Raw genomic sequence first — 132,607 nt, 5'->3', positions numbered from 1 at the left:
AATTTGAACTAATCTCATCACAAATTAGATATATTGTACGTAGATGAACGCACGACCAACAAGCACAGGTCGCCAATTGATTGGCTTGACTCATGCTCATTATGACTTATTTTTATTGGTTCATTAAAAAAAAAAAAAAAAAAAAAAAAAAAACTCCAATTTTATGAAATTCTTCAATCATATTACTCCAATCCACATTTGACTTGGTTTATAATATTCACAATAATATGTTATCCACTTAATAGAATTCGTTCCTTCATATTCTCCACTTCTTCGATCGATTTTGTCAAAATGCTTAAAAATTCATTAGTAATTCAATTGTGGATTGAACACTATAATGTTTTAATCTTCTTTTGACTTCTTTTCCTTTTACTTCCTTCCCCTAATTCTTATTATTTTTGAATTCCTAACCCATCTAATTGATCGTTATACTTTACACAATTTTAAAGGCATCGTTAGTAATCGAGAAGGGAGGAACGAAGGGGCGGAATTTCCAATTATACCATAAGTACGTACAATGAATTCGCTTTTATAAACATCGTGCAAACATATATCAGCATCACAAATTATTGACCGAATTGTTCCTGCTGAATTCTGCTTCCGTTAATGTCCGAGGGCTGGTAATGGTTTGCCGTCCAATTGCTCACCTACACAGCCAATACAGATTAGCTAGCCCGGGGGTTATCCGGGAATAACCACTCCGATGCTAAATTCAGAACCTTTGTGAGAAGAAAGTGAAAGAAGAGAGAGAAAGTGTTTTAGAGAGAGAGAGAGATTCTACCTTTGAAATGGGGATTTGCTTGGGTATTTATAGAAACACAACCAAGAAGGTGCCACCTATACAGATAGGTGGCACACCGACCTTGTAAATAGAAGGTGCCTACGCGGCACCAAGTAACTCTCCACGTGCCAGAGGGACATGCCACGTTCCTAGAAGCAGCTCTCCACGTGGCAGAGACTGATGCCGGTAAGGACATGAATTATTCAATGATTAACGAGGGCTTTAAACTGCATGGTACTCTTTTACCGGCATATTATAGATGCTACCGGTATATCCCGTACAACTAGCCCCCCAAGTGAGGATGTTAGTAAAACTGACGTGCTCACTTGCGATGGAACACGATGCTGGTACACAATATACCATACAAGAATGACGAGAAAACGAAAAAATCGACGATTTGCCCCCCAAGTGAGCAAATTGAAGATAATACTTTGCTCAATTTAAGAGACGAAAAAATCTACAATTTGCCCCCTAAGTGAGCAAATTGCCGATAGGACTTTGCTCAGTTTAAGACGAAAGAATCTACGATTTGCCCCCCAAGTGAGCAAATTGACGATAATACTTTGCTCAATTTAAGAGACGAAAAAATCTACAATTTGCCCCCTTAGTGAGCAAATTGCGAATAGGACTTTGCTCAGTTTAAGACAAAAATCTACGATTTGCCCCCCAAGTGAGCAAATTGACGATAATACTTTGCTCAATTTAAGACGAAAGAATCTACGATTTGCCCCCCAAGTGAGCAGATTGCCGATAGGACTTTGCTCAATTTAAACTAAATCCAAAAATAGTAGTGAATACGGTTTCACTTTATTTGAAATTTTTTCCCCAGGATTTGGCGGGAAAATGTAATAAAATAACGGGGCACGTGTCAATCATCAAAGTAGGGTGTTTTTGAAAAGGCGTTTTATTACAGCCGTTGGATTGCATGCAGTAAATGTCACATCAACCGCTTCATTTGGACAGTATAAATAGCGAATTTCGTACTTTTGACCCTTCATTTCCTTTGCGAAAAAATTTCGAAAAATTTCCACTTCATTTCGCTCGTAGTACGCACCTATTTCTGCGATTCAGGAGTCGATTTGTCAAAGGTTTGCTTGGTTGTGTTGTGACCGGTGTTTGTAAACGGAGGACACTTAATTCCTGAGTTACGCTTTCAAGAGTTGAGTTCAAAAGAGGTAAAAAACCCTAACTTTCTTTTAGATTTCTCACTGGTTTGTGGTTAAGTAGATTTTGCGTTTATTTCATTATTTGTGAATTTCTGGTTCTGGAATCCATGCAAATACGGGTAAAGCCAATGAGGCTGAAATCTGTACACCCTTAACTTCTGTAGAAGAAAGAGAAGCTTATTACCGTCATAAGTTTCTGGCTGACGCCGAGAAGGCTTTGCGTCCTACCAACCCCGATATTCCGGAGGACATAGAGATTGCCGATGTTGAGCCTATTAGCGTTCGTTATCATTTGAGGTCAAATTTGGATTTATTTAATCAATACGGCACTAATATTGACAGGATGCCGAGAACAAAACATACCAGTTACCAACGTGAGGTTGGTGAGAGCAGTAGACCCTATGTTGATGAAGAAGTTGATGACCCTGGGCATGAAGCTTCGGATATCCGAGAAGAAGATATCCGGTCAGTTGAGGATAGCCAAGAACGGCAAGAAAGTGGGGGTGAAAGCATCGGTAATGAAGACGATGCAGAGGGATCAAAAAAGCTTGGGGAGGGAGAAGATGATGAGGAAGAAGACGACGAGACTGACGAGGAAATTGCTGCAGACTTCAATCTTGCTGTTCAGATCGCAGAAGAAGAACGTCTCGACGAGGAATACGACTCAGATCAAGATGATCCGAAGTATCTAGAACCTCAAGAAATTTCCAGCAGCTATGAAATAACTGAGTCAGTTGTGGATCCGGTATGGTTGCAGACAGCCACCAAGAAAGACTATTGCCAACATGGCAAACTCTTCTACCGTCTTCCTGACGGCTACGAACTGAGACTACCAAGCGAAGGTCAAACGGATTTGGACTGCCCTGCCGGCCACATTGTTGTGTATGCAAAACACTTAGAATTTGGTTTACGGTTTCCACTCCATCATTATATCGAAAAAATATTCAGGGCTTGGAATGTTTCAATTGCACAGTTAACGCCTCCAACCATCCAAAATATAGTGTCTCTTGTCTAGGTTATGATATTTATGGACTTTCCCCTTACCTTGAACTTATTTCGGAGATTGCACTGGATAAAGAGAGATAGCCAGTCACCCGCATGGTGGTCCCTTTTTACCGCTCCCGATAAATGCACAGTGTGGCCAAAATTGACCAGTTGCAAGAACTAGAAGAAAGAATTTTATTTTATGAGTGTTCCTGATGATTTTACCGTCCGTAGGACATTTCATCACCCATACAGCATGTTCGAGACCATACGGTCGAGAGCGTTAGGAAAAATGGAGAAAAAAGCTTTTAAGTGGTTTAATTGTACATATGTTAGTGCTGGTAAGAAGAATAAAGTTGTTTCGGGGGTGTGGTTGCCCTATTGTAATTATATACTGGGCAACGCCCCTCTTTCTCATGTCGGTCTCTGCCATACCGACGCTTTTGGTATGGAAACATTTATAAATTATATACATTTACTTATATTTATCCTTACTGTACTTTGGAATTAATTTTTAAGTGTTTTGCCTGCTTATTCTCTTACCTGCCTGCGTGTATTTTACTTACACTTGTTTTAACGCCCATGTCGGTTTGTTGACGTTTATTATCGGTTTTTCTTCTGCCAGGTATTGACAAACTTGATTTCAGCCGACTAGGGTTGCATCCCGACAGGAGAGTGAAGCAACAGTGCCCGGATCGGCCAAAGAAGTCATACGACACCCTTCCCAATTTCGCCACCAGAGCCTCGAAAAAAAAAGAAGAAGACAACAGGATATGGCTCCTACCGAATGCACCACCAAACCCCGCACCCTAGCTGTGAAAAGGGGTGGCGGAAATGCGTCTAAGAGGACGTCTGAGCCCTCCGACCGAGAGCCACAGAAGAAGCAGAAAAAACACGACAATTATACGGCCTCTCTCCATCAGGAGGCACAAGAAAATTGGCCGGAAGGAGTCGTCAATCTTGAGGACGAGACCGATCCCCATCCTGCGAAAAAGTTGACGGTCACCTTAAGAGATCCAAAAGGTCTTGGGGTCAGCAGCGAGGTGAGAACCGGTCAGATGGCCAGCATTGAAAGAACTCCAAGCAAGGAGACAACAGTCATCTCGGGGCGCACTGGCGGCCCCGGCAAGAATGCTTTCGTCCCGACTCTCGTCGGTGACTTTATCAAGATTCCTCGTGTCAGAATCCCAGAAGAAGTCGCTGACGAGTTGGCTGTGCCCTTTGGTGCTTCCGGTGACCCATGGCACCCCAAGATCAACGTTAATCGCGGGGAGTCTGTTCTCTATGACGACCCTGCGACTGGCGGAAGCATGGGGTGGAGGGTTCTCAAGGACTTGGCGACGCCAGCCGACAGGCCTGCCAATCGCGCTGCTGCTCCCTGCGGTCAGCTGATGAACAATATGCTCCGGGTAAGATAGCATTCTTACCTGTAACATTATTTTTTGTAGATACGTATCATTTCTATGTTATATACCTGTGTTATTTATATTGTTATTCATGTTTATTATTATTATTATTTTTTACTAACGGCAATTTCTGTTTATCGTCAACTAGACCGTCAACTCTGCTGTCGAAGTGGTACACATGTACCAGCATTATCAGCGCGCCGCCGACAATGCCGAGACCAAGCTGAAGAAGGCTGACGACGCTTGTAAGCTCGTCATCAAGGAGCGCGATAAAGGTTAAATCTGACATGAGGACCTTGCAAAAGCTAGTGTTTGAGCTAAACAAGAAGCTGACGGACCAGGAGCAATTACAAAAGAAGGTAGCCAGCCTTGAGCAGAGTCTGAAGGACGAGAGGGAGGATAAGGCGAAGCTCGCCAGCAAAGTTGAGGAAATGGAGCGTGATAAGCCGGGAATCAGGGGTCGAGCCGTTAATCGGTTCCTGCAGACCGACCTTTATGCCAACTTGCTGGTTGACCGGTACACTGCCGGTTGGATCTCCGCGCATCGCTGTGTGTGCAAAGCTGAGGGGTGGGACTCGACAAAATGGCAGGCCGTCGAGAAGGCCTTTAATGAAGAAATGAACCACTCTCCTACCAGCTATGAGAGTGAATATTTTGACGAGCTCCCACCGCATGCTGTGATAACAAACTTAGACCCACGTGAATTGCCAGAAGTGGAGTTTGATGAAAGCCTTATTAGTAGCCCTGTTACCACTCATGGTGGTAAAGATGGGTCTGTCGGTCCCTCCAATAAGGAAATTGTGAAAGATCCCGTTAAAGCGGCTGAAACAACAACGGAGGCCGACAAGAATTAACCAAGAGGGTCGTCATCATTGGGTTTTTATGTTGTCTGTATCCGTTTCTGCGCTTCAAACAATTATATTTGTCTGTATCATGCAACATTTTTTTTTTAATCGTTGAATACATTATCTGTGTATGTTTGTACTTAAAACAATTGTCTCTGAGTAGTTGGTTTATTTGTTTCCTTACCATAATTCTTACTTACCTTTTAACTAACACTTGATGATTGTATATCTTGAATCGTTTTTTAGTTATTCTCTCGGTTTTTAACACAAATTTACGTTTTTCGGTATTTTATTTGTAAATTTACATTTGGAAAACCAAATAATGCCTGCACTCAACTCTGTTATCGGTATTTTCAAGTTACACCTTACCAATAATACTCCCCTAGTTTTTCGGCAAAATTTATTCGTAAATAAATTTTGGGAAAACTCTGTGATGCTTGTATTGAATATCGGATGTGAAACATACCGAGATAAAGTATCCAACCTTTGTCAGGCTGAGCAAAGGCAGTGGATCAGACCGCACTTTCAACTCCCCTTGAGGTCCATTATTATTTTAGTTCATTATTTTTCCCTCACTTGAACGACCGAGTCAGCTAGCTAGGCTGTGATCAGATCGTATCGAAAGTAGGTAGAGTTATTGTATTCCATAGGTATTAAAATAGGTTACAATGCTAGTAAATTCCATAAACATACGTATGACAACATGTCATCAAAATTTATACTACACAAAATAGAACACATTTAAACTTCACATGAAATACTTCTTTAACACACTAGCGTTCCAAACATTCTTCAGGGGTACTCCTTCAAGGGTCATTAGCCGATAAGACCCTTGGCGAAGTGTTTCATATATTTGGTAAGGCCCCTCCCAGGTTGCAGTAAATTTACCCTCTGCGTTCCCTTTGCCGGTTGCGGCCGTTCTACGCAGAACTAAATCACCATCTTCCATGGGCCGATAATTGACGCGCCGGTTATAAGCGTGGCTCATCCGGTTTTTGTATGCCGCAGATTTTATGGCGGCCGTCAGCCTCACCTCTGGTAGAAAATCCAATTGCTGTCGAAGCAAAAAATCATTTTGACTTTCGCAGAAGTGCTGTACCCGGAAAGTAGGTAATCCCACTTCCGCCGGAACCACTGCCTCTGAGCTAAAAAGCAAGGTTGAAAGGTGATTCCCCCGTAGTTTCTCTCGTTGTCGTACGGTTCGCCCACAAAATCTCAGGTATCAGATCCGCCCACAAGCCTTTGGCGTCTTCTACTTTTTTCTTAACCGCCCCTGGTATCTGCTTGTTAGCGGCCTCAGCCTGGCCGTTTGACTTCGGGTGACATACCGCCGCATACGCAAACTTCACTTTGTATATGCTTAGAAAGTTCTTTACCGGGCTACAGTCAAATTGTGATCCGTGATCAAACACCATTGCTGTCGGCAATCCGAATCGTGTAAAGATGCTCTTCCAGATGAACTTTTTTACCTCAATCGCTGTAATCTTTGCTACCGGTTCCGCTTATATCCATTTGGTGAAGTAGTCTATCCCCACAATCAAAAACTTACGGCCACCTGTTGCCGATGTAAACGACCCGATAATGTACATTCCCCACTGAGCAAATGGAATTGGGTTAAGAATAGGTGTTAAATCATTTGGAGGTTGATTAATCACCGGCCCATACTTCTGGCACTTATCACATTTTTTAACGTACTCCATGGTATCTGCATTCATTGTCGGCCAATAGTAGCCCCGCTTCATTGCTTCCAAGGACATTGACCGACCCCCCGCATGATTACCGCAATCACCCTCGTGTATTTCTTCTATCAGCCTTGCCGACTCATAAGCTGTTATACACCTTCGCAACGGTAGCGAAAACCCCCGTTTATACAACAAGCCTCGGAACATGATAAACCAGACGCTATCTTTCTAGACCTTTCTTGCCTCCGTCTTATCGGCAGGAAGGACATTATGTACCTTTTAAGCCAAGATATCGTCATACCATTCTCGTCCCGCAGTTGTACAATATACATCCTTAGGAGGTTGTTCATCAATACTCCTTTCTTTCAAAACCTCTACCATAACCGTCCTCTCTAAGTCGTTGAAGCTTGAACTTGCAAGTTTAGCCAGTGCGTCTGCCTGCGTGTTCATTGCTCGAGGAACCAACTTGATTTCGAAATATTCCAGACCAGATGTAACACTCTCGAGTTTTGCCAAATATGTCGTCATGCTTGGCTCTCGAGTTTCGTAAGTGCCATTGAACTGATTTGCTACTAGTTGCGAGTCAGTTGTCATCTCAATACGCTTTGCTTCCGCAGATATGCATAGTTGTATCCCTGCCAACGCTGCTTCATATTCTGCCTCATTATTCAAGGCTTTGAACTTGAACTTGACAGCATACTCGAACACATCTCCCTGGGGAGAGATCATAATTACTCCAGCCCTTGAGCCGGTTGAAGCAGACGAGCCGTCAACCGATACCTTCCATGTGCCGGTACCATCCTCCTCTTTATAATAAGACGTTTCTACAATGAAGTCAGACAAGGCCTGGGCTTTGATTGATACCCTTGGCTTATACGTAATAACATATTCAGACAATTCAATCGCCCATTTAAGCAGGCGGCCAGACGTTTCCATCTTCTGCAAAGACTTCTCTAACGGCTGATTCGTTAAGATATCAATTGCATGTGCATCAAAGTAAGGACGCAACTTTCGTGCGGCCACAACTACTGCGTACGCGATCTTCTATACTAACGGGTACCGTCTCTCGGCAGCATTTAAAACGTGGCTCACAAAGTAAATTGGCAGTTGGGTTTTTTGTCGTTCTACTAGGAGCACCGCTGCTACCGTCTTTGCTGACGCGGAGATATAAAGCTATAATGTTTCTCCTTGTTCCGGCCTTGCGACGGTGGGTAAGGACCTCAAGTGATTTTTCACAGCCTGGAACGCCTTGGATTGGTCCTTCCCCCATTCAAACAGCTTGTTCTGACGCAAGATCACGAAGAACGGTAAGGCTTTGTCAGCTGACTTGCTGATGAATCTCGTTAACGCGGCCATTCGACCAGTGAGCTTTTGTACATCTTTTATGCACTTTGGTTCTGGTAAAATAAGAATTGCCTCAATCTTATCGGGGTTAGCGTCTATCCCCCTCTCGTTCACCATGAACCCGAGAAACTTTCCTGACCGAACGCCGAACACACACTTCTCCGGGTTTAACTTCATCCGGTAGCGTCGAAGAGTTTCAAAAGTTTCTCTCAGATCAGCGACGTGATCTGTAGCCAAACGGCTTTTCACAATTGAATCATCCGCATACACTTCTACATTCCTTCCTTTCTGGTTTGCAAATACCTTGTCGACCAGCTTCTGATACGTAGCCCCTGCATTTCTCAATCCAAACGGCATAGCCCTGTAACAGAAAACTCCGGAATCGGTACTGAATGCCGCCTTGGTTCGATCTGGCTCATATAAGCTGACCTGATGATACCCGGAGAAAGCGTCCATGAAGCTTAATAGCGCGTGACCGGAAGTTGAATCTACCAATCTATCTATCCTCGACAAGGGATAGCAATCTTTCGGGCAGGCTCTGTTCAAGTCCGTAAAGTCCACGCACATTCTCCATTTCCCTGACGGCTTCTTTACCATAACCACATTTGCTAACCATTCGGGGTATGTGCAGGGTTCGATAAACCCTGCCGCTAGCAATTTATTTACCTCCGACTGAATAGCCTCCATTTTCTCTGTTGAGAAGTTCCTTTTCTTCTGTCTAACATGTCTTGCTCTCCTGTCGACATTTAACTTATGTACTATGACGTCGGGATGTATCCCGGGCATCTCGTCTACCGAGAAAGCGAATACGTCAGCACTTTCTCGTAACAATTCCACCAAATGGCAGCGCGTGTCGACATCCATATCGGATCCAACACGCACTACCCTACCAGGCACCCCAGGCTGCAATTCGATCTCTACAGTTTCGCCTCCTGGGGAAGGACGTGGCGCAGTTACCGGCCGAGTATCAAAATTTTCCATGGCCAAATCATGTGTGGAGGGAATTTGTTCTCGCTTGGATGGTGTCTGCTCACAAGTTGGCTGTCGGCCTGGCTGCTTCAGTGCTGACACATAACACTCTCTTGCCATAGTTTGACTACCCCGTACGCGCTCTGTCGTTCCCGCGTTGGATACATATACCATTGTTAAGTGGTACGTCGATACCACAGCTTGCATGTCATGAATTAAAGGCCTACCGACAATGGCGTTGTAAGCGGATGGCACATCAATCACCAAAAACTCCGCCATGACATCTCTTACTGCCAGACCCTCTCCCATTCGAACCTGAAGAACTATACTACCTTCAGGTCTTACCGTTGATCCGTTGAAACCTATCACGGGATAAGACACTGGCGTTAAGTATTTTCGGCCAATTCTCATGGCATCAAAAGCCCTAGCAAAAAGGATATTGGCGGAACTCCCGCCATCAACGAGTGCCCGCTTGATATCTGCTCCATTTACCGTCAATATCAGCACCAACGGATCATCATGAGGGAAAATTATTCCCTTAGCATCCTCCGCCGAAAAAGATATCGAAAGCATGGGAGAAGGCCGAGGTCATTCCTCTACGCTCAATGCGTTCACTAGGTGCCGGTATTCCGATAAACTCTTCTTCACCCCGCTTACGGAACCCCCATATACTGGTCCTCCCGTAATAACATCGATTGTTATTTTGCATCCTGTCGGATCACCTCCCTGTCTGGATGTTTCCGCATGATTCTGTCTGTAAGCATCATCTTGCGTTGAAGAATCTCCCTGCTTTCGGTACTCGGTTTGCCTAGGCTGTGCATTTTGCTGCCGGCTGGGACCTACTTGAGTACGATACTGGGACAATCGCCCCTTCCTTATGAGATCTTCAATGTTCTCTTTTAATTGAACACATTCTTCGGTGTAATGACCAACATCTCTATGAAACATGCAATATTTCTTCACGTCCCGGCCCTTCGTTATCATCGGTGCCGGCCGACTCCAATCTTCTCTATTCTGGTTTATTGAATAAATTGTCGCTCTCGGGGTGTTTAACTGCGTATAACTGCTATAGCGGCCCAATCCCCTTGTCGGTCTTCCAGATCTCTGTTGGCCTTGCGGCAGTACCCTGCTTATCCCACCCATCTGGGCATTTGGGCTATTATCACTTTGCCTTTTGGAGGGTTCTGCTGACGATATCTGATGGCTCGTTTTCAGCAGTTCCTCACTTTTTATGTATTCGTGAGCCTTGGCAAATGCTACCCTAAGTTTGGGAAAGACTTTCGCGACATATACTTTTTGAAGTCGTTGTCACCCAGCCCATTCATCAACGCCATCACGGCAATTTCTTGCTGCAATTTTGGTATGGTGTTAGCCTCGTTATTGAAGCGTCTAATGAAATCTCTGAGCGATTCCTCTTTTCGTTGCTGAATAGCCATGAGCTCGCCAGATGTCCTTTATCTCGCACTATTACTTATGTACTGACCTGTGAACAACTCCACCAGGGTCTCAAAGCAGTCAATTAATCCCGGCTCTAAATTGGAGAAACAATTCGAAGCTGCGCCGGTAAGAGTCGTAGGGAAAACTTTACACCACACAGCATCGGTGTCGGTATATAGCAACATGTGACTCTCAAAAGCAGCTACATACCACTTAGGGTCCCCCTTACCGTCATACGTACAGGACGGCATCTTTATTTTCTCCATTTGTTGGTCAAGTACCTCTTGTGTGAACGGAGATATTCTGGGCCTGATGATCGCCCTGGCTGCCCGCCTTTCCAAGCCACTGGAAACCTCATGCCGATAAGAACCCGAATCTCCCACCTGGGCGCCTTGCGTGATTTGGCGCTCAGCCGGTATAGTCTCTCGGCCCCGGCTTCTTGACGGTTGTTGCTGTCCCGCCTGATTGAACTTACTCTCCAGGTTCACTATCAGCGGCTTTGTCGGTACATCACCCCGTATTTCCCCTGCCGTTAACTCGGCTTCCTTTCTTTTCTTTGACATAGCCCGCATGACCTTAGCCGTTATCTCTAGCTCCTCCGAGGTAAACCCTTCCAAGGGATCTGGGGTTACTGCTCTATTATGGTCAGGCGTTATGGGCATGTTCGTTGTGTTACCGTGAATGAGATGAGTTTTGTTTGGGGGTAAAAATACCCCCTATATATGTGGACCAATGCTCTATAAATACTGATTATTACATCAGTTTTAGGGGATCCAATTCTCTCTCCAAGGGCAATGCCCCCCACATTTACTCTCCCTTCTCTCTACTTTCTCTCTCTAAAATACATTATTTCGGTCACTGACTTGATCGTTGGAGGCGGACCTCCGGCCCCCCCGGGGTCCGTTGTTTTGCAGGTGATCGGGCCGTACTAGTGTTGCATTGCAGATCTGTCTCCCGAGGGACGTACACACCCTCCATTCGGGTACGTACAAAAAACCCCAAAACAAGTTTCATCCTCGACCACGATTTCTGGTAGGCTGTTTACGGTTTTATTCGTGTTAGCATTAAAGACACTGTTATCATATTGCCGGTTATCAACTTCTGGTACTAGTACTGTAGTTTCCTTACTTCCTTCCATGACTGTGAGAGGTCCTGTTGGACGATAGAAGTTATTAATATCCCCTCCTTCTAGCGCCAATTGTTCCTACTGAATTCTGCTTCCGTTAATGTCCGAGGGCTGGTAATGGTTTACCGTCCAATTGCTCACCTACACAGCCAATACAGATTAGCTAGCCCGGGGGTTATCCGGGAATAACCACTCCGATGCTAAAGTCAGAACCTTTGTGAGAAGAAAGTGAAAGAAGAGAGAGAAAGTGTTTTAGAGAGAGAGAGAGATTCTACCTTTGAAATGGGGATTTGCTTGGGTATTTATAGAAACACAACCAAGCAGGTGCCACCTATACAGATAGGTGGCACACCGACCTTGTAAATAGAAGGTGCCTACGCGGCACCAAGTAACTCTCCACGTGCCAGAGGGACATGCCACGTTCCGAGAAGTAGCTCTCCACGTGGCAGAGACTGATGCCGGTAAGGACATTAATTATTCAATGATTAACGAGGGCTTTAAACTGCATGGACGCATGGTACTCTTTTACCGGCATATTATAGATGCTACCGGTATATCCCGTACACTAACTATAATCTATATTATACAAGTACATGTTTTTCCCTTTAATAGTGATTATTATTGTAGTTCTAAGTTCCTACATACACCACTTTCTTTCCCTTTTCCCTTCACTACCATTCTCCTCACTTGATCATTAGCTCCCTCCTAGTGATAATTGCATAAAAACGGTGCTTTAATTTGTAGCTCTCACGAAGGTGCAATGGTGCATGCATGTGTTACATTTAATCATGCATAAATCATTAAATTTTATGGTATGTTACAATACTTTAAAGGCGGCAGACAATGACATCTAATTCTTTATATAGTGCATGCACAAAATCTTCTTTCACTAAAATTTGGAAGAACAAAATCTTTTCATCTTTTCTCTTTAATTAGGGCTTTTTTTTTAGGAAAAAAAAATGTATTTTTATATTTATAGAACCTTGATTTAGTCTTTGTTTCCAATATACAACTGCCGACAAATCCTTTATTTTGTTTACATGAATCATGATACTTTTATAAATGTATAGGGCCCTAAAATATTTAAATGAGTTGCACATTTCTTATTACAAAAGTTAAAGTAGTTAAAGCGACATTTACACATGAAATTAAAATTTCCATGTGATTTTTACTCAATTTCTTTACAATTTTTTATTTTAATTAGTAGGCCATATAGTCCTTACTTTTATAGTTTTATAGGGTCTGTTCACTACTTTACTCTCTTGTAAATTTGTCTTATGCCTTTGGGCTCTAAGTAGCCCTTGGACCAAATGTAACCCAAAAGGGAAGGAAAAATAACGGAGCAAATATAGAAGGCAAAAACTAAAACAAAAAGGAATATTCCAATATCCTATTAGAAAGGGTGAATGAATCTCCCCACAATATTGTAGAGCTGATCAAAACAAGCCCGGCCACTGGCCCGACCCGATTTTGGGCGGGTTTTGGGCAGCATTTTTCGGCCCCGCCTGATTTTTTTTTTGGGCAGACTTAAGAATGCATTTTAAAGCTATTTTAGTTCTTTTTTTGGCCCGGCCTGAAAATGGCCCGAAAGCCCGTCCATTTTAGGCGGGTTTGGGCATGAAAATTTTGGCCCGAACTGGCCCGACCCAAACCTGACCCAGCCCGCCCATTGATTAGGTCTACAATATTGGTACACCTATTGACCTATATGGCAATAACTATTTTTAGCCCATATAATATAGGTGTAGGGGATATTTTTTACTTCCTCCGTTAAATGTTAACTGCAACGAAGGAATATTTTATATCTCATAAATAATACCCCTTTGTTGCAATTACGGATGAAGTATATCTATATGACTATATCTATGTATGATTTTTAAATTTACAGACCAAGTTCGTGTTTACTTTTATGCCGACATAGTTTGCTTGTCAATTGCATAAAAATTATGTGAAATAGGATGATCAATTTAGGTTAATTTGTGTCTGTAGATATATTGTGTTAAATTGAGGTTTTCTTCGGTAGCATTAGGTCAAATTTATGTCGTATTATCATATTGTGTCAATAAGTTTTCGTTAACATTGCATCACCTAAGGAGGGGTATGTTTTGTCAATTTATTCAATATTCTGCTCATATGTATGGACAATTTTAAGTATTAATAAATTCAAGTGATAATTAATAGAACCAGGCAAAACCTTACCCTTTGGAAATGAAGTTACACTTTTATGCCTTGGTGCATTTAACATCTATATCTATACTACGGAATAATGTATTAAAAGGCGTTTCTAAGAACATTCACGTGTCACGTAAAACCCCCTCACTATGTTTCGTCACCCGTTCAACTATTCATTACGCCACATGGCTCTCCCTTCCCGTTGTTTTTTATTGCATGTCATGCACTTATAATAATATAAAAATGATCTCCACAAGATTTGAACATGCCTCTAATTCTAGAACTAAGTGTTTTACCGCTAAGCTATGTGATCTTTTATGTAATCTTTTGAATACAAAATATTAATATGCAAAAAATTATAATATGAACAATAAGTTTATTACAAGAAAATTATACTTACTCTAATACACGATGTAGACAGCCAGACAGAAGAAGCACCGTTTAGTTTAACAATAAATCATGTTTTTAAGGAGTAATTTTTTCTCAATAAGAGAGTGTTCTATTCCCCTAATTTTCAATTGTTTGAAATTAAATGAACTTATTTTAGTTGTAATTTGAATTTTGATAACCCTTATCAGAACATATTTTTCTTGAACTGAACTTATTTTTCTTGAATTGGACTTATCAAAACTTAACAGAACTTATTACCTCTTAAATAAGTGAAAATAAGGTGAACAGAATAGACCTAAATCTCCTAAATCTTGTATGAGTATATTTTTTAGAAACCTCAAATAATTTATCTTGGTTAGACACAATTGGTCTTGTATGGACCCGGTCTACAATAAATTATTGTAGACCCAAAATTTGACACTTTCAAATAATATAATTACATTCTGGATGATATAATCACTTTTTTAGATGATATAATTATCTTTTTGTGAGTCATATTTTGATCTCATATTAAACCATTTAATGAGATTATATAATTATCTTTAGGATGATAAAATTTAAAAATCATCTTTTGAATGATGTAATTTACTATTTAATACTTTTTATAATGATAAATTCACTTTTTGAGTGATACATTTACATAATAGTTTCAAGATGACATAATCACTTTTGTATAATATAATCACATTTCGTATGATATAATCACATTCGTATGGTACACTAGAAGGTTGGGTCTACAATAAGTTATTGTAGACCGGGTCTATTCTAGTCTTAATAGGTTAGACATGGTCCACACAAATAGATTTTTCAAACTAGATTTCTATACAAATTACAAAAATATCAGATGTTTCCAGGAATTCCACCTATCTTCTAGTTTATATTTTGCCAATATTCCTCTATAAACATAGAGATTTTCCGAGTTAATTATGACGAGGTGCATCATAATCTCCAATTTAATACCACTAACTGCCGACAAATCATTGGCATTCTTTGTTTTCCATGAAGTTTACTAGAAATGAGTTACACATACAATGCCAATTTTCTTATGAATTTATGATCACCATAATACATAAAAAATATCATACTGTATAATATTATATCATTATATGTAATGTAACGTTATTTCAATTTTATTTACCAGCAATATATTGGTAGGTCGTATTGTATGTTTGTAAATCTTAAAAGGGGCCCATTATTATTTGTCTCACATTTGGGCTGCTTAATACAACTCAGCTCTTGGCACAAATCATGTGACCCAAAAGGGGAGAAAAATATATGAAGGGAAAAAGGGATTCTCCATTTCCCCTATTAAAGAGGGAAAGGGACTCCCACTATAATTTTGGCAACCTTCTCTTATGTTGTAAAGTTAATCTTTTTATCAACACATAATAATATAAATTTAATTTAAAATCAAGCTTATTGAAATTATGTCCTTTTGACTCTTTGATTGTGCTCGAACACTTTCACTCAAGCAAGTGTTGATTATTTTTATTACTTATTTTTTTTAAAAAAAAATAAAGAAAGAAAAGAAAAGAAAAACTTAAGGAGAAATACCTTGATTGAACCTCAACCCTTACGATTTTTTAGGTCTGATATTTGCAGGTCAAACACTTTGAGAATGAGGGGAGAGGGGTAAGGGATCCCCACCCTCAAAGTTTGTAGAGTGGGGATTAAAGTTCCAACCTTAAGGTTTAAAGGTACAATCTTTTCCATTAGACCAAGCTTACCTTAGGGCTTGTTCTCTCTAGATTAATTTCAGTTTGATTTAGTTTAGTTCAGTACATTTTCTAGTTTCCTTCTCTCATAAAATATTTAGTTCAGTTTCAATCAGTTCAGTTTAGTTCAGTTTAGCTCAGTTTAGTAAATCAGAACATACCCTTAGTAGAGTGTTAGATTTTATATTTGAATGAGTTTTGTACTATGTATTCGGTTCTGTTAGGATATATGATGATACACATGTATTGGCATATTATGTTTTCCAAACTTAGGTATATGAAGAAGATATTACATGTTGGATCAATCGATGTCAACCTCTTTAGTAAATTTTTTTTTCTTTTTTCTTTTTTGAAGTTTAGAATATTTCTAACTTAATAAACATGTCAAGTTAAAAAGATATGATCTTTTGAAGTTCATCAATTAGAAAAACTTCGTTGATATTTTTATGGGACTTTGAAGTTAGAAAACCGAAGATTCAAAACACTTTGTCTATGTTGCTATCAAATTCCTACCTTACTTCCATTAATTATGGAGAAGTCAAGTGTTTTAAGAACATTGGAATAGCAATACCCATAAATACAAATATTAGACTAAACTGGATTGTTGAATAAGAAAAGCAATTTCTCTTTTACATACTCTATTGCCTAATATACGTCTCTTATTACATTGGTGCTCCTTACCAAAATACTAGTCTAAAAATTTGAATTTGTACAAAATAATTAAGACAGATTATACACTTCAAGTTTTGAGCAACATCCACTCATTAATCTTAATAAAATATATTAATGCTATGACAAATAAAACATGCATAAAATTCTACAAAAATAAATAAAATACAGCATTTGTTGGTGCCTAACGATGACAAAAAATTCAACAATGTATACCAACCTTATGTATAATAGAAATAGTCCAAACCTTCTAACGGGAGAATTGGAAAAAGGGCAAAAAATCTTGAAGAAATTAAGCAAGAAAACAATAGAAAAGACATAAGAAGAAGAAGAATGAAAAGGACAAAGAATAAATAGTACTTAGAAATTACTTTGGCATAAAATTTTAAAGTTAGAAAAAAGTGGTAAAAAAAATCAGTGATTAATGAGTGAAAAAGTAACGGACAAAATGAATATATGTAAGGGGCCCTAACGGACTTATCGATGGAGACGTACGTGGCCGTAGTAGCAATTAGGCAGGATAGTCTTTGATAAAATCATAGGTAAAATGTAAAGAAGAATTGATGCAATGATTCAAAATCTAGTGATTTTCTCTCACATTTGACCCCACTGTACCATGTATGACCTTCTTCAAGGGTTCAAATAGGGCTAGAATGATAATTATTCAATACGATGTAAATAAGCGGGTCTTGGTCGAGAATTCTAGACTCATGTTAATTTATTGTGTTGATATGGTAAAGCTAATTAACTAATAGGGTTATAATTGTGTACTGTTGTTATTTACACAATTGCTCAATTAGTGTGAAAAATTAATACACGTACACATAATTCGATAAAAGATTTTTATGTTATGTATATACTCTATAAAATAAAGTGACTAAGAGAAATGAAGGGCCTAATTCAGTTGTTAAAAAAAATAAACAGATATAGACATTATATTATACGAATTATCTCTTTACTTGACTTCTACCAAAAGATAAATTGTATTTAGGATCTGTTTTAATAGACTGAAATCAGCTGAACTGAACTAAACTGAAATGAATATTCTATAAGAGAAGGAATTAGGAGTTAAACTGAACTGAAAATAAACGTATGATAACAGACCCTTACTTGATTTTATTGGTAAAACCATTTTTATTACGAAGTACAAGTTAAACAAATTAATCCTTTGTTGTATGTTGTCTTTTTCCAACTTATTGTATTGTCCCTAATCAAATTTTAAGCCTATTATTGCTAACAATTTTTTTTAAAGCTAATTCCAAAGAATACGTCATAGTATGATATTTTTACAAAAATTGTGACTCACTTCTATTAATATGCTCAAGACAAAGGAAAAAAAGTTGTTGAGACTTATTAATTACACTTACACCTCTTTACTTAGTTTATTGCTGGAATTGATGATACGTCAATAAACTAATTGCCGTCGTGAAACAACTTTGCAACACACAAAATTACTCATATGTGAAAAGACCATTTTGCCCCTTACTTTCGCTCCACAACCTACGTTGCTAAGACTTCAGAGGTGGCAAACGAGTCCATTGACACTTTCTGTATGAACAATTAGCATCAGTTAATACCTTAGGTTTCAAATCACTTTCTAATATTTTCAATGCATTTACTCCGTCTAATACAAATTTAATCAACTAAATCACATTCCTTTTCGAGTTAAATCAATTTAAATTAGCTCACTCATTATTTCGGACAAGTTTAAACTAAACAATTTCAAATAGAGGCGTCAAATATTGACCTAACTCGATTAGATTTTATGTAATATGAAAGGAACCTGCAATTAATCTAAAATTAGACATACGTATTATATAATAAACACAATGATTTAACATGACTAAACTCAACATAAAACCGACCCAAAGACAGTTTGATACAACTAATCTCAAATATGAAAACAATACGAGTAATTCAGATCGAGTCGGAATTATCCAATCTATACCCTCGTCCTCACCCACAACTCCACAAGCCAATGTGAGAGTTTCTTTAAGGGTTGTACTTGACAAATTGACATAAGTAGCGCGTTTTATTATTATTATTTTTTAACCCCAACCCCTTTTTATATAATACAGAATACACCTTATTATATATGTCCACCTAATTTGGCTTGCCATTATCATTATTCATATATTCATATTTTACATCTCACTCTCCCTCTCCTTATCACACTCTAACGGCTTCCCCTGCTTTATATACTACGGCTACTTCACCCCCTTCTTTAAAAATCCACATTATTTTCTCTCTCTTTAATTCTCCCTTCTTTCAGACATTTTATCAAACACCTTCCGTGCAACTCAGCTAATCAACCTTGCTGACCTCCATTAACCTTACATCAATGGCGGAACGCCATGGAAGAGAAGCAGAGACTTCCCAGAACGACACTGCAACTACAGCTACTGCTACTGCTACTCCTTCAACTTCATCTTCTCAATCCCTTTCTGGGTTAACTCAATCCTCACCCCAAATCAACAACAAACGAAAGAGAGAAAACAGCAAAGACCCAGTTTACAGAGGAGTGAGAAAACGAGCTTGGGGCAAATGGGTATCCGAAATTCGAGAACCCAGAAAAAAATCACGAATATGGCTTGGTACATTCAACACACCAGAAATGGCGGCGCGTGCTCACGACGTTGCCGCGCTTTGCATCAAAGGTAACTCCGCAATTCTCAACTTCCCTGAACTCGCTAACTCACTCCCTCGACCTGCGTCGAATTCGCCGCGTGATGTTCAAGCTGCTGCCGCTTTAGCCGCTGCGACGGCGATGGAGTCGCACTCGCCGTCGCCTGCGGTGTCTTCGTCTTCTTCGGAGGTTAATGGGCCTATTGGGCCTAACGGGCCTGAAGAGGAACTGAGTCAGATTGTCGAGTTACCGAGTTTGGAAGATGTGGGTGATGACTCGGCCGAGTCGAAGGCTGAGTTAGTGTTGGTTGACTCGGTTGAAGAGTGGGCTTACTCGCCTGGTTGGACGGTCGAGATGGGTTTTTGTGGGTACTTGTTTGAATCAACGGCTGACATTTCATTGGCTGATTATTATGGGGTAGGATATACAAATGTTGATTATTACTAAAAATTTATTAAAAAATATATAAATTACTTTTGTAAACATTTTATTTTATGTTTGGGAGAGTGGAAAATTTCTTCCTGTTAATATTAAAATTTTTAGATTTTTTTTTATTTTTTTAGTTTGTATAAATATACTACGGAGTAGTAGGATGGATAAATGTGTGATGATGAAATTTTTTTTGTGTGAAATTTCAATGAGTCTAGATGAAATTAGAGATTTTTTTCTGCTCTTATTATGTCATGAAAGTTTTTTTTACCTAAATTTAGGTTTAAAATTATCAAAACTTGTGTGCTTATAAAAGTTGAGTTTGGCAAAACTTGTTTGCTTATACCATTCACATGTTTTATATAATCTAATACTCTACTTAGAGCATGTAAGTTTGTCAATGCAATCGGTCAGTATATTAATCATAATTATTATAAAAAAAATTAATATATGAAACATGATTAGAGATATTGACAACTTTTAAAGATGGAGGGAGTATATAATTACGTCTTTGTAAATTGTAATTGTCCGCATTATATCATTTTAATCGAAACTTAAACCCACATTTTCCCCCAAAAATAGTGCATATAGGAGAGGAAATCGTTTTGAAATTGTAAGCTGTCACAAATAGACAAGCATAGCTAATAGGACAAACAACCATACCTCACTAAGAGACTATTGACTATGTAATGTTGATATAAATATAATAATTAAGTAGGGTTTCAAAATTTGCATGACGCAATATGTTATTACAAACTTATCGAATTTGGCTTAAAGTTCCATAATTCGATAAATTAATTGAGTTAAATGACACGTTTAATTTAAACTTGAACTAAAATAATGATCAAACTTGACACGAAAATGGCCAAAATAAAAGGCAATCTCGTCAAACTAGCAACGAGTATGGCGGAAAACAACATGTCTATTATTTGCATGACACGAAATCATATTACAAAATTATTGAATTTGGCTTAGAAGTTCCATAACTCGATAAATTAATTGAATTATATGACACGTTTAATTTAAACTTGAGCTAAAATAATGATCAACTTGACACGCTTCACTCATTCATCAAAATGACCAAAATAAAAGGCAATCATGTCAAACTAACAACGAGTATGACAAAAAAAAACATGCCTATTATTTCATACTTGAATAATAATCCTTTCTAATTTAATTTCAACCTTAAGTATTTTATATCCGGTAATGATATGATCATAAGCTAATTATTGCTATTTTGGATTCATAAACACCCTGAGGAAGAAGCTAGTGGTCAAGTTTGTTACTACAACCTTGACATTATCCAACTTAACTTAATCCACTTTCAATTCCAAAAAAATAATACGAAGTAAAAAATAAATAAAAAATTAAGCCTATTGCTAAAAACAATTTCTTACTAAGGTTGTTAGATCGGCACATTCATCAAACCATGCCATACTCCATAGTTTGATTTGCATCATGAGATAACATAATATATACTTAGCTAGCAAGTGAATTAACAACTAACAACCATGTGCGTCCCTCACAATTTTTTTTTCGCTTTCAACTAATATACATTGAAAAATAAAAGTCAAAGGTAATACTTTGTTAGAATGTTTTATTTTACCCTATTATTATGTATGAAAAATTATTCAAAAATAAATTAACTCAATCTGACTTTTCCAAAGATGCATATTATGGAGTATATAATATCGATTATATTTCTATAGTAACAATAACATTTCTTTAACCCCTAGTTTATCCTAAAACGGTCGTCCAATTTCACTAATACTAGTAATAATAATACTAAAATTGTAGCCGTTAGTTAGTGATGTTAACACTCAAACATGAGATATTGTGAAATGTAAATAGAAAAAAATGATTTGAGGCAAAAAAGAAGAAAGTTAGGGGGAGTTAGCTTTTGGGAGACAGCAAAGCATTTAAGAGGATGTGACAAGGACTTTTACTCGGTTTAGTAATAGTGTTATCTAATTGTCTTTATTTGGGTGGTAATTTTATCTTTTTACAGCTTCAATTTACTTATCCATTTTGGAATTTAATGCTGCCATGCCAAAACTACTTTATATTTAGGGAGAGTTTTCTGGTATAGCAGATGAACATGCCAGATTGCCAGACAGAGAGGGAGGTTAACAGTACTGCCAGTAGTATTTGACCAAACAGTATATAGATACTAGATATTCTACTGAAATTATTCTCCCCTTAAAAACAAAAACAAAAAAGAATTTTCATTGGGTGCCATTGAGGTTTATCAAAATTAACTAGGTAGCCTTTGTCAATTTTGAAGTTCACTGGTCATACTTGCTGATTGTGGTAGAGCTTGAATTTTTACTCCCTCCGGTTTTTTTAATTTTTTTTTAAGTATCCGGGATTTTGGTACCATTCACTAAACATATATTTTGATTAATGTTTGTGAAAAATATATTCTCTTTGTTCCAAAGAACTCGTAACGGTATGATTTTTTGCACTATTCACATGTTTCACTTTTATCATCATTTTTAGCTATTATAAGAAAGTCAATGTAATCATATAAGATGTTGAGCTTATGTTAATGTATAGTTTCTTAATATAATCTTCTTTATAAATTACGGAGTACTTCCTCCGTTGTTTTATACTTGCAATAGTTTGGCTTTTACACTATTCATGAGTGTTTCACTTTGACTAGTTTTGACGATTTTTGTAAAAAAAACAATAGTCATGTGGAATCTTGTTAGGTTCGTCTCGATCTATACAATTATAATATCTTAAGTTTATAATTTTTACATATTGGTAATTAAAGATATTAACGATTGAAAAGATACATCGCCAAGTGTGAAAAGAGAAGTGTTGCAACTATTAAAAAAAAAAAAGAGGAAGTACATAAATACGAAGTATGTAATAAAAGATGAGTGTTAGCACAGGAAGTAGAGAGGGGGAGGTAAGAGAATCCCTTTACTCCCAATCATTTTGTACTTGGTGGGACTCGAACTTGAGACCTCAAAGTCACAAGGTGAGTTCCTCACCAACTCCACTAAGCAAATCTTAGAGCCTATTCTCTTACAATTATTTTCAGTTCAGTTCAGTTCAGCTCATAATTTCCTTCTCTCATAATATACTCAGTTTAGTTCAGTTCAGTTCAACTCTAATAAGTTCAGTTCAGTCAGCTCTAATAAGTTTAGTTTAATCAATGAGAACAAACCCTAGTAACAAGATCCCTAGTAACAAGATTCTACTTGATCATGTGCTTCTAATATTTATCATATATTCTTCTTAAAAAATTTCTTACATTTAATGAAACATTTTAAATCTGACAAAGAAAAAGAAATAAAAGGAGAAAGTAATTACATTATTTTTTTAAAAAAATTATTTATTTATTTGGCATGAGCTTAAGCAGAACAAACAAACCTACAATAAAATAATTACATTATATTTTGAATGTTAGTTAATATTGTGTAATATGTTTAAAGTCAATTAAAGGATAAAGTAATTGCATTTTGTTTATGAATGTGGAGTATACATAATGATAATCATCAATACATAACATGAGTAATATTTACTCATACTATGCACAAATCTTAGGGCCTGATCAATTCACCTTATCTTCACTTATTTCAAGTCTAATGAATTCTGTTAAGGATTCTTATTTTCATTTATTTCAGGTTTAATAATTTTAAAAAGTTAAAATAAAATAAGTTTTGGAAAAATAAATTCTAATAAGGTTTACCAAAGTTCAAATTACAACTTAAATATATTTTTATAAGTTCAGATAAGTTAAATTCAAATAAGTGAAAATTAGGTGAATTGAACACACCCTTAAATCCTAAATATACCCAAGTTTAAAGTACAATTAAAGTAATTTTTAATAAGTTCATATAAATAAAAATCTTGGTGAATAAAAGTATAAAACACACCGTATATATTGAATTTGTAAAAAAAAAAAAATATGGAGAAATTATAGGGTACGTAGAAGGTTCATATATATACGGATTATTAATTATCTTCTTTAAATGCATGCCAGCTTTATAATTATATGCTTCAAGTCGTGTAACAATATAATAATGACATATGTAAGATATATGACGTTCTATAAGTCATAATCACAAGAACGGTAGATGAGGGTATATAGGATTTGTAATAATGCTCTTTGAGATTTATGTGGTTCTCTTAAACATAAATATCTATTAAGGGTCCAACTAATTGTCCTATCAACATGGTTGTTGTCCAGAGCTGATACACATACAACTATTGTATGTTGTCCCTACATACAACACCATTAGAAATTTGACACATCAACAGAAAATGGGAGAAAATTAGGAGTCAAAAATAAATTGAATTTAATGAAACTTGTGCCTATTATTTTAGCCAATAGAAACATGCCAAATTAAAGATGTATGTAGGGACCAAATACAACAATTGTATGTGTAGCCTTTACCTCTTGTCTAGTGTAGACTCTCGATCACTGTTGTTAGAGCCAATTAATGGTTTGGGTTGACAAATTTATGTTATTAAATGGCGTTGTAATAATAAATTTCCTATGTAAAAGAATTATATACGGTGATAACTAGGTTTGGATATGTAATCATCTTGACAAAGGTAAGATACTATACAGTTAAACGTACATTGCTAAATCATCTATTCCGTATATACATTACTAAATGTGACGTGAGTAAGAAATAAACATAAGTCATGCAAGAGAGCATCAAATCAGCATATATCCAATTATGAAGTTATCGAAATAGACTTTTTACCAATGTATAATCTTTCATTAACTATAAGAAAGTACAAATTAAAGTCATAGATTACTCCTAGCCTCCTAGGTACTTGCACTGTAAAGAAACAATACTTGTGCTTAGGGCTTGTTCTCATCGACTGAACTGAATTGAGCTGAACTGAAATGAACTGAATTGAGCTGAACTGAAATGAACTGAATTGAGCTGAACTGAAATGAACTGCAATGAATATTTTATAAGAGAAGGAAATTAGGAGCTGAGCTGAACGAAGCTGAGTTGAACTGAACTGAACTGAACTGAGCTGAACTGAACTGAATTTCAACGTAAGAGAACAGACCCTTATATGTAAAACACACACCTAACCTAAATTATTAAAACATAATCTTATATATATAATCCAAATTAAGGTTTTGATTAAGGCGACAATGACTTTAAACTTTTAAGAGAGGGCAACAAAATTTTCCCTAGTAACATTGTTTTCTGCATGGATGTATATATATGTAGTGATTAAGGATATATTGTCCCTAGCATGGCATAATCAATTTAGTTTGGTGGTGTGTTGTGTTATGTTCATAGATCATGTTGAAAATGACTAGAAGCTCATGTGTTAAATTCTCTACCCAATCTTGATTGAACAGGTGTAATTTTTGAAACATAGTCACTATGTATATGACGTGGCTTGTTTAGCACCATACTCTATGCTTTAGACTCCCTCCGTCCCATAATACTTGACACAATTACCATTTTCGTCAGTTCAAAAATACCTGACATGTTACCAAATATGGAATGAAAACCACTAATTTTTTTTTTTTGGAGCCACAAACCTCAAAACCCAATCAAGGACTAGTTCGTTTCAGCTTAATTTCAGTTCATATAGCTCCAATCAGTTCAATATAGTTTAGTTCTTAATTTCCTTCTTTCGTAAACAATTTAGTTCAGTTCAGTTCAGCTCAGTTCAGTAAATCAAAACAACCCCTAAATCCTACGTTTTCTCTCCTCACTACCTCCACCTCCCCCATCTTTTGTTTTCTTACAATATAAAAATACAGAAGAAATCCTTTATACAAGTATAATCAATTATTTTAAAGGGACACACTTGTAATTTTCTTAAATTACGTGTCTACCCAAACGTCCCAAGTATAATGGGGCGGAGGGAGTATACGCCTTGTCTCAAATTATTTGTCACGTTTCTTTTGAAAATTTATTCCAATTAATCGCAGCGAACGTAACATTATCATTTTAAATATTTTTTTTTTCTCTCTACTTTTTTTTTTCTAAAGGTGGATTCCACACTTTTTTTTCCTCTTATTTTTTTCATATAATTTTTAAAAAGCCGCTAAAATAATTTGTATGATTAAAATTCAACGAAAAGAGTACTCGGTAGCTTCTTTACACGGAGGGGTCATAAGGAAGAAAAATGTGATTTCTAATGTACTTTTGTAGTTTCTTGTCAAAGAAAATAAATAAATACTCGTAAAAAGTTTCTTAAATGGGTTAAGGCGGCCCCCACCTTAAATAATTACAATTGTTAGCCAAAAATGACATGTAAGATGAAAATGACCATTTGTTTTGTAATATCCAACTCACTCTTTTTGTATGAAATAGTCTTGTACGGACATGAATCAACCGGAAGCACACACACTTCATTACACAAGAACAGCTAAATTTTTATATGTAGTATTCAAATACTTCATAAAAATTTGTCTTGGTGTTTCAAATTTTGTCATTTATAAATTTAAGAATGAGATGGTTGGGCTTGTTTTCATTTTCATGCCCTTTTAGGCATTTTGTTTACTTTGGATTTTAGAGTTTACTTTTCCTTCCACTAGTTCACTAGGAGACATGCATGTGTTAACCCCATCTAGCTACAAGTCTGTTTGTAACTAGGGTTAGTTTATTTTATATAAAAACGTGTGAATTAGAAAATTAATTTCATATACACCGTATATATTGTTTCATCGATCCATCGGGTTGATTGTATGGACACGGAGATAAAAGTTTAGTTTTGCTAACATTTTAGACACGTCACTTTAAAAATGATAAATACTACAATGATACATGAATAACATGATCCATATGTTCAATTGTAGAAATTAAGGGTAAGATATGTCACTTAATTTTCACTAATATAATTATCACACATGACCAGATTTAGAGGGGGACTTTCCACCGGGGCCGTTAAGGGCCCGACCCCCGATAAATTGTTGAAATAAATTAGCTAATGAACTTTAAACAACCTTATCTTACTTATAAAATGTTAGAACATAGTGATTATTTTTAGTGAGAGATAAAAAAATTCAAATCCCAACCTCTCTAATAGTTTCGACCAAGATTCGCCACTGACCAGATTGAATATCTAAGCTAAGTCAAATTATGACACTCGAAATAGTATCAACATCATACGAAATAACGAAATATCCAAGCTTCTGTTATGTTTAGTGGAAGACTTGTACCCTGTTTTGGAATGACGTACGCCCTATATATTTACTTCGTAGAGTATTTGAGATTTTGAGTTATATATTACTGATTATGAAGTATTATTTATAAGGCGAAAACCGTTCTCAAAATTACATAGTTCCTTAAGCGGTTAAACCTTAATAACCATTTCAACACTATAACGTTAACACTCACAATTCTTCAACTCAAGAGCTCAACTCTAATTTTACATAACATTTCCAATAGTAAGTTACAATACCTTGTAGCTTACCTTGGCACATTAGATATTTAAGTAAATATATTTTATAGCTATAAAGTGCTCCAATAGTAAGTAGTGTAACTTGGAAAAAAATTAAATAGTAAATAAAGTAGGAGAATAGGTGAAATTTAAGTGGGTAATGTTATATATCTTTGAAAAACCAAACAATGTATGTAGCTTGTTTGAGCAGAGTTGCTTAATAAAGCTACAAAAAAAATTTCACTCAAATGATAAGCTACATGCTTGTAATTTTAATTGTAGTTTTACTTTCTTGATTTTTTTTATTGGTGTAATTAAAGACAATTGTAAAAGTAGTGATGTATGTATCTTCAAATAAATAGATGAAATTCAATTCAAAATCTTGAGTATTATTAGCCCCAAAAGCTTTAGCCAACTATGCGCGCTAGTTGATACCTATACTTTCTGGATTTTCTAATTTGCTAACATACTTCCTCTGTTTCATTTCACCTAGCTACAATACTTTAATGACATATGCACTATTTAGTATTTACATACTTGATTTGCTTTGATAATTTATAGACTTATAGTTAACACAAAAGTATAGTCGTCATATTGTGAGACGTTAGATTTATTTGCCTCAATCTATTTTCTATGATATTAAATTTTTATAACTTTTAATTATTATTTTTATTACTGAAATAATGTATTGACATGCATGAATTTTTTTATTTATTTTTTTTTAAAAAAGTTTAAAGGAACCAAGAAAGACATACATAACCTTCAATTGACGTTAACGCTCCTAAGATTATGCCTTTCCATTTAAACTCTTGTTTCAAATAAATTCGAAGTTCCTGAGTGAATAACGTTCCAGTATGAAATCTAGCTATTTAATATAACACTCATTTACTTAATCAAATTAATGAGAACCATCATCCATCAATCATAACTTTCATCAAACTTCTAGTTCCATGCTAGGAATATCCATGACATTTTCATTATTCCTTACGTTGCTTATGATCTCATCATGACATCTCAACACATTAATTTAATTAGACAACTATCATATATTTGTTCCGCATCATCAAAACCTTTTATATCGATCAACATAAATCATGTACGACGAGCAAAATCAATAAACAAAATTATAACTCCACGCGACAATCATTAGAACAAACAAAACATGTAATGTGCCATAGAAAGTTAGAAATACATGTTTGTTTTGGCTTCGAATGTATAGTAAAGACATTGATTAGAATTTAAAACAGTTTACGACCACTTTATTTAGTACGGCATGATTCCTAAATAGTATAATTCCAATACAATAATGCCATTTAGAAGTCACCTCCATATTTGTACATAATTGAATACATGATGATTAGCTAATTTAACTACATAAGATCAACTTATACGAGGCATATTATAATTGGGCAGTTAATAATAGAAGATTTAGGATATTGTTAATTGTTATGTTATCAAATCATGCTTTAATTATTACCGCTAAATATGATGATGATTAATTTGCATATTAAACTATTACTTAAACTTCTTGTCTAATTGTTACTTGAGGTCAATCAAAGAAAAGAATTAGTGTTATGATGAAAGATTGTTAGTAAAATACTACTACTAATGGCCAATGAATGTTTAGCAAAAGCCAAAAAGATGCTTGGTCAAGATAACAACTACGGCTGCTTCAAAAAAAAAAAAAAATAACTATGGCTTCTCATACCAAATAACTTATTCAATCTTCGTTTGGATCAATTGATAATGGAGTTGTTCTACTGTGATCATATAGTCCTTGGATTCGAGATTTAAAAATATACGACATTTATTTGGAGAACTTTCCCTTTAATTTGATTTAACTCCGCAATAAAGTTAGGCTCGTCTCAAGGCGGCTGGCCCAACCGGCCTGATGAGTTCTGTCACAGTGTCATAGGTTTTATCTTATATGGCTTGGGAGCGGATCCAAGGAGATGTATCATTGTATCTTGCCCCTTGTCCCTTGTCTACCTTTGGGGACAAAAAGAATAGTAACTCATTTATTGCTTATTCCTATTTCCTAATTTGAAAATACATGTACTTTGTAATGTTTATCGGATTTTAAGATTAGGACATTAGGTTTATCTTATGTATCAAGCTAGTTTTACATGTTTCATTTTCAAATTTCAAAAGTTTGTATTTCATATGATGTGTGTTAATTTTGAAAATTGATCACAAAAATGGAGAATCCTATTATTTGTTTACAAAATTTGAAATTGTCGGCGACAACAAAATAAACAAGATAGATTGATTTGTAATCATTATCATTACACTCAAAATTGGGATTAGTTAGCTACTCACACAACATCTTCCTAAATCAGAGCTTTCATTCCGGCCACTATCCATTTCAAAGCATCTCAACAATATACGAAACACCAACAAGAGACACCACCTCGATCAAAATTTCCTGTCATAATGCCACTCGGATAATGTTTACCTCATTCCTGATTTTCATGAATTCTCGTTCAGATTTATGCTGATCTGCAACATGGATGGTCAAGTATCCGTAATGGTTGAAGGTTGTTTTGCTGCTGGAACACAGAGCTTAATACCCAAAACCTGTAACAGAAATATGGTTTAGAAAGAAATTAATATATGTGTTAAGATAAGTGTAAATAATGTATGAAAGTAGCTAGCATTACAGGGGAAAAAAAAAAAAACGACAGACATACCAGAGTTGTCCATTGGGTTTTCCATAGGAGCGAGTTCTGGCTCTGGGATCTCAGTAACAACGGCATCAGATGTTAGGAACGTCTTTGCTACAGATGCAGCATGTTCCAAGCAACACCTTACCACCTGCAAATTGCAACTCATTAACGCAGAGAAAGAAACCCTCTTCATCTCAGTTACCCTTCACTATTTGATCTTGGAAATGAGCAATTGATAGTCATGTACAGTAGATGCATTATCCTAAGCTTAAGGATATAATACGAAGTAAACAAAATATAAAAATCAAACCTTAGTGGGATCTATGATTCCAACAGCCATCAGATCCTCGTATTGTCCGGTAGAAGCATTGTATCCAAATCTCAGGTTGTCATTAGAGAGCACCTGAGAATATAAAATGCATCGATCAATAATACGTAGTAGAAGAATTTGCAAATTCACATTGTAATTATGATGTATACAATAGCTTAAAATGCCTTATCTTGACCTTTTCTATTACTACTGCTCCATTAACTCCTGCATTCTTGGCAATCAGATCTAGTGGATAACTAAGTGCTCTTTTGACAATATCTGCTCCAAGCTGAAAATATGTATAAATTCTAAAATATCAGTTCATCTAGTAGGGGAGAGAGAAATTGACATCATTATGATCAATAAGGGCGGATTTGACAAAGAGAACCTTTTGCTCGTCATTTTCAAGTCTCTCTTTGATGGCATCTACTTTAGCCGCTAGGCGCAGCAAGGTGCACCCTCCACCTACAACTATACCTTCCTCTACTGCTGCCTGAACAATTACAAGTTTGAGTCAGTTTTATCCCTTGGTAAACTATAGGAGAGTGAGTCATAAAATCACAGAGGATACCTTTGTTGCACAAAGAGCATCCTCCACCCTCAACTTCCTTTCTTTAAGCTCTGTCTCAGTTCGTGCTCCAACCTGTTGGATAGTCAATAAAGAAGGAAAACATATGAAAACTATTTAGGGAAGAAAATTTGGTAGCATGTCTTAAATTCATGAAGAGTCACCTGGATGACAGCAACACCACTGGAAAGTTTTGCAATTCTTTCGTTTAGTTTGTCTTTCTCATAAGCAGTCTCTTCATCCTGAAAACCAATGTTATCTACATCAGGCTCAATATTCTACAATTTAACAGCCAAACAAGTGAAGATATTAGAGGATTAACACATGTACCTCAACTTGCTTCTTAATTTGGGAAATTCTCCTAGCAACGGCTTCTTGCGTGGTTCCATCCCCAACAATGGTAGCTGTCTCTTTGGTGAGCACAATTTTCGCTGCATGTCCCAACACCTCTTTGCCAGCTTGGTCTAGTGACAAACCAACCTCATCTCTGATCACAGTTGCTGTTGATAATTCAGTTAGCACCCAGAAAGTTGAGGGACTTGATGTCAATGATAACATTCTGATATTCAGACTACTAACCTCCTGTAAGGATAGCAATATCATCAAGATATTGGTGTCTACGATCTCCAAAACCTGGTGCTCTCATTGCAGCAATCTTAAGTGATCCTCTGAGTTTGTTTACAACTAGTGTAGCAAGAGGTTCTTGCTCTATATCTTCCGCCATAACCAAAATTGCATAGTTGTTTTTAATTGCATCTTCCAGGACATTAACAAGCTCTCTTGCATTTGTAATCTTCTTGTCAACCAAGAGCAACTACATAGCCAACAAGACATTAATCATCCTATGTGGTACAAAATGTTAGACACAAATTTGTACTCAAATTCAGGATGTATACCTTGCAGTTTTCGTACTGAACAATCATTTTCTCAGTATCAGTAACAAAGTATGGTGAGAAATAGCCACGGTCAAATTGCATTCCTTCAACGACATATAAGCTGTCCGAAGCACTTGTTCCTTCTTCGAGAGTTACTATACCCTTGCGCCCTACTTTGCTCAGAGCATCGGCAACCATATTGCCTATTTGATAGTTATTTCCTGCACTAACAGCAGCAACATCTGCAAGTTCATTGTCTTCAACCTGCAAGTCATATGCAAAAATAAAATAAAAACCATGTTTAGCTGTGAAGCATAATTGACAACTATTACAGCAGCAAGAAACAGCTTACCTCTTTGGACATCAACTTCAGCTCAGATATCAAACCTTTTGCAGTATTCTCAATCCCCTTGGCTATTTGTATAGGATTTGCCCCAGCCAATACAATCTGGAAATATATAATCACGTATTGGTCAAGCATGTTGTTCAAAGCCAAATAACATTATACTTTCAGAGGTGTACATCAATTATGTGTAATTTCCTCACACCTTTACACCTTCGGCAATCAAACCTTGTGCTAGTACTACAGATGTAGTGGTCCCATCACCAGCTAAATCATTAGTTTTAGACGCCGCTTCTCTAACAAGCCTTGCACCAATGTTTTCGACAGGATCTTCAAGCTCAATCTGCATACAAAACAGCTTATTGATGTCAACAAAAATAGAGTACATAAACTTCAAAAGAACATCATCTTCAAGTCTCCAACATGAACATATTCCTCTATTAACATTAAGGAGTTCTAAACAGCAAAGCTGAGTACTTCCTTTCACATTTGAAAAAGTAAAAATTAGCAATCATCAGTAAAGGAGCCTGTTTTTTCATATACGAAGTAGTTCATACCTCTTTGGCCACAGTAACACCGTCATTAACAATTTTAGGAGAGCCATACTTACTCTCCAAAACTACATTCCTTCCTTTGGGACCGAGAGTAACACCAACAACATCTGCAAGCTTATTCACACCCGCCTAAAGTTTCAAATCAGAGCAGCAATGTTAGACACTAAACCCAATACACAACTGCCATCATACTACCAGTAATTCGGAAAACACTACAAATACTAACCTGTAGTTTCCTAATAGCGGCCCCATTCTTATTGAAATGCAATTCTTTTACTGCCGCGTTTATCTTTAAGGAATGTCTTTTACTAGGTACTGCATAACTTCGACTACCTCTAGGAAAACTCGATGATATGCAATCCAACGAAGATAGTTTATGTGACGGGTTAATACTTTTCTTGTCAATTTGGCTTCCAACAGATGTCAAAGACCCGATAGCAGACATGGTAACAAAACTTGATGCCATTTTATGCAGAGTCCTGATTAAAGAAATGCAACATTTCAGATCATCATCACATACATAAAACCAATTGGCAGCAGTAATTCGCCAATTTGTAAAACAAATTCCAAAACCAGTGATCAAGAAAAAATAGTCATGGGGTCAATTAAAATCAGGTGTAATCATAATATCAACTAGCCTAGTTGGTTAAAGTCTAGAGGGCAGTATTGGTACCATGGAACGGGTAAGGGTAACCAACCATTGGCCATAAATACCGAGGCCTAAGATTGAATCCCGTTTACATCACTGTCCTTTGTTGCAGCTTTTGTACTAAAACAAAGGATAATTAAGATATTTGAAGCAAATTCAAGTACAATTCAGTGGATATACTGTATGTCTAGATATTAACTGACAATGGGTTTCATTAATTTTAATCCAAAAACCAACCAAAATCCAACAACATGTTCTAATTAAGCAACAAATAACCAAATTATCTGGGAAATTAAGCATAAAAAAAACCCACTTAGTTAAGCAATGAAGAAGATACAAGAATATGCATTGTTAGAAATTTATTGCAATGGTAAGTATTAACAGCATGATAAAGAAGTAAATTTGGATGAAATAGTTGAGAATTGAAGAAGATGGAAAGAACTTACCCAATGAAAATGGAGAGGAAGCAGGATGTTGTGACTGAAAACTGGGTTTGTGGAGAATGATAAAAGGTAGTTATGGTTCATGGATAACGTTTAACACATCGAGTGTGGAACGTTCTAGTAGATGTTGGTGTTTCTTGCTTTGTGAGTTGCGACTTGGGTTCTAGGGTATGGACTATGGTTCAATTGTGTCCATGCCCGAACATTCGGTTCACATAGTTGGTCTGGATTGACTGGATACATACCCACGCTATACGAGCATCATACGATACAGGATATTTTGGTTATTTTCAGTAAAATTTTAACTTTAAATGATACTCGTATATTTTGTGTACCATTTTAAAAATAGTACTATTAAGTATTAATCATTCACAAATTCTGTATAAAGGCAGGTGTATGTTAATTTATTGTAAAACGAGTTAAAGTTATCTTATAAATACTTGAAGTTAACCTTTATATTGCAAAAATTATTATTTTATATTAATAAATTTTATCTTCCAAAAAACTTATAATGTACTAGGGCAGTGCTACGCACGCGTTGCGCACAAGGCAATTTGGTGTTGCTAGTGTGTGAGACCGGAAGTGTAAATTTTTTTGGCTAATTTGTAGTTTTTATTTAGGTAATTATGAACAAATGTATATTAATTAGTGAATTTACATGTTGATAAATTGAATTGTATTAAAAATGTTTTTTTTTTACCCCATTGCAAACTATTGCGTCAAACTTTATAACTATTGGTTCTAAATTCTCATTAGTCTATAAAGGATAATATAGTCAAGTGAGGTCTTATTGGATTTGCCTCATTGTATATTTTATTAATATTAAGTTTTTATAATTTTTACGCATATAGATTTGGAGTTATATACATCATAAGACATGTATATGACGTATTAGAGATCGTGAAAAGTCAAATGAGAAAAAAAAATAGGGACAGAGGGTGTAAAATACATTGCTTTCATGTAGATGTCTTGTATGTCCTAGTGTTGTGAAATTTTGCGGTGTCCCGGAGTAAAATGTAGTGCAAGTAAAATGTATTGCTTTCAATTTCATATAGATGTCCGGTAAAATTCTGATGTTATTATTTGGGTTGCATGCGATAATTCTGCTGTATTCCATGAAAAATGTCAGTATTGCCCCTAACTCTTTAGATGAAAGAACATTCAAACCCCTCAACAATGATCAGTTCGCACTGTTACAAACATGAATTTGCTCCTAAATATTGTTTACAATAAATAGTCAAGTAAGCCAACTTAGCTAATAACCTTTTTCCTCAAATAAAAATAAAAATAAAAAAATAAAAAAAACACATCCACACACATCCTATGAGCTCCATTTGCTGCCGGTGCCGAGTTTTTTGCCTTTAGCACATCCAAAGTCTCAACATACTTTCTTTGTATCATAAGAGTTTTCCTGCATCTTTCTTTGTAAATTCAGATCACCGTCGATGATAATTCCATCGAATTTGATCAATTCATTCATTAATAATTTCACGACATTTACAACATCCTTCTCTCCTACTCTTCCCCCTTTCAAGATAAATGATTCAAGAGTTGACACCTGCCAATTACAATAACAAATTAAATCACAATTCACCAATTACCTCGATTTAGAGGTCATACAGATTTCTAGCTAAAATACAGCTAAAACACTTTAATTGAACCAGATTTCTAGCTAAAATACAGTTAAAATTGAAATCATAATAATAGAAAGGTTCTTCTAGAATCAAAACCCACAAATTTCAGAATTTAAGTGTAAAACCCTAACCGTGTATATGTTAATTTTCAAGGTTTCAATTTCTCACTGCCGCCACTGATCTACCTTCCCCCGCAAAACTGAAAAAGGGATTAAAAAAAAAGATTATAAAATAACTAAACTTAATGATAAATCGACTTTCCAACTTTCCAACTTAGGTTAATCTACCTAATTAGTGGAATCTCACTCATTCTTACATTTTTGACAATCAACATGACACTTCCGAAGGTAAAGTTCTTTGTTATAATGGGCATGCACAACACACCAAACAAGAAAAGTGTGACGAATTGATGAGCTCACAAAATTGAAGCTTATATTAAATGATCAGCAACTTACATTGATCATTGATCCACTCAGTAAATTCATCACATTAGGATAAAGTATACAGCCAAATCATCAATTATTTCTAAATCAACCACATTATCCAAAATTCCCTAATATAAACCAATCTTAAAAAGAGAAATTAATGAATCAAGCACAAATTAAGTAAAGTACAGATATCCTTTCAAAAAAAAAAAAAAAAAAAAGTGTAGAGTACAGATATAGATAAGAATATTGACCAATTAGAGAAACCCAGCCTACTACATTGTTTACTTCCTGAACTTAAGTAATTTTTTGTTAAATTGGAATTATTTTTACTAAAATTAGTTTATGTTTATGAACTTAGTTTTACTGAAAAATAAAATTATTATTATCATTGAAGTTAAGCTATTTAACTTGGACAACAAAAGTATAAACGTCACTCTACAAACAATCAAAAGAAAATAAATATTAGCAATGGAATAAATGTCTGTTAAAGGACATATTAAGAATTCCAGTAAAAGAAATCCACTAACCCAACTTTTTTCCTTGGTTGAATTGTTATTGGTCTATGAATATCATAACTGTAGCATCTGTAAGTGTCAAAACGGCGAAACATGACTGAAAAAATTATTAAATTGAACAATCCTTACCTTGATTAGCATCAATGATAGAATAGAAGTTGATAACTTCAATATTTGCGGGCAATCACAATCAGAGACTAACTTGCCTGAAAAAATACACAAAAATATTTTTTTTTTTTAAAATAAAGAGAAATGCAACATTAAAACATAAAAATACACAGGATAATTGAAGTTCCCACATTTGAGACCGTGTTAAATTTAATGGTAAAATTAACAGTTGTTGCACAAATTTTGCGAGAACTTTTAATCAAAATCCTAATATAAGCAACTTATAAATTCAATTTTTTGTCCAAAAAACCCAGAAAATCTATTTGCATTAATGGGGTCGAATTAATTAAAACCAGATGAAGAACAAGTAAATCGATGATCAAAAACTCAAATTGGAATATTCTGATTAATAATTGGGGAAAATAAATTCAACCCATCAAAGGATTGATGATCAATTACAGAAATTACTTACCAAGTTAGAAAATTGATCGTGAATAAAAGCTAGATCGATGACCAATTAATACATACGGAGATGAACCTTATAGCCTCTGAGATTCTAGAACTTGCCTTTCCCAAAAATCTGCCCAACAAAAACGAATTAGGGGTTTAGGGCTTATGCTTTGATAATTAAGCTTATATACTGATATTTGTTTCAAAATCATCTAAAAGCACAATACAAAATCCTCAATTCTGGACTTTTAGTAATTTAGTACATCAATTCTATAAAAATTAAATTAACAAATGTAGCACATATTGGCAAAATTAACATCTAACAGGACTAACACTCAATCAATCGAACCCCCAATAAAAATTAGCAATTGACATGTAAAAAACAAAATTCTTTGACCGATGATTTCACATTCACCTTCGTTCTAGATCTGTTTTCTATCTCCTCGTTCAGCGGCTATTTATCCTTCCGTTCCTCGGTCTCTCGTAGTTTGATAGTGCTGAGTGGTGACCGTGGATGGCAGGTTCATTGTTGATGGTTGTAGAGAAAGTGAAAAGGGAAGAAGAGAGATAAAAGGGGCGTATGGAGGAGGAGAAAGTAGGGGAAGTGAATTGCAGATTCCATTGTTGGCTAAGTTGATGCAATCGTATGCAGATTCTTCAGATGTGGCTCTCCTCTTGAATTTTTGAATCACACCATTGAGGTAATTGGAAATGATGTTAAGTTACTTTATTAGAATTCAGAAGGTGAAGATTCATTTGTTGGCAATGCAAGTCTTATTTGTCAACACCATCGATCAGGGAAGAGAAGAAAATTGAAAAAAACAAAGTGGCTAATTTCTAGGTAAAAAACAAGGTTGCATGAATCATCAAAAGAAAGAGATAGAAGGGCAGAAGGTTAGAAGAAGAACATGTGATTTTCTTGAAATTTTTTTTTTTTTTTTTAAAATGCACACACATGTCCCCCACACATGTGGGCACTATTCATAAGGGGAACAAGTGAAACATTTTAAGGGTTGTAGATTAGGGAAGGAGTTTTAGGGAGGGGGGAATTGAAGGTGGTTTTGGGGAAGGGGAGAGGCGGCAACTACACTTGGGGATCGGGGTGGCGCCACCAACACGGGCTTTAAGGGCAGAATGCGCCAATCTGGGGGGGGGGTGACGCTGTGACGTGGTGGGGACGGGCTGGGGCAGGTGGTGGCTGTGCCGGGCTTTGGTGGTTGGGTTTTTTATTTTAAATTTTGAATAATTAAGCAAATAATCATTTTTTTAAAAAAAAATATAATTTAAAAAGAAAACCAATAAGAAGGCTCCACGTAGTCAATTGTCGTTAATTATTAAGGGCATTTGGACATTTTTATTATATTCAACAGTTGGAAGATTATTAAAAGTTTCATGGATATATGGTGAATAAGCGAATTACTCAGGAGTATTTGGTGAAAAAATCTTTTTTTTTTTTTATTATTTTTTTCAAATGAGGTCAGAGCCAAGAAGAGAAACAAACAGAAAAACAACAAACATAACCAAAACAATAAAAAAGCACAACAAAAATAAAACTAATTAGGAGGTACTAGCTTAATTAGGTGACTAGGCATGGGAAAGTCACTCCCTTAACATCCTCCTCTAAAATACTACTAAGATCTAGTGGAATAAAACTAAGAATGTCAAGATCAGTGTCATGATAGACTCCGCGGTTGGTCAACCAATTCATCGCGCGATTTTCTTCTTGTATTATATGAGCTACTTTGACCTCCCAACACTCGTCATTGAGCATCTAAAGACATTGATTTATTTTATGCACTCTTTCACTAGTGTGAGGGTATCCTTTTAACATGATTTACACACAAACAAGATTACTTAGTTAAACCTCTAATTGCTTAATTTGCATATTTTTTTGCAGCTTTAGTCCACGAGTTAAGGCTAGGATTTCAGCTCTGAAAGATGTGCAATGTCCAAAATTAGTTGAGAATCCAGAGATGAAATTCTCTTCATGGTCACGGATATCGGATGAGTGCACCTCCACCTACTAGTCTCGGACTCCCTTTTGTCGCGCCATCACAATTAAGTACATACCATCCATAAGAGGGGGGGGGGGGTTGCCACGAAATGTAACGGTGCTATTCAGTGATAATGGTAGCTGCTTGATCCTAATCACGTTGGTTTAAACTTCAAAAGCCTCATCAACTCTAATGCGTAAGAACGCTCACAAATCCATTGATACTCATCAATGCGATTGAACACATAACAATTTCGCCATTGCCAAACCCAACAAGTAACAATACCAAAAAGATTATGCTATCTTTTATCCTCCGGATTACAAGTTTCTTTGAGATTGTGAGTCAACCAATCCTTCAACGAAATCTGGATTTATTTATTTATTTATTATTTTTTTTTTTTTTTTTCTGAAATAGAGATGGAGTCAAAATCTTTGCAGCAGGGCGATCCCTTAAAATATGCAATGTGATGTCTTCATCATGCTCACAAATAAAGCATTGGGGGTCACTGTGAGTCGACATTTAAATCTATTTAGATTGCCTACGATTACTCTAATACGTTGTTGTACAGGAGCTTTCCAAATTAAATCCCAACATTTTTCATCCAACACCTGTGTTTCATGCCTCATAATAGTGATTGCAGATTTAATGGTGAACTCGCCTTTGTTGCCCTCCTACCAATAAACTACATCTCCTATACTCGGGTTTGCACGAACTACATGGTGTTGAATTAACTTGAACATATCTTGATAAATCTTATTATATGGATATAAATTTTCTTCATAATGATAATATAATTAATGACTTAGGGCCTGTTCTTATTGGCTGAACTCAGCTGAATTGAGCTGAACTGAACTGAACTGAGCTGAGTAGAACTGAACTGAGCTGATCTGAGCTGAGCTGAGCTGAGCTGAGCTGAACTGAACTGAACTGAACTGAATATTTTATAAGAGAAGGAAATTTGGAGCTGAACTGAACTGAACTGAACTGAGCTGAACTGAACTGAATTTCAACGTAAGAGAACAGACCCTTATTACCCCCGTTTCAAAGTATGAGTAGAAAATGTCTAATCGTTGCAAGTAAATTGAAACGAAGCTAGTATATTCTTTACTTATAGTTATATATTGTAATACTTATCGGATATGAATAATTGAATATATAAACTTATACAAAAAAATAATAATTTAATTAAACGTAGCGTAAAAATTAGAAACAAATCATCAAATACAGTGTGCATTTTATGGCGTGAAGTTTTCATTTTTAAGTCAATGACTTTCTCATAATGATTTTAAACAAATCTTTCATTTGGTGAAATTCTTGTTATAATGCTTTTTATCATAGTCTTGAAAATACGAAAATTCCAAATCTGATTATAATAAAATTAATTCTGATCACCCATATTACATCTAATTGCCAATATTTAAGCGGGTATGATAATTATAGTCATTATTACAACTGCACCAATTAGATGAGAACATGGAGATGTATTACATATGGAGTTATAAAATGTTCCATTGTGTATGATTTTTTTTAGTTTGACTATATACATGAATTTGAAATTATACATATTAGAAACCCTCATTTCCTATCAAGATAAATTAAAAAGTGATGTTTTTGAAATATTTTTTCTCTTAAAAGGAGAAATGATCGATTTGGTAGATTTGAAGACCTATACCGCGTCATGTTTATCCAACTAACTAATTAAGTGTATATAAGAATTAATATATAATCCGTAATAGAAAAACTTTAAAAAAAAAATATACCTTGATTTTAAATAGAACAATTATTTTTAATATTGTAATGTCATAACATATATTTACTAGTATAGTTGACTAGATATTAAATATTGAATTTAAATTTCAATTTCATTAAGTAATTCGGTGCATATTTCAATAAAGTAAAAAATTCAAAACGTTCAATTTTTTTTATAAACACTTGTTACTTAAAAATAAAAATTTACACTTTGATCAATAGATAAGTCAAAACACTCGATTGGTCGCTAAGTAAAGCACTACTACAAAATTGGGTAAGTGTGGGAATTAAGACACTAAATAGAGTGAGGATGCTTTTGAAAGTTTGATTGATTATGTGAAAACTTACAATGCTTGGATGTGTAAGATAATCACAAGTCGGGGATGTTTCTATTTATAAGTTTCCTTACTAATACCTAGAATTTCCAACATTCTTCTTAAAATATTCTAAAATCATTACCATTACTCCATGAGCATTACTCAAGCCTCCTAGAAGATTCTTCATAAAATCAAATTACTAGACTATAATGAGCTTTTGAATTTTTTTCATAAGATTCTAAAGTGCTCAAGAGAATTCTAAAGTCTTCTAATTTCACCACAAATTTATAATTCTCCGCCTTCAATCAGCTTGGACCTTTGTCTTCATTGGCCCAAAATATGGGGAACCCCAAAATTTCCGCCCATTTGGACCTGAGCCAACCCGTTATAATACAAGGTATATTTTTTTAAACCAACCTGTTACAATATTTGTATCAAATAAGTTTTTTTTTTTTTTTTTTTTTTAAATTTTCTTTTTCTTTTTGACACAAGTATGCTTAAACAACAATTAAGAGTATTCAACAAATAACCACGTTGAGCTAAACAAGTTCTTACAAATACACAAAAATGAAATAACTCGCCTGCTGAAACTGTAATACTCCGTAGTTTTATAATACTTATATATATATAAATTATTTTTTATTTATTTTTATGATTCACTTTTTTCCTGTATTTTTTTTATGATTCACTTTTTTCCTGTATTTTTTTTATGATTCACTTCATTTTCAATGAAATTAATTATTTAAATAATATGTAAGTGTGTATAAATTAATTGGGTCATGAATTGAGGCAACAAAAGCATTTTGAATTGAGTCAATCTTATCTAAATGATTAAACCAATTTATTGGGAAGTTAAGGAAACTTAAAGGCCCAATAAGTTGGTCTCAAAGGAAAAGTAAAGGGAAAATAAGATTTAGTAATGACAATTTTGTAATTATGAGTTTTTTTTTTAAAAAAGGAAAGTATAAATACGGTAAAACCTCAAGATTTTTCCACTCAAGATTCATAATTGTCAGATTTCACAAAAATCTCAAAATCTCTCTTTATTTTCTCCCTCCTTTTTCCTCTTATTTTTCTTCTTCTTTTTCTCTCTTCTCCCACCGCGCGACCACCGACAGCCACCGGTGCCACCACCGACCACTGGTGGCCAGCAGCAGTAGCCAGCGACCACCAGCCAGCCACCGTGCTCCTCACTCCTCCTTCCTCTTTTCGGTTTTGGTAGGTTTTTGAGATTTTTAATTGCCACTTCTCTTCCTAATTTAATTCTATTGTTTTATTTGATTTTAAAAAAAGGATTTTAATTATATTTGGCATTGATTTTGGGGTTATGATGTTGTTAAATTGCTAATATAAATTTCAGATTGTTATTTGATCAAGAACCCTAAGTTATGAACCCTAGAAATTAGGGATTTTATGTAAGGAAAAATTGCCACCATTAATCCCAACTTTGCCTCGTTCGCCAATAATAATCCCTACTTTCGATTATTCACTATCAATCCCAACTTTATACCCTATTAATTTCTATTTCACTCAACCGGTCATCTAACCTGATGTAGCAGGTAACCTAGACACGTGTCAGCGTATGATTGGCTTAATTTATTTTTTTTTTAAAAAAAAAAAACAAAAAAAACCCCACAAACCACCCATGCCCAGCAGCTGCCACCACACCCCTACCCCTACCCCGCCGGAAAACACCACACCCCCACCCTCACCCCGCCGGAAAATCAGCCCCATCCCCGAAAACCTTTCCCCCGCTGCCGGAAACTGACGCCCAACCCTCCCCCTCCCTCAAAACCTACCTCTTCCCTTCCCCCACCCCCGAAAACCCCTCCCCCGCTGTCGGAAATTGCCGCCCAGCCCTCCCCCTTCCCTCGAAACTCACCCCTTCCCTTCCTCTACCCTCAAAAACCCTTCCCCCCACCCCCGAAAACCCCTCTCCCCTCTCGAAAACCGCCGCCCAGCCATCCCCCTTCCCTCGAAACCCACCCCTTCCCTTCCCCCACCCCCGAAAACCCCTCCCCCACTGCCGAAAAACACGCCCAGTCCCCCTCTTCCTTCGAAACCCACCCCTTTCCCTTCCCCCACCTCCGATTTTGCCCCCTTCCCCGACAATCATCCACGAAGACCTACTATGTGTGGTTTCGAGGGTTGGGGATGGGTGGTGGAGGATGGTCAACAGTTTTTGATGGAAGTCGTAGGTTGACCGACCGTTTTCCGGCGGAATTGAGGGTTGGGCCGGGGTTAGGGTTCCGGCGGGATTGAGGGTGATGGTGGACGTGGCTGTTTTTTTTTTTTTTTTTTTTTTTTTTGTATTTTTTTAAAATTTTTTGAAACAATCAGGTTGCGACACGTGTGCAACTACTCACAAGACAGCAAAATTTACCTGTTCAATAACTTTTATTCTCTATAAGTAAAAATTTTAAAGTTTACATATTATGATAGTACTTATTGAGACGAATTCAAAAAAATCTTACGCGAATATATACATTTTTCATTGCATTTTTCATTTTACAAAAGACGGTCAAGGTTGATGAATAATGTAAAAGTCAAAGCTGGTCAAGTAAAAAAGAACGGAGGAAGTATTAAATAAGTATACTGAAATTTTATTTAAGTCATGAAAACTAAGCCTTTTTGAAAGGATTTGAAGTACCCACTTAAAGAAAAGGTTTTATGGCTTTTATGTCATTAAATTGGGTTGATTAGTGTAGACACCCATTTGTGTCTCCCCAAAACCAAACCCAGTGATGAGTACCTTTCACGTTGAATCATAATCGAATGAAGTGAAAGTGTGGAAAGTCTAGTGTTGCGGATAGTTTTAATTTCTTTTCTTCTCTCTGTTTTTGAAAACTTATTTTAAGAAAACAGCCAATCCATTTTGGTTGGTCCATGATATGGGTCCAATAGTAGTGTAGTTGGATGAGGCTTGACAAGAGTTTTCCAACGATATATTATAAGCCCAATTCCGATGAATATTGAGGAAGTTATGGCCAATTTACTAAACTGGGCCCGGTTTGAGCCTTATATACAGCCCAATGATCTAGAGGAGGGCCTAATATGATTTATCATTCCTAATGCAATTAGGAATGGTTTTAGTTTTCTAGAATCTTCTAGAATTTTCTTTTCATTCCTAATTCAATTAGCATTGATAAATTGACTTTTGACTTTTCAGAGTTTTAATTAAAATCAAATAGCATTTTCGAGGAAATTATATGATTTTATCCTCCAGTACGGCAAACTTATCTGATTTTCGAAAATGCGTTAAAAACAGGCTTGGCGCCTGACCCCAAGCTTTGGCGCCTGGAACCAGGCCTGGCGCCTGGCGCCAGTGTTGGTGCTTAGCGCCAGTTAGCCAGGGTTTGCGCCAACTCTGTTTTTTGTGTGTCAGACTCTGTTTTGTTTATTTTATCTTTTGGCTAATTTTCTCTATAAATATCGTATTAAAAACTCCGTTTTCATTCACCAATTCTCAGCGATAATCATCTACAATCAGTTTTAATTAGCATTCTTTGATTCATTCATCTCGTTCTTTCTTTCTTTAAACTTTGTTTTCACATACAAAAATTCCGCATTCGCAAGATCTAGAAACACCTAGCCATATTCGAAGTTGCCTTCGCCCTAGACGTGAAAGGTTTAATTTCTGAGGAAAGAGGTACGAGGCATCAAAGTAAGTGCTTTAATGGTTTTAATTGATGTTATGATGTAGAAATCATGTTTACATTGTTATTATGATATTCCTAGTATCATGTCTAGGGTAACTTTAATATTTAAATATGATTGTTACGATGCTTCCTATGTTCTTCCTAATATTTATTCATGTTAGTATCATGTTAGGGCTAAAGATTTGATTTTTATTGCTTATTGACATGCTAGGGTTTGTTATTAATCTTGTTAGTATCATGCCTAGGATCTTGATATTTTTATTATGCTTTAATATTAACATGAACATGATTATGGTTATAATTGTTATGATTTATGATGATTATGAATATTATTATTATTTTGATGATGATTATTTTATTTATTATGATTATTATAATTATTATTGATATTTATTATTATGTTGCTTGATATTTATTTGTATTGTTTGATCACTTTTATTGCATGTTTAAAGGGAATTTGTACTTGTAATCACGCTTAATAAGATATTTAATAATCTTGTTAGGGTTATTGTGATTACAATTTCAAGTGATCGCCAATAATAATTTATTTGTGCATTATATTCAACCAACATAGATAAACAGGTTTAGGTTAATCCTATTGATTGCGTGTTAATCAGAAAGCGCACATGAATACGATCAGAGTAAAGTAGAGGCCTATTATTAGGACATGTTCAATTTCTTTTAGGTTGGATTTGTACCTTCATCCCCGAACCCTTATTTGGTTCTAGACCTTATGGAGTTGACGATCTCTTGGATCGTTAAGGGGTGTAACCTTCATCCTATGAACGGTTTACAAGTTCCTAAAAAACTTGTTGGCGACTCTTTTGCTCTATCTTCTTCCCTTTTGGACGCCACCGTACTTTAGTGTATGATCACAGTGAGGTTCAAGCTAGTGGGGTTAACGCTTGAAATTATTCCCTACAATTAGTAAGGTTTAAAGAGTATTATAGTTGCTGGAAATGTGTAAGAATAGTGGATTAATTATAGTTATGTATTTTTATTTGTAGGAAGCTTCGAGCTAGGTGATTTTTAGAGAGTATGGCCGATTTAGGCAATATTAAAGGTACGTATGCACGTAGTATATATTAATTATGCGTAATACCATGTTAGGAAATTATATTGGTATCAAGTATGAGATTAGTATCATGTTAAGTTGTTATTATATTGTGATACTTGGAATGGTTGAATGATTATCTATGTCTTATATGTAAGCGTGTGAAAATGGAAATTATTACTATGAGCTTGATACAAGTTGAAAAAGATTGAATCATGTTATATTATTTATTACTTCCTCCGTTTTTATTTAGTTGACGCGTTTGATTTAGACATATATATTAAGGAGAGGAGAGAGAGTGTGAGAGAATGAAAAAGCAAGTGGGGTAGCTTGTAAACGGAAGGTAAAAAAGTTACCCCAAAAGGAAACGTGTCAACTAAAAAAAAAAACTTCCTAAAAAGAAATACGTGTCAACTAAAAAAAAAACGAAGGTAGTATTTATTACCAAGAAGACATGAAATTGGTTCATGGTTTTTATTCTCACCCATTTATTATTAAAGTTGAGTCAAGAAATTTAGTTTATTTATTTACTCGACACATAAGTTGATGTTGAGTCAAGAAGTTAATTTATTATTCACTCACATAGTTGGGATTGAGTTAAGGAAATTATTAGTGCATTTTATGCACCAAGGTAGTAATTGTGCAATTTTGTGAACAAAACTAGGCAAGGAACCTTGGAAAATTTTGTATCAATGATTTGTTTTAAAATTGAAAAATTTGCAAATTGCAGTCATTTAAAGTTTATATTTTGCCAATTGCAGCAATTTAAATTTTTTTTTTCCAAATTGCATCCCAAAAGTTCGTATAAATTGTAAATTGCAGTCCGATTCAATTTTTTTCATTGGTTTACATGTTGAAAAATCTTCGATTAAGGTTTTAGGGGTCATTTTATCCCTTAAGGACCTAAATTGAGCTCGGAATTAGCAAAAAAATAATTAAGTGTCTCATATTTACAGTTTTCCACAAATCGATAAATTATTGTTACGCAAAACAAGATACTTGTTTGAGCTCGGAATTAGCAAAAAAATAATTAAGTGTCTCATATTTACAGTTTTCCACAAATCGATAAATTATTGTTACGCAAAACAAGATACTTGCGTTATTGTTTTGTTGATTCCGAGCTCAATTCGGACCCTTAAGATCTAAAATGGCCCCTAAAACCTAAATCGAAGATTTTTCAACTTGTAAACCGATGAAAAAGTTGAATCGGGATGCAATTTACAATTTATATGAACGTTTGGGCTGCAATTTGCAATTTTTTTTTTAAAAATGGCTGCAATTTGCAAAATACGAACTTTAAATGATTGCAATTTGCAAATTTTCCTTTAAAATTTGACATATAGATTAAAAATAAATCTTAAAATCCATTAAACAACCCGGGCATCGTACGGACACAAAACTAGTATAAAAATATGACAATACTTTGTTTGGATAGTGGATGAGAATAGATGAGAATAAATAACAAAAATACAAAACTACCCTTACTAATCTTTCTTCTCCATTTTTTTCGTTAATGGAAAAATTATCATTTTCTATTTATTCTCATTCCCACTCATTTATTACTTACCCTCTTTAGATAATAAATGGGTGGGAATTCACCCTATTTATTCTCAATCCCATTTAACAAACAAGAGATTTTTTTTAAAATTTGGGATTAAAAATCCCATTCCCAGTTTTCCACCCTCAATTCCCATTTACCAAGGAAAACTTTTGTATACACCGGTTTTCAGTAATTTACTGTACATCGGGTACACTTTTGTCAGATTTAGTGTCACTTTTGTCAAATTTATCAATGAAGCATAAATAACTCTTATTTATATGTTAGGGTAACTTTTGTGCGTTTTAGTGTAACTTTTGCACGTTTTATTGTCACTTTATAACGACGGATGATCAATAATTTACTGAATATCCGTTTTATTTAAAAGTTTGTCATTTACCAAACACCACCTTAGGGTTATCTTTTTAAATTGGTCTATTTTTTTTTTTTTTTTTTTTTTTGATAAAATAACATCCTCCACTAAAATTGGGGGATGAAGGGGATTGACAAATTTTCCAGAAAGGGAGTAAACTTGTACTTGTACTTTCTTTACGTTAGAAGCTCAACAATGGCAGATGGAGGAGCCATAGAAATGTCTCTAGATTTCTCCGATAATATTGATGTCATCGACACTGTAAGTTCCCCAACACAAACGCTTTTCTTTATTTATTTTTGTAAATTTTAAATTTTTGGGAGCTGAAATTATGATTTCTTGCGATTTTTTTTTTTAAAAAAAAAAAAAAAAAAAAACTTCCATCACTTTATTTACAATGCTAAAATTTAACGTAAATGTCTTTAAAATGTGATTGCTATTAGAAAATACACTTGTGATCAAAATTTGGCTCGGAATCGAGACATAAACAGGAAAATTGGAGGAATTTGTGGTTTCTTCAATTCAAAATGTTGGTTATTATGTTAATTTTTGAATGATTAACTTTGTAATTCTGAGTATATTGGATGCAAAATCTTATTCTTATGATTGATAATTTGTGCTTGGTTTGTTGAATATTTGATTTATTTTGTCAATTGACAATGAAATTTTATCAATTGAATCTGGTGTTTTTTAATTTAAATTTTGAAGTCTGTGAAGTTGTGCGGCTCAATTAGTGGTTTAAACTCGTCGATTACAAAACCCTAAGCTCAGTGATCATCTACTTAAGTACTTATAGTGTGTCTGATCTTGACAAGATGTATGATGTTTCAATTGTATAATCAAAACTAAGTTGCTGAGTTTTTAAAGGTTTACTTTGTACGATGTATAAATTTTTATGGCTTGTGAGAGGCAATGCAATTCGATTTTGCTTAATCACCTCGCGATTTTATCATAACAGTCAGAAAGATCAAGGTCCCGAGTACCAACTGCAATGACCCGCTGAATGTGGATGGACCATCTAAAGGATCAAACCACGTGGAAGGTAAGTGGAGTATAAAAGTATTCTGGTATGAAATCATTTCAAATTGCAATGGTGAAGCATCAATCAACATTGCTTGGTAGAGTTAAGCCTAATCAGCTGCCAAATGATGCTGTGGGTTCTGTGTGAAACATTTCTGCCTTTCACTGGCTCACCTAGTCTTCTCTAGCAAAGTTCTAATGGAGCTGGAAAACCTGTTATAGGTAAATGTAAACTTTATTGCATAGTTTTCGTCGATTGAAGGACGTTATATCTGATTCAGTATTTCCTCATCTTGCAGTGTACTTATATTCAAGATTCCATATCTCCAGCCACTGTCACAACTCACTAGGCATTCACATACTTCTTCGTGGGTGTTGTCCATAAAAGTTCTTGCAGTGGTGTTAAAAGCTTAATCTCGGGCTTGGAGACCAGATGATCATAGTCATCATACTATATACAAAGCATAACAAGTTTCTGTTTCATATTAGAGAGGTGTGAAAACATCTTTGCATCAGCATTCAGCAGTGAATGTAGCTGGTTTGTATAAAGGTAAAACCGAGGCATGGGCTCCAAGAACAGATTCAATTGTTATTTATATATGAGATGTGAAGTGTAAGCGTTTTTGTGGTTGAGGTTGTCTACATTTTAATGACAGATACCTAGTCAGATCATAATTTGGGTTTACACGAGAGGCATTGAACGTGGAGATGTAATAAAACTGGTTTTCTCTGCCTTTCCTTGGAGCTTGAACAAGGCCAGACACTCAGCTTGGTTGGTTGTTCATGCTGATCCAAAGGATGAACCGGCATGCATCTCTTGGTAACTCTTTATCTTTGGATGCATTGTACTCTCTGTTGATGGATTTTGTTAATTTGTGCTCCATAAGTATTAACAACTGTATATAATCTTGTTTTCTTGCATACATTAGCTGAATGGTATTTGGCTTGCGGCATACATTAGCTCAATATATTTCACCTGTCACCTGACAGGTAAAATGTCAGATTAGGCTACATAAGTTGTGATTAATCAGCTCATTGAATACAAACTCAAGCCTCAATTTTTCATGAAAGAAAATTAGCAAACTATGAGCATATATATGTAATCATAAATTTATAGTCCACATTTTTGCTTCATTATTCTCTTATGATTATTCTTCCTTCTATTTATCCTCAAAATTAACCATTACCTATTACAAGAATTAATCTCCCAATGCACAGTAGCATTGCAGAATTACTCGGAAAATACTGAAAGTCTGTCCCAAAAACTACACCCATACTAACAGGCACAGGAGAAGCTGCACAAGTGCGAATAGTCAGTAGAGTCAATATAGCAGATTTTCTTCTTCTTGATAAATTTCCTCTGTTCCTTCTCTTCCTTCCATATTAGTAAATGGATGAACAAAACTTTCGATACATGTTTTTACTCTGGTAGAATAGTAATGCTCTCCGGTAAACTCACAACCATGAAACTCAACCTTCCTTATCCTGTTCTCTTGTGGATTATACCAACCCAAACCATGCTGGATTCCTGGCAACAAAAATTCATGTCGCTCTGTGTGATAAACCAGAGGAATTCCACTTCCAATGGGGACATTACACAACTTTGTCCACGACTCCTTCACTCCATACTCTTTCATAATCCACAACTCGAGATAAGGATAACTTATACCCTTAGATATCAAGAGGCATAAGCATTCACTTAGCACTCCAAGCTCTATAATGTAAGGCTTTGATATGTAGCCATGCAAAAAATATCCTTGATCTAATACATCTGGTATTGGCACTTCACCCCATTCTTCATTGTGAAGGTCAAAGCTCAGGATATTTTCCCTCGAGTATTCAAAAACCAATGGATCATACTTGGTTAAATTCCAGTGTAAGTGGTTGTTGGTTGGGATTCCATGGTCGTATGCCCGTATATACAACTTTTCTTCCCAATTCCCCGCATAAGTAGGGACATTGTGCTTGATATCAGGCATGTTCATCTCCCTCCATGACTGACTGTTCTTCATTACACTAAGAATGAGAGCACTTGTTGGAGTTAACGTCACAATCTTAAAGCAACGGCTATAGCTATCATAGCCAAGCCCGTAAACCCTGAAATCAAAACTTCGACACACACAGCGTGGATACATTTGATTCTCATAGTACAAGCGGTAATACTGATAATGACTCTCATGATAATAGTCATAAGAATCATAATTATAGTTTATGCAAGGTAGTAATTTAAACCCAGCTTGCTCTTGCTCAATAGTTGGGTTGCAGACCGCAATGTGGTGTGTTCCACTTAATATCAAAACCAACCCTTTGCAAGACCCAGCAATCACATCACTCCCAAAGGCTAGCTTTTCAGTTCTGTTTCCATAATAGGTTTTGTATCTTCTAACACTTTCGAGGGATGGGTTAAAAGACGGAGGCAATGCCAGCTTGTTGATTTTGAGTTTGGTGTCATTAAGCTCAAGGTAAGCACGGTAGAGGGTACGGACAATGGTAGGGGAACCATTTATCGTGAGGGTACGATAAATTGTGAGGATAAGAGAGCAATTGTAGGAGCTGACTTTGAGGGATCGGGTGAGATGAAGTTTGAAGAAACCTGGAGTTTCAATGAGGTTTTTCCAGGACTTGCATACGCATTTGAATCGAGATAGAGATTTGACAGGTAAATGGGATAGGATAATTATGGTTACTTCCATGGGAATGTTTCTGGATGCCATTGATGAATAGCAAATTGAATGGTTTATTTTGCTTTTTTCTACAGAAAAGGAAGAGAAGTGCAAATTTGATTGTTATGGGTTTGATGATTGGTGGTGTGAAGCAAGTGGAGTGGAGAGATGGCTATTTATTTCATGTATATTTATACAAGGATACTCTTGGGATCCAAGCTACTTTTATTTATTTATTTTTTATTTCTCGATTATGATTCATGCATGACTTGGGGTCCAAACAACCAGTTATGGCAAGTGGCAACAATATTATTCGGACTAGTCAAGGGGATAATAATATTCAACGTTTTAGAAGTGTGCCTTAATTTGACAATTACTTTGTTTTTAAAATACAGTTAGGAGATCAGGATTCAAGCAAGAACTATTCCTGTTTGTTCCTAGTATGAAAACTAGGAATGCTATAGGAAACCTTAGGCTACATTTGTTGGGCCTGGTCACCCTCTTTAATTCTTTATTAGGCTGCACACACACTATTACATATTAGAATGATATTGTCCGCTTTAGCTCTAGCTTGCACGGATTTATTTTTGGACAACTTTTTAAAAAGCCTCACACTAATAGAATGTTCACTCAATTATAAGGAGCTCTTTATTTCCTTATTTTTTTCATGTGGAATTTGGGATGAACAACCCCACTGATCTTTTAATTGAAAAACTAAAACTCTCAACAAAGGAAGAGAACAAAACAAAGGAGGCAATATGTTGAAAAAAGTCTTTCGCAAAACATAAAGAAAAGATAGTACTTCGTACTATTAATTTTGTGAGTAACTTTTGTATAATGTACGGTAATTTTATTGTACATCGGGAGTCACTTTTATCAAATTTAGGGTCACTTTTACAATTTTTTGGGTAACTTTTATCAATATAGCATAAATATTTCCTAACTTTTATTTTTATCAGAGTAATTTTTATTCATATTAGGGTAATTTTTGCTTATTTTAGGGTAACTTATAAAGGTTGTACAATATTTATTATACATTCAATTTATTTAAAAGTTTGTCTAATTTCGTAATGTATGAGAGCAACTCTAATGGTTGTAGCTAGGGACTTGCTTGCAATATTAAATAATAATCCCTATCTACTAGCTTAACCATTGGAGCTAGAAATTGCTAGTAGGTTGACAAAGCAAATTAGCTTTGTCAAGCTAATCTATATATACTATTAACGTATATGACAACATGACACTCTTTAACGTGTATGACAACATGTCACAATGCCACGGCCACGGCAACGACACGTAAGCTTGCAACTTTATTTAACAAAATTAATAAAATATGGTTTTATCTAGATTCGAACCCTCAAACTCAAACAAATATATGCTACGCATTTACCATTATTAATATTATTAGGAAAATTCTCTTTGGTAACACTATATTTTAATTTTTCTTACAAGTAAATTGCAAAAAAACTTATTATCTATGGTAAACTTTAATTAGTTATAATGTTTCAATGATAAATTTAATGAAATAATTTACTACCACCGGTCCAATTTACTCGCAACAAAAATAAAGGAATAATTCCTTTGTTGCGTTTGTTGCGAGTAAATTGGACCGAGGGTAGTAGCTAATTTTTAACTATGGCTAAGAATTTTTTACAATAAATTGTATTGAAATTCCTTAAACATCCTTAATTAATTTCGTCAAATACCTAAAATGCCCCCACTTAAACCTATCATTGTGATCATCATCTTCATCCTCCTCTCTTTCTTCATCCTTATCTTTCACATTCTGAACAATTAACCTTCATCCAATCGAATCTCTCCTTCCCCTTGAACCACCACCACCCCGTCCCCAAATAATCCTTCAAATCCTCAATTTATGCAAGTACTCCTTCAAATTGATTTTGACATCCTTTACTTTGGGCTTGCAGAATTCTACTAACAGTAATCGATTTTGCACCTTTTGTAATTGGATCTTCAAATTGCAGAAATTAAATTGTTAGTCGGTCCCATTAATCTTCATATTGTTATTATTGTTGAATTTAGGGTAAGTTACTAAAGAATTGTCCTATAAATTAATCGAAAAATCGAACCTTGCAATTAAATTTTGGGAAATTAGGTTGATAATTAATTGAATTGGGGCTTTGTATGGTAAAACTCACGGGCTGCTACTATCTTAATTGAAGTGGGTTGGTTCTTGGTTGCGATTTGTGACTGGTGCTGCCGTAAGGAGCTTCTGTTGGTGGCGAGTGTGGCCGTGATTTTTGCTCGGCTGCCGCCAATTGCTGCCATTGTTGTGGTGTTTGAGATTTTAGAGCAGTAGTGCCACTGATTGCGGTTGGTTGTGGGCTGCGGTTGAAGGTTGAATGGTGAGGTAGAATTGGTGAGTTAGTTGGTGTTGGTGTTGTGATGCGTGGACTGGCGGTTGGGAGGGCTGCTGAGATTGGTGATGCGGGGTGAAGCAGGGGTGTTTTGGGCAGCAAGGTTGAGTGGAGGTTGGAGATGGTGGGTGACGGTGGTTGTGGTCAGATGGTGCGGCAATAGTGGAGACTAGGTAATGGTGGAATGGATTGGTTTGAAGGGGAATTGTGATTAGTGAGCTGGTCTGGTGTGGTGGAGGGTTAGAAGATAGTGGGTTGTAGGATGGCGATAGCGGCGGTGGTGGTCGTTAGGGGGCGGCTATGGTTGCTGGGAGGTGGTTCTGGCTGTTGGGCATTAGTTTTTGGGTTAAGGATTTTGGATAGTAGGCTGGAATTGAAGCTTATATCTAGTTAAATTTACCATTGAAAAATTGTAACTAGTTAAAGTTTATAAAGGATAATAATTTTTTTTTGTATTTATCACTAAGAAATATAAAAACTATAGTTTTACCAAAGAGAACTATTATTATTATTATTATTATTATTATTATTATTATTTATTTATTTATTTTTATTTTTAACTACACACTTACCATTTCAAACAACTTTTATTAGTGTTTTAAATTTCAAATATTTAACATTATATATTTCCTTAAAATTAGAGGTTAATTAATTTATTTATTTTCACAAGATTATTAGAAAACAAATACATATGCAGTAAAAAAAAAAAAAATGTAACATTTGAGACAACGCCCAAATCACACACTGCAATTCGGGTTATCGCCCGAGACACACACTAATTTGCTTAGATTAAAACTTGCTAAAATAAAACTTGCTAAAATGACAACTAGCTTAAAAGCTTATGTGGTATGATAAACTAATTTGACAATTAGCTTGTCATTGGAGCTGCTCTTAATGTTCCTCCCTATTTGAATGCATTTAAGTCTTGTAGTTGGGTTCGAATGCACTTGTATATTCCATACAAAGTATAGACGTGAAATTAAATCTCTCTCCCTAGAATTGAAATTACTAGCCAGTAACATAAGCAATCATTCGACTTTCGTTGAAATTTCTATGGAAGACTTTGTGTTTTTTGGTCCCATCCATGGAAGACGGAAGACAGTTGACTTTGTGTTTTTTGATCCCATCCATGGAAGACGGAAGACTTTGTTTTTGTTGCAAAAGTAAGGTTTCTACTCTGTATTATTATATATGGTTGGTCGTTAAAGCCGTCTGTCCTTCCTCCCATAAAAAACACAAAGGTTAAAAAAATGAACCTCAAATTGTTCGAAGCAATCACACAGAATGACCAGTTGCTATTCAAGCAACTACTAGATGAAGAAGGTGATTCAATACTCGACGAAAGAACTGAGAATTCACTGGAGACGACACTACATTTAGCTTGTAAACATGGGCATGCCAAAATTGTTCATCAAATAGTGGTGTTGCGGCCAGACTTGGTTAAAGCACTTAATCAACAGAAAGAAACTCCTCTACTCGATGCCTGTCATGGCGGAAACCTAGAGGTGTTGGAGACCTTGTTGGAGGCTAAACCTTGGGTATTTCATCAGTCTAACTGTAAAAGTGCTTTGCTGTTGGCTTGTGAACATGGACATGGTCACCTGATGAGGCGTTTGATGTCAGAGATGAATAGTGTTGAAACTGTTTTTTTCTCTCTTTCGTCCAATTTTGCTGCTGAATTTTCCTGTCTACGCATTACTATCTCCCGTGGGTATGCAGGTCAGTTAGATTTAGCTAAGCATCTCTCTGTTTTTATCCCTTTATTCCATTTTGCGTACTCTAGGGGGGTTTCTTGTGAGTAATGTAAACAAAATCAGTGTGTGTTGATGTTTATACAGAATTTATCAGAGAGCTAATTGAAGCGTGTCCAATTCTTGTGGAAAGATCAGATGAAGATGGACTTAATTTACTGCCCTATGCTTGTGAATTGGGTGAACCTGATATCGCAAGAATATTGCTCATATCGAATCCTAACCTTGCTCAATCTTATGACAATCATGGCTTTGCTCCTCTGCATCACGCAGTAATGCAAAATAAAATAGCTATCTTTAAAGAATTTGAGGCATTTGCTCCGTCTGCATTTAAGATCTTGACCAAGAAGCAAGAAACCATCTTTCATCTTGCAGTTCAAACCCATCAATTTGATGCCTTTGTAAGCTTGATCCAAGTTCTTGGTGACTCCAACGATCTCTTTTATAGACGAGACCAAGATGGAAATCGTCTCCTGCATCTTGCTATCTATCATAATTCAGTTCAGGTATAGTATGCTAAGAAAATATTCTGCTTTTTTTGTTTTCCTTGATTATTTTTCAATCATGTTCTCTGTCTTAGGCTCAAACTTCTGTTTTTTTTCGCTCTGCCACAACGTACTATCTGTGTGCATTGCACGAGACCATAAACTAGTTTTACACAGCAATGCTACTAAATATTTTAGTGAATAGGTACTAATTGCATTTCAATTATTACAGACTGCAATCTTCTATTTGAGATCAACATAACATATTAAAAAGACCAATAACACTTGTTACATTATACAGATTGCCGAATATCTGATCAACAAAGCAACAAAACAACAACTACAAACTAGAAACTACGCAGGGCTTACTGCTCTTGGCTTTCTGGAGAAGGCTGGACTAGAAGATGTTGCCGCCCTGCATCTCAAAGATCTCTTGCTAAAAAAACTCCACAAATTTAATCCCAACACAAAATCAGCATCTGATAATGAAATAAGCCAACAAGATGAAGGTAATTTCATCATTTGTACTCCGTACTACTTTCAATGTAATACACTTGTGCTTTATACAAATTTTTCAAGCATTAAATGTCATGTCCAGAATGAGCTTCTCCCGTTGATTTTTGTTTTTATTTTTCTTTAATTTGATTGTAAAAACAGAGTTGAATGAAGATCAATCTCAGATGGTTCAATTAACAGAAACCCTATCAGATATTGAAACTCGAACATATAAGTCCAAGCTGCAAGAAGGTTAGTTACATGTTGAATTGTGCTTGAGCCTATGTTCATGTTGTATCATTGTTTTCACACGCCATTGATATGTTTTATGTTTATATCTTATAGACTTATAATAAAGACTCAACACTTATCATGTTTACAATCTTTGTTACAGACTTCACCAAAAAAAAATCTTTATACTAGAATTCCTGCATCTTCTAGTATTAGTAGAGAGGATTTATAAATTATAATATTATCTGTCATTTCTTGTTTTTGAGGATTTTAGTGACCATTGAGCACAAAGTAGACAAAGTTCTATCAAGAAAATCTTCGTCAACCTCATCGAGTTCACGTACTGTATATCAGGGTCGTAGAGGTGCGTTTCAGGATTAGACTGTTGCTTTTCTCAATCAAACTCAGCCTTAATAATTTATGATCTTTTTTGTTGTATAAACAAAAAGTTTATCACAACTGATTTATGTTATACTCTTATATCAGGAAACGCGTCTTATCAAAGGCCTTTATATAAAGCTGTAAAAACAATTCTTACGACTATAAAAGCAGAAAAGGGTGTTCGTAAGGATATACAGAAGAAAAGGATGTATGAAATGCACATGGAAGGGCTTCAAAATGCAAGGAATACGATCAACATAATCGCAATCTTAATTGCTACAGTAACATTCACAGGATGCCTGAGCCCTCCAGGGGGCTTTTTCCAAGAAGGAGCTAACATAGGAAAGCCAGTGTTGTCGCAAACAACAGCATTTAAGGTATTTTTGATCAGCAACGATGTAGCCCTCTTCTTGTCTCTTGGCATCGTTGTTATTCTTGTCAGCATCATTCCTTTTCGCACCACACCAATGCGAAGGGTGTTGACTCTAACACATAAGCTCCTATGGCTTGCAGTATTCTTCCTAGCCATAGCTTACATTGCAGCAAGGTGGGCTACAACCCTACAAGTCAAACACCTAAAAAGGACATCCAAAATTGTGTTGTCTATCTGTGGCGGGTTCTTATGCATCATATTTGTTGGGTTGTGTATTATGCTTATCAAAAACAAGCTAGAGACATCTAAGTTGAGAAAGAAAGAAAATTTAACAGCAGGGACCTTTTCATTCGAATCTAATGTTCTAAGTCGAGTTACATCTGGTTATATCACCTATTAAGGCTAAACAACGTGAGACTTGTATGGATTTTTAAAGCCCTATTTGCCTAATTGGTGATTAACAGTAAGTTGATAGACGATAGCCAATTGTATTAGTTGTTTTGACTATCTGTTAGCAAAATATCCCCAGGCCTTGTTAAACTCCATCTGCTCTCAGTCATTTTGGGGAGTCTATGGAGTACTCAGTACTAGGTTGTTGGGTGTTAGTGAATAGTGATGTTCCTAACCGTTTTTAGATTCCAAGAGTTTTCTTATGTTCTTTCTCATTAAATTTGAGATTAAGGTGAATATGGCATACATGTACCTGTGATGACAGATATCGTCAGACAATGTGGCTGTGACTCTGTGAGGCTGTCCTGCTTTGATTTGCTGTATGCTAACTGGAATATTTAATCCCATTTCTTCACAATTGCCACGAAATCTTATCTTGGGAACACTTCATCTTGTAGAAAGTAAGCAGAGTATAAACGTACGTAGTATTTGGAGATTGTTATCACTTCACTTTTGAGATAATTTGTAAAATCCTTTCATTTTGTGAAATCACTTCATTTTGCAAAGTTAAAGCACATGCTAACATTGCCTGGTAGAGTTTATATTATGGGTCCTGTGTCAATCATTGCCGCCTTTCTCTGGCTTAAGTGTGTTAGAATCATCCCCTAGTAATCATGTTGATGAGGTCCTTATAGGCTTATACTATTTATCTGCTTCAAGTTTCACCCTGTATTTTACCTTTTCATCCCTAGCCGTGCTTTAGTATGTCTGGTGAGGCGGTTAGGCTATTTTGGTCAGGGTGGCTTAAGGTGTACTTTCTATCATATAGGTTTGTTAACTTATTATTTTGAAAATGCAAGCATGACTTAACTGCAAATTTTACAAAATTGCTAGGGTTACATGTAGTAAGGGAAACCTGATACTTGCAGTAAATCAGGATCTAGAAAATCTGCATGATTGGTATCAGTAAAAAAAAACTAACTAAAATACCAGACTTATTCAGTTCTACTTGGCAGATTTCCTCTGCTTTTACTTCTGTACTAGTGAAAGGATTAGATCATTACATTTTTATACTGTGAACTCGCAGTTGTAGCCATGATAAACAGTCTTCCTTATTTTATTACTCTTCTTATACATAAACCAAGTTGGATACCTGCAACAAATGTTTATCTTGCTCTATGTAATAAACCCCAGAGATAATACTATATTAAATTATTTTTGTTGTAATCTTATATTCAATAAAATAAAATAAAATAAAAATCTTTGTTGTAATATTTTACTCAAATTCTATTAAATAATCTAATTCACATTTAGTTTTTACTTATGTTTATATAGTTGTCAATATGTTATACAAAATATATCAAATCTTTTATTTGGGTTTAAATATGTTATCTTTTATTTATATATGGTAAAAAGATTTATTTCCAAAAAAATTAAAAAACTAAGCACACCAGGAATTGACATGTGTCATTACCGGTGTGTTTTTAGTATATAAAAAAAAAAAAAATATAGTTATGATGATCGATGTTTTGACAAGTTTAAAAAAAAAAAAAAAATATTTTGACAACACTGTACAATTTTTATTTTAAGTAAAATAAGCTGAGGTTGAAGTAAATAAGTAAATAACAAATTGTTTTTGTATAATAATACATGATTAAGCAAAATAACATAAGGTTTAAGAAAAATAAATCAACCATAAAGGAGTACGGAAGTATTAACATTAGCACTAACTCAACACCTCTTCTAGATAATCTGGTGAGTTTTTTTTTTTTTTTTTGCGCACTGACTGCCTCTCAATCTGTTTGATTTTCATTGTGCTTAGACCTTAGCCTCAATTAATGTTAGAACGAAATCAAGTTAAAGATAATCGATATTTTTACCTGGAATAAATTATAAATTGTTCTTGATTGAGATAAGAAATTTGTATTTATTTATACTCTGTACAATTTGATTGCTTGTGTAATTGATTTAGTTCATCGATTGGATTTCAATTTTTATAAAAATTAGAAAAATAAAAAAATTATACTTGATAATGCAGGTTGATTGGAGCAAGCAAATCTTGTAATTTATACATGGCTTATAATTGGTCTATGTTGCCGATTGATATCCTAGTTGAAATTGCTTTGAAACTAGATGGTCCTGAGGATATCATCTATTTTGCCAGTGTATGTCATTCATGGAATGGTGTGTATCCAATTGTAATGAAGGAATGGTTGTCACGGCCAAGAATGCCTTGGTTGATGCTAGCCGAAAACACGAAAGATAACCCAAATTACCTTAGGAAACTATATTGTCCTAGTAGTAAAAGATGCTACCAATTAAAGCTCCCTCAAACGTTTGGGACTAGATGTTGGGGTTCTTCTTGTGGTTGGGTTGTCACGCTTGATCGTGAGTTGGAGATGCATTTAGTTAACCCCCTCACCAGAGCTCGGATATAGGAGTTATGGAGAAGATTATTTTATAGACAAGGTGCATGTCATTATCGATGATAATGATGATTGGATTGTTTTTGTTTTATATCGTTATGGTATCAATAGTTGCGTGGCTTATGCAATGCCGGGTGATCAGGCATGGAGGTCAATTTTGATTCCAACTCTTGCGCTTGATGTTGTGCGTTGGGGTTCGAAAATACTATTCTTAGGTGGCTCTCATGGTTCACTTGGATATTGCGATATCAATGATATTCAAAATTCACAAACTGTTACGGCAAACAAGTATCTTTCACCTTCAATAGAGCTTTTGAATAATGACTGGACTGAATTATACTTGTTGGAATCATTTGGTGATCTTCTTATGGTTTTCCGATATCTGAATGATGACGAACATGACGTTGATAGGAAAACGATAGATTTTAAGGTATATAAGCTTAATTTTGATACCATATGTTGGGAGGAAGTAAAAGACCTTGGTGATGTCGCCTTATTTGTGGGCAATAATCACTCCATGTCTATTCGCTCGTCTTCTACTAACAATTGCAAATGCAATTGTATCTATTTTACTGATGATGTGAGGCAGCATTTTTGGTACAATCTGTATGGCACAGGGGGGCACGATATGGGGATATTTAGTATAAAAGACATGAAGTTTAAGACATTGTACGACGGAAATGATGTCCTTTCTGACTTCTGCGCACCCTTATGGTTTGTGCCAATGCTGGGTACAAGTGGTTTTTAAAAAAAATCTTTAATTTAAATTATGTGATTGCAATTAGAAAAATAATGTTTAGAAAATACACTTATGATCGAAATTTGGCTCGAAATCAAGACATCATAAACAGGAAAAATGGAGGGAGTGTGGTTTCTTCAATTCAAAACTTTTGTTATTATGTTAATTTATGAAAGATCAACTTTGTAATTCTGAGTATATTGGATGCAAAGTCTATTTATTATGATTGATAATTTGAGCTTTACTTGTTGAGTATAGGTGTTAATTTTGTCAATTGACAATGAAGTTTAAATCTAGCCAAATTCTAATTAATTTGAACCCTCAGTTGATCTTAATTTGTTGAATCTGGTGTTATTTAATTTTAATTTTAAGTCTATGAAGTTGTGTGGCTCAATAAGTGGTTTAAACTTTGTGGATGTCATCGATTTAAAAACCCTTAAGCTCAGTGATCATCTACTTAAGTACATACAGCAACAACAACGTGTCTGATTTTAACATATTGTAAGATATTTCAAAGTTTCAATTGTATAATACTACGTAGAAGCTAAGTTACCGAGTATCGCTAGAGGTTTACTTTGTACGAAGTATAATTTTTTATGGTTCTCGGCAGTGCAATTTTTGCATGATCATTGATAAACTATATTTTCTCTTAGTGACTTCAGGGAATCCATAGAGTTTTAGGTTACTATGTGTGTTGGTGATTTTCCTAATTTATTTTTGGATTTTGAAAGTGTTTTTTAAATTTTTATTATTATTATTATATGTTGTCTGTTTTTAAATTTGTGATTAAGGTGAATATGGCATTCAAGTAGTTGTGATGAGAGATTGACAGATATCAGCTGTTTGTTAGGAGCAGGGCCTTATCCTAGCTTGACTGCTTGAGAGTCGAGACGATGTGGCCGTGTGTTTGTCCTGCTTTAATGCGTTTAAATGCTAACCTCTTTTTTCATGATTGCCACAAATTTTATGTGGGGGAACACTTCATCTTGTGATTTTCCTAATCGAAAATGCTTTGCTAATTGAAGTTTATGTTGCGTTAACGGCTTTTAATTTAGACCAAAAATAATGCCTAATGAAGCCCTGTCTGACCTTAACCAATGCTCCCTTGGTGTGTTTTAAACAGCAACTTTATGCATTTCCACTGCCTAAGATCAAGGTACCGACTGCAACTGACACTTTGAATGTGGATGGACCATCTGTAGTATCAAACCATATCTGGACACCGTTATCATTTCGCTTATGTGATAATTTGCAAAACCTTTTCCAAGATGAATTTACTTCAAATTGCAAAGGTGACGCACCAGCCAGCAACAATAACATTGCGTGGTAATGATGCTGTGGGTCCTGTGTGAATCATTTCTGCTTTCAGTAGTGAAGGGGGAGGTTAGAGGTGCCTTAAATGCTGTTGGTTTGTTCAAAGGTAAAACCGAGGCATGGGATCCAAGAACAGATTCAATTGTGACCTCGGGTCATTTGTTGCAGGTGATCTTCTAACCCTTAAAACTGGTGCAGTAGTAGCTATTTATATATGGGATTCTAAGTGTAAGCGTTTTTGTGGTTGAGATTGTTGCTCTACATTTGAATGACAGATACCTAGTCAGATCATAATTTGGACACACAAGAGGCATTTCCTTGGAGCTTGAACAAGGCCAGACACTTAGCATGGTTGTTCATGCTGATCCAGAGGATAAACCGGCATGCATCTCTTGGTAGAAGATAGGTCTATCACTTTAATGAGGTGAAACTAACAGGCAAATCTCCCAGATGGTGAGTCTCCTTCAAGGCGGTTTTTGGTTCATTTATCTTTGGATGCATTGTACTCTCTGTTGATGGATCTTGTTAGTTTGTGCTCCAGAAGTATTAATAACTTAATGCCATCTTGTTTTCTTGCATACATTAGCTCAATATCTCTGTATGTTAGGTGTTAAGTTGAATGGTGTTTGGCCTGCTGCCTATGTGATCAGTACATGAACTGAACTAAATATGTTTCACCTTGACAGATAAAATGCCAGATTAGGTTACATAAATTGTGATTAATCAGGTTACTGAATAGGAATTCAAGCCTCAAAATTTCTGGGAAGAAAATTAGCATAACTAATAGCTTAAAATTTATGTTATCATATATTAATAATCCACATTTTTGCTTCATTATTCTCCTATGATTATTCTTCTTCTATTCATCCTTACAATTAACTATTACCCATTACAAGAATAAGCTCCCAGTGTACAGTAGCATTGCACAATTACTCAGAAAATATTGAAAACAGTCAGTATAGCAGATTTTCTTCTTGATAAATTTCCTCTGTTCCTTCTCTTCCTTCCACACTAGTAAATGGATGAATAAAACTTTCGATACATGTTTTTACTCTGGTAGAATAGTAATGCTCTCCGGTAAACTCACAACCATGAAACTCAACCTTCCTTATCCTGTTCTCTCGTGGACTATACCAACCCAAACCATGCTGAATTCCTGGCAACAAAAATTCATGTTGCTCTTTGTGATAAACCAGAGGAATTCCACTTCCAATGGGTACATTACACAACTTTGTCCACGACTCCTTCACTCCGTACTCTTTCATTATCCACAACTCGAGATAAGGATAACTTATACCCTTAGATATCAAGAGGCATAAGCATTCACTTAGCACTCCAAGCTCTATGATATAAGGCTTTGATATGTAATTATGCAAATAATACCCTTGATCTAATACATCCGGAATTGGCACTTCACCCCATTCTTCCTTGTGAAGGTCAAAGCTCAAGATCATTTCCCTCGAGTATTCAAAAATCAATGGATCGTACTTGGTAATATTCCAGTGTAAGTGGTTGTTGGTTGGAATTCCTTGGTCGTAAGTCTGGATATATAACTTTTCTTGTTCCCATTCCCCTGCATAATTAGGGACACTGTGCGTGATATCAGGCAAGTTCATTGTCCTCCAGGAATGGCCGTCTTTCATCAAACTATAAATGAGAGCCCTTTTTGGAGTAAATGTTACAATCTTAAAGCAGCGGCTGTAGCTATCATAGCCAAGCCCGTAAACCCTGAAACTAAAAACTCGACCCACATAGCGTGTGTAATTAGGAATCTCATAGTACCTTTTCCGGGTAAATTATGATGTCGTTATATTTTGGGGCCAGTAAAGGTTTACCGTACAATTCCGTGCCTGCACAGTCAACACAGATTAACTAGCCCGGGGGGTTATCCGGGAATAACCGCTCCGATGCTAAAGTTAGTGACCTGGAGAAGAGGAAATGAAGAGAGAAAGTAACTATGTAGAGAGAGAGAGAAAAGATTGTACCTTAATATGAGAATAAACTTGGGTATATATAGGGAAGGAACCAAGCAGGTGCCACCTTATGACGTTAGGTGGCAAACCGACTTTAAACGTAGCAGGTGCCAACGTGGCCGGGAGCAACTCTCCACGTGGCCTAGGGGAGAGCCGTTAAGGATTATTGAGTTCAACAGAATAGGCATGGGCAAGATTTTAACTTTCGGCCTATTTACCTTTCTATCGGCATTATCCCGTACAACTAGCCCCCCAAGTGAGGACATTGGGAACACCGATGTTCTCACTTCTGTATATAACAAACGAGATGAAGCATATAAATTAAAGAAATCTCCAACTTGCCCCCAAAGTGAGCGAAGTACCGATAGTACTTTGCTCAACTGAAACAAATGAAACATAAAAAAGATGGAAATTAAAAAATCTCCGATTTGCCCCCAAAGTGAGCGAAGTACCGATAGTACTTTGCTCAATTGAAGCAAATGAAACATAAAAAAGATTAGAACTAAAAAATCTCCGATTTGCCTCCAAAGTGAGTGAAGTACCGATAGTACTTTGCTCAATTGAAGCAAATGAAACATAAAAAAGATTAGAACTAAAAAATCTCCGATTTGCCTCCAAAGTGAGCGAAGTACCGATAGTACTTTGCTCAATTGAAGCAAATGTAACATAAAAAAAGATGGAAATTAAAAAATCTCCGATTTGCCCCCAAAGTGAGCGAAGTACCGATAGTACTTTGCTCAATTGAAGCAAATGAAACATAAAAAAGATTGAAATTAAAAAATCTCCGATTTGCCTCCAAAGTGAGCGAAGTACCGATAGTACTTTGCTCAATTGAAGCAAATAAAACATAAAAAAGATTGAAATTAAAAAATCTCCGATTTGCCCCTAAACTTTGGATGTAATAAACATATATGATAAAATATTATTATAGTGTGTATAAATTTTTATTTACTCACTTAAAAACGTATCACCTCACAAGTGATGGTACAAGTGGAAATTGGAGGGAAATTTCTCAAAGGTTTAGTGGGACACGTGTTGTGAATATAGAGAGGTGAGTGGTGACGCGTCCGAATTAGAACCGTAAGATGTCATGCAACCATGTCACATCAAAAGGCGCATGTTTTCGGGCATATATATATATATATATAAATAAAAAGAAAACGAACGGTTTCTTTTTTACTTCGCTTTGGTTTTTCAAAAAATTTCAAAAAATTTCAATAAATCGCAAAGCAGCACAATTTCAGTGTGTATAATCTTTGTTCTTGATTTCTTCAAAGTGTATTGCTCTCGAATTTGCAGAAGCGCTTAGCAAATTTAACGCGTGAAGGGCTGCAGTAGTTGATATCTCGCGCTTTCTTTAGAGGTAATGAATGTTAACTATTGTCCTGCGTATTTTGTTTTCATTGTTGGAGTGCTTTGTGTGCGTGTATAGCGTTGTTTATTTGTTTTTCTTCTTCTTTTCTTTTTTTTTTTGTTTTATTTTGGTGTTGTGTGTGTTATAGATAATTATGTCTGAATCTGTAGAAGGCTATATTGCGGGCAAAGCCATTGTGGCTGACCCGTTTATGCACTTGTCCTCAGTGCCAGAAAAGCAGGCTGAGAAGTTCTCTCGGTGCATTAGTACGTGTTTGTTAGAAGACGTTGATATTATCGGGGTTGAATCCATCAGCGTTGTCAGAGCAGTTCAGAGTTTGCCATTAACGAGTACGGTACCAATTTCGGCAAAATAAGCATTAACAAACTTGAAATGCCGAGATCTAAGTTCCCCAACATCAATTCTGATCAAGCCGAGAGCTCCCTTAGACGTCCTGGTAAAGATCCAGTTGAAGACCCGGACACTCAAGAGTCCGATATCCGGGAAGAAGACATTGAGTCTGTTGAACGGAGTCTTGAGTCGGGTAGAGAAGAAGACGAGGAGGAAGTCGATGGAGAAGAAGAGCAAGAGGGTGAAGAAGTAGAAGAAGAAGAGGAGGAAGAGCAGGAACTTAGCCTTAGCAGTGAGGACACTGATGAAGAAATCATCGAGGATATTAATATCGGTGAACAAGTAATTGCTGAAGAGCGTGCTGATGAAGGTTACAATTCTGAAGACGACGATGCTATCTACCGACAACCGTTGCAGCTTTCTGACGCAACTAAGGTTGTGAAGGTCAAAGTCGATTCTGTTTGGCTGAAAACCGCTGCCGAGAAGAACTACTGCAATGTTGGCAGACGGTTCTATCGGCTTCCTGATGATTATGCTTTAACCCTTCCTAAATCTGGTGATACTGTTATTGATTGCCCTGAGGGGCATTTTGCTGTGTATGCCAAGAATTTTGAGTTTGGTCTTCGTTTTCCACTTCATCCTTTTGTTGAAAAAATATTTAAAGCTTGGAATGTATGTATTGCTCAATTGACACCGACAACAATTCGTAATGTCATATCATTAGTGTGGGTTATGATATATATGGATTTTCCTCTAACTTTGAATCTGATCCGCAAACTCCACTGGCTGAAAAAAGACAGTCAGTCTTTAGGTTGGTGGTCTTTATACACTGTTAACGGCAAGGTCACAGTGTGGCCAAAACTGACTAGCTGCAAAAAGTGGCAGGGACAATTTTATTTTGTGAAAGTTCCTGATACCTTCTCTGTAAGAAGGACTTTTCATCTGCCTCATACTAGATTTGACAGTATTAAAGATAGGAAATTAGGCCCACTTGAGCGAAAAGCTTTTCGGTTTTTTGATTGCTTGTATGTAAATGATGGTAAGAAGGTTAAAGCTGTACCTAGGGAGTGGCTGCCCAACTGTAATTATATCCTGGGCAACGCTCCCCTTTCTCATATCGGTCTCTGCTATACTGATGAATATGGTATGATTTAAGCAGTCATTTCATTTACTTCTACCTATAACTCTTTATATGTTACTTAGCTTTTTGTTGTTGTTTTGTTTTTTTATTTTTATTTTTTATTTTTTATTTATTTATTTATTTTTATATTTTATTTATGGTGTAGCCGTTATCCTGAATTGTTGTGATTTTATTCTTTATGTATATGTATCTTTCTTTCAATTATTAGTTGTATATCGGCTGATACAATTATCGCGTTTTCTAGGACCTGATAAGTTGGACAACGAGAAATTGGGACTGTATCCTGACGGCCGCGTCAAACGACAGTGCCCACCAAACCCCAAAGGCAAACTTGATACCCTTCCCAAGTTCGCTACCAGAGCCCAAAAAGGGAGGCAGAGGAGCAGGCAAGACATGACTGCACTATCTAGGCCGAGATCTGCTAGGGCTGATGTTCTCCCTTTTAGAAGGGGCGGGGGTGTTGTTAGGTCGAAGAGAAGTAGTTCTGACCGTGATCAATCCAAAAAACAAAAGACCACTCTTGTTGCCGGCCGAGAGCAAGATCAGACTAAAGAAGCTGCTGAGTTTGTTAATTTGGATGATGATGACGCTACCATTGTACCCGAGACGGGCCATCACGGTAGCGAGGACCCAGTTCAACAGCCACCTCGAGCTCAAGTTGAAAGGATCATTTCTGTCTCCCAGGAGGTACCATACACCTCTACCGGCCATACAGGTGCTTTGAATGCTTTCACGCCTGCGTCGGTACCAGATTTTATAGAGGTTCCGCATGTTAGGGTTCTTCAAGAGGTTGCTGACGAGATTTTGAATTTTCCTGTCGGCAACGCCAGTGAGGCTTGGCTGCCTCAACTGAATGTCAACAGAGGATGCTAAAAGATCTACCTACTCCAGCCGACAGGACTTCTGCCCGATTTACTGCTCCATGCAGTCAAATGATGAATAGCATACTCAGAGTATGTTTCCGTTTATATATCTGTTTAAAATTTACTATTATTTTTTATTATTGTTATATATATATTTCAACTGTTTCGCAGACTGTCAATTCGGCTGTTGAGGTCGTTCATATGTACAAGCACTATTAGAGGCAAGCAGACAAGGCCGAAATGGTGTTGCAAAAAGCTGATGAGGAGCATAGGATTCATAAAGCCGAGGTGGATGGTTATAAGAGCAAAATCCAACAAATGGAGGGCAAGGTTGCCGATTACGATGCGTTGTCCCAGCAGCTGGAAGATTAGGCTCAGCTCAAGTCTCGTATCAGTGATCTTGAGCAGAAATTACAGGCCGAAGAGGAATTGAGAAAGAAGGCCGAGAATGATCTTGAGTTGGCTCGCTCAGAATTGCCTGTTGTTAAGCGGCGGGCAGTTAATCAATTCCTCAAATCCGACTTTTACTGCCACAAGCTAATTGACCGCTATACTGGCGGCTGAGTTGCTGCGCACCGATGCGTATGCAAGGCAGATGAGTGGGATGAGGATAGATGGCAGGCCGTGGAAGATGCTTATGGTTCCGACCGACATCTCTCCCCTACCAGCTATGAGGAGTCATACTTTGCCGATCCCCCCAGCTTGGATACGATAAAGAATGCTGACCCTCGCGACCTTCCTGATGAGTAATTTGATGACATGGTTTTTACTACCCCACCTCATGACGGTGGTTTGGAGAAGGAGGCCGAGAAATCATAGGGTCTGAAGTGCTTTTGGCCGTCTTTTGCTGACTTTACTTTTGTTCAGAAAAACAATTTGATCTTGTTTCTGTAATAACTTTACATTATCTTTTCTTCTTATGTTTGATAATTTTAAACAATTTTTTGATATGGACGAGAACTACTGATTTTGATGTGTAGTTCTTTTTACTGTCGGCAAGTATTTGCTGTATATTAACTATAATTTTTGACAAGTTCTGTTTCGCTTATCTTTTTAAGCCTTTAGCACTGCTTATTGTATGGTTTTTATCACTATTCCTTATGTACCGTATTTCCCCACATTCGCCGAGTTAACCGTGATGCCATGGTAACTCGGGTGAAATTGATACCGTCATCAGACTTGCCAATTTTATGAGAATTTAACTAAGCCTCCCACCGTGTGAGAGCTTTTTACAATTAGCGACCTTAAATGGGCCGAGTAGCGGAAGTGGATCAGACAATCCGTTCAACTCGCCCAAGGTGCTTTAGTTATCCAACCATTCTGTTACTTGAATGAGTGTAACAGGTAGCTAGTCTGCGTACACTTACATATCGAAAGTAGACAGGTGGTTCCATATCGTTCCGTACACTTATATATATATTCGATGGCCGACATCAGTGATGTACCATATTACAGTAGATAATGTTGAAATACTAAAACTTACAATTATTACAACTAAAAGTAGAAGCATTTAAACAAAGTACTTTTTAAGCACAGCCGTATTCCATGCATTTTTTAATGGTCTTCCTTCGAGTGTCATAAGACGGTAAGAACCTTGTCTCAAAGTTTCGTATACTTGATATGGCCCTTCCCAATTTGCAGTGAGTTTGCCGTCAACGTTTCCTTTACCGGTTGCCGCTGTCCTTCGCAGCATAAGATCTCCATCTTCTAACGGCCTATAGTTGACACGCTTATTGTACGTCTTACACATTCGGTCTTTGTATGCTGCTGACCTGATCTCGACCATAAGCCTTACCTCCGGTAAAAAATCTAGCTGCTGTCGTAACAGCAGGTCATTTTGTTCCTCGTAGAAGTGCTGGACTCGAAATGTGGGGAGTCCCACTTCTGCTGGGGTAACCGCCTCGGAACCGAATGCAAGGTTATAGGGTGATTCTCCAGTTGTTTCCTTTGTCGTCGTTCTGTTTGCCCATAGCACTTTAGGTACAAGGTCCGCCCACAAGCCTTTGGCGTCCTCTATTTTCTTTTTCAAAACGTTTAAAATTTGTTTGTTAGCGGCCTCAGCTTGACCGTTAGACTGAGGATGACAAACTGCAGCATAGGAAAATTTTACTTTGTATATGGCTAAATTTTTTTTAACAGGAGCGCAGTCGAACTGCGAACCGTGATAAAAAACCATTGCCCTTGGCAATCCAAACCTAGTAAAGATGTTTTTCCAGATAAACTTCTTCACTTCATTTGCCGTTATTTTTGCTAACGGCTCGGCTTCTATCCACTTTGTGAAGTAGTCTATTCCTACTATCAGAAACTTACGTCCTCCTGTAGCCGAGGTAAATGGGCCGACAATATCCATTCCCCATTGTGCAAATGGAACAGGGTTGAGGATAGGTGTTAAATCATTAGGGGGGTTGATTTATTGTCGGGCCATACTTCTGACACTTATCACATTTTTTAGCATAGGCCATTGCGTCTGCATTCATTGTCGGCCAGTAGTACCCCCTCTTCATTGCTTCTAACGACATTGATCGGCCGCCAGAGTGATTTCCGCAATCGCCCTCGTGTATTTCTTCTATTAACCTCTCAGATTCATATGACGTTAGGCATCTTCGTAAAGGTAGGGGAAAACCTCTTTTGTATAACATGCCTTGAAACATAACGAACCAGACACTATCTTTTCTGACCTTGTGTGCACCGTTTCTATCCGTCGAAAGTATGTTCTGCAACTTGTAAGCTAAAATGTCATCATACCATTCACGGCTTCTTGTTACACAATTCACCTCTTTGATTATTCCTTTATCTATGCTTTTTTTATGCATGATTTCTATCATTACCGTGCGCTCTAAGTCGTTAAGGCTTGAACTCGCCAGTTTCGCTAATGCATCTGCCTGGGTATTTTTAGCACGGGGTATTAGATTGATTTTGAAGTGATCTAGGGCCGTCACTATACTTTGTAGCTGAGCCAAGTAGGCTATCATCGTTGGTTCTCGGGCTTCATATTCGCCACTAAAATGACTGGCTACTAACTGCGAATCTGTGAATACCTCTATTTTCTTTGCCCCTGCTGCTATACATAGCTGAACCCCCGACAGCGCCGCTTCATATTCGGCTTCATTATTAGAGGCCCTGAACTTGAACCTTATTGCGTATTCAAATACATCCCCAAGTGGAGACGTCATGATGATACCTGCCCCTGATCCAGTTGAGGCCGAAGAACCATCAACTGATACTTTCCATGTGCCGACTGCATCTTCTTCTTCGGTGTAGGAAGTTTCAACTATGAAATCCGATAAGGCTTGGGCCTTGATTGACACTCTGGGTTTATAAATCAGCACATATTCTGACAGCTCAACTGCCCATTTCAGCAGACGACCTGAAGTTTCCATTTTTTTAAGAAACTTCTCTAGTGGTTGATCCGTCAAAACTTCGATGGTATGTGCGTCAAAATAGGGTCGCAGTTTTCTTGCCGCTATGACCACTGCATACGCAGTCTTTTCGACCAGTGGGTATCTTCGTTCTGCGGCATTCAACACATGGCTAACAAAGTATATAGGCTTCTGTGTTTTCTGTCGTTCCACCAACAGTACTGCCGCTACCGTCTTCGGGGAAGCCGAGATGTAAAGCTGTAATGTCTCTCCTGTTTCTGGTCTAGCGATCGTTGGCAGTGATCGCAGATGGTTTTTAACGGCCTCCAGCGCCTTAACTTGCTCTTTCCCCCAGACAAAAGTCTTATTTTGACGGAGGATAACAAAGAACGGTAATGCTTTATCGGCCGACTTGCTGATGAACCTCGTCAACGCTGCCATTCGATCGGTTAACTTTTGTATATCCTTAATGCACTTAGGCTGTGGGAGACTGAGGATAGCTTCAATTTTATCGGGATTTGCATCTATTCCCCTTTCACTGACCATGAACCCTAAGAATTTTCCAGACCTGACGCCAAATACGCACTTTTCGGGGTTTAACTTCATTCGATATCGTCGCAGGGTGTCAAAGGTTTCCCTCAAGTCTGCTATATGCTCCGTGGCTAAACGGCTTTTTACTATTGAGTCATCCACGTACACTTCGACATTTCTTCCCTTTTGGTTCGCAAAAACCTTGTCCACCAATTTCTGGTAAGTTGCCCCAGCATTTCGCAACCCAAAAGGCATTGCCTTGTAACAAAAAACTCCGGCATCGGTGATGAATGCCGCTTTGTTCTGATCCGGCGGGTAGAGACTGACTTGGTGATATCCGGAAAAAGCATCCAAAAAACTCACTAACGCATGGCCCGAGGTCGAGTCAACCAGGCGATCGATTCTCGGTAGGGGATAACAGTCCTTTGGGCAGGCTTTATTTAAATCTGTAAAATCTACACACATCCTCCACTTTCCTGACGGCTTCTTCACCATAACGACATTGGCCAACCATTCAGGGTATGTGCACGGTTTTATAAATCCTGCCGCTAGTAGCTTGTTAAATTCGGCTTGTATTGCTTCGATTTTTTCGGTAGAGAAGTTCCTTTTTTTCTGTCTTACCGGCCTAGCTCGCCTATCAACGTTTAGCTTGTGTACCATTATTTCTGGGTTAATCCCGGGCATTTCGTCGGCTGAGAAAGCAAAAACATCCGGATTCTCCCTTAGGAGTTCCACTAGGTGTCATTGCATCTCGGTATCCATATCAGATCCGATTTTTACTGTGCGGTTTAGCACCCCTGGTTGTAATTCTATTTCAACAGTTTCCCCTCCTGGCAATGGTCTAGGGACAGTTATGGGCCTTGTATCAAAGTTTGTCATTGCCAGGTCATGGGTCGGCGGGGACCGTTCCCTTTTCTGGTTACCTTGATTTCTCGGAGCCTGTCGGGCAGGCTGCTTTAATGCTGTTACATAGCATTCCCGTGCCATTGTCTGACTTCCTCTAATGTGTTATATCTTGCCGGCATTAGAGACATATACCATCGTAAGGTGATATGTGGAGACAATGGCTTGTATGTCATGAATTAACGGTCGGCCGACGATGGCATTGTATGCTGACGGCACATCGACAACTAAGAACTCGGTCATTACATCCCGGGCCGCTGATTCTTCTCCAACTCGGGTTTGTAAAACTATGCTACCCTCAGGTCTAACGGTGGAACCGTTAAAGCCAATAACCGGATATGACACCGGTGTAAGATATTTCCGACCTATCATCATTGCATCAAATGCCCTTGCGAATAGGATATTCGCTGAGCTACCTCCATCTATAAGCACACGCTTGATGTCACACCCGCTTATCGACAATATCAGCACTAACGGGTCATCGTGAGGAAAGACTACGCCTTTGGCGTCAGCTTCGGAGAAGGACACAGAAGGAATATTATTTGGCCGAGGTCTTTCATCTATTCCTAAAGCATTTACTATGTGCTTATACTCCGACAGACTCTTCTTTGCACCATTTACCGATCCTCCGTGCACCGGTCCTCCAGTAATCACCTCAATGGTGATTTTTCGTCCAGGGGGCGCAGAGCCCTGCCGATAAACCCTACTGTTGTCTTGCCGGTAGACGTCATCTTGCGCTGATGGGTTTTCCGGTTTGCGGTATTCGGGCTGTCTTACCGGTTGATATCCCTGTCGGCTTGTACTTGTTTGCGACCGGTATTGGGATAGATGTCCTTTTCTAATAAGATCCTCGATGTTCTCCTTGAGTTGGATACATTCTTCTGTGTAATGACCGACATCCTTGTGAAACATGCAGTACTTCTTCACATCTCGGCCTTTTGTTATCATTGGTGCTGGCCGACTCCAATCCTCCTTGTGCTGGTTTATAGAATAAATTGCTGCTCTGGGTGTATTCAGCTGAGTGTAATTACTGTACCATCCTAGACCTCTAGTCGGTCTATTTGTTTTTTGCTGATTTTGCCTGTTGACCCCCCCGTAGCTCTCTGGCAATGATTGAGCATTGTACCTCCGAGAGGGCTCCGCTAACGCTATTTGAATTCCTGCTCTTAGAAGTTCTTCGCTCTTTATGTAGTCATGCGCTTTGTTAAATGCTGCGCCGAGATTGGGAAAAGATTTCCGTGCCATATACTTCTTGAAATCGCTGTCAGCCAAACCATTCATCAAGGCCATGACGGCTATTTCCTGCTGTAACCGAGGTATGGTGTTGGCTTCATTATTGAAACGCCGAACGAAGTCCCTCAGTGACTCGTCCCTTTTCTGCTTGACGGACATAAGCTCTCCTGAAGTTCTCTGCCTCGCGCTATTGCTTATGTATTGACCCGTGAATAACTTGACTAGAGTATCAAAGCCATCTATGGATCTAGGTTCCAAATTAGTAAACCAATCTAACGCTGCTCCGACCAGTGTTGTAGGAAAGACTTTGCACCATACCGCGTCAGTGTCGGTGTACAACAACATATGGCTCTCAAATGCTGCAATGTACCTTTTTGGATCACCCTTGCCGTCATACGTGCATGACGGCATTTTAATCTTTTCCATTTGCTGGTCAAGAACCTCCTGCGTGAAGGGTGACGTCCTCGGTCGGACTATAGTGCGGATTACTCGCCTCGACGGCCCGCTGCTAGCCTCCTGCCGATATGACTCAGATTCGCCCCTACTCACGGTTGCCGGTACTACTGTTTCAAGGGGTGGTGGTCGTGGGGTGCATTGCGGGTCAACTTGTCGGAATTGATCTTCAAGGTTAATGGCTACGGGCTTTGTCTGCCTATCCCGGGGTTTTGCGGCCGCTATCTTGGCCTCTTTTCTCTTCCGTGACATTGCTTGCATAACCGTAGCCGTTATCTCCAGCTCTTCTGGAGTGAATTCTCCTAAGGGATCAGGAGTTGTAGCTTGAATCCTTTCCGGCGTCTGTGGTATGCTCATAGCGTCCTTATGCAATAGGTGGGTCTCATCCTCCACTACTATCTCGGGCATAGTGGTGTTTGGGGCGCCGCTATCATAATTTCGGTTTTCCCTTTCTGGTACCAACGTAGTTTCATTGTCTCCTTCCATGACTGCTGGAGGTCTTTTTGGACGATAGAAGTTATTACTATCCCCTCCTTCTAGTGCCAATTGTTCCGGGTAAATTTTGATGCCGTTATATTTTGGGGCCAGTAAAGGTTTACCCTCCAATTCCGTGCCTGCACAGTCAACACAGATTAACTAGCCCGGGGGGTTATTCGGGAATAACCGCTCCGATGCTAAAGTTAGTGACCTGGAGAAGAGGAAATGAAGAGAGAAAGTAATTATGTAGAGAGAGAGAGAAAAGATTGTACCTTAATATGAGAATAAACTTGGGTATATATAGGGAAGGAATCAAGCAGGTGCCACCTTATGACGTTAGGTGGCAAACCGACTTTAAACGTAGCAGGTGCCAACGTGGCCGGGAGCAGCTCTCCACGTGGCCTAGGGGAGAGCCGTTAAGGATTATTGAGTTCAACAGAATAGGCATGGGCAAGATTTTAACTTTCGGCCTATTTACCTTTCTATTGGCATTATCCCGTACAGTACCGGTAATGCTTCTCATAATAATAGCCGTAAGGATCATAAGAATCATAATTATAGTCTATGCAGGGTAGTAATTTAAACCCGGCATGCTCTTTCTCAATGGCTGGGTTGCAGACAGCAATGTGGTGCGTCCCACTTAAGATCAAAACCAATCCATTGCAAGAGCCAGCAACCACGTCATTCCCAAATACTACCTTTTTTGTTGTGGTTTTGTATCTTCTAGCATTTTCAAGGGATGGGCTAAAAGACAGAGGCAATGCTAGCTTGTTGATTTTGAGTTTGGTGTCATTAAGCTCAAGGTAAGCACGGTAGAGTGCACGGACCATGGTAGGGGAACCATTTATCGTAAGGGTACGATAAATGGTGAGAGTAAGAGAGCAATTGTAGGAGTTGACTTTGAGGGATCGGGTGAGATGGAGTTTGAAGAAACCTGGACTTTCAATGAGATTTTTTCAGGACTTGCATACACATTTGAATCGAGATAGAGATTTAACAGGTAATTGTGATAGGACTATTATGGTTATTTCCAGGGGAATGTTTTTGGATGCCATAGAATACAAGTTAATGAGTGATTTCTTGGTTGTTTTTGGATTGAAGATATTGGTTTGAAGCAACTGGAGTGGATATTTTTTTATACATGTTTAATTCTTGGGGTCCAAGCTTTTGTTTTCTTAATATTTTTGGGTCGGCTATAATTTTATACACTTGCATCATGATTCATGAATGACTTGCGGTTCAAGTATCCAACTAATTGGTAATAATAGTCAACAAAACTTGCATTAGTAATCTAATACTAGTATTTGCTATATTGATTATTGACTAGCTGTTAGTTGGTTAAAAATTGATCTGTTGGCTATCGGTTAGCTGTTTGAGTATCTGATTGTATAATTCGAGTAGTATAGTTTACTAGCTGATTGTAAAAATAGTCTTTTGGAATTTCTCTGCTTTTTGGAGATTAAACAGGATGAGACACTCACTTAAATTGTTCATGTTGATCCATAGGATGTTGATAATATGATAACTCAATTGCTTGCCCTTTATTATTCCACCACAATGTATATTTATACCAGCTGTACTCCTTGAGGCACAAGGAATATCTTTTCCTAATTCAATCAAAACTAGGAAACTAAGTATTATTTCCTAAGATAAGATAGGAAATATATTTAGGAAAATATATCAAAGTAAATCACAAAGATATGATAAAAGATACTAGTCTATCTTTCCTAACATCCCCCCTCAAGTTGGAGCACTCGGATCAAAGATGCCCAACTTGCTAAGGAGGTAATCAAATTGTGGCTTTTCTAAGGCCTTCGTAAAAATGTCAGCCAATTGCTCATTTGTGCGAACATGATGTGGAATAATTAGACCTTCTTGAATGGCATCTCGTACAAAGTGACAATCAACCTCGATATGTTTTGTACGCTCGTGAAACACCGGATTTTGAGCTATGTGTATCGCTGCTTGACTATTACAGAAAATCGAGATAGCTTGAGGATGTTGCACACCCAAACTCAAGAGTAGGCCCTTTAACCACTTCATTTCCATCGTTAGAGCCGACATTGAACGATACTCAGTTTCCCCGGAAGAAGTTGCTACCGTGGGTTGCTTCTTAGACTTCCAAGCTATCGGTGAGTGTCCCAAAAAAACCAACCACCCAGATAATGACCGACGTGTAATGGGGCAAGCTGCCCAATCGGAGTCGCACCAACCATTGAGAGTTAGATCACTGTCAGACCGTAGTAATATGCCCTGACCCGGAGTGCTCTTCAAGTATCGTACCACTCGGGTTGCAGCCTCCCAATGAGCTTGTTGTGGTGCTTTCAAAAATTGTGATAATACATGCACGGAGTAAGTAAGGTCAGGCCGAGTGACGGCCAAATACCCCAACCGTCCAACCAGCCTACGGTATGGTTCCGGGTCTGCCAGCAGGGGACTATCACTGCGTGTCAATCGGTGGTTTTGTTCCATCGGAGTCAAGGCTGGTTTCAATCCCAACAGACCCGCTTTTGAGATTATATCTAACGCATATTTGCGTTGAGATAACAATAAACCTGTACTACTTCTTGCAACTTCAATTCCAAGAAAGTATTTTAGAACACCCAAGTCCTTCATATGAAAACAAGTGCTCAAATAATTTTTGAACAATTTCAAAGCTGCTGAATTGTTTCCTGCAACAATTAGATCGTCCACATAAACAAGAACATTAAGTTGAACCGACCCCTTTGTAAAAGTAAAGAGTGAGTAATCCGGGTAGGATTGAACAAAGCCATAGTCCTTCAATGCCGTTGTAAGCTTGGCAAACCAACACCTAGGAGCTTGTTTGAGGCCATATAAAGATTTTCGAAGACGAAAAACAAGATCTGGTTCATCAGTAGTGAAGCCTGGGGGAAGTTTTATGTACACTTCCTCATTTAAGTCACCATGAAGAAACGCGTTATGGACATCCATTTGATGAAGCTCCCAATTTTTAGAGGCGGCAATGGCAAGAAAAGCACGAACTGCTGTCATCTTGACAACTGGAGCAAAAGTCTCATCGTAATCAATGCCTTCGGTTTGATGATTACCAAAGACGACCAATCGTGCCTTCAATCGTTCAATACTTCCATCAGAATTGTATTTTATTTTGTACAACCACTGACTTCCAAGGGCCTTTTTACCAGGAGGGAGTTTCTCCATGGTCCACGTGCCATTATTTTCTAGAGCACGCATTTCTTCTTTCATGGCCAATTTCCACCCATCATCTTGCATTGCCTCTTTGAATGATCGTGGTTCTTTGCCTCCTGTTATAGCTGCAACAAAATTTCGATGTTTCGCAGAAAATTTATCACAACTAACATAATGTGCTATAGGATACGACATACCTGAGGAAGGTGGAGTAATTGGATTGAGTGATGCTCCGGATGGACTATTACGAGCAACGTGGGTATGAGTGACATAGTCATCTTTGTATTTGCTATAGGGTATTTTTGTGCGATGACCACGCCCTAACAAAGTAGGTGTCGTAGCCCCCTCCTCCTTTCCTTCCCGAGCTGCTGCCGTGGCTGTGGGATTAGGGGCAGCAGGTGTCGAGGGTGTACAGTCGACAAACCCAGGCTGCTGCCCATCATCATTGTCCTCAAAAATAGGATAATTATCCATATTGTCCCCCAAATTGATTGTGGCATGTATATCATCAGTATCAACGTCGATGTTGGTGGTTTCGACATCTAAATATGGATATATATCCTCAAAAAAACGGACATCTCGAGACACAAAAAAAAAACCTTTTTGTCTAAGTCAAACAAATACCACCCCTTCTTCCCAAAGGGATAGCCAACAAAGACACATTTTCTGCTACGACTTGCAAACTTATCACCTTTGGCCTTTTGGTTATGAGCAAAACACAAGGAACCAAACACACGTAATTCACTAAATAAAGGGGGAGAGCCAAACAACATTTCATAGGGAGTTTTGTTGCCTAAAAGAACAGATGGGGTACTGATGAGTGGCATTTATGCCACCCTTTTATCCTTTTTCTCTAAGGATTCTCCCCTCGTTTGCACTTGTTTGGCCCTCTTTCTAAGCATTTTTACTTAGCTTTGCTTTCTCTTTTCTTTCTCCTTTATCCTCCCTTTTCTTAGTCTTCCCGCTTTGTTCTTATTGTGCTTTTCATGCTTATGCTTTGTAGGAACCATCGAGATTTTCAAGAGGAGGAAGCTAAGCTCAAAGGAAGCTAGAGGAAGCATGATTCAGAAGAGGTTTGGCCGAACCTCCTGATAGTGTGGCCGAACCAAGGTGTGGCCGAACCTGCTCAGTGGTTCGGCCAAACTTCGAGGCAGGGGCAAGATGAAAATTGGCAGTTTTGCAGGAGTGGCCGAACCACAGGAGTTCGACCAGACCAGGATCAGGGAGGTTCGACCGAAACTACCCATGGTTCGGCCGAACCTACCCTGTAGTCCGGCCGAACCTTCCCATTTGTTCGGTCGGACCTCTCCTTTTCTCAGCTGACTCTGTACGGACTATATAAGTCCCTTTTTTTAGAACGTTTTAGGGGGATTAACTTAGTTTTAATTTTCTACATTTTTTTAGCTTAATCTAGAGAGAGAAACTTCATTAGTAGAGAGAGAAAGTGTGGATTTCTATTGATGAACTTGGATATTGAAGAAGGAGCTTGATTGAATCTTTGCAAATCTTCATCTTCAATGAATGAGCAATCTCTTACTCTCTTTCTTTACTTTTGTATCTAGTTTTGTTTGCTTATTTTGATTTTCCTTCTTTGCTTATTGATCATGTTGATGCTTATTGATTTGATGATTGATATTGTCTTCAATATGATTTGTGAGTAGTCACCTAGCCAAGGGTGTGGGGATGGTGTAGTTGTTAATTGATTCATGCTTATGATGTTGGGGGTTATGTTAATGGTGATTAAAGTCTTTGTATGCTTGATATTCTTTGGTCTTTCTTGCAAGTGCACATTGTTAGTTGATCAAAGATGAGTCTTTACTAACAAGTAACGGAAGTTGACTTAGTTGAGATTCATTACTATCGATAATTCTTTGTTTGCACCTTCTAATATATGGTTCTAATGTGGAAACATAGAGGCTATGTTAGGAGAAATCGATTAACCCCGGAAAGCGGTTAGATCGAGCTTTATTTCGATATTCTTGCATGCTTAGTTTACCATTGCTTTGCTTCTGTGTTATTGCATGATCAAGTGACATCTACATCTACCCACTTCCCTTGGTGTTTAGTTATATTGATCTTTAATCATTCTTAATCCTTAGTTTAATCTCTTAGCTATTCATACTTCTTGTCCCGAGATAGCTTAAAGTCTTAAGTAGTGAATGCGGTGTTTATGCATGTCTCCCTGTGGTTCGACCCCTCTATTTACCCTATACACGTATTAGGTTGGTAGAGCGTTATAAATTAATTTGACTTAGGTGTAGTCGCTCAATGACACGATTATTCCCTTGTCAGGTACGATTAATTATATGGGCTGCCGCTAGAGCACACTCCCCCCAAAAATAAATTGGTAACCCCCCCTGAAATCGAAGGGCACGAGCAACATTAAGAATGTGTTGGTGTTTTCTCTCAACCCTACCATTTTGTTGAGGGGTCCCTACACAAGAGGTTTGAAACAAAATTCCTTGGGCAAGAAAATAATTCTTCAAACAAAAAAATTCAGTGCCATTATCACTCCGTACAATTTTTATTTTCTGAGAAAATTGCCTATCAATCATGGCAATAAAGGACATAAATATTTTAAACACTTCCGTTTATCAAGCAATAAATATATCCAAACTGCACGGGAGTAATCATCAACTAAGGTCAAAAAATAATGAGCACCACAAGATGATGGTCTATCATAGGGACCCCACAAATCACAATGCACAATCTCAAAAATACGGGAAGCTTTGTTTTCACTTAAAGGAAATTTGTCTCTAGTGTGCTTAGAACGATGACACACTTCACAATCTTTATTTAAATGACCACTAGAATTACTAAGAAAAGGGAGTAATTTTACAACTTTCTCGGAGGGATGACCCAATCTTCTATGCCAAAGTCTCAAGGTGTCTTCAACCGATATTGTTGCAAGAGAAGCTTCTTCCCGGAGGTAGTATAGTCTATCCTTGAGATCACCCGTGCCAATCACCTCCCTCGTGCATTGGTCCTGTATAGTACATATTGCAGAGTTAGTTATGACTTCACAATTATTTGTTGAACACAATTGTGAAACCGAAATTAAGTTACAATTTAATTTTGGAACAAAAAGAACATTGTAAAGAGTAATTTTGTCCGTTAATTTAACGACCCCTTCTTTCATGGCGACTACGTTTTGGCCATCCGGGAGTCCTACATTGCAAGAAAGAACATCACGCAATTCTAATAAGTGTGATAGATCGCCGGTTACATGATGCGAGCAACCGGTGTCTATTATCCACTTACCATTGATACGGCGTGAAGGAGGCGTAGCATTACCCATCACAGCCATTACGGCTTGCCATTGTTCGGCAGTAAGGTGCGGAAATTGGTGAGCAGTGGTTGCTGCAGCAGAAGTCGAAGGAGGTGGCTGATTTGCGGGGGTGGCATTGGCTTTGACAGGGGCATTTTTCCCACGGCCAGCCCCCTTATTTTCCTCCTTTGAGCCGTACTTTTCGATGTACCATAGAGGAACACCGTGCTTATCAAAGCATGTAGTTGCATCATGGCCCTTTTTGTTACAGTATGTGCAAACCAACGCAGCTCTTTCGGCACGTGAGAGGCGCGGTTTGGGGTTAGTCTCCATCCTAACAGCAAACCCCGCTACCTCGGGTGGGTCTTCTTTTATAGCTGCAATTCCCCGTACACGTTCTTCTTGTGATATTGTTTGGAAAGCTCTATTCAAGGTTGGGAGAGGGTCTTGAGACAAGAGCGTAGAACGAAGAGCCGCATAATAATCCGAGTATAGCCCAAGGAGAAATTATTGAAGACGATCCCCTTCTCGTCTATTTGCGTGTTGTTTCCCAACATCACAAGTGCACTTACCACACTTGCATCCAATCAATGGCTCGTGTTTATTAAGCTCATCCCAAAGCACCGAGAGTTTACTAAAGTACACCGCGACAGGCATGGATTTTGTTTGCTCGCAGCGACTAATTTCAGACTTGATTTGTTGTATGCGTGGGCCATTAACAAGTCCAAACCGTTCATGTAAATCATCCCAGAGCTTCTTTGCATTGTCATAGTTTGATAGCATAGATCGTACCTCCGGTTCGATTGTGTTCATAAGCCATGACACAAGCATACAGTGTATTGTCACCCAATCATCCTTCGTGCAAGGGGAAGAATAGCTAGTGATAGTGCCATCAAGGAATCCGAATTTTCTCCTAGATGACAATGCTATGAAGATCGCATGAGACCAATCATTAAAGTTATTTAATTTTAGGCGTTGCGAGGTTATGAAATCACCAGGACGGTCTTGAGGTCCAAGGTAGAAAGGGGAGTTTGATTCGATTTTAGGTGGTGGAGGTGGTGGCGGAGGGCTGTCATCGCCAGGCATGGTGGAAAAGAAAAATTTATGAAAGCAGTAAAGGCTCCGATACCATGATAATATGATAACTCAATTGCTTGCCCTTTATTATTCCACCACAATGTATATTTATACCAGCTGTACTCCTTGAGGCACAAGGAATATCTTTTCCTAATTCAATCAAAACTAGGAAACTAAGTATTATTTCCTAAGATAAGATAGGAAAATATATCAAAGTAAATCACAAAGATATGATAAAAGATACTAGTCTATCTTTCCTAACAGATGTACTTGGTGGATATTGGTTGAAGATGGATCTATTGAGGAGCAAATGTTCCTGATGGTACGATGAATTCTTCTTCTAGACGGTTTTTGTGACATTCGTCTTTGAATGGATTTGATGGATCTTGTTAGTTTCTGTTCTACTACTCCCATAGTGTTACAAATTAAATGCAACATTTTTTTGCATAAATCAATGGAATCATACATGTATACTTGAACTTTGTTCTAGGTGTCAAGCAGCAAGACATAGCCTGCGGCTTATATGATCTTTACATTGACTACTATAACACAGTTGAATACGATACTAGAGTATTTTATATAGTGTTTGATAAATCAGATATTGAATAGCAATGAAAGGCACAAATTGCTTAATATTGGAAAAATTAATTAGAAAAATTGGGAGTGACATTTTACTTCAGTATTCACATGTGATTATTCTTTCTCCTATTATTGGCTTATTGCACACCTAGGCACATTTTACTTTAGTAATCACGTGATTCCACCTAGGTTTTGAGGTGTTAGGTTTTTCCGGCAAACCTAGGTGAAAACGCCTAATTCAGGCGGAACTACTTAGGTTTTTCGATAAAAGATGAAACTCGAAAAATAAGATAAAATTAAAAAAAAAAAATAAAAAAAATGATCACCGCTGTTGCCAGTGTCCTTTTTCTTCTGTTTTCAACCGAACATAACACTTGGTGTTTGTTATGCTAAATAAGTGGTGTGTGGATATATTCTAGGATTTTTCGCTTTTTTTTTTTCTAAGTTGTATTATGATTGATTTTAGAAAAGAAAATTGTGTGAAAAGTGATAGAACAGTGGACTCAAAAGTGAAAGGAGATCTTTTAAAAAAAAAAAAAAAAAAAAGTGAAAGGAGATTGGTATATTTTATACAAGGGTAAATAAGTCCATTCAAATAAAAAAAAAGGGGGTGTTACCTAGTAAAAGGAGAGCGATGTTTAATACAACCCCCAATTTAGAGTGCATGGTTCGTGCAGCCGGATCACGATCCACATGGTGCATCTCTTCAAAAAAAAAAAAAAAAAAAAAAAAAAAAAAAAAAAACCGGAAAGAACATTGCATAGAAATATAAAGAACATTTAATTTAAGTGAAAAGAACATATTATATATAATTGTAAAGAACATTGTATAGAAATGTTAATTAAAGAACATTCAGTTAAAGTGCAAAGAACATGTTATAAAATTGTAATGAACATAATGTGCGGTTAAATAATGTTCTTTATCTTCATGTTATTTGATTATCAGAATAATGTACTTTTATTTGTGACATATATTAATTGTTTATTTTGAAATATTCTTTGAATTCTGTCTTTAGATTATGGTGGTTCAATAAAAATAATGTTCATTACAATATATTATCATTAGAGGTGATAAAAAATTCGGGTCGGGCTGGGCCTTAACATAATATATCGTGTCAAACCGGGAAAATGTAGTGGGTTTTTCGGGTTTTTTTCGGGCCGAGTTTGGATTTTTTTAATTAAAAATGCATTTTTAGGCTTATCTAAACCCACCCTATTTTCGGGCTGGATCGGGTCGGGTCGGGCCAAAGTTGATCACCTCTAATTATCATGTTTTTAATTAATATTACGGATGTTCTTTAGATATACATATAAAGAACATGAAGTTGGATGTTTTTTTTTTACAAAATAGATATATGTTCTTTATAAAACAGCTATATGTTAATTACAATACAGCTATATGTGATGTTCTTTATGAAATAGCTATATGTTCTTTACAAAATAAATGTATGTTCTTTACTGAACAACGGAATGTTCATTCCGCGTTTTTAAAGAGAAAACGGATGCACGGAGCATCGTGCATCCGCCTCCATAGAAAAAATTTCACCCAATTTATTAAAACATTGATAGTTAAATATATCACAACTCAAGGGATGAGCATAAATAAGATCTAGAGAAAATAATACTCCTTCCGTTTCAAGGCATAATTTTGATAGAGATAATCCTTATCTTATTTTTGTTCCTATTATTTATGTACTATAACTATTTTTGGTAAAATAACATGAGTTGAAACTTAAATTAGGTAAAAAAAAAAAAAATACAATGTTTTGACAAGTTTTCAAAAAAAAAAAAAAAAATAAATAAAAAATTGACAAAACTACACAATTCTTATTTAAAATAGAATGAGTTGAGCTTGAAATAAATAAGTAAATAAAACATTGTTTTTAGTAAAATAACACAAGATTTAGGAAAAACTTTGTAAACTACCACCCAAATCGAACACCTATTTTGAAATTACCACCTGTTAAATTTTTTTGGAAAATTTGTCAGAAAAAACCTTTTAAATGCCTCATTTTGCAAGAAAAAACCTTTTAAACGATTCTTTGCTAAAAAAAAACCACCACGATCACTTTTTTTGTTTAATGAAACATCATCCCTCTTTTCCGGCATTGACTCCAAATTTCAGGCGTTGACTCCAAATTTTCCCTACTTACACCTAATTGTAATTATATTTGCACTCCCTTTTTGTTTTCCCTCTTAAGTCTTTCCCCTGCATTCTCTTTCGCCTTTCTTCAATGAATGCTCTGCAACATGATACATCAAATTGGGTTTCTTTCTCTCTATCCACTGATGCGCCATTAATACTTCAACAACCTAAGGTAAGTGTAAATTCATCGATTCTTGACTCGAAATCGTAAAAAAATTGGGGCTTTTTTGCTGTTGTCAATGGCTAAAGGAGGAAGAAAGGGAATTGTTGCTAGTTGTTTGGTGGTGCTGCTTAAATATAACACAAAACTTGCTTGGATCGTTGAATTTCTTCACTAGAATTGTTCAATTGTTACCTTAATTTGTTGAATATCTGCAATTTTGTTTGTGCTGGAGTGTTTCAGGTTTAATGATAGAGTGAATTAGAGAAGACAAAGGAGAACTAGAGTGAGTGCTATAATGGTGAATTAAGCACTACAATTGTTGAACAAATTGTTGAAGAACCCTAATTTACCTATCAATTGGTATGATTTGGGGGATATTTGCACTAATTTTCGTTGGACTGATTTGGGGATATTATAGAGGGGAAATTAGGGAGAAAAACAAAAGAGGAAAAAACGCCTAAAAATGGCTGCAAGTAGGGAAAATTTGGAGTCAACGCCTGAATTTTAGAGTCAATGCCGGAAAAGAAGGGTGAGGTTTCATTAAACAAAAAAAGTGATCGATGTGGTTTTTTTTAGCAAAGAATCGTTTAAAAGGTTTTTTCTTGCAAAATGAGGCATTTATAAGGTTTTTTCTGACAAATTTTCCAATTTTTTTATTTTATATATATATTTTTTTTTGAATAGCATTATTTTATATTACTACCCCTTAAATTAAAAAATTACTCAGATTCCCACATTTTTCAAAATTCCGGTGGGTTTTCCTGCTGTAAGACCACCTCCATTTGCATTTTCCACTGGGTCACCGCAAAACCTCTCTTCTCCATTTACCTGCTTACTTTCTCTCTCCTCCTTACCTGAAACCACCATGGGAGGCAGAGGAAGTAGTCACACTCAACGGAAACACTTCAAGCAAAGGGGAAAGAGGAAGGAACCTTTATTTCATAACAACTCCTAATTTAATTGAAGTAAGAACCCTAATTTCAGAAAATCCCCTAATTTAATTCAATTGAAACATGAACCCTAAATTCATAAAACCCCTAATTCTACCTATTTACCCCAATTATAGTGGAAATTGGTGAAAGCAATGTGAATTGAAGTTGGGAGAACTGTTTTAAGAGAAAAATCGGGGGAAAATCAGTCAAAAGGTCAAAATAGCGGTTAGTAGCCGTTAGGTGGGGCCAATAGTAGAAAAATATAAAAGGGAACCGGTTCAAAACCGGTGCGGTTCAAAACCCCCTATAGCACCGGTTTTGAACCGGTGTTAATGTGAGGGATGCCAAAAAAGTGAGAGCTTTTGCCACCGGTTTTATTAGCACCGGTTTGGTTCAGATTCGGTGGCAATAACATAGTTATTAGCACCGGTTCGGTTCAGAACCGGTGCCCTTAATGCCCCAATTTTTTTTTTTTTTGCATTTTTTTTACTTAAATTGATATATAACTTATAATTTCATTAAAATATAAAGCTGTAACATTACAATTTTAATTCAATAAAAAAAAAAAAAAAAACCAAAACAAAACATAGTTTTACATTGTAAACAGACCGATTGTAATAATATTACAACAGTAGCGTAGAGTAGATTAGCAGCAGTGGCGTAGAGCGTAGCAGCAACATCAGCGTAGACTAGAACATCAGCAGGAGCATGGAAGCATGCAGCATCAGCCTTGTGATGTAAGGCAGCAGCTGCAGCAGCCGCTGGAGTGGTTGCACAAACAGAGAATAAGGCATACCCTTGTTTTGAACAAGACATAAGCTATCCATTTTTCAAGACTTGTGTGTCAGTCCACAATCACCCGAACAGCCTCAACAAATGCTAGATTGAAGTTGTTTTGTTTGGTGTTGCAAAAGAACTGATAAAATTCCCATCCTGTTTTGAAAGCAGCCAATGATAATTTAATTAGTAATTTTATTAGGGCAGTAGGTACAAGCCAATAAAATTAACAACTAAAGCTAGCAAGACGACATAAACACAAGTGTATGACTCTACAGACTCGCTATAGCTGGGTCAACAGCACGTGAGCGCCTACTTCTCACAAATATCACATGTTAAAATCTGAGACTACTTGAAGTGGCAGGCTTCATAACAGAGCAGTTCCAGGTATTAAATAAATAGATTGACTCACAATTAGATACAAAATTCATAGCACATTATTACTCGTACCTCAAACTTGCTCCTTGCTTAGAATATACAGCGGTCATTTTTATATTTGAAATGCATTAACACATTCACAAGAATTGAGAAGCACCAGACATCTATTGTAGTCCATTACTCCAATATAACCTACTCCATTTGCTTCCAGCAAGGGAACTTTAATTATATAGTGTTTGGAGAATTGTTATGCATTGGAAAAAGAAAAAAAAAAAGCAATGGACACATAGCAGCATACAACTAAGGTTCTATGCTAAAATCTGAAAGTTAGAGAGACTTACAATCAACAAGTTGACCATATTACTAGAGTCCAGTACAGTGTTGATACTCACGTCGTTTATCTCTCTTATTTTCAAAATCGGTAGAAGCTTCCATGCTAGCCTTCATACAATCAACACCTTTTGCCAAAGCAAGCTCTTGATCTTTTTTTCCGGAGGAACTTTCCTCCCTTTCTTCTGAAAGCAGTCTCAGATACTGCCATGAGTCACAAGTAGTAACAAAAATTATTAGAGATTATAAAGTAAAAGGCATGCATTAATACTAAATGAAGCTGTAATTTTCATTCAAAGCTAAGAAACACAGATGACTAAATTCAAAAAAGACAAAAAAATAAAAACATAGTAGAAAATGATATAAATATCAAGCTCATATAGTCATATCCATATTACCAAGTTGTTATAAAAAAAGGGTTGTTGCCAACTCAAATTATGCTACCTAAAAACCTTAATCAATGAATCCATATCACTCAAACGTTAAGGTCAATTGAATATTTGGTATTAGATAAGATTAAATTATTAAATTAGAGTCGAAAGCATTCTATGAAAAATTAATGAACATAATTTGTAACATGTTATAGAGACCCTAAATATTAAATTAGCCTTACAAAGAATCACTAACTATGAGTAATGTGTTATTAATGAAATAATCATGCATTCAAATGTCGAAGACTCTTTGAAAAAAAAAACGAATCAAAACAGAATATTAGAATATGTAATCCATAATTCCATATAATATGAATATGAATAATATAAAAAGAACAGGAGAAAGAGAAAGAGAATGACCGCTCCAACATGATGAGGAGAATGTGAAGCGCCGGCAGTCTCTTCAATCCCAGACCATGCTCCAGAATCAATCTCCAGAAACCTTGAGGATGCAAAAGAAATTGACAAATTAACCAAACAAATTTTATAACAAATTAAATAAAAAGAGATAGAGAGTTGCAAAAGAAATTAGAAACTGTGTAGCAAAAGAAATTAGAGAGTTGCCAGACTTCAAGAGTAAAGGATGAAATAAGGTAGCAGATGAATTAGAAAAGGAATCAAGGAGGCTCAATTATTCTTTCGATAATCAGAAAAACTTTGCAAGTAGAAACCCTCTGGAGTTTATTCCATCAACTATGTAGGCTTATTGGATGAAATATGGTTTATCATAGTCTACTACATAATTTAATTGCCCCTTTCTACCAAAAAAAATAGTAGCCGTATTCCTATCATCAGGTTAGTGAACAGCCAAACATCAAAACTTAATAGCAAAATGCAAAAAAAAAAAAAATAGAAGAAGTTTCGTCTCGAATTCAACAAACAGCTAAACATGTTGAATTCATCACAAATAGGAACAATTGCAATATAATCCAAGCATTTCAATTTAAACATCTCAAATTTGTGCCTCCAAAATTACATAAGCAATATAAATCTGACAATTTAGCAATTATAATTAAAACTTTTGAGGAAAAAAAAAAAAAAACACCTACGGAACATCAGGACATTGAAAACCGCTTTTGGTGAGGTAATTCACAAAGTTTCTTAATACAAGTTCACAAAATCCTGTATAACAAAACACATAGACTACCCCACCTCTTATCATCAGATTGCCTAATTTCGAAATAGATGAGCAAGATCATAATCAAAACCCCAACATAACTTTGTTCATTAAAACCCTAAATTTTCGATTAAAACAGGAAATACATGCAATTGAACAAAATCAAACACTATAAATCAAACAAAATCTAAGATTTGAACTAGAAATTAAATCAAAACACTATAAATCAAACAAAATCTAAGATTTGAACTGGAAATTATGCAAAAGAACCCTAAATTTGGAATTTAAATGGGAAAGTTTAAAGAAGCGCATACCACGAACACTAATTTGAACCCTAGAAATCAGACTCGGCCGTCACCATCACCGATCACCGTCATTGTGCTTGGTTATACTGACCACTGACCACTGACCACCGACCACCGACACCGCCATTGTGCTTGGTTCTACGCTTCAATGGAGAGAGAAGGGAGAAGAAGGGAGTTCGAGGGAGAAGAAGGGACGGAGCTTCAATGGAGCTTGCAGATCTAATCTTGCGGACGGAGCTTCAGTGGGTTTAGTTAAGGAGAGAGAGAGGGGGAGCGACATATGAGGAAAGAGAATGTCTCACAAATAAAAGGGGGTGTTAAATACCGCCAACAATTTTTATCAAAATTGCCGACATTTAAGGTGAATGGACACTAATAGCCTTAGTATACCCCCACCCATCTTCCTCTTTGGCTTTTAATTTTTTTCTCTCTCATCACCCACAAGGGCCACAACCACCACACCCTAACCACCATCAACCACAACAGCTGTACATCGGAGAAGAAAGGAAGCGCCGGGACCAGCGGTAGTATGTCGAAGGCGGAAGGCCGGCGACGGCGGCGATCAGAGGTAATGAACTGGTAGCAGCGTATCATAGTGGTTTTTACCTTCGGTTTGTTTTAAGAAAATATCCAACGCTTACAATCGGCAATAGAATGAAGATCACTTATTGACTGAAACGTTGAATTGGAAGAAGAAACATTTAAAGAACAATTCCCTTGGTTGAAGAACATTGAAGAACAATTGTTTCTTCCCGCAACTGAAAAATTTGTCATTGGTGAGAACAATCGGTAGAGCCTCACGCATGACCGATTAAACACCGATGTATCCGGTTTTGCACGTCGGTCAAACTTGGTCAATCGACATGCAAATCCGGTCACCCGGGACAGTAACCGGTTTTGGATGCCGATTACCGTGGTCAATCGGCGCTGGAAACCGATTACCGTCCTGGGTGACTGGTTTGGAGCGCCGATTATGATGGTCGTAGTGGGCGGTGATGGTGCTGTGGTGGTGGTGGTCGTGACTGTGGTGGCGTGGGTGGTGGTGGCAATGATGGTTGATGGTTGATTTGTGGTGGTTGACTGTTGAGTTTGAGACTTAATGAACTTAGGAGAGAGAAAGCAGGAAGTGTGGATGAGTAAGGGCAATTTTGTCCCTTCATCTTTTTTGTTGGCGGTTTGATAAAAAACGTTGGCGGTATTTAGCAATTCACAATAATATCTCTTTGTTGCACATAATAAGAAACGGAGGTAGTATACTAGTATAATACTAACTGGAAAGAAAGTGTCTGGAAAGAAAGTGTCTTTGTTTCTCTGTTTGTATAATCGTATGAACAAACTCGATCTACAGTAATCACTCAACACCTCTTCTTCAAAATCTGGTGAGTTTTGTTTTTTTATTTTTTTTTTCCTTTTTCTTTGCGCATTGACTTCCTCTCAATCTGTTTTATTTTCATTGACTTCCTCTCAATCTGTTTTATTTTCATTGTACTTAGCCCTTAGCCTCATGTTAGAACGAAACCAAGATAAAGATAATCGATATTTATACCTGGGATAAATTATAAATTGTTATAGGGGCAAAGATTGTTCTTGATTGATATACAATATTTGTATTTATTTATACTCCGTGACATGTGACATGTGACATGTGACATGCATGTGGGGGGTCAATGCCGGAGAATCATAATCAAATGTCGAACTTCGATGTCAAGGTCCTCTAAACAACAAAATATATTTATAAGGTTCTTTTAGACAACTTTCAGCATATAAGGTCCTTCCAGACAAAATAGTGAACATATAAGTCCCTTCCAGACAAATTTTCCTTATCTTGAAGAAAATTAATATCTGGGATAAACAAAATTTGTTTATGACATGATATTTTGGTAAATAAATCAACAAATTTATCCATTAATTCCAAACTCATTTTTATTTGGAATTATTACTCTTGTATTTTTTTTTTCCTCTCCCATTCCCCCAGTCTAGGCAACCCCTGGATGTAAGTGTTTTTTAATGGTAAGAAAAAAAAAAAAAAAAAAAAAAACACACACACACAAAGGGAAAAGTCGTACGATGGAAATCAACTTAGTAGGAGTAATACCCTTCTGCTGATTGACTCTCAATATCAGAATCAATTGAAAAAGGTGTTTTTTTGATAGAATCAATGGGTAAGGACTTGCATTCCGTTGGTTCATTATGTTGCTTTCTCCACTTTGACTTCTTAAGCTTGCTATTGATAAGAAGAGATCCCAACCCAACAAAAACCATGCCCAAAAAACCACAACAGATAGATAATACAACCCCGAACATCCACTTCTGTTGTCGGACTTGTAGCGTTGTAGCCCACCTTCCTGCAATGTAAGCAGTGGCTAGGAAGGACACGGCAAGCCAGAGGATTTTGTGCATTAGAGCCAACAACTTTTGCATTATTGCCTTTTGAAAAGGAATGATGCTGACTTGAACAAGGACGATGCCTAGAGACAAGAAAAGGGCTACATCGTTGCTGATCGCAAACACCTTAAATGCTGTTGTTTGCCCCAACACTGGCTTTCCTATGTCAGGTCCTCCTTGAAAGAAGCCTCCTGGAGGGCTTAGGCAACCTGTGAATGTTACCGTGGAGATTAAGATTGCGATTATATTGATCGTGTTCCTTGCATTTTGGAGGCCTTCTATGTGCATTTCTTGCATCTTTGTTTGGAGTCTTTTCTTCTCATCTTGCTCTTCATCTCTCCTCTTCTTTAGCTGCTTCTTTAACTCGTAAAACTCGTCCCACTCTTCATATGAGGGACGCTTTCTTTTATAATATTGTGGTGTTACCGGTGTAGGGATATTATTTGGCCAACTTCCATTTTCTGTATGTATATATTTTAAAATAATAATAGCAATAATAGCATTGTAAGGCATTAATGTGATTTGTTCATTTGAAGGAAGAAAAGAAAAAAATATGATGACTATCATACTAACCTTCTTGCTGCTTGGACTTATCAATTCGAGTTTCAATAGCTGGTAGGGTTTCTGTCAATTGAATCATCAGAGATTGATCTTCATTCAATTCTGTTTTTCCAAACACATTTAAAGAGGAAATAAAAAATCAACAGAAGAAGCTCATTCCGGAAATGCAATTTAAGGCTTGTAAAATTTGTATAAATTAAGCACAAAGTGTATTACATTGAAAGTAGTATGGAGTACAAATAATGAAATTACCTTCATCTTGTTGGCTTACTTCATTATCAGATCCTGAGTTTGTGTTGGGATATAATTTGTTAAGTTTTTTTAGCAAGAGGTCTTTGAGATGCAGGGCGGCAACATTGTCTTGTCTCGATTTCTCCAGAATGCCAAGAGCAGTAAACCCTGCGTAGTTTCTAGTTTGTAGTTGTTGTTTTGTTGCTTTGTTAATCAGATATTCGGCAATCTGTATAATGTTACAAGTGTTATTGGTCTCATTAATGTGTCATGTTGATCTCAAATAGTTAGAAGATTGCAGTCTGTAACAATCAAAATGTAACTAGTACCAAGCCACTAAAAACTTTAGTAGCACTACTGCATAACACTAGCTAGTTTTTGGTCTCGTGCAATGCACACAGATAGTGCGTAGTGACAGAGTGAAATGACAAAAGAAAGAAGTTTGAGCTTAAGACAGAGATAACATGAATGGATAATAATTAAGGAAAAAATAATAACAGGATTATTTTTAACGTACTATACCTCAACTGAATTATGATAGACAGCAAGATGCAGGAGACGATTTCCTTCTCGGTCTCGTCTATAAATGAGATCGTTGGAGTCACCGAGAACTTTGATCAAGCTTATAAAGGCATCAAAGTGATGATTCTGAACTGCAAGATGAAACACGGTTTCTTGCTTAATCTTGGTCAAGACCTTAAATGCAAACGGAGCAAATGCCTCGAATTCTTTAAAGATGGCTGAGTTATTTTGCATTGCTGCGTGATGCAAAGGAGCAAAGCCATGATTGTCATAAGATAGGGCAAGGTCAGGATTCAATATGAGCAACATTCTTGCCATATCAGATTCACCAAATTCACAAGCATAGTGCAGTAAGTTAAGCCCATCTTCATTTGATTTTTCCACAAGACTTGGACATGCTTCTATTAGCTCTCGAATAAATTCTGTATAAACATCACAACACACATTTGTAGTAGTAGTAGTGTAGCAACGATCAAAATAGAATGAAAGTGACCAATGCGAGTGGATCATAGTATCAAACTTACAAGATTTGAATGTGCAACCTCTAATTCTTAAATTTAGTGTCATGTGATTTTTCGGTTATCATTTGAGTACAAAAAATATTAATATGTAGCTAATGACAATATGATTAATAAATTTAATTACAAGAAAATTGAGTCATAAATTAATACGTATATTAATGATTAACCCCATCGTCCTCATGTAATAACCCGGGTATCATCCGGTCATAAAAACTAGTACGTAGTTAATACTACTAATAGTGGTAATAATATCAAGTTAGTAATACGAGTATATTAGTAGAATAATCATTTTTCCCTTTTTTTTAGCCTAGTGTATGAATTCATTTATTACGTATTGCCTTTGATTCATTCTTGTTTTTTTAACGCTTTCTCTCAATTCATTTCTTCCTAACGTTAATGCACTTCTATCTTTTTGCAACGAAAATTTTACCATTATACCCTCATTTGGTCCACTAGTGTTTATTAACTTACCATGTTTTTTATATGAGGGTCCACCACAACTTACCAACTTATGCTTATTAAAATACAATGAGAACTTTTTTCTCAAAAACTAAGTACATATTAAGATTTGACCCAGTTGTAATGTTTAACAATTAATAGTCATTCCTTTCTCTAGTTTTTGCCCAACCTACAGACTTTCTCCCTTATGATCTTAATTTTGTTGCAATTACTAAATGTATAACTTCGTATGGAGTACTACTGTACTATGTAGCATAATGAGAAACAAAAGTAGTAGTACTAGTGGTAGGAATGTGCTCTTATTTTAGCCTTTTTATTTTAAGTTTTAATTTTTGAGAATTTAGTCTTTTACGGAGTAGTTTTTTTAAGGAAATTTTGTGAAAAACTACCCATTATAATCCAGAATTTGCGAGAAACTACCTATTAAAAAAAATATTGTAATTGACTACCTAATTTTTGAAAATTGTTGTAATTTACTACCTTAGGCCGGAATATGAAGTTTGACCAAAATTCTCCGGTGTTGACTTGGTCATGTGACCATCACGTGACACTTAATGATCCATTTCTTTCCCAAATCAACGTGACCAAGTCAATGCCTGAGAGTTATGATCAAACTTCATTAACCGGCCTAAGATAGTAAATTACAACAATTTTCAAAAAGGGAAATTCCCTGTTTCTCTTGGTGAGAAACAAATTTGTTTCTCATAATGACTTTTTCGTGAATAAATCAACCACTTTTTCATTATTGTGGGCTCCACAATTGAATAAAGTTGTTGATTTATTTACGAAAATGCCATGTGAAAAACAAAATTTGTTTCTCAGCATGAGAAACTGGGGCATCCTCTTTCAAACATTAGGTAGTCAATTACAAAAAAAAAAATTAATAGGTAGTTTCTCGCAAATTTTGGATTATAATAGGTAGCTTTTCACAAAATTTCCTTTTATTAATAACTATGGATACATAAAGAGTAGAATGTGATTAAGAGAGATGTATATAACAATCTCACGACTACATCGATCCTACTCTTTATATGTTCACAATAATACATTTGGGTGCGCCATACACCCAATAATCTCTCAAGGTATATATTGTTGACCCCCAATACTAATTAAATTGTTGATGGAGAATTAATTAAGAACTATAAGCACTATATCTATTCTAAACAAATACAAGTATCAATTTCATTTATCTACAATAATCAAATCAAAATAGACTCCATGTCTACCGTATAACATATCAATAGGTCAAAAATTGTATGAGTCAACAATGTGAAAGAGGTATAGAAAAAGTGTTGGTTTTTTATTTCTAACTAGTTATTGGCCCGGGCGATGCCTCGCTATATCGTAAATTTATAAGTTTTATTAAGATCAATAAAAAGGGTTAATATTGATCAATTACTACTAAGTGAAAAATATAATAATTTTATATTATCTTCATCATTATATATATAAATATGGAGGTTATACCACTAGTAGAAAAATACAAAAAGGCAACCCCCAATTGGCACCGGTTCAGGCCAAACCGGTGCCAAAAACCGGCCTACAATTGGGCGGGGAATTAGACCGAGAACAATGGCACCGGTTCAGCTCAAACCGGTGTCAAAAATAAAATGGCCACCGGTTTGAACCGGTGCCACTGAATCGTTGCTCCAAAAAAAAAAACCGGCCTTTCCTTTATATAAATACACCCTAATATAACCTAACCTAGCTACCTCCTTCTCTCTCCTCATTCCCACGTCACTTCTCCTTCTCTCTCCTCTAATCACGATCCCCTTATCTTCTTCCTCCTCTGATCTAAGCTAGATCGCCGGCGTTCCTCTCCTCCCCTCCTTCTCTCTCCGACCTCTCTTCTCTGTCCTCTCTCCCTTCTATGTCCTCTTCTTTCTAGATCTCCCACCTCTCTTCTGTCTTCTGCCCACCACCACCGACGCCACTAACCACTGCCGCCACTGATACAACTTATTTTCTGGTCAAATTTGAGGTTAGTGCATGTTTCTTGGTTTAATTAGTAAGGATTTCTGGGTTTAATTATTTATGTTATATGCCTTAATTTTTTTGGGTTTGATTGTTGTAATATTGTTCAAAATTTATTGGTGTAATTATAATTCATTGTCTTAATTTTTTTGGGTTTGATTGTTGTAAATTTGCACTTAATTGATTTTTCAAAATTTCTGGGATTAATTGATTTTAGAAAGTTTTGGGTTAATTGTTGTTCTTGGTTAATTGATTTTCGAAAGTTTCTGGATTAATTGATTTTCGAAAGTTTTGGGGTTAATTGATTTTCGAAAGTTTTGGGGTTAATTCAATGTTTGTGCGGTTTTCTTGGTTTTCTATATTGATTTTCTCTTTCTCTTTCTATTGCATGCATGAGTTTTCTATATTTCTTGTTTTTTTTTTTTTTTTTTTTTTTTTTAGTTTTAATAATTTATGGGTTATTACTGATGCAGGTGTTAATTCATCCTACAATTCAAGGATTCAAGACTTTTTTTTTGGAATATTGTTTTGATGTTGTAATATTTTTGTTTTTTTTTTTTATTTTTATTTTATTGTTTTACAATTTCAATTTCTGAGTTAGAATTTCATTGTAATTTATTGTAACTTTTTAATTTTTTTTTTTTTTTTGTATTGTACAATAACAATTTATTTGAATATAATGTGATTTACAATTGTTTTGATGTTATAACAATTTCGATCAAGACTCCGTATTTTACCATTTTGTTTGGTTCGTATTTCTGATCTTTGTTAACTTGTTTGTATATTATTTTTATTATTATTGCAAGAAAAAAGTTAAAAATAATAATAATAATAATAATAATACCGGTGCCTAAAAGAGCTTCCACCAAAAAAATTTATTTCGCGGAATTAGTTAAGGCACCGGTTAACCGGTGCCAAAATCGGTTTATGTTGAACCGGTGCCAAAAAGGGGGGTATTTGGCACCCCCCACATAGGCACGGGTTCAAACCGGTGCCTTAGGCCGGGTTTGAACCGGTGCCAAATGCGTTTTTTCACGTAGTGTACATATGAATATATTTTGAAGTAAATAAATCATTATTATAGAGAATCAAAGTTATACCAATGAAGAGTTTTAAAATCAATTACACATTAATGCAATACAATGCTGTGAAAGAAGGGTGTTACACATAATATAGGATGACACATGACGCACATGTGACACCAAATAATAAATAGGGGTGACACATAGCATTAACATGTTAATCCCATGAATTTTAATAATAATATAGATAGATGTAATACATCATATAATTTGTAATCCTTTTATTTCAATAAAATGATAGTACGTAAGTAAATACGTAATTAGTAAACCTTTCAATTGTCATTGCGCATACAAATTAAATATCAAAATATTACTGTATAAGTATGTAGGGATTTGTTTGACTAAAGTGAGTCTTTTAAACTTGAATGTCTATAAACATAATTACTCTATTTTTTTATTATTTTTTTTTTTTTGAAGCAAAAACATAATTACTCTATTATTAATGCATAATCAAATTTTAAATGGTTAAATGTGCACATACTAATTAAGAAAATATCATTGAAATAGAACCCAATATGACTTATTCGAAGCTCTGAATCTTATAGGTATTGAATACAGAGTATCACGAACTCCTCGAGATTTTAACCAACTAAGCACGCAAGTTGATCACTTGATTGTTCACTCTATTTAACTACGAGTAGCAAATAAATTGTAAAACAGAGAAATGTTGATCTAGCTAACCTGCATACCCACGAGAAACAGCAATACGTAAACAGGACAAATCAGCAGCAAAACTTGAAGAAAGAGAAAAATCAGCAGCAATATTAATCTCTTTCATCAAACGCTTCAACAGGTGACCATGTCCATATTGACAAGCCAAAAACAAAGCACTCTTCTTGTTATCGTTAGGCCAATGAAGTACCCAAGGTTTAGCCTCCAACAATATCTCCAACACCTCTAGGCTTCCGCCACGACAGGCGTCGTGAAGCGGAGTTTCTTGATGTTTATTTAGCGCTTCAGCCAAGTTTGGCTGCAAATTTACTATCTGATAAACAATATGGGCATGCCCATGTTTAGCAGCTAAATGTAGTGTCGTCTCCTGTGAATACGCAGTTCTTTCGTTAAGTATCGATTCGCCTTCTTTATCCAGTAGTTGCTTGAACTGCAATTGATCATTCTGTGTGATTGCTTCGTACAGCATAGGGTTCATTTTCTTTAACTTTTTTTTTTTTTTTTTTTTTTTTGGTGTGTGTGTGTGTGTGTGTGAGAGGGTGGTTGAAGAAGAGGAAGAAAAAGGGAGAAAGGACAAAAGTATTTATCAACCATATATAAGGTCCATAATAGAAACATGATTCTTTAAGCAAAGACGACTGAGTCTTCCATGAAACTCTTTCACAAAAAGTAGAATGTTTAATAGTAATTTCCTGGAAAGTTAAACATAATTAGGAGCCAGACCTAGGCAATGTGATCGACTAAATTTTGTCAATCAGTCGGTTTAGTGGGCCATACTTCGTACCTGATATTATTATGATATTCATGTGTACGGATTTTGCTAACGGATGGAATTGTGCCATTATTGTGGGCCATACAACTAGCAATTAACGTCGTTAATATCATAAAGAAACGGAAAGTTGGCTACTTTTTCTTTATCTTTTAGCTAAAGAGTGGACGCCATTGTTATTTTTCTCTGTAATATAAATTTTGCTTTTTTATTTTTATTTTTTTTTCCAAAAATCTTCCATTTTTTCTGTTGACTCGAATGAACAATACAAGAGGGGGGGGGGGGTGTATTGTATTGTGGAGGAACTCGGGTAATTTTTGCAAAATTCTTAAATAAACTTAAACAAAAACTTTATAGTGCAAGAGAGATTTTACGTGGAAAACTTCTTGGCCCTAATCAAGAAGAAAAACCACGACCACAAGGGATTTTAAACTCAACTCTTAATAATAATAGGGCAAACAACCTATTACAAATTAAGACTCTAAACTCAAGTTCCTCAACGAACTTAAGTTCCCCCTCAACTGATCCCTCAATCAGTCGAGCACTCTAATCTCTCTCTTTCCCCTTGCTTCACTCAAAGCAACTCAAACACTCTAGAGTTTACCCAAACTCTACCCCAATACAACTCAAGATTAACACTACTAAGATGCTAAGTACAAAGACACTCAAGGACTTAAGTGGATTTTTGACTCTTTTAGAAAAGCTAAGTATTGTAATGCTCAAGTGTACTTTCCAAAACAGAAAACTAATCCTATTTATAGAAGAGGAAAGCGGTTGAAACTTTTACGTTTGCTTCCAACTCCCACTATACCACAACTTCCATTAATTTAGGAAGTGCAGTTCGTGGAGGCTTGAGCAGCAAGCTAAATCACACAATAAGGAAGTGGTTCCTTTATTTTCTCAACCTCCTTGACTCAGTAAAAAGACGTTTGCAAAATCAGTTTTATCAAGTCAGATTTTCCAAAATATTAGGATAAAATCAAAACAGAAAATCTTTAAGAACAAATAAGATAGTTTTTCTTTAAAAGATAATTTTCCAAATAAGATAAAATCTTTTTAAATAAAGGAAAATAAAATCTTTATAAACTGAAATTAAATCCACTTAAAATCCTATCAATTATCAATGTACTTAGCAAATATACAAGAAGCCTAAAATAAGTAATAAAGATACAATAGACTTCTTGGAACTCAGTGAAGCTTCGACTCTGGAGCTTCAGTTCCTCACTCAAGGAACTAGGTTTCTGATTGTCTTCTATGCTCGTCCATAGCTCAATCTTTAGACTTGTTCCATGCTCCATTCTGACTCTAGAACTTCGTTGCCAATAAGAACCTGTCAAACACATCAAAGCTAATAGACAAAGGTTAAAGCCCTTATGGGTTTGCTTAGGTTCCTTAAGTCATCATCAAAACTTAAGATCAACAATATTCCCCCTTTTTGATGAATGACAAACCTAAGCAAACTCACAAAATAAAAAGTAGAAGACAACCAGAAAAAAAACTTAAAATGAAAAATGAACTAGTTAAAATTAAACAAGGAACTGAATGAAATGAATAGTTATTAGTTATATACCTTCTATTTTAAACGCATGGAGAGCTTGTCAACAATTGAGTTTGCCTTCTTTTTCCCCCTTTTGGCGTTCATCAAAATTAATGCATACAAAGACATATATCTAAACACAGCACCATTTTAATGGTTTGTGTCCAAAGCACAGAACAAAGCACATATAGGCAGAAATAGTATGCAAATAGTCATAAAAGCAAGTAGGCAACATCCATATAAACAAACTGATGTTCCTCCAGAACATCGAAACAAAAGAAAATACCCTGTTTTAAGTGTTTACAGACCAAAAGAAGCAAAAAGAAACAAGTTCAAATCAGATCAAGTTCCAGAAAATAAAGATTAAAAACATCAAGCCTTAGGGGCAGAGGACTGGGTCTCTTCTTCAGCATCCTTCTCTGGCACCTCTTCAATAACCAAGTCCTCCAATTTATTCAGCAAGTCAGCCTGCCCTTTGGAGAGAGTGGATGTGTTCTGATGCATTGCTGAGATGAGCTCTGTGGAAGCTTTCACCAAGTCTGACACTACTTTTTCAAGAGCTTCAATCCTTAGAATCAACTCTGGTTGAGCATCAACTAGTTTGTGCATCATCTCCTTAAGAGCCTTAAGTTCCAAGGTGGAACTCACATTGTTGAACCCAGCAAAACCTGAACCTGTAGGAAAAGTTTTTTCAACAGAAGCTTGAAGGATGCCCTGTTCCCCCTGAGAACCAGTTTTCTCTTCAAGAACACCTTGATCCCCTGGAGCACTGTTTCTCTCTTCACTCAGATCAACCACCGCAACAGACTCAGCCTTGTCCTTCCCTCTTGGCCTTATAGCCAACCTAGTACTCTTTCTCTTCCCAGAACTTTGAGTATCCTTCTGGTTAGACATCACAATCACCTCTTTCTTTTTCTGTTCACCTTCTTTCTCACTGTCCTCTTCCTCCAACCATTTATCCAACTCTTCATCTTCCTTTTTCTTCAAACTATTCTCATCCTGTTTAGATTTAGAAAGGGATTTTGAGAGAAATTGAGTAGTTCCCTCAACAACAGTTAGGTTTCGGGCTTCAAGTGTTTTGGGTTGAACATAATGGTTGGACTTAAGCTTAAGGGATTCATAGTTAGTCATGGAAATTCCAAAACTTTCAAGAAGAGTGATTATTAGGTTTGCATATCCAACCTTTAAGTGATTGGCGAGACAATGGGTGAGATGCTGGATCATCAAAGAAGGAAAATTTATCTGAATTTTGTTTTCAAGACAATACATAAGCACAGCATCAAGATGATTTGCCTCGTGCCTGTGCTGGGTTCTAGGAATGATAGCTAGATGAACAAAAATAAACAGCAGCTTTTGAATAGGAGAGAACAGGTTATGGTTGGTTCGAACTTTGGATGCTTTACCCCCTATTGATTCAACAATCTTTTCAATGGGAACACCCTCAACACTTAATTCAGTTTCTCCCTTAAAATATTCATCAAATCCCTCATTAGGGGTTCCAAACACAGCAGCTAAATCATCAGCATCAAAACTAATTTTTTTGTTTTTGACTTTACTAACACAAACACCATTTATATTCTTAAAATTCGCACAAAATTCCTTTAATGGTGCATGCGCAATCACATTGTCATAACATTCACTAAACAGCTTAATCCAATTTTGTGCTTCAAGTATATCAAGAAGTTCAGAGTACTTACTCGATTCGCACCACTTTAAGTTTATACAAAACCCAGGAATGAAACGCTCAGAGCTGGCTTCAAGTCTTTTGACAGCAGCAGACTTCGACTTTTCCCCTTGAATTGGTTCACCCAGTTCCTCATAGTCCAATTCTTCTTCAACCTCGATCTTTCTCTTTTTCGAATCATTGCGAGCCATGGGTTTGTTTTGGGGTTTTTCAGCAACGGTTTTGACTGAGGTTTCAGTCTCTATTTCCATGGGTGATCCCTTTTTAGGAGAGTTTTGAATTTTTGGTGAGATTTCCATGGGAATTGGAGAGGTATCACTAAAAATGAGTGTGTATTTTACGGAGTGAGGTGGTGAGGAACAGTGGTTAGGGTTTGGCTTCATTATATAGTGGTGGAATTTAGAAGGGTGAAATTGGTCTGTGGAATGGTGTAGAAGGTTAATTAAATGGGGTAGGTGTTGATTGATGAAGGATGGCATAAACTTTTCACTTGGTCAGATTTTAATGTGATTTGACATGAAAGGTTTAGGTTAATAAAATTTTGATCAGGAACTTTGAATTGAATGCAAACAGTCACGGGTATTTAATCAACAATTTCGAGGAGTGAATTTGAAATTTAAAAGATAAGCAGTGAGGAATAATTCAAAAATAAGATTTTGAGTAGATAAAATTAATCAACTAACTAGTTAATTAATTCACAAAAAGATAGAATAAAATCTTATAGATTATTTCGGAGGAACTAGGAACAAATCAACATAGTTTGTAATAACACAGACATGCCTAATGCAATTTGATTTCTTCACATACAACCACAATCCCATATGCATTGCCATACATTCTAATGCGTAGGACTATGTTTTCACATATACATATTGTGTTAGATACATACAATGCATGCATGATTGACTTATACCTTGGGGGAACTTGAGGTCTTCTTAACTCAATTGTATCATACCAAGTTCCATGCGCATCTTTTCAAATTTGTCCCTGCTCAAAGGCTTAGTAAGAATGTCAGCTATCTGATTTTCAGTTTCACAAAAATCTAACTTAATTAAGCCTTTTTCCACATTATCCTTAAGAAAATGATGCCTTATGCGAATATGTTTCACACGAGAATGATGAACTGGATCTTTTGAAATGCATATGGCACTAGTATTATCACAATAGATAGGAATGCAATTAAACTTCATACCATAGTCTCTTAGTTGTTGTTTTATCCATAGTACTTGAGAACAACAGGCAGCAGCTGCCACATATTCAGCTTCAGCAGTTGACAAGGCCACTGTATTCTGTTTCTTGGATCCCCAAGAAACTAGGCATGGTCCGAGAAACTGAACCATTCCTGAAGTACTCTTCCTATTCACCAGATCTCCTGCATAGTCAGCATTTGCAAAACCTTTTAAATCAAAAGTATCACTTCTAGGATAGAAGAGACAAAGATGGTCAGTTCCTTTGAGATATCGTAGGATCCTTTTTACTGCTATAAGATGTGACTCCTTAGGATTAGATTGGAACCTTGCACATAAGCCAACACTAAATGCAATATCAGGTCTGCTAGCAGTTAAGTATAAAAGGGATCCAATCATACCTCTGTATTTGGTTTGATCTACACTAGTTCCTTGTAGATCTTCATCTAATCTTGTGCCTGTTCCCATTGGTGTATGGTTGGTCTTTGCTTGGTCAAGATTATATTTCTTTAGTAGTTCCTTGACATACTTTTGTTGGTGAATTGCAATACCTCTTTCTATTTGTTTGATTTGTAATCCAAGAAAGAAGTTAAGTTCCCCCATCATGCTCATCTCAAATTCACCACTCATTAGTTCAGCAAAGTACTTGCACAAGTTTTCGTTAGTTGCTCCAAAAATAATATCATCAACATATATTTGAACAACTAGTAAATCAGTTCCTTCAGATTTTAAAAACAAAGTTTTATCTACTTTACCTCTTTTAAAATTATTTTGAAGAAGGAACTTAGAGAGCCTTTCATACCAAGCTCTAGGTGCTTGTTTCAGCCCATAAAGAGCTTTATCAAGCTTAAAGACATGATTAGGAAATTGGGGATTTTCAAAACCTGGAGGTTGTTCCACGAACACCTCCTCTTCAAGAAATCCATTTAAGAAGGCACACTTAACATCCATTTGATATAGTTTGAAACCCATAAAAGAAGCAAACGCAATTAACATTCTAATAGCTTCTAATCTAGCAACAGGAGCAAAAGTTTCTTCAAAGTCAATACCTTCTTGCTGATTATAGCCTTTCACAACAAGTCTTGCTTTGTTTCTTACAATTGTTCCATATTCATCCAGCTTATTCCTGAATACCCACTTGAGCCCTATAACCTTTTTGTGTTTAGGTTTCTCTTCAAGATGCCAGACCTTATTCCTCTCAAACTCATTGAGTTCATCTTGCATGGCAACTATCCAGTCAGCATCCCTTAGAGCTTCTTCATGATTTCTTGGCTCAATAATGGATAGGAAGGCTTGAAAGGCACATAAGTTCCTCATTTGTGATCTGGTCTGAGTTCCTCTACCAATATCACTTATAATAAGGTCTGTTGGATGAGACCTTTGATATTTGAATGGCTTTGGTTGAAACTCTCTGGCAGGAACTCCTATTTGAGGCACTTCTTCTTCAATATCTTCTACATTTTCCTCGTTGCCAGATTCTCCATGATCTTGTTCCTCCGGGGTTTCTTGATTTGGAACTTCAGCATTTTCTTGATGTTCTTGCTCAGGTTCCTCACTTACTTCCTTGGTTTGCTTGGAGGTTTCTTCCTCTTCTTCCCTGTCTCTAATCATACCAATTTCATAATCAATATTGTCTTGTTCCTGCACATTCATAAACATATTAGATTCATCAAATATCACATGAATGCTTTCCTCTACGCACAATGTATTTTTATTGTAAACTCTGTAAGCTTTGCTATTTGATGCATAGCCAAGGAACACAGCTTCATCACTTCTTTCGTCAAATTTTCCTATGTTCCTTTTTCCATTATTATGAACAAAGCACCTGCATCCAAAAGCTCGAAAGTGAGAAATATTGGGTTTTCTGCTCTTAAACAGTTCATAAGGAGTCTTATTGATGATTGGTCTCATCATAACTCTATTAATGATATAACACGCAGTATTGATAGCTTCAGCCCAGAAGTTCCTTGGAAGACCACTTGCTATAAGCATAGTTCTTGCCATGTCTTCTAGAGTCCTGTTCTTCCTTTCAACAACTCCGTTCTGTTGGGGAGTTCTTGGGGCTGAAAAGTTATGATCCATGCCATTTTCTTTACAAAAGTCATCGAATCTTGAATTCTCAAACTCAGTACCATGATCTGATCGAATGTGGATAATTTGATTTCCGCTAGTCTTTTGTACTCTTTTGGCAAAGGACACAAATTCATCAAAAGTTTCATCTTTGCTAGACAGAAAGATCACCCAAGTAAATCTGGAAAAATCATCAATAATAACTAAAACATATTTCTTTCCACTTCTACTTTGAACCCGCATGGGACCACACAAATCCATATGGATTAGTTCCAATGGCTTTGTAGTGCTGACCATGTTTTTGCTTTTAAAAGAAGACCTGACTTGCTTGCCTCTCACACATGCATCACAGATATGTTGTATGAGGAACTTGACTGGGGGAAGCCCTGTAACCAAGTTCCTTGTTCTAAGTTTATCCATGAGTGAGAAGCTAGCATGTCCAAAACGTTTATGCCATAATAAAGGATCATCATTAATGACACTCAAACAGGTAAGGTTGTTCCTTGGAACAGAATTTAGATCTACAATGTATGTGTTCCCTTTTCTAGTTCCTTCAAGGACAACCCTTCCTGTTTTATCATTTATGATGTTGCATGAATCAGAGGTAAAACTTACAGAGTTTCCTTTATCACAAAATTGTGATATGCTCAGCAAATTGTGCATCAAACCCTCGACCAAAAGTACATTTTCTATTGAATGAGAACTGGACCTTCCTACTTTTCCTTTAGCAATTACTTCACCCTTTTTGTTGTCTCCAAAGGTCACAGTTCCTCCTGGATAGGCCTCTAGTGAGAGAAACTTTGATTTATCTCCTGTCATATGCTTTGAACAACCACTGTCGAGGTACCACGTGTTGTTCCCCCTCACTAGGACCTGCAAAAGAACTTATTGGTTAGATTCAGGAACCCGGGTTTCCTTGGGTTCCTTGGACGTTGAAGCAATATCAGATTTCTTTACCCAAACTTGCCTAACATTCTTGCTAACAGACTGTTCCTTCTTGTTGCAAGTAGCAACAAGATGACCAGTCTTACCACAGAAGGTACATACTTTATAACTAGGCAGGTCTACGTATTTTTTCTTGCCCTTATGCTTAGACCGTATGAATCCTAGACCTTCAGTTCTTTTGGTTTGAGCATTCTCAATCCACTTAGGAATTCCAAACTGACTAATGCTTCTTTCTTTTCGAAGTTCCAGTTCCTTCTCCAAATTTGCCTTTTCAATCCTTAACTCGTCAAGATTTTGTTTTAATTTTTCAAAATCCTCATTAAATTTAGGCAAAGATTCGGAGGAGGAACTTGGAGACACTTCTGCACTAGCAAGTTTGTGTTGAGTCAATTCTACATTAACCATGATATTTTCAAACTTGAGTTTCTCATTTATTTCTTTTAAGAGAAGATTCTTGTCAAAAAGTTCAAAAAATCTACTCTGAACATCAGTTCGTTGATTTTCAATCCACGTACTGTGTTCCTTGCATACTTTGAGAGCTCTTTGACATTCACCTAGACGAATACTAGTATGAGTCCAGTCATCTTCCAGTTCAAATACTAAATCAATGAGAGCATCTTTAGTATAAGTCTTAAGCACATTAGGATCAAGGAATACCTCTTTAGCAAGCTCATCATTGTAAGCCTTTTCATCACGTTTGGCCATCAAACACAAATGAGCTGCTTCTTCTTCGGGTTGTTCCTCTTCATCCTCACTTTCAGAATCTCCCCATGCAGCAATCATAGCCTTCCTAATGTCTGTTTTGTTGAAAGGAGTTTTGTTGTAGTTGCTCTTGCTTTGTTCCTTTGCCTTCCCTTTGCCTTTCTCTGTATCCCAAAGTGGACACTCACGAATAAAGTGTTCTAGAGATCCACATTTGTGACAACCAGAGTCAGCTTTTGAAGTAGAAGGTTTCTTGGTGAAGTTTCTTGACTTGTTATTTCGGTTGAACATTCTTTTGAACCTTCTCACCAGCATAGCAGCCTCTTCTTCATCGACTTCAGATTCTTCTTGATCTCCAGCTTTGAGAGCCAAGCCTTTTCCTCGGTTTCCTTCACTGTTGCTTGTTCCTAGGTGCAACTCATGAGTCATGAGAGAACCAGCAAGTTGCTCAATATTGAACTTTGTGAAGTCCTTTGTTTCTTGTAAGGCTGTTACCTTGGCTCTCCATCTCTCATCTTGAGGGAGGCTTCTTAGGACTTTTCTGACCTGCTCATCAATAGGGATTTGCTTTCCAAGAGAAACAAGCACATTGATGATGTTAGTAAATCTAGTTAACATTTCCTGAATTGATTCTTTTGGTTGCATTTCAAACCGTTCATATTTTGACATAAGCAAGTCAATTTTAGAGCGTTTTACTTCGTTAGTTCCTTCATGGGTAACTTGAAGTAAATCCCAAATTTCTTTAGCATTTTTACAACCCATAACACGATTGTGTTCATGGGGTCCAAGACCACAATGAAGTAATTTAACAGCAAGTGCATTGATTTCCATTTTCTCAAAATCTTCCTTATCAAATTCAGACATGGGTTTAGGTACTACCTCATTTCATTAGTAGTTTTGGTAATTTCAAAATCACCAACTTCGATCACTCTCCAAACCTGGTAGTTGTCGGCTTTGATAAAAATCTTCATCCTGTTCTTCCAATAGGTGTAGAATTTCCCATTGAACATAGGAGGACGCTGCGTAGAGTAACCTTCTTCCAGTTTCTCGTGATTGTTCATCTTGATTCCAGGAACTTGACTCGTCAGGGTTTCCTGATTTCCTCGAGGAACCTGCTCTGATACCAATTGTTGACTCGAATGAACAATACAAGAGGGGGGGTGAATTGTATTGTGGAGGAACTCGGGTAATTTTTGCAAAATTCTTAAATAAACTTAAACAAAAACTTTATAGTGCAAGAGAGATTTTACGTGGAAAACTTCTTGGCCCTAATCAAGAAGAAAAACCACGACCACAAGGGATTTTAAACTCAACTCTTAATAATAATAGGGCAAACAATCTATTACAAATTAAGACTCTAAACTCAAGTTCCTCAACGAACTTAAGTTCCCCCTCAACTGATCCCTCAATCAGTCAAGCACTCTAATCTCTCTCTTTCCCCTTGCTTCACTCAAAGCAACTCAAACACTCTAGAGTTTACCCAAACTCTACCCCAATACAACTCAAGATTAACACTACTAAGATGCTAAGTACAAAGACACTCAAGGACTTAAGTGGATTTTTGACTCTTTTAGAAAAGCTAAGTATTGTAATGCTCAAGTGTACTTTCCAAAACAGAAAACTAATCCTATTTATAGAAGAGGAAAGCGGTTGAAACTTTTACGTTTGCTTCCAACTCCCACTATACCACAACTTCCATTAATTTAGGAAGTGCAGTTCGTGGGGGCTTGAGCAGCAAGCTAAATCACACAATAAGGAAGTGGTTCCTTTATTTTCTCAACCTCCTTGACTCAGTAAAAAGACGTTTGCAAAATCAGTTTTATCAAGTCAGATTTTCCAAAATATTAGGATAAAATCAAAACAGAAAATCTTTAAGAACAAATAAGATAGTTTTTCTTTAAAAGATAATTTTCCAAATAAGATAAAATCTTTTTAAATAAAGGAAAATAAAATCTTTATAAACTGAAATTAAATCCACTTAAAATCCTATCAATTATCAATGTACTTAGCAAATATACAAGAAGCCTAAAATAAGTAATAAAGATACAATAGACTTCTTGGAACTCAGTGAAGCTTCGACTCTGGAGCTTCAGTTCCTCACTCAAGGAACTAGGTTTCTGATTGTCTTCTATGCTCGTCCATAGCTCAATCTTTAGACTTGTTCCATGCTCCATTCTGACTCTAGAACTTCGTTGCCAATAAGAACCTGTCAAACACATCAAAGCTAATAGACAAAGGTTAAAGCCCTTATGGGTTTGCTTAGGTTCCTTAAGTCATCATCAAAACTTAAGATCAACAATATTCCCCCTTTTTGATGAATGACAAACCTAAGCAAACTCACAAAATAAAAAGTAGAAGACAACCAGAAAAAAAACTTAAAATGAAAAATGAACTAGTTAAAATTAAACAAGGAACTGAATGAAATGAATAGTTATTAGTTATATACCTTCTATTTTAAACGCATGGAGAGCTTGTCAACAATTGAGTTTGCCTTCTTTTTCCCCCTTTTGGCGTTCATCAAAATTAATGCATACAAAGACATATATCTAAACACAGCACCATTTTAATGGTTTGTGTCCAAAGCACAGAACAAAGCACATATAGGCAGAAATAGTATGCAAATAGTCATAAAAGCAAGTAGGCAACATCCATATAAACAAACTGATGTTCCTCCAGAACATCGAAACAAAAGAAAATACCCTGTTTTAAGTGTTTACAGACCAAAAGAAGCAAAAAGAAACAAGTTCAAATCAGATCAAGTTCCAGAAAATAAAGATTAAAAACATCAAGCCTTAGGGGCAGAGGACTGGGTCTCTTCTTCAGCATCCTTCTCTGGCACCTCTTCAATAACCAAGTCCTCCAATTTATTCAGCAAGTCAGCCTGCCCTTTGGAGAGAGTGGATGTGTTCTGATGCATTGCTGAGATGAGCTCTGTGGAAGCTTTCACCAAGTCTGACACTACTTTTTCAAGAGCTTCAATCCTTAGAATCAACTCTGGTTGAGCATCAACTAGTTTGTGCATCATCTCCTTAAGAGCCTTAAGTTCCAAGGTGGAACTCACATTGTTGAACCCAGCAAAACCTGAACCTGTAGGAAAAGTTTTTTCAACAGAAGCTTGAAGGATGCCCTGTTCCCCCTGAGAACCAGTTTTCTCTTCAAGAACACCTTGATCCCCTGGAGCACTGTTTCTCTCTTCACTCAGATCAACCACCGCAACAGACTCAGCCTTGTCCTTCCCTCTTGGCCTTATAGCCAACCTAGTACTCTTTCTCTTCCCAGAACTTTGAGTATCCTTCTGGTTAGACATCACAATCACCTCTTTCTTTTTCTGTTCACCTTCTTTCTCACTGTCCTCTTCCTCCAACCATTTATCCAACTCTTCATCTTCCTTTTTCTTCAAACTATTCTCATCCTGTTTAGATTTAGAAAGGGATTTTGAGAGAAATTGAGTAGTTCCCTCAACAACAGTTAGGTTTCGGGCTTCAAGTGTTTTGGGTTGAACATAATGGTTGGACTTAAGCTTAAGGGATTCATAGTTAGTCATGGAAATTCCAAAACTTTCAAGAAGAGTGATTATTAGGTTTGCATATCCAACCTTTAAGTGATTGGCGAGACAATGGGTGAGATGCTGGATCATCAAAGAAGGAAAATTTATCTGAATTTTGTTTTCAAGACAATACATAAGCACAGCATCAAGATGATTTGCCTCGTGCCTGTGCTGGGTTCTAGGAATGATAGCTAGATGAACAAAAATAAACAGCAGCTTTTGAATAGGAGAGAACAGGTTATGGTTGGTTCGAACTTTGGATGCTTTACCCCCTATTGATTCAACAATCTTTTCAATGGGAACACCCTCAACACTTAATTCAGTTTCTCCCTTAAAATATTCATCAAATCCCTCATTAGGGGTTCCAAACACAGCAGCTAAATCATCAGCATCAAAACTAATTTTTTTGTTTTTGACTTTACTAACACAAACACCATTTATATTCTTAAAATTCGCACAAAATTCCTTTAATGGTGCATGCGCAATCACATTGTCATAACATTCACTAAACAGCTTAATCCAATTTTGTGCTTCAAGTATATCAAGAAGTTCAGAGTACTTACTCGATTCGCACCACTTTAAGTTTATACAAAACCCAGGAATGAAACGCTCAGAGCTGGCTTCAAGTCTTTTGACAGCAGCAGACTTCGACTTTTCCCCTTGAATTGGTTCACCCAGTTCCTCATAGTCCAATTCTTCTTCAACCTCGATCTTTCTCTTTTTCGAATCATTGCGAGCCATGGGTTTGTTTTGGGGTTTTTCAGCAACGGTTTTGACTGAGGTTTCAGTCTCTATTTCCATGGGTGATCCCTTTTTAGGAGAGTTTTGAATTTTTGGTGAGATTTCCATGGGAATTGGAGAGGTATCACTAAAAATGAGTGTGTATTTTACGGAGTGAGGTGGTGAGGAACAGTGGTTAGGGTTTGGCTTCATTATATAGTGGTGGAATTTAGAAGGGTGAAATTGGTCTGTGGAATGGTGTAGAAGGTTAATTAAATGGGGTAGGTGTTGATTGATGAAGGATGGCATAAACTTTTCACTTGGTCAGATTTTAATGTGATTTGACATGAAAGGTTTAGGTTAATAAAATTTTGATCAGGAACTTTGAATTGAATGCAAACAGTCACGGGTATTTAATCAACAATTTCGAGGAGTGAATTTGAAATTTAAAAGATAAGCAGTGAGGAATAATTCAAAAATAAGATTTTGAGTAGATAAAATTAATCAACTAACTAGTTAATTAATTCACAAAAAGATAGAATAAAATCTTATAGATTATTTCGGAGGAACTAGGAACAAATCAACATAGTTTGTAATAACACAGACATGCCTAATGCAATTTGATTTCTTCACATACAGCCACAATCCCATATGCATTGCCATACATTCTAATGCGTAGGACTATGTTTTCACATATACATATTGTGTTAGATACATACAATGCATGCATGATTGACTTATACCTTGGGGGAACTTGAGGTCTTCTTAACTCAATTGTATCATACCAAGTTCCATGCGCATCTTTTCAAATTTGTCCCTGCTCAAAGGCTTAGTAAGAATGTCAGCTATCTGATTTTCAGTTTCACAAAAATCTAACTTAATTAAGCCTTTTTCTACATTATCCTTAAGAAAATGATGCCTTATGTGAATATGTTTCACACGAGAATGATGAACTGGATCTTTTGAAATGCATATGGCACTAGTATTATCACAATAGATAGGAATGCAATTAAACTTCATACCATAGTCTCTTAGTTGTTGTTTTATCCATAGTACTTGAGAACAACAGGCAGCAGCTGCCACATATTCAGCTTCAGCAGTTGACAAGGCCACTGTATTCTGTTTCTTGGATCCCATTCTTTGAAGTTTTTTGTGTTTTTTTAGAGGGAGAAAGAGTTGAGTTTTTTTAGAGAGAGAAAGTTGCAAGAATCAGAGCAAGAGTTGAAGAAAATGGCACCAAGTTTTGATCTTTTGTGTGCAGAGGATAACTCAAGCATTTTTGATGAAGTTGATGATAATTATTTTGGGGTTGTTGACGATGATGTTTTTCAGATTTCTAACTTGCATCAACAACATGGGAATCTACGAAACTTTGATAATATTAACATTAATTATTATTATAATAACAATAATCATAATCAAGAACACAACTTTAAAGCTTTATATTCTGGGTTTTTTGTGGCAAATCATGAATGTTACTATACATAATTTGTTCCAAAATGTTACAAAAACATGTATATTTGTGGCTAGCTATATAATAATAACTACTACCACTGTAACATAGTGGTAGTATACTTTGTATTTTTAGGTGATTCAAAATGTTATTCACATTTCCCATTCTCAACTACCCATGATTACATTTTTTTTAAAAAAAATATTCCAACATTTTTAAATTATAAACACAAATGCTACAATATGTATTTCCCCAGCCATTGTAATTAATTTAACGCTCTATAACATTGTTGATCAATTAGAACAACAGGATCACATACAAGTTGATCAATTTACTTTATGTGATTAGCACGTTCAAATGATTTTGTTATGAGTAAATTATATACTCACTTAGCATATATTGTATTAGGGCCATTTAGATTGACTTAACTAATTCAAAGGGTTTAAATGCCTCATTTAAGGATAACACATACATCCACGTAAGTAAACTGACCATAGAATAACATACAATATGGTAAGTTGTTAATTATGCAAAATACTAATCCACCAGTTTGTTGTTCAACATATGTTCAACCGGCAACCACAGTCTGCTGGGCTGCAAGTATGGTGTAAATATTAACTTTTAGACTAAACAAGTACACACCATCCCACTACTCGTTCACCAAATTAAAAATATACAAAGTTTTGCCTCATTTGGCTTAACACATACATTAATAGTTGACACAAACGTATACATCAAAAGTATGGTTGGAAACCCCTAAGGGTTGATGCTTACACATATTCAGATGCCCTGGTAACCTTGAAAGCAGGAGGATATTTGCAAATCATCTGCACCACCACCTCTTCCCCGTTAACAATGTTCTGACCTTGGATCATGATTGAAAGTCCCTCCTTTATATTGCAAAGTCTGATCTTGTCCTTCTCGTCCCTTTTAACATGGAGATAAGCTTGATACTTCTTGTTCATCCATACTTTAACCTTAGTCCTAGGACCAAGGGTTTCCAGCTGAGATCTTGCAAAGGACAGCAGCACATTCTACAACATAGATTGTGATCTTATGAATGCAAGCATCACAGTAGATGTAAATAAATAAATTCCAATAACTTAACACAAAGTTTGTCTTCATTCGTGCAGTCCAAAAATGCACATTGACCTCCTAAACGAAGTTAATATAATATTGAAATATGGTTCATTACAGTTTCCAATTCGGAATTTAATCATAGGTTAAGTATATAATTTGGGTTGATCAAAATAGCTCTCAGTGCAAACCACTAACATAGTACTTCATTGTTGGTGTATGCATGATTTCATACAATCACACACCCTAACTACAAGTCTCAAATCAAACTCCACATTACACAAGATTTTATGGTGTATTTAAGCTAATCTATTTGTGACTAGGAAGTGTGTTGATTCAAAGCAAAGTATGTATGTCACATAGTTTCAAGAGAAGCATATTTTTTGGATGTACAATCGAAGGAATAAAGATGCATTTTAAAGCTGGACCCTTACCAGTCTGCCCATGTTAATGTATGGTTGTGTGAACTTTGCCCTGAACTCCGGGTAGTCCTCATCTTCATCAGGATCAGTGCCATCATTTGTACTCCCATTAGATAGAGAGCCAATATAATCACTGGAAGTACCATCAGATAGGATAATCACGTTTGGTTCAGTGGTTCTGAGGACCTCTACTCCATCTCTAAATACAGTGACATGAAAGCAGTTGTCTCCCTCGTATGTAATTTCAAGCTTGTCTTTCACTAGTATTTCGTTTTCATTCATGAATACCTCCCATCCTCGCCCAAAGTGTGTTTCCACCCGATCTCCGTAGGAGATGTATAGCAAATAGATTGAGTACTCCTTATCAGTAATAAATCCACGGTGCACCTTGACAAATGCTTCTCCTCTAACAAGCTTATTATTCACTCTGTCAGGAATTGGCTGCAATAGTGGATTGCATTTACTATCACAACATCAAATCAAAGCAATTGATATACCCATACAACTCAAAAAATTAAGCAAAGAGTCTCACCAAGCTGTCAAACATTGAATTCTCGATTACAACATCAAAGGTTACATTGTTATATGCAGCCATGATATCCTGAGTAAGCAGCATTGCAAATTAAACATAATTATACTGTGAATTAATCTAATAAATTCAAGCACATATCTAATAGCCAAGTAGCAAATAGAATGATTAACAAAATTTTCATCCTAAAGCCTAAAATTCATTTTAATGCTACATGCACATATAGGATCAAAAATCTTTCTACATCAAAAATTCTAAATACATATAACGCTATTAAGTCCCTTTAAACTCGGCTAAAATGCAAACATTAACAATGCAAGATATACAAAAACGTCATTGACCTTTACTGCATCATACACCAAACATTTTGTTTAGCTACACAGATTATTATACACACAGTTTATTAAGTGGTTTTAATTTTGTTATATACATGACCTGTTACCTTTTTTATAACAAAAGGAGACCATACACAAATAAAAAAAAATTAAAATTAAAATCAAATGAAAAAACGCACAATTCCCCGGAATTTAAATAAACCATATAATATATTTAGCTGTTATGCGCAATCACAACCATTCATAGTCATAGATCTTGTGGTTTTCAGAGGTCTTTTTTGTCCGGGTTTATTATAGGCTTTTTGTGAAGGCTAAATACCAAAGTATTCAACTACAAAACCCCTAACTACAAGGGTTTATCACTATATAAGTATTTTTATAAACATTTATAGGAAGATGACCGATCCAAAACACTTAACATCCTTAGCTCTTCAGTGTAACTCAAATTGTAATCTTCAAATGACATGCATCAATATAATATGCAATTGACATGCACCCGGTATCTAATATACTTATTGTTTTTATTTTATTCATTTTTAATTCTACAAAAAGAAAGTGAAATAACAGATTTAATGTAACTTACATTGTAGATTCTAAACACTTTACTTAAAACCAGGAAAAAAACCTTACAATTATCAGGCGTGGAGTTACCTTTACTATCCATAGACTGAAATGAAGCAAAAAAATTTCAACCACTAAATTAAACACTGTAATTGTAAAAATTTGACTAATTTTCAGAACAAGATGACTAAGTCAGCATAAGTATGAAAATTCAGCTACTGAAATAACACAAAACAACTTAAAATAAGCGGATTTGCTTAAAATATCTTCATATCACTGATGTAATTGGTTTTTGGGTTAAAGTGGTTTACCTGGATTTTAGCTTGAGATTAAGGATATTCCTTGCTCAACGCCGCACCTTGAGGTGTTATTGTAACGGTGGTCGGCGCCGGCTAGTGTTATTAATACAATATTTGGCGGAATTTACGGAGGATATTATGATTAGGACATGGAGGGACGGAAGATTGATGGAGGATATGAATTATACTTTGGTTTGAGTTTTTAATTGTAATTGACCCTTTTTTGGAATAACCAAGTTAAGGGATGTAGGGTTCTATTGGGTGGTGGTGATGCTACATGGCACGTGAGACAAGAGCAACCAATTAATCATAATTTATTTTTATGTGTATTCTTCTTGATTAAAAAGATAGTTGAGTATTAAATGCATACTTATGTTAAAAGTGTTCTTTATATTTTATACAAAAAGACAACCCAAAAGAGTCACATTTAAAGTTTAATTTTGAGCATCGCACATTAAACAAAACATTAGTTATAAAAAGACCGTATAAAATACCATAACTGTATAAAATAAAGTTACATAAGTACACTATTTGTTTATGCCAATATAATACTCCCTCCGTTTCATAATGTTAGTCCCATATACTTTTTTGGACGTTTCAAAAACATCTACCCATATTGAATATATTTCATTGATAACTTGATTTTTGGGGAATTAATTGATTGTGGATTGATGACATGACTCTAATAAGTAAGGATATTTTTACCTTAAATTATTCAAGTATAACTTGTGTTTCCTATTAAAAATCAAAAAAGTTAAATAAGGTTAACTAATAATGAATTATGTTGTACTTTAATGTTAGATTCCAAATATATTTATTTTCTTATTTTATGCGATTGATTCCATATGGTACTAACATTATGAAACGGAGGGAATAACATTTTTTAACACTCATTACAAGATTATATCCGCTCGGGATTAAGCATATGTTGGTATTTGTATATGTATCTCATAATTTGTATGTAATTTGTTAATACTACAAATTTATAACAATTACAAGTAAATATTATAGATATAAAATGTGTTAATTGTGATACACCTTACACCTAATAACATTAGCTAACATCTCTATTCCCTCACATTGGCCTAAGGCGTTACCTATTTAATGTTATGGCGTTCGTTGAAAAACGTAGGAGTTTCAATACCTTTACACACATGACATTTTATAAATTTTGTAAACTAAGGGCGTGTTCGGCGCTAGGTTTAGATTAGCTTTTAGTAGTTTTACTAAGTCAAATAACTGCTCGGCAAAAAATGTGATTTTTTGGCAAAGTACTGTTTGGAGTAGCTTTTAATGGTGTATTTAGCTATTACGAAAAGTTTGAAAAATTATATTTCCAAATTATAGGTACCTTTGGAGGTAGCTGTTGAAAATGTAATCTATAGTTTTACAAAATGCTGATGTCTTTTATGTAAAAGCGAATGAACCGCTACTTTACCACACCCTCTTGAATATCTTCACAGTTACAGCTTATTTACAGCTACTGGCTACATACACAACTCACAGGTACCTCCACCGCTACATCTACCTTCACAACTTTGTTTTGCCGAACAAACCCTAATTTGAACGAGGCTGTGTCGTCTCATTCAATTGTTTGTTACTAACCTGGCACTACTAGAAATTATTCGAACTTACCTCCAATTATTTGATTGGGAAATTGGTGTTGCCGGATGGCTGTCCGCTTGTTCACCTGGGTGTTATGAGGAACTGGAATGTTTGGCTATTTTTAATGACTTTTGAAACTGGGTGTTTAAGCTGGCTAATTGAAGTGTATTGGCTATGTATTAAATAATTTGTAGGCATATTATCTTTAAGTCTATCCTATGTGGCGTGGCGCGGCACTATGGGGAATGTTGCCTCATATATGTGCTTTAATTACGTGTATTGAAACCTAATCATGTTAAGTAAATACATAAACATTTTTCCAATTAACATTACAAGCTAAGAGACACACGCGATGCGTGCGTATGCAATATAAAAAAAGCTATCAAGTTCGATTTGTTTTCCAGAATGTTTTTTTTGACACGAAATAAAACCATATGTTAGTAAAAAAAAATATATGTCAATGAGTTCATGAGAATAAACAATAGAGTATGAACTATCTCCAAAAAAAAAAGGATGGTAGTTTTTTTTTTTTAAAATGTGATAGTTTTATTTTATTTTTTTAATTTAAAAGAAATATAAAAAGGGTATTTTGGGAAAGTGAAATTTATCACCCAAAACCCCTTCTCACTTTATGTATTACTATAGATAGATACACTTTGTTTATGCATTTAGCATAATTAACTTCTTTAATCTATTAATTAAAAAAAATATTGATAATAACTTCTCTAAGTTGCCTCATATACGTGCTTTAATTACGTGTACTGAAACCTAATCATGTTAATAAAATTAACACTTTGTTTCATTTACTTTGAATCTATATTTTGCAGATTTATAATTTGTGTTTACAAACTCTACATTACACAAATGTTGTTGGATTACTAGAGTCAAGTACGTTTATATATAACTTTGTGGTTTAACCAATAATTTTTATAAAAAAAACATCTATGAAATTGGGAGGTGAATGAATTGATATATAGCATAGCTTAATTGTTTACGTGCATAGTTTAATTCTTTAAGTAACTGTAAAGCATTTATTGTACACATATAACCGTTTTTTTTTTATATTTGTATATTTTGTTTTCCTAATATTTTTTTTATTTTTGAAATTTTCATCAATAATTAAGAAAAGACCATGGTTTACAAAATAGTACTCTATCCTCATCTCATATCCCATAATAAACTTCCCACTTCGTCCCACTTACAGAAGTTATTTTGTTTTAATTTTTTAAATAGTTTTAAAATAGATTAAAGAAGTTAATTATGCTAAATGCATAAACGATTACCCTTAATTACTAATAATTGTTAACAGAATATTCGCACTATGGTTTTTATGTAGGATTTATCTACCACTAATTATTTAATTAACTGTCACTATCATTCAAAACCGTATTTTTGGAAGTTATATAAAATCATGGGGTTGTGTTTTAAAAATAACTGTCATTCTACTTGTATAAATTACAAACGAGGGTCATAAACATTTTGCTAAGGAAAATATAAGGAACAAAATACCCTCAAACACGTTGGTCACAATCATCTCCCCTCCTATATCCATCAACCATAATCTCCACTTATCTTTCGCCAGAATTTATTTTTTCGTCTCATTTGATCATGGTGGTCATCGAAGAGGTTTCCGATGAAGACTACAACATCAACGTTGGTGATAGCGTATGTATATGAGTGTTTTGATGTTTTAATGTTTAAGAGTTCGTTGAATTTTGTATTTAATATTTCGTGATAATAATTGGAAAAACAAAACATGGATCAAACATGACAAGATCAAGTAATCGAATGTCTGTAATGGTATAATTTTGTTGGTGTGCTTGTAATATTCAATAACTTTCATCTTATGGTAGGGTATTGATCGTAAGAGAAAAAGGGCCTTACACGATGAGGACGACGCTGGGTCATCATCTCAAGGAACGCTGGAAAAGGTTTATCTACCCTTTTTATTTGTTAATGCACTATGTCTATTTTGTAATCTATCAATATTCCATTATGTTTTTTGCATGCACGTGTTTGTGACATATGCGTACTAGTTGTGAGTTCAGTACACAATGTAATTGTCCTTAAACTGCATATGAATTAAGGTTGTCTTTACAGGTTTATAAGTATACTTGTACTTTTTACAAATTAATTTGATTGATCTTATTTGTGTTTTACTACAACATGACTTGCTGAGTACATATTCATTTGTCTCTTTGTAGGTTGATGTCATTACCGGAGATGAGGATGCTGAAAAAAATGCCCTTAGTCGTTGGAGGAATACGGTAAAAATCAAGTCTTCACCTCTTTCAAAGAAACTTTAGTACTAATAAATACTAATTTACATGATAAGTAGTCTATAATGTGTGTTTGTGTATATATGTATTTTATTGGCCACATAATGGTTAAACATTTTTCTGTATATAATTTAAGTTCTAGCGTTGTTGTATCAGTTGGTTTTGACACTAGGTAATAGAACAATAATGAATTTTTGCATGGCAGTTTGTTAGCACGTCATGAATAAATTGATATGATATAGATATTATCCGTATGCAATGCCCATGTCCATTTTAGTTATAATGAATTCGAAAATAACTCCCTCCGATCTAGTTGTTGAGTACATTATAATTCAAACCTCTTTGATAATACAGAAATTAAAAAAAAACAAAAAATCAATTATTACACGTACACGTATTATATCCTGCATGTTTGGTGTACTTCAAATGAGTAAGGCCTAGTTAATTTGATATTGTGGCACATCAATGGTTTTGTTGCACTACAGCAAAAGTATAATTGCACCCCAATCCTAAATGAAAAGTGATTGTACAATTATCCTTAACATTGTAACTAATTTTTATTCTTTCCCCAGCATTGGTACAGGATGCAATTCGACAGGGAAGCCTATGAAAAGGAGTTGATCGACTGCTCTTACCCACATACGGAAACTAATAAATGCTCATGCGTTCGGTTTCTATTGGACATTGTTTCCAAAAATGGATGGGAGCGACAATTGCCAAAGGGTTTGTACTTTCAACTGTGTAACTCGCACGAAATTGAACCTATCAACCCGGCAGATGTGTGCATTTGGAAACATCAAGACATGGCTGAAAAAATATGGAGTTTCATGTCCGAGAGAACCCTATCCAAAGTGATGCTTACTTGTAGGGAATGGGGTAGACTTATTCCGTTCTTTGTGCATGACACTCCATATAGGGCAAATTGGGAATGGAGGAACCTTGGGGATCCCCAATTTAGACATGAACGAGGACCGGATCGAGGGATAAGGCGACCGTAGCACAATTACCATAGAACGTCTTTTGGTTACATTGGAAAATGGTGGTACCCGGGATAATTGTCGTGCGCTCTTATAACCTTGTTTATTGAAACAAAATATTTATTAGTATGTTCTATGTTGACTATGTATAAGGTGTGTTTTATGATTTTGTATTTGATTTAAACTGTTATGTTATTAAACCCAAATATTTACTAGTTTGTGTTAGTTTGTTATTTTTTTTTAAATATTGTACTAGTTTGTAATTTTTTTTAAAAATTATTTACTAGTAGAATAAATATTGTACTAGTTTGTAATTTTTTTTAAATTTATTACAAACGTGTATCAAATTAATCTTATTTTGTATTCCTGCCTAATTGATTTAATGGAAAAAAAATATTATCATAGTTTAAAGTTTATGTAAACTAATTGTCTACTAATCTAATGTGACATAATATATTTTGGTATTAATACATATATTGCTTAAACAACCCACTATGCAATAGGAATTACGGCTCGATGCCTGATGCAACTTGTAATCTTAATTTTATTTATGTAGATATTTTAATATGCCTGATACTTTTTGAGACGCCCTCAATGTGATCTTATATTTACGATATTATTATGATGCCCTAAACGGCTCTTGGCTCTAATGTGCTTAAGTAATTACCAATTTACAAGTGGTCGATCTTAATATAAATGTGATGGACAATATTGAGTTACATAACCAGTGTAACAATACTATCAATACTAATTACATATCGTAATGATATTGTAATTCCGATTATGCTTTACGTATGGTAATATATTACTGTGGACATGTTAATTTTCCTAAAAGAACTGTTTTGTCAACCCTATATCTTTATATAAATATATTGGATAAATGACAATGCCTTTAGTTCAGGAAAATTATACAATTCTACGCGGTGTCACATTCCTTGAAGGGATTGGAACATATGCTCTACAATTAATAAAAATATCTATAGTATATGATTATAAAAATTTTTGTAATTTGGGTTGGACGTCGTGTTTTGGAACCTTCTCCTAAGCTAGACAATGAAATATAAAACAAAAAATTATGGCCATTGTACGTCCACCATTCCAGTTCGGAGTTAAGACAGATTACATCACATGGACTATGTGGCCAATTGTAAACCACTTTGTTTGTCAAAGATTCACTAGCATGTTGATGCTTAAATGACCTATATAAGTGTTCCTTTTACACATTATCCTCTTCTTCATTGCTTGCTTCTTTGCTTAACCCAATTCATTTTAAACACCTTCATTCCCTAGGAAAATGCAAGTACTTTCACAAATAATGGCTCGTCGAGCACGAATGCCTGATGGCACTCTAGTCCTTATGTATTTGAGCCCCCCCTCTGGAACGACTCCTGAAATGGATTTCACCAATTATGAATACCTATTCAAAGATAACAAGGGTGAGTTGCACATTATGTCTCCCGAGACTATAGGTGCTCTAATTTTATACCCTTCATGCCGAAACCACACGCAGTTTAATGGCTTATACATGCGTGAGTCAGGCACCAACAATACTCTTAAACCTGCCCATCTACCCAACCTTTTTGATACTTACCCTACGAGGTGTGAATTCCACATTTTTCTCCATTGGTGTCTAGGTTCCGTACCTTCTGGGTCATTCAATCCTCACCTAGTTAGACCTGCTTTGCATCTTCTTGACCCTAAACCTAATATAAAATTAGATGGTCATGTGTTTGATTTAGGCACTGAGCCAGTGCGGTTGTGTATAGGGCCATACACAGACGCTTTTCAAGTAGTTAAGTTGCCTCCAGCTCCTCATATTTTCCATCTATGGGTAGGGTTTGATGAATTTGCCCAGTACGTTCCCGGTTATTATAAGGTTGACTTGACCACGTATGAAGGGGAAAATGCACTCTACCTTGCTAGAGGAAGTAATGTTGCTATCCCGGCAGACACAGTATTTGTATGCTGGAATGTAAGAGGGTTGGCACGACCATCTGTCCTTGAGCATTTCCAAATATTATATGAGCTGCATAAGCCAGGTGTTGTAGTTTTGCTTGAAACAAGGCAGGGGCTTGAAAACACAATGTCCCTTGTTAACTCACTTCCAGGAAACTACCGCTACTTCTACTCTCCATCAGAAGATGGTCTGTGTGGAGGCGTGGTGGTAATGTGGCTAGAAGACGCTATAGCTGGAGATCAGAAGCCAATTTTTACGGGCTTTGTAAAGGCAGATATCTACTTCAAGGTAATTAATTGCATAAAATCAATAATAAAACTGTAACGCAGTTTAATTAGGAATTATCAACATCACAATATATGTCTACACATCAATTAATTTATTTGTCAATTGCAGGGTCATCCGAGTTCAAGACGCGTGTTATTCTAAGCAGTGGTTGTTGTAATGCAAAATCGGCTATATAAGGGGACTCACTACTTTAGACGAAATTACTAATTAGATTTTGTAAGACATAACGTTGTAATGTGGTGTGGTGCTTTTATGCGAAAGGGGTGTTTTTGAAATTGGTATTGTATTGCGCGATAAAATTGTAACACGTATTATCGCTTCTATTATAATTATTGACTATTAATTCTTATTAACAAGTCGATTTTAATTATTGACTGTTAATTCTTATTGCATCTATTATAATTATTGACAGTTAATTCTTATCGCATCTGTTATATTTATGGTATTTCACATTTACCTGAATAATTCTTGCTTATAATACCAGTGTTTACGCATTTCACAAGAAAAGAAATACACAAGAATAATTTCGAATTTCGGAGTTACATAATACATAATAACAGTACATAATGACCCTTTAATGATTTCATATTGCTAACAGTGCAACCTTAATCAATCACCAAGCAAAATACAAACTTGCAATAAAAACAACCCAAGATAACACAAGTGACACTACAAGACAGTTGTTTTACCTAGTAAGTCCTAGGTTCTCATTGCACAACTTTACAACCAAGGATATGGTGTTGATTAATTCAGCCTTCATTTCATCCACTTCATAGGTGAGCGTCTCTATCTTATCAGTTAATTCACCTTTCTTAATTTGGCTTTCTGATTCAGATACCTCATCCCATTCGAAAAACCCGCATCTCTTCGTGTTATCCTGTAATTAATTGGAGAATTGTGTTAACTTAAATGTGATTCTTCTAGTGTCTATGATGGAATTGAAGAATTAAGACATTTATACCTGAACGTAAAGGCAATGGAGGTATCTTTTCCCAGCGTTATGGCCCTTGCGAACTTGGCTTCTTTTGGCTGGGATTCCGTGTTCACACACTACTAGCGTTTCACTTGACCCTGATGACGAACTATGAGAGGTCATTATGCGTTTGGATGTGCCCTAGAGACCCTTATCAGCATCTCATTTATAAGATAAGTTGAAAGTGTTTAAATATTTCCTGAGTGGTGGGCCGATCTCAATGTGATAACGTTAATATCACCCGTCCCCACGTAATTGGTGTGTAAGGCGTATTACCCTAAGTGAAGAAATCAAAACCCTGTGCTCTAAATGTTTCCAACTACGTAACAAACTACGTGGCAATTTGGTAGGTTTTTTTTTTAACCTAAAAATATGTTAACCCTAGCATTTTATATTATGTCCTCTAAGTGATTAGCCAAAACCAAAAATACCTTGATAATAACTCTAAATACAATTAAAACTTGGAACTAATAAAATTTTAACAAAAAATTTTATAACGTAGTTACCAGTCTATGTATGTTATCTTTAATATCGCGTGTTACTACTTCATTGACATTGTAAACGGATGAACAATTGGGTTAATCTAAAACCTAAATTTAATTCCCAATCAAGCTAATTTATTAACTTGTTAGGTATTTCTGTAAGTGTTATTTCCTTTTACCGGTCTGTGGTTCAATTTTTTATTTTGTATTTTAGTTACTGAAATATGTTTTTAATTTGGAATATATATGCACAATACGGAGTACAATACTACTTAAAACGTAAATAATCGCAGACTTGAATAACCCTAATTTCGATAAAAAAAAAAAAATTACAATTAAAATCACTAAAATTTATCTCGATACTCTTGATCACAAAAAATTTGGAATTTCAAGTACTGTTGTTCTATCAAGTGTAGGGCAAATTTAAGAGATGTTAAGGTATTGTTCATCTTCTTCATGACTATTAATTGTATGGTCTTTGTTAATAAGGGTTAGTATGAATATTTTTTGTGTTTAATGTGTATTATATATTAAAGTTTGAAAAATATGTATTACTATTTTTATGTGTTGCAAAGTAGTTGTATTCCTTTTGTAGTTGTTATTTAGTATTTTTTTTAATGTTGAAATCTGGATGATTAATTGAGTGATTGTTTATGTTGTGAAACTTTTTTAAAAATTTTAAACTAAACTTGCTGCATTTATATTAGGTTGGTTGATATTGTTCTGTGTTCAAATTAATGAGATATTATAAACTATGGCAAGAGTTTTTATATAAAAGTAAAAATAATTACATTTTAAGAGTAATAAATTTTGCAAATTCAATTACGTTAATCTACATCACTATCAATTACATAATACTAAAAGCGAATCTGACATGACACTTGTCATGTTTTGAGTAAAAATTTTCCCGCCACTTTTTTCTTTCCATTTTTTTTCTTTTTATACAAAATCTTCATTAATATTATTTTATACAAGCTACGAGACACACGCTACGCGTGTACACTATAGGAAATTTACTAATTTACTCATAATATTGTTATTGTGGATTTTTTCAAAAATCAATACTTACATAAACTTTAAATTTAAGAATGAAAAAAATAATAAAAATTGTCAATAGGACATCTACTCCACTTCGTGTACCTCAGTTAACCTTAAAAAGTATTGTTGATCGTTGAGTTTTTATACGTAGTATAAAAGATTGAAAATTACGGAGTATAGAGTAAACATCTACAGTAATAGTATATATATAGATAGATAGATGTATAATTTTTCCTTTTATTTTTTTAAAATAAATTTTAAGGTTTTTTTTTTCTTTGTAACGTACATTTTTTTAAGGGAACTATATTCCTTTTTTTTTTATTAATAAAATCATGATATAGTTATCTTTCAACAAAGTTTAACGTGGTTTTTTCCAATTAAAAAAAAAGTAAATGGGATTTGTGGTTAGTTAGATTTTTTTATTTATAAAAATTAGATAATTTTTGTTTGTTTTTAGTGATAATAAATTTGGTTAGTGGGTAGTTAGTTTTTAGTTTTTTTTTTTAATTTATTTGAAAGAATAGATTTTTTTTTTTGAGCAATTATGAATGAATTTTTTTTCATTTTTTTTAAATATTAATTGATGAATAAGTAGTTTTGTAAATTGAGAAGGGCATTTTGGGAAAAGATAAATTTATCACCCAAAAGGCCCTTTCTCTTTATATAGTAGTATAGATATCCTATGATATTTAACTTTCAATTTGGCAACTATATACGAAATATATTCTATATGCATATTTTTTATTATAGGTATTTTTCTATAATAAACAAACCCATAATAAGGTAATATATTAGAATAATAAATTTACTACTCCTTTTAATTACAACACATGTCTATCGGATTTAGCATTCAGTATTTAACAATTTGAGAGATGTATTGGTTTCTTATAGTTCACACTTAATTTCTTCTTCATTCTAGAACGTTTCCTAGAGTAATTTATATTTTTGTTATTTTATTTATTTATTTTTTCATCTGATCTGTAATGCACCACGTAAGGTTTTTTTTTTTTTTTTTTTTTTTTTTTTTTTTTTTTTTTTTTGAGGACACCACGTAAGGTATGATAAAGCTGAAAGCCAATTTACATTTGGCAAAATTTATTAGCTTCCATAGTAATTGTGAATGCTCAGCTTTTGTATTGTCAATTAATGTTTGCTTTGATGAATTGTGTTGAGCAAGTTTTCATTCAAAGTTACAATTTAAATTGAACTGTGGACGCAATATACTTAACGTGTTCCTATTAGTTAGCATGCACTAGATTGTATACATTTATGTATTATTGACTTATTGAGGTCTGTAAATTTTGTAAATCACACTTTTTACAAATACGCAATAAAAGATTAAAACAGATTAATTCGACAATGAATTATAAAGGGACAGTATTCAACTATTGAGGTAACTCCCTTTTATTTGTGTAATCACGTTGTACCCATAAAAATCTATTACATAATTACATTCAGGTGGTTTTTTTGAAGGAATTCTACGTAATTGATTTTGAGATACGTGTGATTGTGTGAAGTTGAATACATTTGACCTATAACCAACCAATGAATTCTTAATAACAAATAAGTTTTTTAAATGAGGGTTATTTTTCCTAATTTATTTACCATTATACATACATGGAAAGAATCAAATAATAATTTAATTGAGACCTATTTATCCTAAGTAAGTTCCCATCAAACAAGCATGTACACATCTAATTTATCCTTGTGTATATTACGTCATGCATTTATGTGAAGTGTTTAATTCATGATAAAAAACATTAGCAGATACTAAGTTATTGCATACTAATTATTAAAATCAAATACAACTATAAAAGTACACACAAAAAAAAAATGTTTGTCATACACAAGATTTTTGTTAAAAGAACACCTTTGCAATAACCCCTAAATATATTATTAATAGTCGCATATGACTAGTAATTTAACTCGAATCGTTTACCTTAAATAAAAAAAGGTTTAGTTGATTATAATTTTGAAGGGAACGTCAATTTGTTAGTGTGTAATCAAACATTTTCATTTGTAAATTCAAAGACTAAAAATTTGGGTGCCCATTATTACGTGGATATTTAATCTTCAACCTCTGAATTTTGACAACTTAAGCGGTTTGAAAATTACAATGTGTAATCTTTGTATATAATTTTTTTCCATTTACATGGTGGAATAGTGAGTGATGCTGATGTCATTGTATTGATGGTTTAGCTAAATAAAGATGAAGTGACTGCTCAAATAGTCTGTCAAGTATTAGTTGCTTCTCCCTGTTGCGGGTTTTGGTGGCAAAGTGAACTTCACATATTTGGAACACGCTTTTCCATGGCCTTCATCATCTTGAAGCTTAAAAACCTCAACATTACTCATAGTTATACTTATGTCCTCCTGTCAGATATAACATTTAGTGCTATAGCTTTAAGTAGTTGGTAATTTTAGATACATTTATAACTATTTCCAATTTCATGAAAGTCTCACAATTCATCCTTTGTTAATTGCAAAATTAACAGTTTAGTTAAAGTAGGGAATGCATTGTTTTATCCTTAAAAGTGTCACACAATTGATTTTTAATAACTCTACTTAGATACTACTTAATGATTGCATTGGGTAATAATCTTGAACACATATAATTGAAGCAGGTTTGCGTCACATAAGCAACATCGATTTTGTATTGTAATTCACTCGGTTGTGAAATTATTTAAGTTTGTATCATCCTAACTCCTATGGTAATTATGAAATTCCCCAATGTAAAACGATAATTATAGCACTTAGTCAATTATTCATACATGTGGTCTTATTCATATGCACCCTTATAGTTGTAATTTGACAACACGGTTAGTCACCTAGATCGCGTATTGATGTTCATTATGTAGTGATTGTTTTTTATGTTATTAGTAAGAAGACATTTGTTAATAATTACATTAAGGACTGCTAATTAACTAATACATTTTACTAATCATAGTACAATGTGTTGTAGCCTTATAAGTTTCCCATGTTTTTAATCTCTCCCCATTTCCAAGACTTAATTAACAATGTGGCGCACAATAAGTAACAAAAAAAAAAAATTAAAAAATGGTGTCTGGTGTAGTGTTGAAAATGTTGAAGGTGATCAATAAATTGTGTCTTTTCCAATAACTGGCGCAAGCAGTTTTTGACACAAAGTCTGCCATAGCCGAATAACAGGTTTTGTGTAAGAGCATTCATTGGGTGGTTGGGGAAATCTAAGATATGCAACCTACATAGATATGACTATTTTGCCCATAATTTTATGTGAACTGGTTGCTCAACTTTGTTGGTGTTATTCTTTAAAATAAATTTGAGCTAGTTTATGAGTAATTGGAATATCTGAACAATCAACATTATTAGTGTTAACCAATCCATACTTGGTTCGGATACGCTAATATAAACAATTGTGTTGATATTAAGGTAGGAAAAAAATATATATTTTTGTTGCAATAGACAGTCACCGATATCACGTGTCGGGTAGTTACTAGATTTAATGTTATATTCGTACTAGAAGAACAAATGTACAATAAAAGATAAATGTGATTAAAACACTACATAAAAAATGTGAGATTAGATTGTAATTCATTTTATTACTTACAACGTAACCGACTCAGGAGTTCAGTTGGCTTATTTTATTTGTTTCCCCGTAGCTAAAAACGATGAAAAACAAATTTATTAGTACCTACTAGGTTGGAATGAGTTTAGTTACGACCTCCCCATTTTAAAAAACAACCATCAGATTATCTTATTAAGTTGACTCATTAATTAATCTAGTCTACACCAATTTGTTGTGCTTATTAAATAAGTATTTTTTTCAAGATTTCATAATACTAGCAATGTCATCTACTGTGTTAACATCGCTTGACTTTGGCATTTTACACAACATATGACTTTGATTGTTAATATTAGGGGAGCTATTGTAATATTTTGTAAAGTAAATGTCCCACTGAGACTAACTATAATAACAAATGAAACCTCTGAAATGAAAATTCATCTTTGTTAAGCTGCGCAAGTAAACACCAAAGAAGTCTTTGCTCTTGTAAAGGCCGAATGTCAGGAGTATTAAACAAAACATTAAATGTGGCAGTTGGGATTTTGTGAGGTTTGCAAATGTATATGTTTGATGTGTAAGACCATTTTGCCCTTTATAGCTTAGTGCTTTATTGCTAGGTCATCCTCTATGAAAACATTACTTATGAGTAATATCAAATGTGAAGTACTAATTATATTATACAGAAAGGAGGCTATGTTTTATCTCAAATGTGAGAGCCTATATTTTTAATTATAGAACAACAATTTGAGACACATCAAAAAGTATTGTGAAACACTGTTAATGTCAATTGTTAAGGATTAAAACCCAACACATTTTATATATGTACAAAAATTATATTAAGGTCTTTTATGTAATTAGTTAAGTTGATAGTCGTCTAGAAACTTATATTTGAAAAGTGAGACATCATGCAATTGTCTATTCCAGTAAAGTCTTATGAATTGTGTACGTACAAGATTGGCTACGTTTCTTATGAGATATATAAACATGTTTCAATGTATCTATATCCGTTTAAGTAATAACTTAATAAGAACAATTTATTTAGAATAATAAGACGTTGCCATGTATCCCCATAAAATATTATTTACCTTATCATAACATTCACTAAGGAGTATTTAATTTGTTATATATCGTAAATTGGCTTGGTATACTTACAAAGCGTATTGTAGAATTGGTCATTTTGTAACCGACCGATTATTTGATCATGGACCCTCTAATTGAAAACTACTCATACAATTACCTTTAATTTGTTTTTATAAAGGACTTAAAAGGGACTTTTTAATCGACCGAATATTTTAAAATCGACCATTTTTATTAACTATTAGTCGAACAAGGACCTTATAAGTAATAATTTGTTTTTTAAAAGAACTTGTGCAAGCTTGTATGGTGGTCAATTCCGATGTCTAGGGCATGACTTTTATGTAGTATTGACATGTCCTCGTTTGAAAACTGAAATTGCATAATTTCCCCGATTAACATCGATCATTTCGACCTAACGCGTTCATAAACTTCTTCGACAGAGGTCTGGAAGGGAGGGGGGTGGGAAATTGAGGTAATGTTGTAGTGATATTTTAAAAAATCTAATCACGTGACTGACTTTTGATAGTCATGGCCGCAGCTCCAGCCTTGACCAATTTGCTAGCTGACCATAATCACGCGTAATCTTGGGAAATTTTTTAATGTAGAATTGTAGATGTATTTTGTTATTATGGGACATGGTAAAGTGATTACTTAATTTTATTTTCCACATAAATAACAATGTTTATTATAGTCTTCACTATGATGCATTAAATAAATTAGGTTTTTAAAGTGTGTAGCATACATTATACGTTACTCTAAACAAGCATGTACATGAAACCTGAGAATTACCCATGTTGACCAAATTACGTTTGCTTATGTCACGAATGTAAGGGGAAAAAAAATCAAATAAGACTATCCTTTTATTTTTATTTGTGTGATGATTATTTGCTATAAATAGGGGCAGCAACCAAAGTTTTAACTCACTCACTTCATTCTTTTAAAGGCAAAACGCCAACATCTGTGTTTTGTATGTTCATGTATTCCCTCATACCTCCAAATCCAAAATCAACAAGCCTTCTCAGTGGTGGATTGTGGTGCAACAATAGGCGTCAAACAAAGATGTTTCACAGGCATAAGAATGTAGTGAAGGATGGTGCCTCATTCACCCGAAATTACAGAGCTGGGCAGGTGTTAGGAAACATGCGAAACACTCCTAGGGCTCCTAGTCCAACCAATTCAGACCAAGTTGTTCCAACTACGGATGACTTGATGAGTTGCGGACCTGTGTCACCTGCTCAAAGGCCACCTAGGATGAGACGGAAGAGGCTAGGCTTGAACCAAATGTTGAAGGTAATCCCCCCACCTTTCGTGGCTATCCTAGTTTGGTTGTCAATGTCAACCCACCACCACAAAATTTAGCTGCCAATGAAAACCCCCAACCTACGTTCTATAATTTCCTTCCAACCCATGGCCAAGCAGCCCAAGGACCTATTCACCAACCCGTGCCATTTTATGCCATAACCATTTTCACTGTTAGGGTTAGATCTGTCAATCTCAATGACTTTGGTGTGATGTACACCATAAGGGGCGACCACACTTTCCAACACATTTACTCTGACTATGCTGCAAAGGTGGACTTGCAATCACACGATATAGTTCTAACCAAGGGAAATCAAGTGATTCAGCCGAATCAAACTGCTTTTGGAGCCCTGATCCAAAATGGTGAGGTTCTTATCGTGACTCCAAAGGTATGGTTTGATTTAAAATTTGTTATATTTCAATGAAGTAATTTAGGGTTCTTTGGAATATTACAGTCCTTTAATTTTTGTTCAATGCATTAATTCTGCGGTGTGAAGGTTTAAATACAATGAGATTTAATTTTGGATAGAGGTCTCTTATCCTGTTGGTATTTCCATATATTTGTTACATCATTTACAAATATAAAGTGTATTAATGGCTCCACTAAAAAGAACACTTGGAATGATCTATTGTAATTATTTTAGTTGGTGCAATTATATCGCATTGAATATATGGTATTAGTAGAGCTAGAGAGTAAATAATGTGCATTGTTGCAGGGTTTTATTTTTTACAAAAAAAAAAAAAAAAAAAAAAAAAAAAAAAAAAAAATTAAAAAAAAAATTGCATGTTGATCAAAACTATGTATGTTGATTTAAAAAAACATGATTTATTTTAACACGGGCGTTTATTACATCGCTTCATAGATATAATGCTTACATGTAATTGTCACTTGTCCTCACTATTAATCTAATTAATAAATAATATATTTGATTTAGTCAATTTTTATTTATTTATTTTTAAAAATAACAAAAAATCCACATCAAACGCCATAGTGTAAGGAGAGTAAAATTTTTGGAACCAAGTCGACTACTCAATTTGTTTAGATGCTTACAACAAATAATCTCATTGTGTACCAAATATATTCGTAGTTACACACTCTTTCAGGATTTGGTTAGAACTTAAAAATATATTCGTAGATTTGTCACATCATTTACAAATATAAAGTCTGTAAATGGCTCCAATAAAAAAAAAGACTTGGAATGAACTATTGTAATTAATTAAGTTGGTGCAATTATATCGCATGGAATAAATGGTGTTCCTAGAGCTAGAGAGTAAATAATGTGCATTGTTGCAAGTTTTATTTTTTTTTTATAAAAAAAAATTTCATTTTGATCTAACTATGTGTGTTGATTTTAAAAAACATGATTGATTATAACACGGGTGTTTATGCCGTAGCTTCATATATGTAATGCTTACATGTATATGTTACTTGTCCTCATTATTATGTTAATTAAAAAGTAATATATTTGATTTAGTCAATTTTTATTATTATTTTCTAAGTAAAAAATAAATCCACATCAAACGCTCTAGTTTTATGAGAGTA

General features: G+C 35.8%; 4 protein-coding genes, 3 long non-coding RNA genes and 2 pseudogenes across 9 annotated transcripts; 3 read left to right on the top strand and 6 right to left on the bottom strand.

Moving 5' to 3' along the window:
* The first annotated feature begins 18,810 nt into the window (after window positions 1-18,810).
* Window positions 18,811-20,074, top strand: LOC145560050 (ethylene-responsive transcription factor TINY pseudogene; annotated as a pseudogene).
* A 9,216-nt stretch (window positions 20,075-29,290) lies between these two features.
* Window positions 29,291-33,686, bottom strand: LOC145558659 (ruBisCO large subunit-binding protein subunit beta, chloroplastic-like). Its single transcript, XM_081619968.1, has 15 exons — window positions 33,533-33,686; window positions 32,664-32,916; window positions 32,441-32,566; window positions 32,089-32,226; window positions 31,893-31,988; window positions 31,562-31,804; window positions 31,245-31,479; window positions 30,996-31,165; window positions 30,830-30,907; window positions 30,669-30,740; window positions 30,486-30,590; window positions 30,294-30,386; window positions 30,098-30,190; window positions 29,812-29,935; window positions 29,291-29,698 (listed from the first exon to the last, which is right to left on the bottom strand). The coding sequence occupies exons 2-15, from the start codon at window positions 32,901-32,903 to the stop codon at window positions 29,685-29,687; spliced, it is 1,827 nt and encodes a 608-aa protein (XP_081476094.1). The 5' UTR covers window positions 32,904-32,916; window positions 33,533-33,686; the 3' UTR covers window positions 29,291-29,684.
* A 936-nt stretch (window positions 33,687-34,622) lies between these two features.
* On the bottom strand, window positions 34,623-37,598 carry LOC145558660 (uncharacterized). The gene is made up of 4 exons (XR_014092594.1): window positions 37,074-37,598; window positions 36,687-36,794; window positions 36,119-36,166; window positions 34,623-35,087 (listed from the first exon to the last, which is right to left on the bottom strand). It is a non-coding gene; the product is annotated as an uncharacterized LOC145558660 (long non-coding RNA).
* Window positions 37,599-49,477: 11,879 nt separating this feature from the next.
* Window positions 49,478-51,237, bottom strand: LOC145558658 (F-box protein CPR1-like). The gene has a single exon (XM_081619967.1). It carries the CDS (start codon window positions 51,079-51,081, stop codon window positions 49,690-49,692), a length of 1,392 nt encoding a protein of 463 aa, XP_081476093.1. The 5' UTR covers window positions 51,082-51,237; the 3' UTR covers window positions 49,478-49,689.
* Window positions 51,238-52,703: 1,466 nt separating this feature from the next.
* On the top strand, window positions 52,704-62,050 carry LOC145560049 (uncharacterized). Of its 3 annotated transcripts, none has more exons than XM_081621306.1 (7): window positions 52,704-55,127; window positions 55,247-55,665; window positions 55,946-56,153; window positions 56,302-56,391; window positions 56,645-56,734; window positions 56,857-57,128; window positions 61,803-62,050. In XM_081621306.1, the coding sequence occupies exons 1-7, from the start codon at window positions 54,659-54,661 to the stop codon at window positions 62,007-62,009; spliced, it is 1,755 nt and encodes a 584-aa protein (XP_081477432.1). In that variant the 5' UTR covers window positions 52,704-54,658; the 3' UTR covers window positions 62,010-62,050. The 3 variants fall into 3 exon arrangements, with proteins under 3 accessions (XP_081477432.1, XP_081477433.1, XP_081477431.1); XM_081621307.1 differs by lacking the exon at window positions 61,803-62,050 and adding an exon at window positions 57,265-57,377; XM_081621305.1 differs by lacking the exon at window positions 61,803-62,050 and having other exon boundaries at window positions 56,857-57,977.
* An 896-nt stretch (window positions 62,051-62,946) lies between these two features.
* On the bottom strand, window positions 62,947-75,686 carry LOC145557877 (F-box protein CPR1-like; annotated as a pseudogene).
* Window positions 75,687-86,453: 10,767 nt separating this feature from the next.
* Window positions 86,454-89,709, bottom strand: LOC145560048 (uncharacterized). Its single transcript, XR_014093078.1, has 4 exons — window positions 89,311-89,709; window positions 88,240-88,321; window positions 87,460-87,652; window positions 86,454-86,896 (listed from the first exon to the last, which is right to left on the bottom strand). It is a non-coding gene; the product is annotated as an uncharacterized LOC145560048 (long non-coding RNA).
* A 1,567-nt stretch (window positions 89,710-91,276) lies between these two features.
* LOC145560047 (uncharacterized) lies at window positions 91,277-98,246 on the bottom strand. The gene is made up of 5 exons (XM_081621303.1): window positions 97,718-98,246; window positions 93,001-93,422; window positions 92,500-92,707; window positions 92,260-92,349; window positions 91,277-92,147 (listed from the first exon to the last, which is right to left on the bottom strand). The coding sequence occupies exons 1-5, from the start codon at window positions 98,184-98,186 to the stop codon at window positions 91,381-91,383; spliced, it is 1,956 nt and encodes a 651-aa protein (XP_081477429.1). The 5' UTR covers window positions 98,187-98,246; the 3' UTR covers window positions 91,277-91,380.
* LOC145560046 (uncharacterized) lies at window positions 95,743-96,648 on the top strand. Its single transcript, XR_014093077.1, has 2 exons — window positions 95,743-95,961; window positions 96,428-96,648. It is a non-coding gene; the product is annotated as an uncharacterized LOC145560046 (long non-coding RNA).
* Window positions 98,247-132,607: the final 34,361 nt, after the last annotated feature.

This window comes from Chenopodium album, chromosome 9 (genome assembly GCF_948465745.1).
Source record: "Chenopodium album chromosome 9, dcCheAlbu1.1, whole genome shotgun sequence".
NCBI lineage: Eukaryota > Viridiplantae > Streptophyta > Magnoliopsida > Caryophyllales > Amaranthaceae > Chenopodium > Chenopodium album.
Note: the sequence above shows the minus strand (reverse complement) of the source record. Positions and strands in the feature narration are given on the sequence as shown.

Excerpts from the sequence above, each read along its gene's own strand:
- LOC145558659 (XM_081619968.1), bottom strand. The coding sequence starts at position 32,903 with ATGGCATCAAGTTTTGTTACCATGTCTGCTATCGGGTCTTTGACATCT. Across the intron at positions 31,989-32,088 it reads TGATTGCCGAAGGTGTAAAG|ATTGTATTGGCTGGGGCAAA; the intron begins GTGTGAGGAAAT and ends ATATATTTCCAG. Across the intron at positions 31,805-31,892 it reads TGAAGTTGATGTCCAAAGAG|GTTGAAGACAATGAACTTGC; the intron begins GTAAGCTGTTTC and ends TATGACTTGCAG.
- LOC145558658 (XM_081619967.1), bottom strand. The coding sequence starts at position 51,081 with ATGGCATCCAGAAACATTCCCATGGAAGTAACCATAATTATCCTATCC.
- LOC145560049 (XM_081621305.1), top strand. The coding sequence starts at position 54,659 with ATGAACCTCAAATTGTTCGAAGCAATCACACAGAATGACCAGTTGCTA. Across the intron at positions 55,128-55,246 it reads TATCTCCCGTGGGTATGCAG|AATTTATCAGAGAGCTAATT; the intron begins GTCAGTTAGATT and ends ATGTTTATACAG. Across the intron at positions 56,392-56,644 it reads TAAGTCCAAGCTGCAAGAAG|TGACCATTGAGCACAAAGTA; the intron begins GTTAGTTACATG and ends TGAGGATTTTAG.
- LOC145560047 (XM_081621303.1), bottom strand. The coding sequence starts at position 98,186 with ATGAACCCTATGCTGTACGAAGCAATCACACAGAATGATCAATTGCAG. Across the intron at positions 92,350-92,499 it reads AGTAAGCCAACAAGATGAAG|AATTGAATGAAGATCAATCT; the intron begins GTAATTTCATTA and ends TTGGAAAAACAG. Across the intron at positions 92,148-92,259 it reads TAAGTCCAAGCAGCAAGAAG|AAAATGGAAGTTGGCCAAAT; the intron begins GTTAGTATGATA and ends ATATACATACAG.